Source organism: Triturus cristatus, chromosome 1_2, assembly GCF_964204655.1.
Source record: "Triturus cristatus chromosome 1_2, aTriCri1.1, whole genome shotgun sequence".
Taxonomy (NCBI): Eukaryota; Metazoa; Chordata; class Amphibia; order Caudata; family Salamandridae; genus Triturus; species Triturus cristatus.
This window is the reverse complement of record NC_140580.1, coordinates 1089525217-1089654851: the sequence shown is the minus strand read 5'-3', so window position 1 is coordinate 1089654851 and position 129635 is coordinate 1089525217. Positions and strand designations below refer to the sequence as shown.

The window sequence follows — 129635 nt, the reverse complement described above, 5'->3', positions numbered from 1 at the left end:
GCACTTTTTGTTCTATATTATTATTATTATTATTATAGTTGCTTGTAGAGCGCTACTGACACCCTACGGGTAACCTGGCGCTATGTTAGAGTGTGTGTTGAGAGAACAAGAAAACTATCAGCGTAGAATTAACGGGAAAACTGGGAGATGGCCCGGGGATATAGCCACGTTTTAATTCTCTTTCTCAACTGCGTCAGATTGTCTATTTGTCTAATATCCAGTGGCAGTGTATTCCAGAGTCGAGGAGCTGCTATACAGAAAGCTCGACCTCCTGACTTAACTTTCCTAGCTCTCTGCACCCTCACAAGATTAGATGAAGAAGAACGAAGCGGCCGACGTGGAGTGTACCAGCTAACACTTTCCTGCAGAGATGTAGGCCCCTGTCCGTGTAAGGCCTTGAACAGTAGGCAAAGGGCTTTAAATTGAATTCTCTGGAGAACTGGCAGCCAGTGTAACTCCGAAAGGGCTTGCAGAGTAGAGGAGCGACGTGGTCGTCCCAAGATTATCTTTGCCGCCATATTCTGTATTCTCTGCAATCTCTCGATCAGATACTGTGGTGAATTCAAAAGCAGAGCATTACAGTAATCTAATCTGCCCAGAATGGTACTTCGGGCTATCAGCACCCTTGCTTCCGATGGAAATAATGGGAATATTTTCCGAAATGCTCTTAGCAAACTGAAACAGCTCCCGACTATCTTGTTAACATGCTTCTCCAGTGTTAGTTTATTGTCAAACATTACACCCAGATTACGTACATCAAGGTTTGGTGTCACTGGTACACTATCCGTACTCGGCCAAAAATTAGGTGGAAACGGATGGGGAACTCGTCCTGTAGCGCAATATAAAATCTCAGTTTTCTCACAATTAAATTGGAGTGAGTTGTCCCTAAGCCAAGTTGCTATGTCCTGCAGGCATGCATGGAAATCTGTCACAGGAACCGAATGCTCGCCTTCTAAAGACAGGATAAGCTGAGTGTCATCAGCATAGTTGACTAAATTGACACCGTGAGCTCTGATAATTGAAGGTAGGGGGCTCATATATATATTAAAAAGGATGGGGCTTATTGCCGATCCCTGTGGAACCCCTTGTGGTATGTTTGAAAGACTGGAGCGGAAGGGGGGGAGAACAATTGCTTGCTGTCTATCAGAAAGATAGGAGCGAAGCCATTTAAGGGCAGTTCCCCTTACTCCCACCTCCTCTAATCTGGACAGAAGGATCCCATGGTGCACCGTATCGAATGCGGCGGACAGGTCAAGAAGGATCAGAACTGCCGCCTGTCCCCTGTCCGCTCGCATTCATAGATCGTCCATAACGGTCACCAGGGCTGTCTCCGTACCATGTCCTGGGCGGAATCCAAATTGCATCTTATCCAGGACATTGTTACTTTCTAGGAACTGAGAGATAGTTTTGCTGACCACTCGTTCCAGAATTTTTATAGGAAATGGTAGTAAAGAAATTGGTCTATAGCTTTTCATGCAAGTTGGATCTAGTGTTGTCTTCTTTAGCAGTGGCGTTACTGATGCCACTGCTAAACTAAGCTATAGGTACTGAGCCCTCCATCAAGGACTGATTGCAGATTTGACGCAATACTGGAAAAAGCTCCAGAGACAGTTCCTTCCAGATTTTATGTGGTAGGGGATCCAATGGTGATCCCGAGGAGATACTCATGGCCACTTTTTCAAAGTCCCCCGGAGAGATAGTGTGGAAATTTAGCTTGCAAACTGAACATTATCTGCGCCATCTTGCCCCTCCCCAGCACCACGCACAGCGAATGCACGGCCGCCATTTTAGGCACCCCACTCTCTCCCCGCTCACTCTCGACCGCCAGCGCTTTCCCCTGGCGCTGCAAGCATCCCCCGCGCGCTGACCACCCCCGCTCTCTCATACAGGCCATAAACCCTCTCCTTCTGCGCGACCCTGCTACGGAACCACTTCCGACCGACAACCCATACATGGTCATGCCTCTCCTTTGATAACCCCCTTCCTCTGCGCCCCATTGTCTGAACTAGTCCCAGGCCATCACCTAGCCCTGCGGATGCAGTTTATTGCCCCTACTGTAAGGGAAACACCCCACATCAAAGGGATTACAGTAGATCAAAGCCCCTACCCTCTGAGACCCGGCCGGCTGCACACACCCCCCGGGAATTAGCGGAATTCCCTGCTGCGCGATAGCCATCTCCCACTGCGGGTAGGGTGGGAACTTCTACTGTATCTATGTGTGGGATCGGATCTGAGCCGGGGCTTCAGGGGATGTTCTTTCAGGCATCAAGGGAATCTCAAGAATATACTATGTGTAATAAAGCAATAAACCAGTGTATAAGAGACCAGGTCTCAGAGATGCAGTTAGAGCACCTCGTGACGATACCTTGCTGTCTGATCTGATGTGTTCTGCTCCGACGGAATAAAACTTTGTTTCCTGCCTTCCAGTCTCCGGCGCCTGCCTCTTTTATTGGTAAATTATCGAGTGGTATGAGAGGCGATTACCGCCGGGCAAATACTTGAAAGATTATCGACTGAAACTGCCGCTACCATTTAACAATTGGCGTCCCAAACGTGGGGCCCATCAGCGACACGTGGATCCAGTGGGAGAGGTCCCGACGACAGAGTGAACGACTGCAACGATCGGGAGAGCTCCTGCCCAATAGACCCTCGTCTGGCAGCCGATCATCCGAACTTCACTGGTTCCGAGCAGACCTCTCTCGAGTGATCTACGGTCCTGACTGGGAACCATCAGGAGTGCCGCGGCAAATACGGAGAATAGAGGACGATCGGGCGCTGGAGGCGGAAGACGAGAAACTGTCCACGCGGTCCGGGTAAGGTCGTGAAATACGACAAAAGTGCGAAATAATTGATTGATTGTTTGAATACTAGTATTGCTCATTGATTGTTCTCTTTGAGATATTCGCTGTCTACAAACGGGGAGGAGTAGAAATACTCTCTCTCTCTCTCCCTTTGCAGATAGTGAAGGGTAGGTAACGCAGACTTTTGTCCCCGTTGAAACCCGTCGTGCCTATCTTTATCTCCCCATTGATTGATTGTCCGAACATTGATTGTTTTGAAGAATAGTGCTTTTCGAGATATTCTCTGTTTGCAAATAACGTAGAATAGGAATATTCTGTCTAGTCTTTGCAAATAGTGAAGGGTAGGTAACGCAGACTTTTGTCCCCGTTGAAACCCGTCGTGCCTATCTTTATCTCCCCATTGATTGATTGATTGATTGTCCGAACACTAGTTGTTCGATATTGGTTCTTTGGAGGTATTCTCTGCTTACAAATAACGAGGAATAGAGATATTCTGTCTAGTCTTTGCAAGCAGTGAAAAGATAGGTAGTGCTGACTTTTGTCCCCGTTGAAACCCGTCATGCCTATCTTCTCCCCACTGATTGGTAGTTGGTTCTGCCCGGACCGCTTATTAGAGGTGAACCACCCGGCTCCACTGGAAGGCACCCCTAATAAGGACATGTTCACTAAATATGGACTAGTCGCCGTAGCTTATAGCAAGCTGTGGCATAAATATACCAAGAAGGACCCCGAGAGTCAGAGGCCACTGATGGGATCCTTCGACGACCGCCAGATAGAAGCGCTAGAAGTAGCTCTGCGTAGCAATAAGACGACGCCTACTATGCTTGACAGTATTGGCATGTGGCGCAAAGAAGCGACGCAACGGAAAAAGAGGGAAGAAGTAAAAGCAGAAAAGGAATTACGAAAGGCAGCTCACCTTGCCGCTAGAAAGTTAGAAGAAGACATAAAGGAGAGAAGGGAAACTAAACTAAGACAGGAGCCCGAAACCTCAGGCCAGTACGCTGTTAGGACCCCTTCTTTGCTCTACCCTGAGTTGTCCTCCAAGCAGCGAACGAATGACGAATTACTGTTAGGTCCCCCGATCATTTACATGCCCCCTCTGTATGCACCCTCCCAATCAGTAGTGCAACACCCACAACCCCCGAACACGAGCGAAAGCAGTACAGGGGCCTCGGCCCTCACGGCCTCCGCGCCGGCTGAGCCTCTTGTACTGAACCCAATGTCGACTGCAACGCTAGATGACCATGAGATGGGAAAGAAAGAGTCCACCAGAATGAATCGATTAACTAAGGATGAACGAGCAGGAATCGATAGGATAGTAGGGACGCTGGTGGAGCGAAAGGAAAGTGAGGAGTATATAACAGACGTGTATAGCTCGTATGCCGACAGCCGCAGACGACACTTCGTCGTACGGCTCTGTTATCACGCCCTGAATGCATATGAGGACAGATACCACGATAAAGGTCCCGAAGGCTTAGCGGCTCTATATAGGAAGGTAGACATTGGGGAAGAAGGAGAGGGCGATGTAACGAACCTCTTCACTCGTACACTCGAGGTCTACCGACACCTTAAAGAACATGGACAGACCACCAAAACAGAAACCCCCATAGCAACTAAGCCCCAGGGAGGAAGGGCCGATGCCATGATGCCCATTAAAGAAGCTGCCCCCTACTGGGTCCCCCCACGGGGTCAGGGAACACACGACGACATCAACCACCAAGATGCGAAGGGAAGGGTTGTATATAACTGGGTCTACCAGCCGTGGGACCGGCAAGATATTTTGACCTTTAGAAAGACTCTACCCGACTTGAGAAAGAACCCGACTGCCTTCTACACTGAATTGGGTACAGCCTTAGGCTCAACGATAATGACGTTGGCAGATATCGACTTGTTCTTTGGGCTATGCCTGCCGGCTGATGTGTGGAAACAAATCCGGAAAGTTGACCACGCTGAGCCGTTCGGATATACCTGGATACAACTCGATACCATAGATAAACAGCGAGAACCAGGACAGAAGCCCCCGAAAGCCATCTTAGAGCTCCCAGACAAGATTGTACAAAAGCTGAAGACTCTAATCCCAGAAAGAAAGGTAGACTGGTCGATAGTGACGGCTTGCCGCCAGAAACCCCAGGAGGATGTGTCTGAATACTTCTCCCGATTCGAGACTGTGTTTTCCGATTACAGTGGCCAAGACATGACCACCGCAACCGGACACCACCTCTTTGTCCAGAATTATGTAAAGGGTCTGTCTCAAGAAGTTTCCCAGAAGCTACAGACCAGCGAGAGCAGTTGGGCAGCCTCCAAACCCGCAGCGATTCTCCAGATGGCCCAATACTACGAAAACCAGAAGAACGAGAACGATAGGGCGTCAGAGAAGAAGAAAAAGGAATTAAAGGAGAGGGTGATGATAGCACAGTTGCAAGGGGTGACCATAGGAAGGGAACCCCCAAAAGAGAATTACCAACCAACCGCCCCTAGAAAGCTACCCCCTAGAGACCATACACCTACACCCTACAACGGACGGAGAGACTTAGATGGGAATCAATGTGCGTTCTGTAGAGGGTTCGGACACTGGAAATCCCAGTGCCCGGTCCTTTTGGAACTGAACAAAAATAGGGACCCCAATAGACACAACCGGAAGTTTGTTGATACCCACCATCAACGTCACCACACTTGATTAGGATCACGTGCAATCGAGCAACGCCATTTTTTTTCGAATACGCTAACCAGATCACTGGTACGTACAACGCTCCAGCAAAATAGTATGGTCAAACATTTTTAATAAATTATAAGTATAACAACATTCCGGCAAACTGAACAGGTTAGAACATGTTTTAAGCAACTATTTACATGACAGTCTGCTGCGACCTGCATCCCAAAGCATACGTCCACGTGACACCGTCCTCGCCTCTCCTTCCTCGAAGTTGCAACATTGGCCTGTTTTGGGCGGTCCTTTTTAGTTGATTTTGGGCTATAAAAGCCATGCAAAAATCCCTTGACATCAGTGGCGGGCGATTGTGCGAATAGGCCGGAGGCTATACGAAGCGCCGGAGGGCTGGTGCCCTGGCGGGGGGAGGCGCCGCGGACGGACCTCCCCCACCTCCCCAGGTGGAGGCTTGCCAGGCACCCCAACCGCCTTTAACTCGCCGACCAGCTAAGCTGCACCCAGCCATCTTTTTCATCGGCCTGCTGAATTTCACCCTGGCACGCTGTGCGGATCTTCCCAGTCACTTCTTCCTTCAATAATGGAGGGTGCCCTGGCGGGGGGGAGGCGACGCGGACGGGCCTCCCCCACCTCCCCAGGTGGAGGCTCGCCAGCAGATGAGGGCACCCCAACAGCATCTTTCACACGTCAGCCAGCTGAGTTGCGCCCTGCCACTTCATTCGCCGTTCGGCTGAGCCGGCGCCCCTGCACGCGACCGCCAGGCAGCCACCCAGGCACAGGGTTCACCGAGACTGCCGCTAGCACCCGACGCGGGGAGTGGGCCCCCGCAGCCAAGTAAGTAGGGGCCCACTCCGATGGTGATACCATCCGAACTGCTGTTGTCGCTGCTACTGGAACCACTCCGGTGGCCATACCATCTGAACTGCCGCTGTAGCTGCTGTTGGCCCCTCTCCGATAGCCGTACCGAAGAGCTGCTGCTACTGCTGCCATTGAACTCCGGCGGTTGACCTCTCCGGTTCCAGGCCTGGCCCACCGTGAGACAATTCTGGACTCGAAAGCTTGTTTGCTAGGGCATGGGCCCCACCCTTGACAGAACGCTCCCCTCAGCCTTGCAGAATTGGTTGGAGTCATTTGACGTTCGACTCCTGCGGACTTCCGGTAAGGACAAAACCACCGCCATTGCTCTTTTGCCCCCCCGAGCGGCAGCCACCTTGCCTCCGCTTAATACAGTGAGACAGTAAAGCGTCGGCGGAAGAACCCGCCTGCTGCCCCGCCCTAAGAACAAACCGTGGCATTGCTACAAGGTTGCAGTGACGCCATGCTGACGCAAAGTTGACGCTAACGAAAGTTCTCGAACTACCGAAAGGAATTCTGGTTCAACTGCTAATTCATGGAAAGACTTAGACTGTGCACTGACCCGACCCCGCCCCAAGATGGCGCTGATGTAGGAGTGGCCTACAACTCCTTGTGGCGTTCCAGTCACGTGACATTTGTGTTAAAAAAGAGAGAGATATATATATATGTATGCGATGCTTACACACATGATGGCGGGAAAAAGGGGGGAACCGATTTTTATGTTAATCCAGTGTTGCTCATGTTGCTCGACGCCTCTCACACCGTGGCCGGTCTATGGCGGCTGTAGGCCCGTACTTCCATACTGACATTGTTTTAAATAAAGGGCTTCTTAAAAAAAAAAAAGGAATTACGAAATCAGTGTCATGACTAATCATCTGGGTTGTTGAAGTTTTTTTCTTTTAAATAAATGATTGTTACTCCTAAGCGAAAGCATACAGATAATACAGACACAATTTGCCAAAAATCTTTTTGTTTAACGGGGTTTGTACCCATCACGCCTGCCCTTTTTCCAAGAATTGTCAAATCAATAATGAACTATAACTTAAGGTATATGTCGCATGCAAGGTATGGTATCCTGCGCCATAATACACGACCAATTGAGAAATACATGCACGACCAGGGAACGCGAATTTAGGAGATGAATGAACTAGAGCATCTTTGCCTCGAACTAAAGAATAATAGGTCCGTGGTATTACCCACCCCTGCGGCTAGCCTGGTACATGGTAGGTAGAACCTTTCGTGTCTGCGCGCGCTGGGGTATTTTTAATACTGCACCTCCCCTCCCCTCTTATTTCCCCTCTATAGGTCACGACGAAGTTCCGACTGAAGAGTGGAGTGGACATGGACCGCACCAAGTTCAATATCAGGGAAAACATAGACAAACGTTGTGAGATAGTGCATAAAATTACAGACCACCATTGGGAACATGAAAAACTGCATGAAATGATTGTGCTTGTGTACTACGATTATACGATATGAATGTGTATGGATTTCATGTTCGGATCACTTGAAGAGAGCGTCATTGTATGATTGAAGTGCGCGTCCACCGATCAAAGGGAGGAGAATAAAGGGTCAGACAACCCATAAGATGAACTACAAAATACTGAAGGTACGCAGCATGCATAGGAATAGAGGACAGGAAAGGAGAGGTCCCCGTGCTCGACGCAGCATTTGTGTGTACGTGATCACCGAATTTATGTCTTTTCCCCGCTTGTGTTTTCTTACCTGGAACAGACCCATGCTACTCCATGTTGTGTGTGCACCAAGTGGCCTATTATCCTACCCATCTCTCTCTCTCTCTCTCTCGTTTTGTGTCGTATGTATGCCAAAATAGCCTACTTGATGCACACGTCTCTCTCTCTCTCTCTCTCTCTCTCTCTCTCTCTCTCTCTCTCTCTCTCTCTCTCTCTCTCTCTCTCTCTCTCTCTCTCTCTCTCTCTCTCTCTCCTCTCCCCCTCCCTCGCAAAAGGCTCTCTCTTGCCCTCTTTTCTTCTTGAATAAATTAACGACATACACCCCTTTGGTAAGTGTATAATTGGCCTGAACACAGTGGTGTTCGAACAAATTGACAGAAACAAAAACGACCATACTTTACCACGTTACTACCTCTCCTTTTTACGAACATTAAGCCTAATCGGCTGAGAAGGAAAGGACAGGTAAGACGGCTGATGTCTCCCAATCTGACCCTCAACACGGGGACTATATGTCAGTGGTTTTTGTTCTTAAAGGACACCATCTCCACCACCCAGAATTACTCCTGACCAATTAGCCCGAAATAGAATGTCTAAAGCACCCTGTTCTCCCAGAGATAACTCCAGCCCTATACTAAGCCGTCTCAGAGTATCCCGAACGAAAACAACTGATGGCCCTGTTTTAAACTGATAAAGGGTCACCTACTAAAAGGATACTCATGAACGCATGACAGTAGCACCTCGCACTTACGGGTACTACCAAACATTGTATTATAAGGCGCAGAAACAGACACCTAGAAGGCCAGACGATGGACAGGGACACCCACGGAACACTGCACCACAGCAGTAATTAATAGATTAGTAACACGCACATTAACATCAGAGTTAATAGGCACCAATGATGTAGTAACAGATAAAAGCATTTCCGCAACTACTCAGTGGTTGGGAGAGAGAATGAAGTATGTAAATGTCTTCCCTGCCAAGATCTCTAAGACTTTCGTTTCTTGTAACCTATTCAAGGATAACCTGCAGCCATCGGAAGAGAGGGGTCGGACGTGACGCACAGCCTGACTGCGGATCATAAAACATCTATGACATCGACCAAGGGGGAGGCGACGAAGCAACAAGAGTGTGAGATGAGACACCATTATCAGAACGATGAGCGCGAAGGGCTACATCGAGGCCCCTGCTCACTGACCAGCGTGCCTGAAGTCTCAACCCGTCGGGCCCGATTGATGGGCCCAGTGCTGAAAAGATTCTGCCCCCCCCCCCCCTTGGTCCGCATTTTTGATCCGATCCCATGCCACCCCATTCTCTCTTCCTCTTTCATTTGGACTATGACTTTGACCTACTACCGAGGAACAAAAGGCCGGCGCCCTGTCTCAAAGGTACCTGTGGTGAACTGTGTTAAGGAACAGGACTGTGATCAAAGAACAGTGAGTGGTCGCACCCTGCCACGTGAAGAAATCGGATTTGAGCTGGACCTTAGTTCCACCGCCGGTGCTCAACAGTGCCAACGAAAGAAGAACAACAATGAGAGCTTACCAGTGATAGCTCTTTATGAAACAAGGACACTGGAAAGAAGAACCCATGTCAAAGTTGAAAATCCTCTCCCAACCACCTTATTATATTAACTATCTTCTTATCAAGTTTTCATGATGTTGCATCAATCACTTCCGACTGTTCACTGGGAAGTTAAGAAAATGTAACTTTTTATAGTAACACTCATACAACACCAGCCATGTACACGACTATACTGCAACTTTGAATGCACTTCCTCCTCGCCTACTTTATCAAACTGTATGAGACAATGTACAAATATGTCAGATTACTCCTGCCTACCCTAACGACTCTGTATCTTTAAAATGTGTGACGAACATTGACGATACTGTAACTGAAAGGCTAACAAAGGTGAATATTGGCCGGACAAGCTGGCGAGATATGTTAAAAGGGAGGACTGTGGAAATTTAGCTTGCAAACTGAACATTATCTGCGCCATCTTGCCCCTCCCCAGCACCACGCACAGCGAATGCACGGCCGCCATTTTAGGCACCCCACTCTCTCCCCGCTCACTCTCGACCGCCAGCGCTTTCCCCTGGCGCTGCAAGCATCCCCCGCGCGCTGACCACCCCCGCTCTCTCATACAGGCCATAAACCCTCTCCTTCTGCGCGACCCTGCTACGGAACCACTTCCGACCGACAACCCATACATGGTCATGCCTCTCCTTTGATAACCCCCTTCCTCTGCGCCCCATTGTCTGAACTAGTCCCAGGCCATCACCTAGCCCTGCGGATGCAGTTTATTGCCCCTACTGTAAGGGAAACACCCCACATCAAAGGGATTACAGTAGATCAAAGCCCCTACCCTCTGAGACCCGGCCGGCTGCACACACCCCCGGGAATTAGCGGAATTCCCTGCTGCGCGATAGCCATCTCCCACTGCGGGTAGGGTGGGAACTTCTACTGTATCTATGTGTGGGATCGGATCTGAGCCGGGGCTTCAGGGGATGTTCTTTCAGGCATCAAGGGAATCTCAAGAATATACTATGTGTAATAAAGCAATAAACCAGTGTATAAGAGACCAGGTCTCAGAGATGCAGTTAGAGCACCTCGTGACGATACCTTGCTGTCTGATCTGATGTGTTCTGCTCCGACGGAATAAAACTTTGTTTCCTGCCTTCCAGTCTCCGGCGCCTGCCTCTTTTATTGGTAAATTATCGAGTGGTATGAGAGGCGATTACCGCCGGGCAAATACTTGAAAGATTATCGACTGAAACTGCCGCTACCATTTAACAGATAGCATTAAACTGGTCCAGAGGATGTGATATCCTCCTTTCTGCATGGTTCCATAGTCCCAGTTTCTTGGGTGAGTGTCGAGGAGCAAGATCATTAATGATGTTCTTTATTTTCTCCTCAAAGAAGGGGCCAGTCCATCACACAATGTTTGGCTAGGCACAATGTCATTCTTAACACACTCGGGCTTAAGCAGGGTATCTACAATCCTGAAGACCTCCTTAGAGTTATGTTGTGCCTTCAGGATACAGTTGGCAAAGTACTCCGTCTTCGCTAACACAATTTCTTTTCTGTATCCTGCTAGGGCAATTTTCCAGAGGGCCTTATCCCTCTCGGTATAATCTCTGCGCCATCTCCTTTCTGCTTGTTTGCAGCTAAGTTTCAGGGTTCTAAGATTATCTGTGAACCAGGGGGCAGACGGTCTACCAGCTTTTTTATGAGTCCTTAATGGGGCTACTCGATCTAACTGGGAACTGATATTATTACAGTAAACTGTATAGTTCTCTTCCACTGTCTTATCAATATCATAAGTTTCAGTTGGTGCGAGAACCGGAGTGGTCTGTACTCTCTTAAGGAGGCCCTTCCAGTTCCTGCTTTGAAATACCCGATCAGTCTTTTGGTGTAGTTTATTTAATCCCAAATTATACAACTGGAAAATGATCAGACAATGGTCAGACCAGCATACCGGTAGAACTTCAAGAGGTCCCATCAATTGTTCATTAGCGAACACCAGGTCCAGCATGTGTCCTCCTTTGTGGGTGGATTCCTTCACCCATTGCTGTAAATTAATAAGTTCACAGGATTGAACAATATTATAGAAGGCTGTATCCAATATCCCATTTGGCCATAAGTTAAAATCTCCTACAACTAACAGCCTTGAGTGACATAGAGCCAGGTTATTCAGGGTTTCAATGAAGCCTCGTTGAAATGTAAGGTCGGCGGCTCCCGGAGGTCTGTAACCTACCAAGCCGGTTAGACGCTGTCCCTTAGGTTCTTTAATAACAAAGCCTAGGGTCTCTATTCCTTCCATGTCCTCAATATTAAGAGGTGAGAAATCCCAACTGTCCTTAAAAATGATTCCAACCCCTCCACCCCTACCGCCCACACGTGGTTTGTGAAGGGATTTATACCCGGGTGGGCAGGCCCTGGCCAGCTCCAGGTCAGAATCAATATATGTCCATGTTTCTGTCATGAACAATACATCCAAGTCATTACATTCTACCAATAGTTGGATTTCTAGATGATGCTTAGGTAGCGACCTGACATTGAGCAAGCCACATTTCAAACCATCCTCCTTCATAAATCGGTCTTCAACCCTGCCGTTCTCTCTATAGTAATCTTACCCTTCTTGCCTCCCTCTGCTCTCAGATCCAGCAGTTTGTTTCTGGTATATACCAGTCTCATATTACCTCCAGTGTCCCCAGCAGACGGAGCAGCATGGCTGGCGCTGAGCGTGGACGGGCGCAGACGGGCTTGCCTTGTGCGCGCCTTCGGCGCGCCCGCTGCGCGCGTCCGCTGCGCGGCCACGCCATCGCGTTGTTTTTAAAGGCGTAGGGCAGTAACAACTAGACCGCGAACCTTCACCGGCGGTGCCGCTATGAAGTGCGGACCCCGTGAGAAGAGGACCGGCGAGCCCAAGTCGGGTATTTAAAGCGCTTTCCCATACCTTCTGAAACAAACAGAACACACACGTAGACTTGTCTCAATACATACACGTTTTCTTTGCGTTTCTGGGCCCGAATTGCATGCGCTGCCTGGGTGGTATTTTTTTAATGAGGCGCTATTTTACATAGGCGCCATATTACACAGGTGTGCTATATAAAAAGAACGCACGAGGTAACATTAGTAAAGGCTGGATAACAATGCATAACGTCGCCCGAACATTCTTGGATTGCTTAATTTGTACACGTGCTGCAATATTTAGGTATATGCAAATGTTCATTTTAACTTGACAACCGGTGCATATTTCGGTGCAAATGGCAAAGACGTTTTGCTCCACTTTCTTTCTCCGTCGGTACTTTTTTGCGCAGTAGGGCAAATGTTGGCACACATGCACATGCGCCCGTGAAAGGAGTACAGTAGGAAATCCTCTGAATGTGTGTCAGGCCTTGAATAATGCCCCCCTGCCGAGGGCGACGGCAACGGCAGGCCTCGCGCAGAGATGCCATTTCTAAAGGAGTTTTGCACGTGCACGCTGGGATGACATCAGACTCTGCCCTGGGATTAAGCAATTACAGGGCATTAATGGCACTGGAAGCTGGGTCATCAAAGTACCAAAGGATGGAGAGCGCCTAGGGGGAGGCGGAAAGAGCGAGGAAGGGAGAGTGAGAAAGAAAAACAGGGATGAAGGACGAGTAGAAGAGGAGAAGGGAGTGTGAAAGTGCTAAAGACTATTGGAGAGGGATTGAAGGAAGAAAGGAAAGAGCACAGAGACGAAAGAATTGAGATAAAGAAAGGCGGGCTTTTGGAAAATTACTGGTAAATACAGAGAAGGGGTGCTTGGCGAAACAGGACATTATTCATTATAGCCTGTAATGAACGAATGCACACTGTTTTGTTTTAAAATCCAATACACGAATTAACAAATATATAATGGGGAGGAAGACATGTAGCAAGCACATTGTAGAACAAGCAAATCGCTGGGCAGAAAGGTAGGAAAAGCAGGAGCTTCTGAAGGAAATAGAGATACAGGGACTAATGAGGGTAAAGAGAATGTCTCCGTGAGCCTTGTGCTCGGCTGGCGCCTCGGGCATGTTTACTACGGGAACACATGGGAATGCAAAGCCATTAATCAAGCAGGATGGCTCTGTCTCCCTTCACGCCCAGGGAGGAAGGAGATGCGAGCAGAGCATCAAAGGGCTGGGTGAGAAGGGAGGGGGGAATGCAAGGGTCAAAGCGCGAAAGTGAAAGTAATCGAGCAGAGCATCAAAGGGCTGGGTGAGAAGGGAGGGGGGAATGCAATGAGCAGAGGAGCAGCTGTGCACGTGCATGTGATCGTGCACTCAAGGTTTAGGCCAGCCAAAAGACTGTGGGTAGCACTTTGAAAATCCCACATATAAAATGTCTCTTCGAGCCTTTGGCTCACGAGACCTAAAAAGGAGCTAAAAACATAGGCGATTAATCCCCTTTAAAACGGACCATATTGTCAGAGTTTATTAGACAATGATAGGCACTTAGTCAAATTCAGCTAATCAGAGGCTAGAACGGCCACTAACTTAACAGTTCATCGCTTCAGTACTGTACTCCACGGAATGTTATCATTCAATCCTGATTGGTGTGTGGTTAAGCGGTAAATCCAGCGTTGTTCTTTCTCAAAAAGAGACTGGTGGGTGTTTGGACCTGGGTTGAGTTTCTCAATGACTGTCCATCTCAGGTCATTCGTGGTGTGGTTCTTCAGTAGAAAGTGTTCAGTGAGTTTAGTACTCACTTTGCGACAGCGGATGGTACTGCGGTGTTCACAGATGCGCTGTTTGATTTTTCTACTTGTCATGCCAACATATCTTAGCCCGCAGGGGCAAGTTATTAAGTAGATCAAATCTGTGGAGTTGCAGTTGGTGTGCATTTTCTGTATCCATTGTTTGCTTGGTTCAAGCGCTAGGTGTTTAGAGGCAGAAGTCAGGTGGCAAACGCTGCATGATCCACAAGGATAATGCCCAACCAGTGGGGGAAGGCCCCACGTATCGAGAACAGATTGGTCCTGCCTTATCTCCTGTATTCTCGGGCGGGTATGTACAAGCGTATCCTTGATGCTTCTTGCTCTTTTGTATGAGAATAAGGGTTTTTCCCAATTATGGTTGTTGCTCTTCAAGATCTTCCAATGTTTTTTAATGGATTTACTGACTGCGTTGGACGCTGCGTTGTAGGTGGTCACGCATGTGAGGGGAATGATATCCTGGTCACCTCTCACATTAACTTCGAGGAGGGCGTCCCTATTTTGGTTGCGGGCTCTTTTGTTACTTTTTTTGAGGATTTTGTCCAGATAGCCACGGTCTTTCAGCTTCACTGTAAGTTCTTGTGCTTGCTTCTTAAAGGTAGATACTTCACTGCAGTTGCGTCGAAGGCGTAGGTATTGACCAAAGGGAAGGTTCTCTCTCAATGGGCGTGGATGGTAACTAGAAAAATGAAGCAAGTTGTTCTTCGCCGTCGGTTTGTAGTGGCTTTTGGTCTGTAGGCTATTACCTACTTTAGTGATTACTACATCCAGAAAAATCATCTCTCGCTCATCATGAGCATGCGTGAACTTAAGGTGAGGATCACAGGTGTTTATCCAATCGAAAAACTCCAGAAGAGCTTCTTCAGATCCTTGCCAGAAGATTAACACATCATCAATGTATCTTTTCCAAAGAGATATGTTAGATGAAAAAGGGTTATGTGGTGAAAAGATGTATTTGCATTCAAAATCATAGACATACAACCCTGCCACGCTCGGCGCAAAAGTGCTGCCCATAGAAGTACCTGTAGATTGTAGAAACAGGTCTCCCTTGTACTCGAAGTAGTTATGTTTCAGTGCAAGGACTGCACAGGTGACCACAAACTCGCGCGGGGTTTTGTAGTTCCAGGTACTAGTATCCAGAGTACTTTTGATGACACTAATGGTGTCGTCCTGTGGGATGCATGTGTAAAGGCTTTCTATATCTAGCGTAACCAGAAAGAAAGCTTCATCTGGGATGACGGTCTCTTGTAGGAGTGAAGAAGGCGTTTAGTGTCCTTCAAATAGGTGCTTGTTGTCTGGATAAGAGGTTTAAGAAAAAAATCACAATATCGTGAAAGAGGCTCCAACAATGAACCAATGCCTGACACTATTGGGCGACCAGGAGGGGGTATCCTATTTTTGTGTGTTTTTGGTAACGTGTAAAAGTAAGGAATGATTCCTTTGCTAGTAGTTAAGAAAGTAGCCTCCTGTTTGGTGATGATACCCTGAATTTCAGCATCGTTGACAAGATCATGAATAGTGGTGTGGAGTTCTGATGTAGGATCCACCATCAAGGGCGTGTAACTAGTACGATCTCCCAGAAGGCGCCTGCATTCTGTGTCATAGGCATTGGTGTCTTGAATAACTATTCCGCCCCCCTTATCGGCTGATTTAATCACAATGTTGGTGTTTGTTTGTAATGACTGCAGAGCTTGGAACTCACTAGCCTTCATGTTCACAGACGACAGAGTGGGATAAACTCAGCGAGCAAAAAAGAGGACGCATACGCACCATCCTTCACGGCACTATTCTTACAGAATACCTTAGAAACAACATAGCACCCAAGGGTCTCCTGGTTACCAATGCCCCTCGCATTTTTCTAGATGATGCCCAGTTTAGAAAAGAATGGGCACAGATTGCTTGGCACTGCACCCGCGATTGGTTGGTGCTAATTATTAAGACAGCTTTGAGGCTTTCAGAGGCTATAATGGTAGAGATTCAACTCACAGAAACTCACTTCAGAACCACCTTAACCGGCTATAAGAAACGGCTTGATGAATTAAACAAAGAAATGAATGAGTACAAGGACTCCCTTACACAATCTAAAGCCCACAAATTTCAAAAAGACCTTGCTAAATGGTCCTACACAAGAGCATATCCCTATGCCAATCCAGACTACACCCCTCCAGTACGGAACGAATACAGCACTGACAGCTTATTGGATGGTTCCACTGCGAGTGATTCCAATGGCGACAGTTATAAGTCACGCCAACGAGGAAGAGGCAGAAACAGACGACAATTTAATAACCAGACTTGGCATCCATTCCAACAAACCAATGAAGGTGGCTACCACACATCATTTCAACCACCACCTTTTCACCCCATGATGGGTTGGAACCCAGGTTTTTTACCTCATCCCCATTTTCAACAAAACCTGTACCGCCCGCCTTTTTTAGAGAGGGGCAGGAGAGGTCGCAGCAGAAGGAGAGGCGCCCACCAAGTCCACTGGCAACAGGACGAAGCAGTGGGGGACAACACGCGGAGCAAGGCTCGGGACCAACGAGCAGGCCCCAGCAACCCACGAGACTAATTACAAACCTTTCCTCAGTAACTCTCACGGATGATGAAACCTCTGTGCTGGAAAAGGGGTTAGTTTTTATTCCCACAGCTCGTTTGGACCGTTTCAAACTTCATTGCGAACTTTCTGAATTCTTCAGAAAACTTAAACTTAAGATTTTTTTTGAAAAACAGCCATTGGATATTACCCAGCCTAATATGAGTGACACAGGGCTTAAGGTAAAATCAACCTTCACTCCACCCCCCCCATGCTGTTCCACCAGAGATCACAGCCTTTGAACAGGCAGTCTTCAATGACATTGAAGCCTTTGAAGAACCAAATCTTTTCAAGAACATGAAGGCTAGTGAGTTCCAAGCTCTGCAGTCATTACAAACAAACACCAACATTGTGATTAAATCAGCCGATAAAGGGGGCGGAATAGTTATTCAAGACACCAATGCCTATGACACAGAATGCAGGCGCCTTCTGGGAGATCGTACTAGTTACACGCCCTTGATGGTGGATCCTACATCAGAACTCCGCACCACCATTCATGATCTTGTCAACGATGCTGAAATTCAGGGTCTCATCACCAAACAGGAGGCTACTTTCTTAACTACTAGCAAAGGAATCATTCCTTACTTTTACACGTTACCAAAAACACACAAAAATAGGATACCCCCTCCTGGTCGCCCAATAGTGTCAGGCAATGGTTCATTGTTGGAGCCTCTTTCATGATATTGTGATTTTTTTCTTAAACCTCTTATCCAGACAACAAGCACCTATTTGAAGGACACTAAAAGCCTTCTTGCACTCCTACAAGAGACCGTCATCCCAGATGAAGCTTTCTTTCTGGTTACGCTAGATATAGAAAGCCTTTACACATGCATCCTACAGGACGACACCATTAGTGTCATCAAAAGTACTCTGGATACTAGTACCTGGAACTACAAAACCCCGCGCGAGTTTGTGGTCACCTGTGCAGTCCTTGCACTGAAACATAACTACTTCGAGTACAAGGGAGACCTGTTTCTACAATCTACAGGTACTTCTATGGGCAGCACTTTTGCGCCGAGCGTGGCAGGGTTTTATGTCTATGATTTCGAATGCAAATACATCTTATCACCACATAACCCTTTTTCATCTAACATATCTCTTTGGAAAAGATACATTGATGATATGTTAATCTTCTGGCAAGGATCTGAAGAAGCGCTTCTGGAATTTTTCGAGTGGATAAACACCTGTGATCCTCACCTTAAGTTTACGCATGCTCATGATGAGCGAGAGATGATTTTTCTGGATGTAGTAATCACTAAAGTAGGTAATACCCTACAGACCAAAAGCCACTACAAACCGACGGCGAAGAACAACTTGCTTCATTTTTCTAGTTACCATCCACGCCCATTGAGAGAGAACCTTCCCTTTGGTCAATACCTACGCCTTCGACGCAACTGCAGTGAAGTATCTACCTTTAAGAAGCAAGCACAAGAACTTACAGTGAAGCTGAAAGACCGTGGCTATCCGGACAAAATCCTCAAAAAAAGTAACAAAAGAGCCCGCAACCAAAATAGGGACGCCCTCCTCGAAGTTAATGTGAGAGGTGACCAGGATATCATTCCCCTCACATGCGTGACTACCTACAACGCAGCGTCCAACGCAGTCAGTAAATCCATCAAAAAACATTGGACGATCTTGAAGAGCAACAACCATAATTGGGAAAAACCCTTATTCTCATACAAAAGAGCAAGAAGCATCAAGGATACGCTTGTACATACCCGCCCGAGAATACAGGAGATAAGGCAGGACCAATCTGTTCTCGATACGTGGGGCATTCCCCCAGTGGTTGGGCATTATCCTTGTGGATCATGCAGCGTTTGACACCTGACTTCTGCCTCTAAACACCTAGCGCTTGAACCAAGCAAACAATGGATACAGAAAATGCACACCAACTGCAACTCCACAGATTTGATCTACTTAATAACTTGCCCCTGCGGGCTAAGATATGTTGGCATGACAAGTAAAAAAATCAAACAGCGCATCTGTGAACACCGCAGTACCATCCGCTGTCGCAAAGTCAGTACTAAACTCACTGAACACTTTCTACTGAAGAACCACACCACGAATGACCTGAGATGGACAGTCATTGAGAAACTCAACCCAGGTCCAAACACCCACCAGTCTCTTTTTGAGAAAGAACAACGCTGGATTTACCGCTTATCCACACACCAATCAGGATTGAATGATAACATTCCGTGGAGTACAGTACTGAAGCGATGAACTGTTAAGTTAGTGGCCGTTCTAGCCTCTGATTAGCTGAATTTGACTAAGTGCCTATCATTGTCTAATATACTCTGACAATATGGTCCGTTTTAAAGGGGATTAATCGCCTATGTTTTTAGCTCCTTTTTTCCCCTTTCTTTCGGGTATTCTAGTCACCATGAGATTGGTGTGAATAGAGGACATCCAATTCACTGTCCTTCTAGGACGATTACAAAATAAACAAGTACATCGTTTAGGAACAGTTATTTAGCCCTCTAATATAGCATTTCACACCGGCAATTTGGATACGAGGTCCTGTAACTGTTGTCCTTACTGAGTCAGATGTACTTACTGCTTGTTCTGTCGGTCTCAAGGACTGATTAAAGTTCGTTTTTTCAATAGTTAACTTTTAGTTCACGCCCCCACCCCTGACGTCACACGCGCGTATTGGGCATCACATGACCGGCTTCACTGACTATTTACTTCCGCGTTTACTCAGCACCCATTAACATCCGGGCCGAGCAGGACTGAAACAGGTCTACAGCGGGAGTGTGCGAGCATGCAAGTAAGTTCGGGGCACCCCTCCTCTTTAGGAACCATGTCCCCCTAGCTTTTGGAACAGGGTCTCTCAGCCCAACAAGACATATTAACTCCTTTTTGTCATTATTCCAGATACTATAGCTCACTACCCCCCTCTCGGACCCATGATGTTAGTCGTACATTGCATACGAGTAAGCGGACCATTTCTTCTCCATGCTACTGTTTTATTATACTTCTGTTATGCATGCTTTGGAGCAACGACGCCTGGCAACAACCACGGGCTCCTTAAATTCAGCATGCAAGACACTTTCACGAGTCAGCTCTCATTATTTACACAGCGGCTAATAGCCACTACATAGGCACAATTTACGCCGGATTTACAGATTACTGTTAACTGATGCAGGCACCATATAGATGCCGAGCGCACTAAAAAACACCTCCGGTGTTTTATAGGCTCATTCTAGACGAGCATTGCTCGCACCCGGGCAGTAGTGGCTGAATTTGCTAAGCACACCCACTCCCGCTCCACAGCACGGGATTACCAAATTGTTTGTTCATTAATTTTCACTAAGGAGAGAAATAACCAGCAGGTCACATGTATAAGTTTATGTGTGTTTGTCTGTTTTTCCTTCCTTACAGATTTATTTAGCGCTGGAATAGCAAGGAGGCTTATCGGTAGAACCGTAAGTTTTACCACTTTCATTCCACTGGTTAGGGTGCGCCTTAGCGTGCGCATCGCGCCGTGGTTTGCCACCTGGTCCTGAGGAATGCTTAGCCAAATCGGCATGATAAGCTGAAACATGTCGACCATTTTCTTTTCACTGATCTAAACCGGACTGACTTTGGTTATCTTAACCAACCAGTCCCAGTCCGTCTCACTTGTTTTAATGGTTTTTGGTTTACCTAGATTAAATTTGTTATAGGTTAAAACCACAAACCTTTTAAAATTCACACCCACCATTCCATCAAAAACCAGCTCCGCTGTAAACCAGGCGTCGTAGCACACTAGGGAGGCACTCGGCCTCCTTGGTGGGAACCCGATGATGAAGCATGTCACCAACCAGGTTGGTGAGTGAGGGTTCTTTTAACAAACTCCTTTGGTTTTTGCCCATGCTGTTGCATACATAGAGTTGCCACCTGGCTGTTTCTTTTACCTGCATGACCAGTATTTTAATGTCTAGACCGGTACAAAGAAAATCACTTAAAGTTGGTATTAGCCTATAGCCCGGCTAAGGCCCCTCATGTACTGGGTGAGGATCTGTACCCCAGAGGAGTTTAAGCCAAATCGTAACACAGTACAGGAACTGTTGTCCATCAACACAGGTCTTCTTAATTTCCAGTGATTTAGGCACTTTCAATCCTGTTCCGAAAAACTGGGCCTTGGATGTTTTTGATCTGACCCTAGATCGTTGACTCGTGCCTTAAAAAAACAGCTAAAAGCCAGCTACTTGGCCTATATTGAAGCTAATTTCTTCCATTCATCTACACAAGGGAGACTGACAAACCAAGTTTTCCTTCTTAAAGACACTCCCGCATATGAGGCATTCTTAGATATTCCCCAACAGCAATTGGTAAAGAATTTAGATTTGATGTTTCTTTTTGGCACACTCAAGATTGGGTCCTTTACATCCACATGGAATGCTAGCAGGAACACTGACCCCAATGTTCTCTGTACAATGTCTCCCTGACAGCAAAAGAAGGTATAAGCCATGTTTTGTTTTTCTGCCCTGCATACAAAGAGCCAAGAAGCAAATTGATTTGCTCACTCTATAAACATCTAGCTAGTAGGAGACACATTGTAGCCTTAAGGGTACTAAAGAGTGATATGTCTTCCTACACAGTGGTCACCTTAAGTAAATACTTATTTCGAGTAGGGCTGATAAGAAAAGAAAAAGATCACAATCTCTAGTGGTGGTTTAGCAGGCTTATTGGTAGAGCATGCTGGGCTATATCAAGCTTATCCATTCCCCTCTCCGATTAGGTAAAAAATGAATTGTATATTTATTTAGAAAATATATGCTAAGGACTAATGCATCTCCTTCGATTTGTAATATATATGAGCTTTTTTGTCCATTCTCTTGTAATCATCTATAACCGCCCTGCGGGGAAATGTCTATCAAATAGTAGACTTGTAATAAAGCATTTGTATAGCACTGACATTAGATAGTTTTTATCCGTTTTTTTCAAAGTTTTATTGGATTTTTAGGTATATGTAATATGACTTAGTATCCCCACCCATTTGAAGATGGGCATAGAATGGACGCAAAATGCAATGAGTGTCATTATGCACATTGCACTTTCTGCCTGGATTTAGAGCTTAAGTGTACCATCAAAATATTGATCTATTTTATTAAATGAAATGTTTTATTATGTGTAAGTTTAATGGAACTATATTTTACTGAAATAAACATTTACTACACTTAAAGTCTGCATTTGATCAAGTAAAAAAAATGAATAAGGGCGATTTTATATAAAATCCTGTTCATGTACTGTGTCCCGGTTTTTGTAGAATCTTAAAGCATGATCAAATTCCCTGTATTTTTCTGTGGGAAACATGGCAACCCTCATGCTAGCAAAAATTAAGTTAATGTCAGTTCCACTGGAATTATGCGATTCTGCTGCGTTTTTCTCATAGTTATATATTTGCTGCATTTGCCATGAAACCCATCATCTGCTGCAAGATCTTCAGATTTTAACAAAAATAAAATTTGTTTCTAACTCAGATGGATAAAAAGTTACAAAACATATGGCGACATGGGTTCCTGCGCACTAGAACGCTTTTCTCAAAGTATGACTAGTCATCTTTAAGTTGCTCATTACTGTATATTGGTTTTAGATTGTTAAAAAAGAAGGTGAGCTCTATCCCACACACTATTACCAGGTGAAAAAATAAGGAAGTAATACTATTACAAAAAGTGCTGCATTATGCCGCATAATTTGGCTTTTCTTGCCACGTAATTTGTTCAAATCTGCCGCATACTTTGGTAATCCTCTGATGCATGATTCCAGTGTACCTGATTAATTGTACATTCAATATTATACATGTATGGGGAATCGGCTGTCTATACCAGTTTATACAACAATGTCTTTGCAAGGGTTTTGTAATGATTTAAACGATGGAGTATTTTTAACCCAGAGAGACTCGTGTAATGAATGCTAACTTTGGCATCTCAAACATGGCCGCCAATGTAGCACGAACCGGGTCAAGGGCTAACATTATAGTCCGTCATCCTTTTTCATGACGAAGGTGGGGCTCAGGAGCTCACGCTGAGCGAGACTCCCATCTGAAGATGGCAGCTTCACCGGAGCTGGAGTTAGAGCGGCTGGTGGCCGAGCTCCCCTTACTGGAGGAGCCCGTCGAGTCACTGAAGATGCTCAAGACGGCGGTGCAGGCGCTGCCCATGAGCACCCTGAGAGAGCGGGTGCCGGGCCTGCGGCTCAGGGGGCTGTTCAACCTGCTCAATGGGGATGACAGGTATGAGACCTTCCTGAGACCCAGAGTAAAACGAAACACGCCCATCAGCACCTTTACACTAGACGAAGACACCGTAGCCTTTCCTTCGTGCACCCTCCCATACAGCTTGGATACCCTCAGGGTGACAAGCAGCGCTCTACATATCTACCTTAACTTAGCTTACATTAAGTACGCACCACCAAACAAGACGGGGAGAAATGAAGGGGAGGACACTGCTACATTGTGCCTAAGACTTCAAAGTATTACACCCAGGCCCTCGCAGCGATAGCCCTGGTGGAAAGATCTTACGATCACCGATTTCATTTGTGACTATCTCTGCTACTCCAGCTTTCTTTGGGTTTTCGGACTTATAGTGCTTTCTTTAAATTATAAAATCAGGACTCAAAGTCCCAGCATGCCAAGAAAATGATCAGACTGTATGAGCTTCTCACGCATCGACTTAGCCATTGAGTTCTCTGCCAGTGTAAGGCAGAGTCCAATCTGGAGGGTGCAAGTAGGTGCTCCAGCGGAAAAGGGCAAATTTACATATTCTCCCTGTGTCACAGACTCGTCACCACACTAACTCATTAATTGGTGGGGCCCATAACACCAACACTCATACGTCTCACTCGAATCTGCGCACAGGAGAAAAAGAAGCGCTGGACATGTGGGGGTACCTTGTTACCTTTCGGGAGTAATTCCTTTACATTGTATACATCTGTACCTATAGAATCCCAACTTTAACATCAAGGCACTCCACCACTTGGTCGATGGACCAATTAGTTGGACTGGTTGATGGTGATTTAGAACCAGCTAAAATACATTTAAAGCTTCGGAACCATTCAGTTAACTCTCAATACCTTATTAAAGAATCACAAACTCATTTCTTATTAATCAATTTTAGTTTACCTAATTTAATTCACTCTGTATTGGCATATTCAGGATTACAGTTCAAATAATTTCTCTATTTGAGTGACTTCCAATCTTTGATCTTTAACATAAAATTTGACATAACGTTTATATTTACCTAAATTTTTAACATTGGCGACCTTCCGACCACCCCGAATATTATTCCAGTCTCTGCGACCATCTCCAGCAGTCCCCACAAATCAGCCAAATGACCAGACGATCGAACCAACGAACCAACAACCCAACAATTTAGCAAATCAACAACCCCCTCTTCCAAATCCCCGACTTTTTATACCCTTTTTAGGTCTCGCCTGACCCAGCGCATGCGCTGGTCTGGCGAGACTTATTGAGAGGGCTCCAAAAAGTGCTACCAGGCCAGCCTAGAGCTACAGTGCATGTGCGCGGGCGCAACTTTTACCACGATTACTTTCCCTTTAGCGGCCACACGGCCGCTTTGATGTTTGATTGCTATCGCGATCACTTTCACTTTTGCGGCCACACGGCCGCTTGGCATAGCCAATAGGTTTTGCTTTGGGACCTTATAAGTGTTTAGTTATGCAACTGTTGCATGGCTAAGCACTTAAAAGGTCCCAAAGGCGAGACCTATTGGCTATGCCAATGCTTGTTCTCCTTACGTTTAGGTCAATGTGCAACAATTTAGGGGTAGAAAGTGTTCTGATTGGCTAAACTCTCTGCAACTTGTAAGTCTCCTGAATGTTCCCAGGTTTGACTGTTTCCCATGAGACCGGGCATGACATTTCTCAATTGTATTCTTTTTGGTAATTCATAGGCAAAAGTTCCGAAGTAACAAAATGCAAGCCTTCTTGTACAGGTCCTTCATTATCCCCTCGGTCATTCACACCATTCTTCGTCTTGGCAGTCCTTCATGTTCCTATCCTTGACAAGGAACACTTTGGTTCTTGTTGGAGGTCGCTTGGAGATCTCCAGAGCCATCTGAGTCTGCGCAGTAGACATCGCGCTCACATGACGGTGGCAACTTCAGAACTCCATCCTAAGTACTGCAGCCTAGTAGGCCCGAATGCCAACTTAAGCAAAAACAAACATAACAGTAATTAATATATAGAAATGAAGATTCTAATGTTTAAACCCGCACTAATCCCAATATATATTAGTATTTTCCTAGCTTGTAGCAACATTTAAAGCAATAGTACTCACCATTCTGCAGCACTGGAAGCACAAACCATCACAAAAGTAACATGAATCATGCAATTCTCTATTTCACCACATTCTAAAGTTAGTTTGCGTATCACAGTTAATCATTTAATTATTTGCCATGCAATTAGCATTTTAGTCCCACGTGTATCTCGTGTTTATTAAGGTGCAGATTTTGATTAGTTATGCCACTTTACACTAATTAGTACAAGTTAATATTTAGAATGATTACGTAAGTAAATTTCATGCAAAATAGAGTAGGTATACAAAATTTTGCTTTACCTGCTCCATCATAGGGACCCTGTACTCAACGTGTACAGTGAGCTGCCCTTAATGGAAAGCACACCTTAGTTTGTGGGGTAGACGGGACAGGTCGATCGCACTATACACATGGCAACTGATGAATTGTCCCTCATTGGGAGCGGTTGAGATATTGAATTCAAAAGTCTTTTGGAAATAGCTACTAAGTTAAATTGAGTAGGAGGTATGGTTACAGGTTCAGCTAGGATCTTCAGAACCCTCCTCACACTACTTGACAACATTCCCTGGCCAAAAAGAGTTAGGACTTCTCAGGTTTCAAACCTGTTGATTTTCATAATTATGCTGTCACATAAAATGACATGGCATTTAATCAGACCATGTTATCACAGGAAATTAACCTTACATATTCTCGGACCTACATCAGATTGCAAGTAAAGTCTTAGATACACAAGACATCACCTTGGTGTAGGATGTAGAGGCTAAACTGATAACTTACGGTGTGTCACAGAAACATTACGTCAGTCCAGGAACATGGGAGCAGATGAGGAATTCTGGCTCTATTACTACCAATTCTGATTATATTCACCGACCATGTAGGGGGTGCTCCAGGTTTGCCCTTACCTTTTTTTTCAGTGCGGTTTCTCCTATGTGCTTAAGACCCATCGATTGTGTTCATGTCCCACTTTCTCAGTACCTTCAGATGTCTCATGGTCTTCAGCTTCACCCTTTCTTATTTTAGGATTGTAATTCCTTTGTTATTTGCTCCTACTTTTAAGAGCAAAGAGAAGGTAGAGAAAGAAGTAACGGGAGAACGCATTTGGAGAAAGAGGTGGTGTGGTGAGAAAAGAAGAATAGGTAGGAGGTGATGAGAGAAGGGAAGTAATGAGAAGCAAGTATGAGAGAGAGAAGAGGAATACAGAGTATTGCACATGATAGGAAATGAGGGAAGTAACCGAGGAGTGTTTAAAAAAAAGATGCAGCCTACAGAAAGAAAGAAGACGGATATAGGAACCTAGGCAGAAGAAAAGAGCAATAGTAAGGAGTGAGCAGAAGAAAAGAAGTGTGAAAAGGAATGAAGATGGGGAGTAAAAGGGACCGGTATGCCGAGTTTGACAAACCAGGCGAGAGATAGCGAAAACGCGGAAGGGAAGAACAGTCCCCATGTATTTAATGTTTAAAAAAGATCTGGTACAGTCGGGCAGATCTTTAAAACTGGGGTCTGCACTGGGAAACTCAAGATGTCTGGTCACAGTAAGTTCAACGCTGATTACTGACTACAGCACCTTCATCCTCCTTGGCGACCTCAATGCCACTGGAGGACTAATCTACTTGAAGACCTATCCAACATCGGACTCACCCAGTGAGTGGAAGGCCCCATACACCCCCCCAACGGACACCTACTGGACACCATCCTCTACAGCTGCGCCAACATCTCAGACAAGCCCACTCCAATCACCTGGTCCGACCACACCCTCCTCAACTTCAGCATACCCATCCCACACCAGCGCAGAAACACTATCACCAAATCTGCATGACAGAACTGGAAGAAGATCTCAGAAGCATTGTGGTCTTCTGAACTCCCACAAGACCAGCCTCAATACAACAAACTCCCCAAATCTATCGCCAACTTCAATGCATAAAACACACGTGCAAACACACACGCACGTAAAGACATGTAACCATTGTACATATAAATATCTAAAGCTATAAACGTGCAGGTGATTGGAGTGGGCTTGTCTGAGATGTTGGCGAAGCTGTAGAGGATGGTGTCCAGTAGGTGTCCGTTGGGGGGGTGTATGGGGCCTTCCACTCACTGGGTGAGTCCGATGTTGGATAGGTCTTCAAGTAGATTAGTCCTCCAGTGGCATTGAGGTCGCCAAGGAGGATGAAGGTGCTGGAGTCAACAATCAGAGTGGCGAAGAAGTCTGTGATGACACTGCTGGATTTGACGCATTGCCCAGGCGGGTGGTAGACGAGGGTGCCGCAAAGGGTGTAGTTGGTAGTGATGAGGAGCTTGAAAGTAAAGTGTTCCGTGTTGCTGATGGTGCTTTGCACGGTAGTGGAGCAGGGGGTAAATTCTTTGTACATAATAGCGATTCTGCCTGCGGGTCTGTTTGTTCTTCCCCCACCTTGTAAACATGTATCTTGAGGGGTGGGGAGGATTGCAGTGACAATGACTGGGACAGAGAGGGCGACCGCATGGATTCAGTCAGAAAGAGCAGGTCCGGTGAGAGTTTGTGTAGCAGAGCCTAATGTTTGGTAACATATTTATTAGGGAGTGAGTTTTGAGTAGTATGGAGGACAGGTAAGCATGTGGTACAGTGGGATTTGGGTGTGTGTGGTAGTATGGTTTACATTTTTGAGGTTTGTTGGGGCAGTGCGGATGGTGCATGTGAAATGACTAGTAATGCAGCAGAACGCAACTTCAGTGTTGGGTGGCAAGGTGCGAAGGCAGCGCTGGGAGATGCGATGAGTTTAGAACGTGGAGGGCTGGAGTGGAGTATCGACCGGGGAAGAGGTGGGAAGGAGGTGGGTTTGTGGAAGACCAAGGGTCCTGGCGTTAGGTGCAGGTAGTGTGCGGGGGGGGCGCAGATGGGCTAGCTGTTGCACGTCCGCACTACAGCCTCCATTAAGTAAAGACAGTTCTGGAGTGAAACCAGTGATGTCACTTCCTGTGCAGCTGGAGGATGGGAAAGCCAGTGCTGTCCCTTCCTAATGCAATTTTAACACCTGAAAACTGGAATTAGCAACTGAAAGTTGACTTGCTAATCACTACAAATGGTCTGCCACTGTGCAGTATACAATTTTTCTCTAATTTCAATAACATATTATCCGTTTGAGCTATGAACTTTTTTTTTTTTAAATCTGTAGATTATGCAGGAAATGGGCTTGTATGTGGTATTTGCTATGCAGCATTTGCAGTGAGACTATAATTGTGCAGAAAATACCGCAACATCAGATAATTCCATGACCCTGGGTATACTTGAATACATCTCTCCTCTAACTCTCATTCCCCAAACAAGTATCTTTTTATGGGGAGATTCATAACTTGAGGGGGAAAAAAAGCATAATCTTGGTCGTTCAGTTATTGACTATTTCTCCCCTGCTTTTATACTCCTACCGAGGATTCCTCTGGGGACAGAGACTGGAGGAGGCTTCCAGAATTAAAACACTATACACCAGGTCAGGTCTACAGAACTCAATGGAATACCCAGATGACCCTCTCTATTGGTGAATGTGATAGAAAAAACGTCCCCTGTTTCTGTAGGTTACACTTCTCTGGTGAAAATTAATTTCCATTATTTCATCCCCCTTGCAGTCATAATGAAGCGTGTCCTATCAATGAAATAATACAAATTAGTCATTAACCTTGTACTAATGTGCCACTGTAGTGTGCTCTACTAACTTAGTAAGTTGAGTTTTTAAAACACGAATAGAAAGTAATTAATTAGAACAAGTAGTTCACAAGCCTTAGCTAAGCTTTGCTGCTCCGCACTGCTTGCAGAGTGCATTCAGTTTGCATGTGTTGCTTTTGGGGGCCTGCTATCACTGGTTTGGCTGCTGTAGTGTGTGCCACCTGGCACACACCTCATTTGAGGAAGCATAAAAGAAGCCCAGGCGCACTTGAGCATCAGCTGTCAGTTATCACAGTAATGAGAGTCGGTGTATTTATTCAGCTAGTGTGTGCTCACCACACTGCCGATGAAAAGGCCCCTATCTACTCCACAGAGCAATGCACATAAGCGTCGGGGTCCCCGACATACTGAGGCATAAGCAGAAGCAAAAGGAAATTCCGACACGAACCGCACCAGCTAGTGGAATTGAGATACCACACACCCGCCACCAAAGCAATCAGAGAATCTGTTGTGTGCCTCCACGAACAGCAGGACCGCCACAGAGATGCCGAAAGATGTGGTCTGCAAGCAGCGCGCAGGCAGCACCTCATACTTGCCTGTGGAATCAGTGTGCAACTTCTAGAGGGCAGCAGCATGACAGCTCGGTGGGGACAACTTGAAACGGCATATCCTCACAACTCCACCAAAGAGGGATGGACAGACGTATACCACACCCGAACACAGTATGAGGCAGCAGGTGCGAGGTGAACAAACTTTTTAAAAAATGTGCCAATACAGGGAATAGTAATTTCTGAGGCGGTGGCATGAAAGAGATAATTAAGGACAGCTTTTATGTCGAACAGAAAGCCTAAATAAACTCCCCGATGGTGTGTGTGAGCTACGTCAAGGCTACAAAAGAATCCTATGTAAAGTGCTCGCTTATCCTCCATTATGCTGGTGGAGAAATCTTCATACATTTTGAAAACTTTCCAAACTCAAAACACACAAGATAAGGGGTGAGACGTACCCCTCCTCCTTCCATCCTCCCTCACAAGTAACCTAACACAGAAAAAGGGAGGAGAATGCAATCTAAGTGGGATTCCCCCCTCTCTGGGAAACCAAACGAGGTTTTAGAATTGCCCTCACCCACTAGAAGTGGCATGCTTAGTCGTTGGGCGTGCTACAACAACCTAGCTCAGACCAACGCTTGGCGTGAAGCAAACACCAGAGAGAATTATGCACTTGCACCTACAGATATTTAGGGCCAGCTTGCTTCCGGCAAAATCATGAAGACAAATCTTGGCTTACCGGGTGAGAGCTGCATGCCATGTTTGTCAGTGCAGCTACATTCGGGCTTTATTCATCGAAAAACACGGAGGACAATAGGTTGTAACAAGCATTGGCCACGCGGCAGTAAAAGTAACGCCGCGCGGCCGTAAAAGCTAAAGTCATCGCGATCGCTCTGAAAGCGAAAGTGATCGGGATGACGCGCTAAAGCACAGTTTTCAAAGTGCTGCTGGCGGCCAGCTGCGCGTGTGCACGATCGCGTGAACGCAAGCGCTAGGCCAGCCAGCAGCACTTTGAAAACTCACACACAAAATGTCTCTCCGAGCCAGCACATGCGCTGGACTTAGCAAGACCTAACAATGTGTAACAAATTGACGCCCAGAGACTACAGCCTAAATGTCAAAACACTGTTTCAACGAGGTCTTGAGTGCTGCTGGTGGGAGGAAAAATGCAAAGGTTTGAGTGCAAATGTTCTAGTTATATACTGTCCTACTGCATGTTGTCAGCTCCAACATCTACTGCTCAACCTCTGAAGTCTGAGCCAATGTACCACATGGGTACTGCCGGTGCAGGCTGCTCACGCCAAACATCATGCTTTTTACTTGCTTAGTCTTGTGACTGCTCTCCTTATTTCCCTGCAACCAGAAGGCAACAGCGCAAGCTACTTGTTTGTGTATAAATTCATGCCGAGGTTTTTGACTTGTATTAAAATGTTATTTTTGTCCCCATGCATATTGTGTCAGTACAATAGCTGCATTCCTCTTCCTCCCGAGCTGTGGGTAAAGGTTGCCACAGCTCACGTTGCCACAGTGCTCAGCAAGGACACTGGCACCATGTGAATACAGCTGTGTGGGTGGAGTGGACTCCCAACTGCATACAGCTGTGAAGTGGGGGACCACTTTCCAGAAAAGAAATCCAGCAGATTAAAAAATGAGGGTAGCAAAAAATGCATCAGTCCATGATGAGGGTAGCAAAAAATGCATCAGTCCATGACGAGGGTAGCAAAAAATGCATTGGTCCATGACGAGGGTAGCAAAAAATGCATTGGTCCATGACTAGGGTAGCAAAAAATGCATCAGTCCATGACGAGGGTAGCAAAAAATGCATCGGTCCATGATGAGGGTAGCAAAAAATGCATCAGTCCATGATGTTTTACCTACCAAGTCCTTCACCAAAATTCCATCCCTGAACACTTAGGCACTCCACACGATACATAAACCAAAGAACACCAGGTATCATCAAAACAGTTACTCCGGTAAACGGAAGGCGATTAAAAATTAGGTGGTGAGTGAAAAGTTCGTTCAACAGCGAGGCAAAGAAAGGGGTTTTTAAGTTATCTCTATATATATAAGGGAAAGGAGGGAGATGATGCCGAAATGGTGAAAGAACCCAAAAATTTGAATAATCATTTAAGATGTCCTATTCTAGACAACGTAAATGAAATGTACACCAAGTCAAAGCAGGTTAATGATTAAGTCTTGAGCACGTGTTCATGCACAACGCATTTTAGTTTAATGTTTTTCGCTGTGCTCTTTTTCTCTTTTGTGTTCAGGGAACAGATTGCTTTGTGTGTGTCTGTTTTGGAACGACTCCTTGAGGCCTTGGAGCCAGTTTTTGTGGCACAGAATTTTAAAGAAGAACTTCAAAGGGGACTTTACCATCCAGACGACACAGTGAAAATACTCACGGTATCCCAGGTATGGAGGACATTAAGTCGCAAAAAGAACGTATTCCTTCACAATTTTGCAGCTAGTGACTCAAAACCCTGTGTTGCATTTAAATATGGAATGTTTGGTAAGAAATTAGTGTTGCAATCTTTAGCAAATCTGAATTTATTGATTCAGAAGTGCTTACCGGATGACCTGCAATAGATTCTTAAGTAAATTTGAAATTAAATGTTTGTTTTTTTGGTTGGAGTGCTGTAAGTTATTCAAACAAAATGGATTTATAATTCAAAATTGATTCTTGAAAGGAACTTTCAGGACCGTTCTGTGTGCTTATTCTCATACTAAATGTTCTGTCAAGAGCATTATGGATCTTATATCCATCCTCTAGGCTTTAACTGCTAACTTTTTTTAACCTCCGTCTTAAAGAATCTTTATTCAGCCTGATAAGGCCATAAAAGACATGTTTAAATGCGATACAATTATAAAAGAAAAATAAAATAATCACAATACCCCAATTATTAAGAGCAAGATCTTACTCAGCACTGATGCTCAATAGAGAAAATTAAAAACATCCAAGTCGTCCAAAAACACGTTGACAAAGTACAAATATGATTTATTATTATTATTATATTAAATTTATAAGGCGCACAGCTACCCGGAGGTTTCCCGGCCCCCAGGACAGATTGTAGACAGAGCAGACAGCTTTTTACTGGTTGAATAGCCAGGTCTTGAGGCGGAGTAAGGAAGGCAGTGAGTTCCACAACACTGGGACCAGATACGAGAATGAGCGTCCGCCCATACGTGAAAGTTTGAATCTAGGGTCTATGAAGTTGGCTTGGAATGAGGAGCGAAGTAGATGGGTCGGAAGATATGTCTGGGCTAGGGAGCATAGATAGTGGGGAGCTGTACCTAGCTTAATCTTATGCATATAGCATAAGGCTTTAAATTTCATCCGGTGCTCAATCATGAGCCAGTGGAGATCACGTAAAGTGCCTGTCATGGAGGATGTTTTCAGTACATGACGAAGTAACCTGGACGCAGAATTGTGCACCACCTGCAGCTTACGTACTAACTCCCTATTTGCTCCTAGATAAAGGACGTTGCCATAATCAAGCCTCGACATGATTAGGGCCTGGATAACTATTCTTTTAGTAGATTCAGGCAGCATCCATTGTATCTTACGGAGCCATTAAGAATCGTGAAGCAAATAGAGGTGGTTTTCGCTATTTGCTGTTTCATAGTCAGTTGATCATCAATCACTATGCCTAAATTACGTACAGTTTGTGCCGGTTTAGGAAGTCCACCCATTTCAGACGGCCAGTGATGTGGGCCCCAAAGATCCTTATCCATCCCCATGATCAAGACCTCCGTCTTTCCTCCATTTAGCTTTAACCCGTTAGTGTGCATCCAGCTAGCGATTTTATAAAGCCCTACCTGTAGGGATGAAACACTGGATTTGTCCTTGGCGGATAATGAAAAGAGAAGCTGGGTGTCATCTGCGTAAGATAAGATTGACAACCCAGCCTCTTCCGCGATGGTAGCTGAAGGGCTGACGTAAAGATTGAATAGCATGGGACTAAGTATCGATCCTTGTGGCACTCCATAAGGAGATGCAAAGGTCTTGGAGCAGGCCGATGGAGAGAAGACCTGAAAAGTCCTGTCGGTGAGAAAGTTTTTAATCCACTCCAAAGCTGAGCCAACAATTCCCAGGGACTGGAGTGCTTTTAGAAGGGTAAGGATGAGATACTGTGTCGAAGACGGCACTCAGGTCTAATAGAATGAGTGCCGCCGTTTCCCCTTTATCCAAAAGCAGGCGTATTGTTTCAATAACTTCTAGGAGAGTAGACTCTGTGGAATAACCGGCTCTAAAGCCTGATTGGGATCCATGTAAGATGTTATTGGATTCCACAAACCGTGTGAGCTGCTGGTTCACGTGTTTTTCCAGGATCATAGAAAACACAGGGAGTAGGGAAATCGGGCGGAAGTTGGATCCGCATTTGGTTTCTTCAAAAGAGGAAGGACCATTGCGTGTTTCCATTTTGCTGGTAAGGTGGCTTCCTTCAGTGAGGCATTAAGTAAATCCATGACGATCCTTACTGAGGAGGAATTAAGTTTCAGTAATTAACAACACTTCTATAAAGTGCATATTAAAAATTGAAATAGGCTGGTTTAAAATGGAATTAAAATAAACGTAAAATACCTAAAATGAGCATTATGTCAATGTTTCATCAGCACTAATAAAACAATGGTAATTACGTGTCCATTGTTTTCATCGCTCAAACCGCAGCTTTTAAGAAGGAGCACATCCTGAAACAAATAGCAGATGTATTCAACAATTGCAAATGATACAAAGCGCCTCTACATCTGCAGTGACCCAGTGAGTTTGAGAGGTTTGAGGAACAGACTGCGAGGATAACTAAAATGAAAACAGAAAAACATGTAATGCAAAAACGACTGTTCAGAAACCACGTCGTAGGAGCAAAGCGAAGGTGTTGCCCCCATCGGGGGTTGTTTTGGATTCCAATACTCAAGAGACACCAACAGTGCCCACTCTAAAACGGAAGAGGAGAGACCTCTCCCATTCGGGCAAATCTAGTGAAAGATAAAAGGCAGACCTAGCGCTAGTGAGTTTTCTGTAATAAACCAACACTTCACTTTTCGCCAACTCTGCTTGCAACCTTCTCTCCTCATTAAATTCCTGAAAGAGACTCATTACCAGGACTTTGTCTTTCTTTAGACTTGAGGGTGACTAGAACAGAGAGGCCAACCCCAACGCCTGGAATGTTTTAAAGATGTAACTCAACCAGGGGATAGCACGCCCTTTATCCAAACTAAGACAGTCTGAGATGACATCCCTACTGAGTTTTGTTTACCGGTTGACCCACACGCTAACCCAAAGTACGAGTGGGGCAAGCTGAGCCCGGTCTTCAGTGTGACACTCTGTGTGTATAATGGAACTAGATGCAGTCGGCGGAAGCTGTATTAGCCTTCGACATATGCAGGTTTCTCAAAGCTTGACAGGGGAGTTCTTGTAGTAACCCCAAATCCCCATCCTATACTTTGCGGCCGGGGAACATTTTGCACATTATATACTTTTAAGAGCAGCGAAATGGTTCCTTTCCCCCTCGCCTTAGGGAGATTAAAAATTGCTCTAGCTAACCTGCTAAGCTTTAGACATGAACTTGACAACTGGGACTTCCATGAGCCAGAAAAGCTAAAAATGATGCCCAAATAACTAAAATCTTTTCCGCTGCACAAAGACTGGCCCTTAACAAGCCTACGGATATCAGTTCTGCCTGGCCCAGAAGGCCGTGATCTGAGATTTTCCGTAGTTAGTAACCAGGTCGAGACTACCCATAATTTGGATGAAACGGTCCACCAGCACCTGCAGAGCTGAAGGGGTCCGAGCCAAAAGGACCGCTTTGTCAGCATAGAGCACTACTGGCTCCTGAGTGTCAGCAATTCTGGGAGTGTCCACCAGGGAAGATGTCAGATAAGAGCTGAGACCGTCAATATATAGGATAAAAAGTAAGAGGGCCAACATACAGCCCTGGCGCACCCCCTGCTTAAGACTAAATTCAAGGGACGTTTCACCAGTTAGGCTCACCTTCACCTTTGCTGCCAGATCAGTATGTACATCATACATGAAGTTTACCAAAGATACCTCCACAACCATATCCAACAGCCTCTGCCACACTTTGGATCTATTAACCGAGTTGAATGCTGTTGAGAGACCTATAAAGGACAGGTACAGTGGGCAGCACTTGACAAAGATGTACTTATTAACTATTAAACTCAGATCCAAGCACTGCTCCACCGTACCTAGCCCTGGACAAAGCTCAAATTAGAAGGGAGAGAGGATGTCCTGTTCTTGATTCCATGTAGCCGGGCGGCTGTAATTCACTCTGCCAATAGTTTTAACTGTACTGTCTATTAAAGAAATTGGCCTATAACACTTCGGGGGACATGCGATCACCTTTTTTTAAAAACAGGAACGATGGTTGAGAGTTTCCAGGAGCGTGGTTGTGTATATTTAGAGAGCTGTTTAAATCATTGGTGATCAAGGGGCGCCCGAGAGCAGCATTGCATCTTATAAGGTCAATTGAGGTGCCTTGACCCCCGTACTCTGGTGTATAGCTACTTCCATTTCAGATAGTGATACTGTTACTGGTTAGGAGTTATTTAACCTAATATTTAGACATTTAACCACCTCAGTATTTACCTCTAGATGGTAAATAGCAGAGAAGTGTGCCACCCAGTAGTAACTTAAAATGCTATATTGCAACATAGAGTTGCAACATAGAGCTATCAAGGGCGCTTCTTGACCTAATTCTGTTGACTGTGTCCCAAAAAAGTTTACTTTTATTGCCCACCACAGCTAATTCCAGTGTTTCCCAGTTCAGCTTGTGCGGGGATTCTGTCTCTGTTAGGAGGATGACTCATTCCTGCATCTTTCATCCCAGAAATGTTTACTTTTTTATTCTTCAACCTGTCCCAATCCTCGTTTGCTTTGAAAAATGCCTTCCTCTTGAAAAATCTTGCTTTCATTGTGGAGGTTCTGAGTATTTACACTATGCAATCAAAGCTTCTTCTTCAGCAGTATTAGTAATTATTGTGTACAATACATGTTTTTTAGTAGCAGGAGCCAACTTGTATTGCCATATTTTCATAATGCTAAGGGACTTGCCCTCTAATGTTAAGGTAGTGTTGATGACCCGTACTTGGTCACCCATGGCTGGGTGAAAACTATTGAGTAGGAAACCCTAGAGATGTCTAGTCAATGGTGCAACCATAAAATACTGAATTATTTTTGTACAGCTTTGATAACAGTGCACAACTGGAGAGCAGGTAGGGATGCATTCTCTCTCCACTAAAACAAGGCTGCTTTCACCTCTTTTAATACCATGATTGCTTAAATGTCAGACTAAATTACTGTTTAACTGTTACAATTCTATTTTTAGGTTGGGCGCATTGTTGAGAGTTCTGAAGCCATTGCAGAGATATTTAGCAATGTTGAACTGCTAAGACAAATTATTCATTGTATTGGGGGTGAGAAGATATCAGTAGCGAAAGAGGTAAGTAGGAATGACTTGCATCTCAAATTTTCCTTACTAGCTAGTCGAGCAACCTTTTCTTTGCAAGAATAGCTTGATGGCTTTATCAGAAATGCTAATAGTATTTTAACGATTTGCGATACCCTAGAAAAAAAAAACTACTTTTAGCTGATGTTACAGCTGTTGCCTCAAAGTAATGTCTAGGAGGGAACGCTGGAAGATAACCCCACTGGTCCTAATGTAGTTGTTTTCCCTGTTCTTATCCCTTGGGATCTATTCCCTGCTTGCACTGTTTGTTTTATTTTACTTATTCGCGATATTTGTTTTCTCTCATACATCGTGTGCATATTCCACTTCGTCATGTCTGACCGGACTGTCACTTTCTCTGACTTGTGTGTGACTGGTATCTTTTGACCTGTTACTATTTCATCTTTCTCCCTTTTTCTGTAGCCACCATCACCCAGCATGTTGGTTTTCTCCATCCTCCAAGTTTGCTGCATTATTTGGTACATGTATTCCTTGGCCCCACCACACTGTTTGCTCCTGGTGTTTTCCAGCCCCTTGCAGTATATTTCCTATTTTCCTTTGGTTCCACATTTCAGGTGCTGTTTTTGTTTCTCGGCTTCACATTTTGATTCAACTCTTACACATGTTGAGTTGTGTGGCGTTGGTTTTAGGTCTGTCATTGAAGGGTGGCATGTATATTGTCAGGTATATAATCATGTTTTGTTCATTGAAGCATAACGGCTGTATCTCCAAAGCAATGCAATTATGTTTTGATGTCTGCATTGTTCCTATTGGATGCCCCAGTCTCCAATAACACACACTAGAGAGAACATGTCCAATATATCCAGCACAGCCAAGATTAGCTTAGTTCACTGAAGCACTAACCACTAAGGCCCTGCGCAGAAACTGTTAGACTGAACTCAAGTAATACCTCCAACACGGATATGCCATAAAGTTGGCTATCACATCCCTCTGTGATATGCCCAACAATAACTCCCACCATAACACCTTAGACTCCCCTACACAACAAGAAACTCCCTAGAGTTGAACTTGCCGAAAACAAAAACAATTTATTTTGGGAAGTACAAGAGGTCCCGCGGAGGGTGGTATTTCAATAATGCTAAGCTTGAATCAACACCTCTCTACAAATACCTGGGAATCTTTCTTGATACTAGATGTTTATTCGTCAAGCATAAAGAAGCATTAAAGGCCACAGCATTGTCACTAGAGGCCGCCGCTGCGATACTGTCAAAACCGCTACTTGGCCCAAGTCTCACCCCTATGCTGAAAGTGATGACGGCAAAGATAACTAATTCTCTGTCGTATGGGCACGAGATCATGAGGGGCTCAACGAACACTTTATTGAACAAACTTACCATCAAAATTTATAAACGTGCGTTTCGTCTGCCAAAATCAGCTTCGCCAGCCCAAATCCGTCTCAAACTAGGCCTAGTAGACCATCATGGCGTAGAGGCTGGCGCGTTTATAAAGGTTTGCAACAGATTGCGCCATGCCCGGGAGGGCTCCTTGGAAGCCAGACTTTGGAAGGAAATATCGAAGAGCCCTACTAGTCAGAAATATCGACATCATTTGGATCACAGCCTACAATTACTTGGAGTTAAGGAATTCTGGGGAACAAATCCCTCACAGCCGACGTTAAAGGCGATCATCAAGAAGAGCGTCCGGCACTGGTCCTTTCATTCTGACAGGGCAATATTGTCAAAGAGGAAGCGCGCATGGGCAGTGATTTCCAATTTTAAACCAGGCCTTGAGTCACCCTACTTAGCAAGCACGTTTGCACTTTACTGGAAACAAAAGTTTTTAGCACTGAGGATGGGTGAATGGCATTTTTTGAAGAGCCTTCCTGAATGGCGTAGTTCCGACATTAGTATTAAATGCAGGATGTGCGGCTATTACTCCGAATCCATTGTATGTCCCGCAATGCTTACAGACAGACTGTCTCTATTGGGAGACGAATGGATCAGGCTAGTAGTTCGATCATGCCGCCAAGCGATAATAGCTGCCTTAAACCCGGACAACACAAGCTGAACATTGGGTTCACCAAATTTGTCAGTAAAGCGTCAAAACTGTTGCAAGATACTAGAGCTGCTGAATCTCTCTTACTTCATTAGAGTGGCATTTTGTCTACAGGTCCCATAACAGAACCTTCGACTGTTAATAATTACCGATCTGAATCTGACTTTTAGCTGAATTTTAACTGCTTACATTGTTTTAGCGAATTGAAAGAAACACAGTTTTGTAATTTTTATTGAGTTGTCTTCTTTATGAATGAATTGAACGCGTTTATATTGTAATGGTTTTAAGAAATCAAACAAAGTATTAGCGCCTGATAACACCTTGAACTGAATTCTCAATATGTATTGAACACCGCCCACATATGTCATGTTATCAGCGATCACGCTACCAAAGAGCATTACCTGCAAAGAACACCACACACACACGTTTTGTCAAGCAGTGGTCATGTCTGTTCACAGACAGTGCAAAGGCAGTTCCCAAAACCCTTTGCTCTTAACTGCCAACATCCTACACCCAAGGCACAGCTAGATAATATGAGCAGAACGTAATACCCAGAGCACTATCTGAAGCTGAATCAACCTCTGGTATGCAGAAGTTACTTCCCAGAGCCATGTGGAAATTCACTGTGCTGCTGAAAGCAATGAGATAACAGCTGCCGAATGTGTTGTGGAAATGCCGGCTCAACACAGTGTTCTGTGCTTTCGCTTTGTGCAATACTAACGAATTCTGAGTCCAATTCAACTTGCCATTTAATATTAAACCAGTGATCTGATCTTTACATGCATTTTTCTTCTTTTTCAGGCAATAAAATCGCTTTCAAGAATAGCTCAGACAAAAGCAGGTCTGGAAGCCTTATTTGTCAGCACTTTATTAAATGATTTGAAGACTGTCATGGCAATAAGTGACATTGTTCGATACAGAGTGTTTGAGGTAAGACAGATCTACTTTCTTCTTTCCATTTCTTTATGTTAGATGTTTGTTGTAAAGCTTGGTACCGAATTCTGCAACATTTTAGTCACTTTCTTTCATGCAGATATGTTACCTGTATGTGTCTCGGTGCACTTCAAAAGCTTGAACCACTTTTGGATTCTGGGCTCTGTTTCCATACTGTTCTGAGACTTTCTTCGATTATGTCTCATTTGTGAAATTGGTTTGTTTATTGTGGTACTGAACATTGTTTGTTAGCTACAAAATAAAGTATTTGTTAGTACTGTGTGTATGGATGTGTGTGCACCAAAGGCCATTCACATGGTTATTATAGACTGTTGTGTAGATTTGTTTCACTAGGCGTCTGTATTGTTTTCATGTAGTGCTGCACATGTGATTGTGTGGCATCTTGAAGTTAAATTGTCTTTAATGATTTTAGATGTATGTTTTTGTAGTTCTTTGGGTATATTTTTAAGTTAGCAATGCTTTACTTTCTATATGTGGGGTGAGGTCTGCCCAGCATGCTCTTTTTGGATACAACAAATTGTAAGTATATCTGAACAGGTCTGAGTAATAATATGCTCTGTTGGTTATTGCTGCTTGCAGTTTGAGGCTTTGTTTGTGCTGCACCTCTGATAAGCAGAGATCCAACAATCTTGGAACAAAAGAACAATTGGAACATTGGGGAGGGGGAGGTTGGGCCTGAACAATAGTGACTGTATATACCCGTTTCTTGTGGCGTCGTGGTAATACCCTTATGAAACCCTGGGTTTCCACCACCCTTTGGTGCAGGAGGTGTATACAGCGCTTACATGGCTCGATAATCTGTGGGCGCCCAGCCCTTGCTGCCTTGGTTCTGCTTGCCTTTTGTTTGGGCTGTCAGTGGCATAACCTGAAGTAAGTGCAACCTGGTGTGTTGCTAGTTTTGTATTCCACTGGGACAAGATCGGGTATTTGCATAGACCTAGTTTGTCTTCCCTGTGTAGGGCTGTTCCCTACGCCTTGGCCCAGTTCAATATTAAATGAGACCAAGCTTGTAAAGTTGGGGGATCTATGGACTTCCAACGGTTGGTGATGAGCCTTTTGGCCACCATCAGGCCTAAGTCCAGAAATCGGGTTGTGGTTCTATGCGCTTTATCCTTGTTAAACATGCCCATATATGCAGGCCTCTCATTTATTTGGGGGTGCCCTCCGTGCAGTAGTTTAAGTGTTGTATCACCCCCTCCCACTAGTTGCGTAGAGTAGGGCACGCCCACATCATGTAAAGAAAGTCAAAGTCAGTTAGCTTGCAGCGCAGGCAGCATTCGTCTTGCCTGTGGAAATATCTGTTGATTTTATCGGGAGACAGATATGCTCTGTGTAACATGTAACACTGGATTAGATGGAATCTTGCATATCGAGGGACTGACGTGGGGCCCAACAACATCAATTTGGGGATGCTCTGAAGGAAGTAAATATGGTGGCAAATGGGCATGTGTACTTTTTCATAGATGCATGTGTGGATGAGGTGATGGAAGTGTTATGCAGTTTGTCAAAGAAGGTGAGAGAGACTGCAGTGGCATGAGTAAAGAAGGGGAGTGGATATATAGTGAAGCTGGTTGGCTTGTGTTTGAAAACCCGTTCCTATGATCTTACTTTGCTTGTCCATGGCAACAGCCTTGTGGAGGGTGGGATTAACAACAACGGGGATCATGTTTTCCAGTTTGGGATTCTAAATGCTTTAGACAAATAGAAATTCACTCCCTTTGTCCATATTGTCACTTGGAACTTGCCACTAGCCTTATTGCATAATGTAGTATGATGCTACACCCAGGGCTAGGGTAACCGGGGATAGTTTTAATGTTGCGTATAAATGTCTCAAGCCCCTTTATTCTCCATAGTTGAGCCCAAAGCAAGACTGCCCACAGTATCCCTGACACCAAAGAAAATGAGTTGATCATAGAGCATATTTGACATTACATTAAGTTATGGTATGGATTATGTATTTATTTTGAGATGTTTCTACCATAGTCCTGCTTTACTAAATCATTTCCCCATGGGTACAAGTTTATTTGTAGGATTCTGTATTTCATTGACTTTACTATTTAATTTATTTTCTTCATCAGTTAATCGTGGAGATCTCTTCAGTGTCAGAGGAGTCCTTGGGATACTGCATAAAAAGTGGATTTATATCACAACTTCTTGAAGAACTGACTGGTGATGATGTCTTAGTTGGGTAAGTTGATTTGCAGTGAGGATAACAGAAGAAAATATCCAGGCATCCTGGCCAATTTGGTAATCTTTTTTTGCTCCCCCGCAGCCATTCAGCAGGGATGGAGACTAACTTAATTTACTGTGATACCTTGTGTTGGCATTAGAGGAATATACCCAGCCCATTCCTCCCAGGTATATAACTCCTGAATAGCTGTTGATGCACTGCTTCTTCTTTTGGACTTCCCTGACTCGCAAAACAACTTTAGCTCACCAAGCATTGGTAACAAATTTACTACATTAACCTGGCCTCAACCTTTACTGTGCCTTCCAGATGTTGTCTTAAAATATTGATGTAGCAATATGAAGCCCAAAACCCAGTGACCTCAATACCAGCCTCTTCCATGACCACTAGCCCACATGCTAATGGATGGTTTGCACAAATGGCGGCTTAGGGTCTTTGAAAGAAAATGAGAAGCTGACTCACACTGTGACCTCTGATCCCTGAAGTATAGATCTTATACTGTTTCACACGATTTACATTGCACAACTGAGATTATCAGCAAGAGGTCAAAAGATAACAAATGGACGTGGACCCTTCTCTTTGAAATAAATAGTCCTCTCCCAGTGAGTTTAAAAATTAGAAGTTATTTAATCACTCTTACATAAAATGCTTTGAAAAAAGAACAGTATGAAACTATCATTGTCAGCATTTTTAAACACGCAAGTCATTGGTGCACCTCAGAGTTTGTCGTGTTTATAGAGCAAGCAGCAGAGATCACGGACTGTTATAAATCAGATGTAAAAATAGCTATCAACAGAAGTGGCTGCAAACGGGTGAACGGCAGAGTTCCCTTCTTACTTTGAGGGAGTGCCTGTGATTATGGGTGGCTCTTACAGTACCAGAAAGATTAGGAAAGCCCACCAACGAACGAAGTCAGCCAATCTTGTAATCTAGTTCTGAAGACCATTCAATTTCCTATGGTATGAGGCATTTTTAGTAAAGCATCCTCGTCCGAGTAGCCCAGTGCAGTCACTCCAGCCAAAAGGTTTGAGTTTAAAACCCATTGACATCCAGAGGAGCAAGCGATTCGAACATAAAGTGAGTCGCATAAGACTGTTCCGAGAACCACATCTTCTACAACAGAGGAGGCCCCTGTTCCAATATAGTCCAATACCTTGAATACAGAAGATTCAGGGTGGGACATCTAATACGTTATAAAGCTCCCCCACACGAGCTTTCTCAGATATAATGGATTGGTGACTCTAAACCACAGTGTATTACGTATAGAAACCTTAGTATTTAACTTTGAGTAGAGAAATATATATATACACACATTTGTTTATTATGATGTAGCCACACTCGCTATGATGGATCACCGTTTGTTGTTGGACCATTTTAGCACACATTGTCTGAGAATGCTTTTTCATGTGAGTAATTAGCAAATGTACTCTGATTTATGTTCTGAAATGGCCTAAATAGAACAACTTAAACATGAGTTGGCAAAGCCGAAACGTCTCACCTATGTGAGCTATTGGCTTTGCCAATGGCTTTTTTTAATTTTTATTTTTTTATTAGTCCTCATTTAGCAATATTTTGTAATTGGATGTGTTGGGGGCCAATTACCCTTCCTGTTCCAGCTGTTAGGGGTTTCTCCTGGGTAAACGTATCGTATACGTGGAGAATGTCCTCTTCCCCTTGTTCTTGAGTCTAATGTTGTCCGCTTCCTGCACAGATCGGTTCTGGGTTGAGCTAGTCACTCTGACTACTCCTTCAAGTTCCCACTTGAAAGCTTTAGTTGCATTGCCTAATCATTAGACCATACCATGTAAGTCGCTTTCTTTAATTCATATGATTATAATTTTCCCAGATACTCCAAAATGTATGTCTCTTTCCAGTGTTCCCACTCCTATCTAGTTTATTTATTCTTTGTATGAAGGCTAGCCACTCTTTGTGTTGGAAGTACACTTTTCACCCACTTAATGCATATTTCCCTTCTTGCTAGAAGTATCAATATGAAGAGAATATTCTCCTGATCTTTGCTCAGTTTGGGTTTAGTTAATTTATGTTGGGTTATCCCAAAAATAACCAGATCTATATATACTCCACTCCACCAGTTGTCCCAGCAATTTAGACAAGGTCTTACCCGTCTCCTTCTAAAAATTCCTTGAGTTGGGGACACTACCGAAACATGTGTAGGTCATCTGCACCGACTTCTCTGCACTTGGGGCACTGTCTCCCCTTTTGACTGCTGATCTTTGATAGCCTCTTTGGCGTCCAGTACACTCTGTGGGTGGTGAATAAATGATTTCACCTCAGAGGTGCAGATTTCACAATTTTCCAACAAGTAGCCATAGATACTTGCCATTCATGTTGGATATCCAGCTCCGGCAGTTCTCTTCCCCAAATCTCGCCAGGAGTTTTGTAGTCTTCCTCCCCTTCTTGGATTAAGGCTCAATACTAGTATGATATTTCTTTTTTGTTAATCTTGTTCCCCTGTAGCATTTCCTCTACTTTCCCCATTTCCATCTTGACTATCTTTCTGATTTTTAATCCAGCTGGTAAGTTGGTAATACTTGAATCTAGAAACTGTGCCCTTAGTCAATTTATTCAGGACTTCCCACTCTATAATGGAGTTTTGTACAACTATCTCTCCCCATCTCGTTATGTTGTTTTCCCTCAAGGGGTTTGCTAACTTGTCTCTTAAACATTCTGGCGTTCCAGAGGAGTCCCAGATTGGTGCAAACTTACTATAATAAGACACTTTAAGAGTTTTTCTCATTTGGTCTGAGTTTTGTGGCCGCCTTCAGGGTCTTTAGTTTTATTTTCTTAAAATACTTGGGGTGACCAAATGTGTATAAGTAGTGGCTTCCTTCCTTATTACCTGCAGCCTGCAAGTATGTAGGATATAGTTCAAAACACCCCAACAGTATCCTGAATTTTTTTTTATTGGAACTCTCTACAGTATTGCAGGATATCTGGGCTGGCAATCCCTCCTTGTGCCTTATTCCTCATATTCTTCTTCCAGGCAATCCTTGCTCCTTTAGCGGCCCAGATAAAACTACTTAGTTCTCCTTGTAGTTTTTTTATCTGGTCTATTTTGAATTCCAGCAGCATAGTACTGAACAGATAAGTGAATTTTGGGAGTATTGTCATTTTGATTTATATTTGATCTCCCCATAAACGTCAGAGGTAGACCCCCCCCCTCATACTTTTAGTATCTTCTTCACTTCTTTGTGGATCCTCTCGAAATTCAGACTCGCTATTGCCTCTGTCTGTTGTGAGGTCTAAACCAAGATATTTTATTTTTTACTTTACCCTTGAGTCATGAGAGTCATTGTTACATTCTAGAATTTCAGTCTTTGATTGATTTGCTAGATACCCTGACACAATTCCATAGTGTTCCAAGATGTCTTCAATTTTTGGAATTGAGGCCGTTAGGTTGCTGATGAACACCATTAAGTCGTCTGCAAATAGAGCTACCTTCTTCTCCCAGACCTGGTATTTGAAGGGTATTATTTCCTTAACTTTCCTTAGTAGGCACGTTAGGGGCTTAATATACAGGTTAACAAGTAGCAGGGATAGCGGGCACCCTTGTCTTGTACCCCTCTTTATCGTTATTTTATTTGTTACATTTTCGTTCACTAGGACCTTAGCTAAGGGACCTTTTATAGATCTGTTTAATTGCTCTCTAAAATGTATCTCCCAAATTAAATTTGGCAAGGGTTGCTTTTAAAAAAGGCCAGATAACCCTGTAGAACGCTTTTGCGGCATCCAGGGTTAATTGATAAAGGAATTGAATGCTGTATTGCTATATCAATTGCACTTATAAGTTTGTACGCGAGTTTTTGGTTTGGATGTACTACAGAGCCTACAACCCTTCCTAATCTTTTCGCTAAAATTTGCGTATAGACCTTATAGTTCACATTTAAAAGTGAAATCAGTCTATATGACTCGCAATTTGGTGGGGACCTTCCCTGGTTTTAGCAGAACACTAATGATTGCCTCGTTCCAGGAGGGTGGGAGATCTCTTTTCCTTCTAAAGACTTCGTTGAGCAGTTCTGTCAAGTGGGTGGCCAGTGCTTCTCACATATTTATATATAGTTCATTTGGGAGTGCATTTGGACCTGCCGCCTTAACTTTTTTTAGCTTCCAAAACTTCCTCCCTATTGATTTTTTGATTGATCTCTGTTCTTTGTTCCTGGGGTGCTGTTGGTAGTGTTATCTCATCCAGAACTGAATTTATCTGATCTTCTGTAGCTACGGTTCCTTCAGAATATAGATTATCGAAAAAATTTACAAACTCTTTCCTGATCTCATTTTCTTCTGTGCTATACTGTTGGTCTTCTTTTTGTATCTTCACTACCCTATTGCGTGTTACGTCCATTTTTAATTTCCAAGCTAATAATTTTCCATATCCTTCACCATATTCGTAGTGTGAGATCTTACTCTCCTCCCATCTATCCCTAACTATTGTTTCTAAGATATCTGCCAGATCGTCCTTTTTCAACTTCCTCCTCTCCTCAATATTGGTTCTTTCCAGCATAGTTATGCTTTTGCTTAACTCCACTATTTCTTTTTCTAGTTCCCGGATCTTATTTCTTGTATTTTTATTCTTGTGTGCTGCGAGACTGATTATTCTTTCCCTGATAAAGGCCTTGTATGCTTCCCAAGCAATTTGTTTTGTGTTCCTCTCTTTGTTTATTTGGAAAAACTCCTCGGTGTCCTTTGTTAACTCTTCTGCGTGGGTTCTGTCTAGGAAGATGACTCTATCCACTGGCCATCTTTAATTTAAGGCGCAGGATCACAGCAGAGTGATCGACAAATGAGCTGGTATTTGTTCTACTCCTTGCGTACAATTTAGTAGTCCCCTATCTATTAAGAACTAGTCGATCCTGGATGAGTGACCCAATCTTTTATTTTGCAGAGTAAATGTATGGGTCTTCTCTCCTTTTTCCCCCCCATATGCCTATGATCCCCCAAGTCTTTGATACATAGGCTCACCCACTTTTTTAGTAAATTTGGACCATTCTTAGCTGGAAATCTATCTTTTTTGGGATCCAGTATATTGTTAGTCACCCCCCTATTATTATGGGTGCTTGCGAAGACAGAAGTGGAGAGTAAATGTTTTGGAGTGGCTCCGGGTCATCCATATTGGGACCATAGTATTCGACTATTGTGTATGGATTGTTGTGTACCCTCACTTTCGTCATGCCCATCTTCCTTTCTTGTCTACCTCTGCAGTTTCGATCCTTGCTTTTAATGATTTTTTAAACAGGATCGCTACCCCTTTTACACAGCACTCTTGGTTTGTACAGACACACGCTTCAACCCATTTCTGGTTTTTAAGAATTCTCTCCCATTCTTCTTTCAGTAGGTGTGTCTCTTGAAGTATCATTATTTCGCAATCTGTTTTGAAATATTCTAGGATTTTTGCCCTTCGTTTTCTTATCCTGAGCCCGTTCACTATCCATGACATGATATTAACTGCCATTTATATCATCCCCTTTGGTTGGAGTCTGCTTTGGTATGACCTTTATGCCTCTTGTGGGAGTTTTCTGGGCCCCTTCTCCCTTACATTGCTTAGTTAGGACATTTTTTTCTTTTTTTCCCCTATTATGTTCCTCACCTTGTGCATTTTTTTTGTTTTTAGAGTTTTTTCTACATGATTTCCTTAATCTCCCTCCCCTCCCCGGAGAATCCTCCCCAAACCTTCTTCTGGGCATTTCCCTTTTCTTTGTTTGTGCTCCTCACCCTTTTGTTACACCATGTTTCCAGTTAATTTTGTTTATGCATGCTCCTTTGTTTGTGATTTGATATGTTCTAGGAAGCACTCCACCTCCTTGGGGTGTCCTATATTGTGCATCTTATTTTCCCACATTATTCTTAGTGAGGTTGGAAAACGCATCTGTACTGTTGCCCCTAGTGATTTCAGTTGTTGCATGAACTGGCCAAGCTGCCACTGCTTATCCTGCGTTGTTTTGGAGATGTCGGATCTGATTTTACAATACCAGTCGTTTTTTGAGAATGATCCCACTTTCAGACCCTCTTAGAATCCTCTCTTTAAGCGTGTATGTTTTAAAATTCATCAAGATTTTCCATGGGTATTTCCCTTCCCAAATGGGTCTCGATGGATTATTTAAATGTCCTCTGAGAGATCAACCATCGTTGTCCAGGGGATTAATTCTTCCAATAATTTAATCGTAAAACTTTTAATGCCCTCCCCTTCCATACCTTCTGGGACATTAAGAATTCTGAGGTTATTCCTCCTGGTCTGGCTCTCCATGGACACCATTTTGTCTGTCATCTCGTTCTCCTTAGTCTTCAGCAGGTCGATTTTCTTTTCTATTTACCTCAACTTTTTTGCTTAGTACCCCTACTTCTAGTTCCACTGATGTGACTGTCCATAAGCATGTTTATTTTTTGAACCAACACCTTGCACGCTTCCTGAATTTTTGTCTGATTTTTCTCTGAGGTTGAGAAGTTAGACCTCATTTCCTTCGTCATGATTTCCATAGGAGTTTCAGAGGGAGAAGGAGTGGAAGTTACGGTACTTATGCGCAGCTTTTGAGGGGGGTTGTGCTGTTTCAACTAGGAGATGCTTACTCCTTAGACAATGTCCTCTTTCCTCTCCTATTTGCCGTTTTTGCTTTGCTCCTAATGCTGTCGGTAGGAATGAGAGGGGGAAACTGTTTCAGCCTTAGGTTTCTCACCCCTTCAATGTTTGCAGTTTCCGCCAGCACTTTAGCCTACCCTAGGTATTTTATGTAAAAAATGCTTTTAGCACTTTTAGTACTTTTAACCCCCGTTTTCCCCTTGCCGTGTTGCCAGAACCTCTCCCCCTTTCACTTACCCGGGGCTCTCGGTGCTTTCCGCCACCTTCGCCTCAACCTTCAGCCTCACGACGTTGACACCACTTCCCCAACACCAGACTGACAGCAGGGGTCCTTTCTTCCCCTCGGCAGAGCCAGCAATACCGACGTCTTCCCCCTGTATGGCACCCTCGCGGCGACTCCTGTTGTTTCGGCACACCGTGGCCACCTCCGCCCACACTCCAGGTCACGAGCTTGCGCAGCAGTGCAGCACTCCCTCCGGTTCCACTTTCAGCTGCGTGGCTCTGATTTCCAGCCTCTGATGTGGGCGAGGCAGCTCTCCAGCCTCCCAGCTTCCTAACGGTGTTCTGCCCCTTCGTGCTTGGCTGAACTCGGCTCCTGGAGGTAACTCTGTTTCTCGTGTTTTTCTGTTCGTGTTTTCTGTTTTTCCTCATATACGTCCCACAGAGTGCTCCATAGTGCTTCACTTTCCAGAATCCATGCTTTTACTTGTGTTTCGCACTCATTTTAAATGCAAATGTTTCAAAAGGGTTCTGAGCCCACGACCAGGCTCTTTAGCCGGCCACCATCTTCTCCTTGATAAGCTGCCTTTTGCCAATGTCTTTTAGCAATGTTGTACAGTAGCGTGACTGCTGATCAGCATGACTAAAGGTTTGTGGCGTGGCTCGGAGTGGAGTAGAATAGTGGGAGTGGAGTAGAGTGGGGTGGAGTTGATACCATTGAATTGAGTAGACTAGAGTGGCGCACAGTAGAGTGGGGTGGAATGACGCATGCTGGAATGGAGTGGCGCAGAATGCAATGCTGTAAAGTAGAATGGCATAGAGTAGTACCTTGTGCGTGTGAGTAACTAAAGCGTCATTACAAATGGCAGATAGGGTGATCGCAACTTAATCTGTATGCTTGTGTTAAAAGTAGGAAAGCACATTGCACATCCAGGAATAATACTGAGATGCTTGTAAAAAATAAAATAGTCTGTTGCAAAAAGACGAGGAAGAATATATGTACTTGGCCCATGCTCCTGGGAGGAGATAACTCAAGAAAGGAAGGGAAGCCTACGGTAGCTAAGCAGTCCAAAGATTGCAAATCAGCGCGACAATAAAAGCAGCTAGTGTTATATTGTGTGCGGGTTGTAAGCCCACTGAATTTTAAACAATACTTTTTGCAGCGCATGCGCTGTGTAGGCAGACACAAAAAGGTCTTGCAAAGTAAAGAGATAATCTTCTTAAAAGATGTGTTTGATTCAGGTGCTCCGTATTTAAAGTCATTTGAGTGCAGAGGCAACTTTTCAGTGTTAGTTTTATGTAGCCCAGCCTCTTTCAGTGTCATACAATGGACCAAACCCATCCTTTCTCTTGTCTCACAGCTCATCGGACAGCAGAGGAGGCATCACTTCTTCCTCTTCCCCTCGTTCTTTCTATTTTATTCCAGCATTCAAAGACTGGTCGATCAAAGTAATGCATTGTGGTGGCCCCTTCTCCTGTTTTGCTGGCTGCTGCACCTTTGATCCTCAAACACCAGGTCATCTGTCAGCCCAGTGAGAGCACATCTCTGCATCTGAGTTTACCACAGAGTGCGGTGCTTACTGCTCTGAAAAAAGTCTGTTGCAGTTGAAATTAATAAAACTCTTGAACATAAGACCTGGCCAGTTCTCAGCTAGAAGCCCCAATGCACAAGATACTGGAACCAGTACTTCCAACTTCTAACCAAATACACACTGCCAGGCAGTCCAATTATGAGTAAAATCTCAATTCAGTCTTCATAAGTAAATAGCCGGAAGGCACAGGGTGGCTCTTATAAATCTAAACGAACATTTCAAACTTTCTGTGCCAATAACACTTTTTGATCACTTTACCTGTTGTTCTATTTATAAATTGTGGATTTTCCCAAAAATCTGCATCCTATCTCTTTAGCATTCTCTGTACATGGTCTAAATAAATACTTTTTTCCATATACTATTTTCCATACAGTTTTTATAAATATTTTTGTGTAAATATTTAATATTTCATAGTTTTCTGTGCGAATAACACTCTTTGATCACCTTAACTGTAGTTGCATTTATGTGGTTTGGTTAATCCCAAAGATTTCCACACCCAACCCCTTGGGGTTTCATTTTTACATGGGATGCTTTCTTGTATATTCCATCTTCTGTTAAAAAGAATGTCTGTCTGTCTGTCTGTCTATCTACATTTTATTTTATAAGAGTTGACGTGCAGCCTAACCCCCATCAACACTGGTTTTAGGGCAATTACATATGTTTTTTTTTCTATTTTATGAATACATACATGTAGTATTAATGATCCCAGACAGTTCAGCAACAGATTATGCGAATGCCTTCATCCTATAAACCTTAATGATTGAATTCACTGAATCCCCACCAAGTTAGGTCTTGCACCATAACCCTGCACTAAAATTTTGGATTAGACTGCACTTTAATTTCTCTTCCTGTACGGACAGTGTAGTATTTGTAAAGCTCTTACAATTTGTTTTGGCAGCTCCTGCTGAAATAAAATGGACTACAATGCACTTTTTTCGAACAATCTCCAATGCGGTCGTAAGGTCAATACATTTTAGGTACTGAGACCTTCTTTTAAGTTGGCAATACTTTGACCTGATTTGATATAGTCTGGAAGCTTGGTCATTGGTTCCTACTCCTTTCTGGAATCCTGCTTGACGATACCTCCGTTTATTATTTTCATCTGCTCATTTCTGTATTCGATTTAGACACACTTTACCACATATCTTGCGTTTCTCATTAAGCACCAGGACATGCTGGTAATTTGCTGGATTTGAGGGGGCTCCTTTCCTGAATAAAGCTACATTTATCACCAAAACTACCCACTGCTTAACACCTTCTCTCTCCAGCTCAGTTTAACATTTACTTCAGTCCATTGAAATGTGCTGAGAACCTCTGGAGCAGGCATTCATATTCAGGATGATAATACTCTTCTGTTCATGGGCCTGCCAGGATACCGGGCAAACAAGGTAGTGGGAACATCTGGAACTCTCTGCACACTTTTCTGAGCATCCGGCTCTTAAGTTCAGTCACAGGCAGGAGGATATATTTTGAAATTTGTATTCTGTGTCTACAGTACAGGTAATGGCTTAATTAAGTTCCTTTTGTATACACCCACCAAATGCTATTGCGTTCAGCACATTTTCATCTGAACTTTCAAACTGATTTCTACAGGAACCCAGACTAATTTATACAGTCCATTCCTCTGCCAAGATTTTATTTACATGCACAGCCTGCCCAGTTCTCTTTCCAAATCATGTTAATCATATTGGAGCCATTGCTATTAGTTATTTTCCTGTATCTAACTCTAGCATTCGAATTTCCTGGATTAATGTGTTGTCTGCACTCCACTGGGTGGAGGCTGTTGAATAATTTTAACTGCATGGTCAACATTCATTTGGAACAGCACTTTGGGTCCAGCTGCTCTGCCTATGAGAAGAAAGTAGTGCAACTTATGCTGTGGCTGGACTTCAATTATATACTTCTTATTTTCGCTGTATTTTCAACATGTTGAAAATTTGCAGACTGTAAGGAATTCATTGCTTGAGAAATATGGTTACAAGTGGGTAACTCTTTTTCACTCTTAAGCAGTCTAGGAGATTGTAGCATTGTGAGACAGCCCAACATCTTGTAAGAGGGAGTATTGATGTTTAAACACAGCCTGGAGAGGTACGTGGGAACAAGACATTGAAATGAAAATGAGCTATTTTCCTTCTTGAATGCCCTGTAAATCTAATAGTGGCACAGATGTCTGTTTTCTTATTTTTCGTACTTATTTTCCAACCAGTTTTTGGAGCTACGTTTTTTTTCTTGCAGCGTCACATGTATCGAAATGGTAACCACATTGGCATCCACATTTCATGGGCGAAGATACCTTGCAGAGCAAGGGGTCATCGATAAAATCTCTAACATGATCATCAGTGCGGGGTCTGATCCTTTTTCAGGTTTTTATTTACCAGGTAAGAATTGCAAGCAAATCCTTTTCATGTGCTTGAGGAAAGTAACTAAAGCTACCTGTTGAAATGTTTGAACCGCTTTATAGTCATTGCACTGCTGATACCTTGCAGTTACATTTAGTGCACATTCCATGTTGTTTTAAGTTAGTCTTCACCACGCTATGTTATCAAAGAAAGTAAAAAAAAATAAAAGCATCTTTTTATTTACAAATGAGAAAATTAAAGTGCCAAAAGCTAAAGGTGATTTTTTTGGAGCAGTCCTGTTAATTGACCCTGATAGAATAACATTTAAATTAGCATACATATGTGGATACAAAAGATACCTCACTGCATTGAAGCAAAATAAAACAAAAAACTTCAAAGTGTTAAATCTGATTAATCTGATTTAGTCAACTCGGATATCAAAGGATTCAGATACTAAAAAACATTGAAATGGTGAGAAAGTACCAAGCAGTGCCCTACAGATCCTTAAAAGGCACTAGATTGTGCTGTATACAGCCATCTATATCAAACCGTGTGTAGAGGACTGACACTGTGCATACAGAACAGTGTCGTTATGCATACTGGTGGCATAAGAAATTACAGCAGATGAGGGAGAACCTCTGTAATTTAAGCTCTAAGGCACTCTTACTAGTTCACCTTATGCTTTGACTCTTGCCACCAAACTAACCCCAGGCTTGGGCCTCCCTCTGAATCTTCAGCCTTTCACACCTTCACAAAGCAACATATTTCTGTGACCCTTTAGCCAAGTTGTGGAGTGAATTTTCATGTTTCAGCATTGATATAGTTAACTTTCCTTACACCAAAAAAATCTAAATCCTTATTTTTGGAATAACAATCTCAGAAGTGTTCCCTGTCAAACGGCCAGTAGACCTGGAGTCTCCTCCTGCTTGAGTCAAAATAGCTTGAAGTCTTTACGTCCTCTTCGATTCAGACATTTATTTTGCACGACAAACTCAAGCAATTGCCAAAAATGCTCACTACCACCTCTATAACATAGCTAAAGTCTGCTCTGAACTCCTCATTCTCCAGCGGATCCTCCTCATTGAGGAAGTTGTGCAATCCAGACTTCTCTATTGCTCTACCATCCTTCTCAGTGCCCCACTCAAGACATTGTCTAAAGTGTAAATGTTTTAAAACAGAGCTGTCAGGCTTATCTTCGGTCTGGAAAAACATAACTTCATTTCTGACGATCGAGCTAAATTAAACAGGCTTTCTATTAAACAACAACTCATACTAAACACCATGTGTACCATCTAAGAGTCTACGAAAAATATCCTCCAAGTACCTCACAGACCTATTCCTTGGTTGCTACAAAACCGCTAAGCTCATCGCCTCCAAATGGCAAAGAAAAAGACTTTGGGCCTGAATTAGAGTTAGCGGACGGGTGACTTCATCACAAAGGTGATTAATATCCTGTCTGCCGATTGATATTTTGGCGGACGGGATATTCATCACCATTGTGACGAAGTAACCCCTCCGCCAAAATCTAAATCAGGCCCTTGGTGGAAAATGTCTTGCTACAACTGGAATAGAGCAGCATCTTCCCACCTCCTGCTGATATCTATGCACCAACACAATTCCTTTAAGCAAATTCTAACCTGATGCTTAATGGACTTTTGAACTTTAGGTGTTTTATTTCAATAATCCATTTATGCTTGCTTTTGTCCAGTTTCTCATTTTTCCTTAGCTCATCCTCTTGTGCTTTGAGACTAGAATTGTTTTCTGGTATATGCTGCATATAACAAACTAATAAATACAAATACAGTTGCCCTCATGCTGCTCTTGAACTACATTTGTCTGAACAAAGGCTCTTGAAATCTTGTGCTTTCCATCTGCCAACTTGTTTTCTTGGGCCAGTTAATAAATTCACTCATCACAATAACCAACCTAAGTTTTTATAGTTGCCTTGTGGCATGCAATACAAATCATCAAGCAAAAGAAAATGTCTTTTACAGCTTTGAAGTCTTCAGACTTGACACAAATGAATGCAGATGTTTGATAAGCGAAGTCTGTTCATGTGTTAGTTGATGCAAGTAATAAAGTATTTGACAAAATAATCTGAAGGAACTGTGACAAGTCCAAGTCCTCGCACTAAAAACTTTTTCATTTTTTTTATTTATTTTTTTACAACAAATCATTTTTATCTGCCTAATGCCACATTATCTACTTTATTCAGGACGAGGTAGCACTTACCCTGTGAGAGAATTAGAACCGAGGGGGAGTTATGTATTTATGTATGCGGTATTTATATTACCAAACTTAGTCGATAGTGAGCAAAGAGCTTTATAGATAAATTCCTATGTTAAACAATCTCCACCTCTTAAGTGTGAAATATATAAGCAAATGGTAATGTTCCTCTCCTCTGACTTTAATAGAATGTACACTTTCCTATGCATTCATATAGATAATCTGTTTTCTTATGTATGAATTGTTATGCTAGGTTTTCTGTCACTTTCAAAGCGATCTGGTTGATGGACTGAAAGTTGAGTACTTTAAACACAGACTCTCTAAAATAATTCCAATATTTCATTTGGTCTTCCAGTAGATGGTGGTGGCCATGGAACCTCTCGCCAAGTGCTGACTAAACAGGGACAGCTTTAACTCTCCTCTTTTTATCTCGATCTGACCATAATCCCTTGACCAACTCTGTCCTAGCATTAATAACATTATGGGGGAAGTGCAACGGTATGTTCCATAACAACTGGTAAATCAAATTACCTGGTTTTCTGTAACTATTACAGAGAGTATGTCAAGCTGACATCACCGATCTGTAAAAACTCCCTATTCTGTAAGCCTTACCATCCACCACTATATTAGAAATTCAGAATATGTACAGCTGGTCTGCAAAGGTACAAAGAACCCTTTCCACAGATAAAAACAGCCCATATGTTCTGAGTTGATTTGTACAACTTGGAGATTTCGGGAACCCAAATTCCCTGCTGATTAGAGCAACCTTTTTTAAAGGTATGGGATACCCCTTTGTTTATGGAAATTCTACAGTCTACAAGGTTATTAGACATTGTCCCTCCAACATCAGTGGATGGGGATGGCCTGTGGAACTCAAAAGTAGGCCCACTCCCACCTGTGGTAAGGCTCTACGCATTTTAAATACAGAATATGCACATTACAACCCTGTTCTTCCAAACAATTGCCTCTTCCCACAGCCTCCTTGTCATGTCTGACAGAAACATTGTGGGATTTGAGTATTGGAATTGGAGAGCAAAAGTCTTGTCTGTGACAAACCCAGTTAGATGGTCGGCCCTTGAATGTTTACAGGAGCTGCTCCCAGAGACTGTTTGCCAGGTATCATCAAGTTTCAGATGCCTAATTCATTGGTGAGCACGGGCAGATATCCCACTCAGATTAAATTTGTAATGAAAGATGGAAATGGAAAAGAAACCTTCACTGAGTATTCAACAGCTGTAGACCTCAGCATTTCTGCGTGATTGATCATACCGACTTCTGAAATATTGTCCAATCTTGAGCAGATACAGTGCCCAACTGTCTAGACAAGCATTTTGCAGAAAGAAGCTGCAAAGAGTTGCAAATGGTTGATGTGTCCAGTTTCTGAGCAGTGGACACAGCACCTCAAGATTTCAATGACCATAATCCAGCAGTGGCCTCAAAAGTACCATTAATAATAATAATAATAATAATAATAAAAGGGATCTTATCGAGCGCAAACATAGCCCAATGGGCGTCAAGGCGCCTAATTCCAAAACCAGCTCATGACAAAGCCCCTGCAGCTCAGCCTGTGTAAGCTCTAGAGAAGCACCAAGTTTTTAAGGCCTTTTTAAACAGCGCTAAAGAGGGTAAGGTCTTCAACTCCGTCGGCAAGATGTTCCAGAGTTGTGGAGCAGCGACTGAAAAAGCCCTGGCTCCCCATCTCGTGAGCTTAAAACGAGGGACAACAAGTTGGAATAGTCCCGAAGAGCGCAAAGACCTTGTGGGGTGGTAACGAGTAATCAGAGAGCTGATAGCGCCTTTAGATCCATCCTCGAGTGCTCTATAGGTCAGACACAGAATTTTAAAATAAATTCTGTGCTGAACAGGCAGCCAATGAAGGTCTCTCCTCGCAGCAATAGCAGAAGAGGCCCTGGGCAGATCCAGGACAAAACGTGCAGCAGCATTCTGCACGATTTGCAGTCGATGTATAAGGCCCTTGTTGGATTCCATGTAGAGAGAGTTACAATAGTCCAACCTGGAACCAACAAGGGCGACTGCAATCTGCTTGCGTGCTTGAAGAGACAAATAGCTGCGAATTCTGTTGAGCGTCCTGATCACGCCCCAGCAGGTCGAAACAGTCCGATTCACCTGTAAGGACATCGAGAGTGAAGTATCAAACACTACACCCAGATTTCTGGCAGATTGAGAGGGAGTGGGGCAGGTGCCAAGAGAGGAGGGCCACCACTCACTCGACCAAATATCTTGGTCCTTCCCAAAGATCAGGACCTCAGTCTTGTCGCCATTTAGCTTCAGGGAGTTGGTAACCATCCAGTCCGCAACGTGTTGCATACAGGACCTGAAGCTAAAGGCAGATGTTATAACAGAGGACTGAGTTAGTGAAACCATAATCTGGGTGTCATCGGCGTATGATACCACCTCCATCCCCTGCGATCTTACTAGCCTAGCAAGGGGGGCCACGTAGATGTTAAACAGGGTCGGACTTAATGCCGACCCCTGTGGCACCCCACATTGCAAAGACTTTGCTGGGGAGAGGTGGTTGCCGAGCATCACTCTCTGTTCCCTATCAAGGAGAAAGGAGTTGAGGAGACTCAGGGCCGAGCCGATGACACCTGCCTCTCTAAGCCGAGATGTTAGAATGGCAGGAGACAGAGTGTCGAATGCGGCTGTGAGGTCCAGTAGCACAAGGACAGTTGTTTGTCCAGCATCAACCTTGCGTCGGATGTTGTCGACTACAGAGGTGAGGGCAGATTCTGTGCTGTGATGCTTTCGAAATCCATGCTGGGTAATGTCAAGATACTCCGAAGCTTCAAGAAACGAGGATAAATGGCGATTTAGGTGTGCTTCTAAGATTTTAGCGGGTGCAGGGAGCAGAGAAATAGGTCTAAAATTTTTCAAGAGGCCAGGATCGAGAGAAGGCTTCTTAAGGAGCGGCTTCACAATGGCCTTCTTCCATATTGATGGAAAAATACCTTGAGCAATTGCCTTGTTCATCACCTCAAGTAAGGGAGGAAGGAGGCTGTTCCTACACTCTTTTAGCCTTTTGAGAGGCAATGGATCTAGTGGAGAGGAGGATTTCGTCTTGTCTAGAAGAAGGTTCAAACCTTCAAGAGACATAGACGGAAAAACAGAAAGGAGGCTAGAAGGGACTATATCCAGTGTCTCAGAAGAGCTTATGCCTGGAGGGAGATTTTCGGCCAAGGAGAGGCGTTGTACTTCCAAGGAGGTGTGAATATCAAAGATTTTTGTGTGAAAAAAGTCTGCAATGTCGTCACAAAGACGTTGAGAGCTGACTACGGGATCTGGAAGTTGGAGGGAGCACAGCGAGTCAGCAATTTTAAAGAGCTCCCTGGAGGAGGTAAGTGAGCTGGTAAGATTGGAGAAGTATTCCTGCTTCTCCATTATCACTTTCTGCTTATACTCCCGTAGAGCAGACTTGTGGGCCTCCCTATCCATGGGATCCCAGGATTTCCTCCATCTCCTCTCACTACTTCTACAGCCCTGTCTTAGTACTCTAAGATGGTCCGAAAACCATGGCGCTGATGGTTTCCGCCGGGCTACATATCGCAAGGATGAAGGTGCAAGTTTTTCTACTGCATTAGTGATGGAATCATGCAGATCTTGTGCTGCCTCATCCGCGTCTTTTAATGAGAGAGCCTCTGGTGTGGGAACAAAAGGGGCAAAAGCCTCATTCGTAAGGTTTCTGAAATTTCTTCTAGAAACAAAAGGGGTAGTCCCTTTCTTAGTCGAATGGGAAGTAGAAAAGGCTAACTGCAGAGGAACCGCAAAATGATCTGTCCACACCAATGGTAAAGGTGTACCGCTGGAGAGTCTTAGATCATTAGAGAAAACCCCATCAAGGATGTGACCTGCTATGTGAGTAGCATTGGTAACAAGCTGAGTGAAGTCACAAGCTCCAAGTGATTCAACCAGAGATATAGTATCCTTAGAATGAACCTCATCGAGATGGAAATTAAGGTCACCTAAAACGGTGAAGGAGGGCTTTCCGAAGTAGGGTTCAAGGATTCTAAGTATGTCCAAGGCAAAATTAGCTCTGTAACCAGGCGGCCTATAAATCAGTATACCCGTAAAGGAGACTGAAGGAGCACACGTAATACAGAAATATAGAGCTTCAAAGCAATCCTGGGGCAAAGAAAGTGGATTGATCGTGCAAAGCAGGGAAGATTTAATAAGAATGGCAATGCCTCCTCCTCTACGTTTAGGTCTATCATGTCTATGTAAGGAGTAGCCCTCAGCAATGGCTAGTAGAAGGTCGTGACCCGAGGAGTCAGTGGCCCAGGTCTCTGTAATAAAAACCCAGTCTGGTTGCCTTTCGTCCACAAAATCATGGAAGGCGAGATTATGTTTAATTAGCGAGCGCGCATTCAATAGAAATCCATTATTATGAGAAACTGTGGACTTCGAGAAAGAAGAAAAAAAGCTGGTAGAGCAGGTGACAAGGGGATGAAAAGAGGAAGAACAGACCTTACAGCAACGAGAATGTAATATCCCCAGCGGAGTAAAACAATGTAGAGAAGGGCATATGGGAGGTCTGAGGGCCCGAAGCGCAGATGAAGAATAACGCATTAATGTCTTACCAGGAAACGAAGGTACGAAAACCGGGTCCAGCCCGACCTGCTGCCCGTCCTCAGCGCGGACGGGCGCAGACGGGCTGAACTCTGGCGTAACTCCGGCGGAAGACCGGCGACCCCGCTGCGCGATGACGCTGCGCGTCTGCATGACTGCCATTTATGGAGGTCGAGCCTCCTAGATGGAGACTAGAGCGCGGAATGGATCGGTCCTCACACAAGATGGCCGCCACCGTGACAAGGGCGAGGGGCCCGCAAAAAAGCGGTGAAAAGTCCGATTAGAGTGCAAGTTAAGATGACAGCAGTGCAGGTAAGCAAGAACAGTTATTAAAAACCGGGAATACTTAAGAAACGAAAACTAACAAAATATACAACACGGGAGTTTAAAAACAGCAGTGGCTGTCCAATGGTCAAGCGCTGCACGCTAATACGCTGGGCTACACGCTAATGCGTTGAGCTAGTAGGCACAGGTGATTGTTAAGAGCAGGGAATACAATAAAATAAGAGAAACGAAAATACAGAAAAACGGGAGTTTAAAACAACAATAGCTATACACTAGTCAAGCGCTGCACGCTAATGCATATCTCCATGTGATTCAGTCACCAGCTGATGTTCTTATCAAGCCTTTTTTTTTTTTTACAGAACCTTTTCAGCAACTTCATGCTCTTGTGCTTGAAATCCCAGTTAATGGAGTGTCCTGGGAAAATTTGCCTCAGTCAGGAGAAGATGCGTCCCACAGTGTCCACCAAGTCCTTGGAAGGAAATGTACTGCCCCCCCCCCCCCCCTCTCCCCCGAGTTAGACTGATCTCCCTCCTTATGGCACAGATGATCTTAGGGTGCTTAAGATAAAACTGGGCTCCAATTGAAGGAGAATGCCGGAAATTCTATCTCCTGTTAAATGAAAATCTTGTGATTCAGGCTGATAATGTTGCAAATCTCTCTGGCTCTGACAGGCGCAGTCACTTGTAGACTATAGAGCTGTTTACTTGTAGCAGATTTACCGCGTGCCCTAGTTCTTTGGAATCTTTTTCTTTTTTGTATTGGGAAAGATTTGTACATAGAACCCCTTGGATTGGTGGTGGAGCAGGAAATGTGTTCTTCCCCGAACCTACTACCCCTGAAACCTTCCACGAGAGCTGGAACAGCGTCACAGAAGAGGTGTGTGCTTACGCCCTGTACTCCATCCCGGATACACCAGCAGCTTGCCGAAACCAATCAAGATCCTCAACAGCTGGATCACCGCATGTGCTGACACCCTGGCTCCCCTCAAGTGCAACCCCAACTGCAAGAGCCCGAACACAGGCCACTCGTACACGGAGAAACTCAGAGTAATGAAACGGCACTGCAAGCAACTAGAGTGCAAATGGAGATCAAGTCAAGACACCAAAGACATCTTCAAATCAGCCCTAAGACGCTACCTCCATCAGATACGGAACACCAACCGCAAAGCTTTTGCAGATCCCATCAACACCAGCACTAACAGCAGCAGCAAGGAACCTTTTGCCAACATCAAAGATTTCAATGTGCCTCCTGCCAGCTCCATCACCCCCTCGTAAGACCTTTGCAACAAGCGCTTGAAATTCTTCTGTAACAAAATCACCTCCATATGTAGCAACTTCGACCCTTCACTGAACCTGTCACCGTCGCAACTCAACTTCCCATCACAGCCAAAGAACAACATCACTACTGTGGAAATTGCTGCTACCATGAAGACTATCCCCTCAGCGGTGAGGGGAGGAGTGGGACCTTACCCTTGTCCCCTCACTGCCTCCACCAACGGACTCATACCAATCAGCGAAGTACTAACACCCTCATCCTTAGCACATGGAAACAGTCCACCTTCATGCCCCTGCTCAAGAACCCATCCAGTACTTTCTAACTACAGATCTATCACCCTCCTACCGTACCTGTCAAAGGTCTCAGAGAAACTAATTAACCGGCTCCTCAGCTACAACTAGTTCCTCCATGCTATGCAATCCAGATTAAGGCCCAACCACAAACCGGAAACATCACTCATCGCCGCCACAGACGACATCTGCATGATCTTTGACAGAAGAGCTACGGCAGCCCACATTCTCCTGGACCTCTCTGCAGCATTTGGCACGGTCTTTCACCTCGTCTAAATCATGTGCTTGTACGAGATTGACATCTAAGGACCCACTCTGTCCGCTGTATCTGCTCATTAACGGATAGAACACAGCACCCACGCAAAGTACCTCTGAATAATCATCTACTGCAAACTGGCTCTGACTGCACAAGTCAACGCTGCAACTACACCCTGGTTCCACACCCTGAAGATGCTGAGTAAGATTTTCAAATGGCTTCCAAGCAACACTAGAAAAACTGTGACTTAAGCCCAAGTCACCAGCAAGATGGACTACAGGAACACCCTCTATGCTGGGGTATCCAAGCAACTCCATAGAAGACTACAAGCCATCCAGAACTTTGCAGCCAGACTCATCCTCAGCCTCCCACCTCCCGATAACCCAAACGCTCTCATTTCAGATCATACACACCCCAATCTTCTAGGCCCTACCGATCTGAGCAGTCGTATCTCCTTCCACCAACTACCTCCGCACCTCAGGACTCCTACTCGCTCACATTCCATGCTTACGCAGTCTCTTCAATAAAAAATAGAACATCTGAGTAGAGGAACACCAGTACTAGGAACAGGGTGGAGAGCAGTTGTTAGATGTCTGCCTACTCCTTATACTCTTTGAGACCTTTGAGCCAGGCTCCTGCTCATCAAATCTCACAATGTTGTCCTGGTGCTAAGTGGTGTGTATTCGTGCCACATCCTCTCTCGGGAGTCCTTAACTAAGTGGATGGCAAGTTTATCTTTATTGCTGCCATAGCTAATAGTACTCTTTAGAATCTCCTAAAGAGTGCTTCCTGGACTTGGGAAAGCAAGGGGGAGGTGGAGACCCGAAGATCATTTACTTCTATACGATTTGTAGGTAGTTCTTCTTGACCTTGTCTTGTCTCAAACCTCCTGCTGTCAGTCTTACTTCTGGAGCCAGCACCTTAGGTTCCTGTCATATTGGATATGGATCTAATAACTCCACCAGGCAGAGTCATTAGACTGATAAAATGAGGCGCAATGTCACAGACTAACTTGTGGCTCTAAATCCTAGATTGCTGTATGATTTGGATTGTATGTCGTGTTTAGGACCACGGTGGTTTGTCCTGTGACCGGAGTGAGCTGTCTGCCTGCAGTTCACAGGCCTTTCGTCGGGTATCTTGTGACTCACAACTAGAGACATTAGTTAAATAATTAAAGAACATAAAAGCGATCTAGCATGCCAAGACAGTTGCCAGTATCCCAAAGTTAGAAAAAGCTATGCTACCTTCCTTACTACTAAAGAGGAAAGAAAAGTAACGTGTAAGAAGGAAGGGAGGAAAGAAGGATTTGAAACAGATGATCAACTGATTTGGTTACATTTTTGTTGATTCAGAAAACCAGTGTTCCGAAGGCTGATCAGAAATGTATTATGAAGTTATTGTGCTCTTTGTTGTTGAGTTGTACGATTAGACGATGAAGCATGAGTACCCCTAGTTGTGACATCGTTTGCCTTTCCTCCCCACATCCTTTTGTAGTTTCTTTCCTTTGGAACATGTTGTGTCACATGTATGCACTCTCTCATTGACTCGTCTGTCTTCCCCCGATGGTATTACCTCACCCATATAGACTTAGTGTTTATAATTCAGCTATGATGAGACTAAAGATGCCATCTCGCTGCTTTATCATTATACAACACCAAATTGTTACTACTTATGTTCTGGATGATTGCCCTTATTATAAATGTAGACCTGTTGTTGCTTTCTGTAATATTCATGGTCCCTGTTGTACACCCGCTGATCTTCTCGGATGCTAAAATGCACCCCAGCTGAAGGTGTGGCCACCCTGGCAATCTTTTCACATCTCCTATCAGATAAAGATGTCTCTTCTCACCTAATGCTGCCACCAGATAGTTTATTAACGTATATGATCTCAACCTGCTTAAAGGCTTCGACCAGACGCATAATAAACATTTATTATGTTGATTGATGTGCATTTGCTGTCTCAGAACCTCCCTTTCCATGCCCCCCTCCTACAGAAAACCCTCCCATAGTCATCCCAAACCATAGCTTATTGTCCCGTTTTTCTGTTAAGCATTAACTTATTCCCTTCAACAGGTTTGGTGAAGTTTTTTGGAAACCTAGCGATCATGGACAGCCCTCAGCAGATTTGTGAGCGATATCCTGCCTTTGTTGACAAAGTCCTTGACATGGCAGAAGGTCACGATGTTACCATGATAGGCGTGGCTGTGGACACACTTGCAATTTTGGGTTCAAACGTTGAAGGAAAGCAGGTCTTGCAGAAAACAGGTCAGTGCGCTTTTTGTTTGTTTTGCTTAGCACTGGACCATAATGTTAAACCTGCACATACCATTTACATACACGGTTGTATTTATTAATTGCTCACATGATCCGTCTACTTAATTTTCTTTTTAATAGTTAATCTCTGAAGATAAGAGTTTTCTTCTCTCTGATTGCTGTGAAGATGAAATTTATCACTTTATAAAAATGAGGGCGTCGAATGTCAGATGTTTTCTTGCTCTTAACTGTCTCTTGGGTGAACAGCAATATATTTACGTTTGTAACTCATGCAGTGCGGTTTACAGCATTGTAATGAGTGGAGCTGTACAAACGAATTGATATTATAATACAAAATTATCCAGTGTGGTAAATTTCCTGCTATTGTCAGTTTATGGTTGACAGTACAGAAGCCAATGGTGTCTCTCTAACAGTACGTGATGGCAATCTGACACGAAGAAAAAATGGCGGGTGTGGGGTGAAGAAACAGTGAGTTGAAGGCAGGATCCACTGACATATAGGTGAGATGACAAATGTTTTCTTCATCTTTAGTTTCTAGTCTAAGTTAAGGTTACCTCTGCAGTGTGGGCTTCACCAACCACTCCAACAAGGCAGTTTTCATTTGCAACATCATGCCCCGGGTAAAGTCAAATTGAGACTTCAATGGCTGCTCCTTGCCATTGACGACTACTTGCTATTACATCTTCTGCTATTACTATTGTCCGTCTCTACACAAGGTTTCTTGATGCCTCCTCTGCATTCAGTGGAGTACTTTTACTGTTCCAGCAGGAGTTCAACTCCTGCATCTCTGGCAACACCACTAACCCTATCTCTCTGTCAACACCTCCCACACTCTTCCCCTAACAAGTTTTACGTTCAGTTGCTAGTTCTACCTGGACTTCACACAATCCTCTCATTATCACAACTTGGCTCCCGGTGTCCCTGCTTCAGGAACCGTAGCTGCAGGAATCATTGGTGATGGGGTCCATCTAGATTTCTGTTCTTAGTGGAAATTACGACTGCAATCCCTTATACCAGTCAGAATCGATTTTGGTGAAGCACAGAGCATGTGCATTGTATTCAGTGCTCCCTGAGCAAAACGGATCGTTTTTTGTGATTTTTAATTAATTTTAAAACTGTGTGATTTTCATGTTGTAAAGGCACTCAGCATACCTCTGATACACTTGCACGCATTTTCGCCCATCTATCACGGCGCTAGCTGCCGTTAGAGCTTCAAACCGGGCTCAGGCTTCTCTGCACTCGGCGGCCATCTTGAGTGGGGGCTAGAGTGGTGGGAGCGCTCTAGTGTACCACATATAAGGAAACAGTGTTCCACCGCGCTAGCGGTCGCGTTTGCGGGGGCGCCGTCGCTGCGCCGGAGTCTCGCCTGAGTCAGCCCGTCTGCGCCCGTCAGCGTCCCGGAAGCGCTCGGGAACGTTTTCTGGTGGGTTCCTTTTAGCTCTTGGCTCGATGTACACTAGAGATGATCTTCTTCTGTCTTACAATGTACACACTGCTCCATGTCAGCGAGCTATCCCCTACTCTGCTGGGGATATTACTAAGTGCCCCACGTGTGGGTGGATGCCGGACCCCACAATTCCCTGTCCTGGCAAGCTCCCTCTTTTAGGTACTAACTGCGCCTTGTTAAATACTAGGTCTCTTCCTCAGCACGCTCTCGACATATATAATCTCTTAACACAAGATGACTTAGATTGTCTCTTTCTCACAGAAACATGGCTCGGTGAGGGCTCGGAACCTGATCTGGCTATTGCCATCCCTCCCTCATATGCTATTTTCCGTCGAGACAGATGCAAGAGAAGGGGAGGCGGAGTGGCACTTATCATTAAAAGGCACATTCCTTGTACCATCTTGTCGACGGATGATTTACCTGACTGTGAAATCCTTGCCTTCTCCCTGGCCCTATCCCCCCATCAATCCTGCCTGGGGCTTTTGCTTTATAGACCACCTAGCCCTCTTGGCTCCTTTACTGAGGATTTGCTATCGATCATTTCCACACTGAGTCTTAGAACAAAACACTGCCTAATACTCGGGGACTTTAACATCCACATGGATAAGGGCGAGGATCCTGAAGTGCAAAAATTTCTGGATATGACATCGTCGGTGGGACTTCATATGTACCTACAGTCCCCTACACATGAGAAGGGGCATATTTTAGATCAAATTTTTTCGACCGTTCCGGTGGTCCTTTCCTCCCTTGCCCCAGTTCTTTGGTCGGACCATTTCCTAGCGGATTTCACGCTAGTACATCAGCCTGTGGCCGCCCGCATTTCGCAGCGGCTCGCTGCTCGTAGTTCTAGAGCCTTCCACAAAGTCACCCCGGCCATGATCACCCAGGCTTTAGATACCCATCCTTGTGTTTTTACGGGCAGTCTGGAGGATGATGTGGTGTGTTTTCAGAATTGGCTCACTGCACGTTTGGAAGCCTTGGCACCATCTCGCCAGGTTAGATCTGAACTGGCACGAGCATCAGCCCCGTGGTTCTCTGCTGCCTTGGCGGCCAAGAGAAGGCACTGCAAGAGGCTGGAGAGAATTTGGAGGAGGCACTATGATACATCGGCTAAGCAGTCTTACAGAGCAGCAGTGAAAGAATATCACAGGGAGCTCGTTGCAGAGAAAAAATCCTATTTGGCCAGAAGGATCGAGGAAGCAGATAGCTCCTGCAAAGAGATCTTTAAGATTGTTAAAGAATTCACCTCTCCCTCCTGCTGCACTTCTGCATCTGCTCTCTCGGAACCTTGGATCATGGAGCTTGCAGTATTTTTTACTAATAAAATACGTACTATTCAGTCAGCGTTGCAAGGAACCCAGATCATCTTGAGCAAAGGTTCAGAGGTCGATGGCCTTTCCAACCCCTGGTTATGCCCACCAGCTATGCATATGGATTCTGTGGGCCCTACCCTGCACTGTTTTCCCTCTTTAGAGCCTCAGGCCTCGCTTGACCTTTTGTCTAGCCTGAAATCTGGCTCTCCTCTGGACCCTTGTCCCGCCAAGTGTCTTGCGACCCTGGCACCTGCCCTTAATCCGATCATCAACCCTCTCATTAATGCATCTTTGAAGTCGGGCAAAGTCCCCTCCTCCTGGAAACAGGCCTTAGTTCTTCCCCTCATTAAAAAACCAAATGCAGATGCTAAATTGCATTCTAATTATAGGCCAATCTCGCTGCTTCCTGCCCTGGCCAAGATCACTGAAAAGTGTGTTCATACCACCCTTACCAACTTTGTAGAGGGCAACTCCCTTTTACATCAGTCACAGTCTGGATTTAGATCTAACCTGAGCACCGAGACCGCTCTTCTTGAGGTTACTGAGATTGTGAAGGAGACCCTCGATAGGGGTGGAAAGGCCCTGTTTATCATGCTTGATTTGTCGGCGGCCTTCGACACCGTCCCCCACGACCTCCTCCTAATTAGACTCTGGGAGATTGGGCTGCGGGGTACGGTGTTCGCATGGTTTCAGTCTTTTTTGGCCGATCGGACACAAACGATCTGGGCTCCCCCTTTCTCCGCCCGGATGCCGCAGCTTAAGGTAGGGGTCCCGCAGGGCTCCATATTGAGTCCTTCCCTCTTTAATATCTTCCTTGCACCTCTTGCGGCACGGGTGGAGGAGCTAGGGGCCCAGATCATATCCTATGCGGATGACACACAGCTCCTGTTCACTTGTGACAGGGGCTGTGACTTCGATGGAGCAGCCATTCGGAAGTGTTTGGAGTTTGTGTTTGACTGGTTTGGGAAAAATGGCCTCAAATGCAACTCCGATAAATCCGAGATATTGTTCTTTGGCTGTCCTGCAGACCCACGTTGGAAGCTATGGTGGCCTTCGGCCATGTCTCCCCCTGCCAGCGACTCGGTCACAGCGAAGAACCTGGGTATGATGGTCGATAACACTCTTTCCTTTAAAACCCAGGTTGCTGGCTTGACTGGGAAGTGCTTTGCCATCTTAAGGATGTTGCGCAAGTTTCTGCCCTATTTATCTTTGGAGCATAAGAAAATTACGGTGCAAGCATTAATTGGCTCTCGCCTAGACTACGACAACACCCTTTACTTAGGTCTTCCTGAGTATCTGCTGACTCGTCTGCAGATAGTTCAAAATTCTGCAGCCAGGGCAATCTTCGGTTTAACTAGAAGAACTAGGGCCAGCAATCTCCTTGTCTCTCTGCATTGGTCGCCGATTCGTAAGCGTATCTTCTTCAAGACCCTAACTACAGCTTTTAGGGCGCTTCACAATTTCGGCGCTGAATATCTGCAGTGAAGGGTCAATTTCTATCTTCCATCTAGACCTCTGAGATCTGCTGCCCAGGCCAAGGCTATCGTTCCAACAGTGAAGCGTGCTCGCTGTGGAGGTCGCTCCTTTAGTTACCTTGCACCCCGCCTCTGGAACACATTGCCCTTGACGTTGCGGGTGTGCACCAATCTCTCGGTTTTTAGGAAAGGACTTAAAACCTATCTGTTTGCTTTGTAATGCTGTTATGGTTAATTCTGGTTATGTTTTCTGTTATGGCTGTTTGTTTGCTGCTGGTATTTGGTGTGATGATCTTTAGCGCCGGGACGCTCTTTGGAGCAGCTGAGCGCTCTACAAAACAAACAGTAACATAACATAACATAACAATTCGCCCCATCACTGTTATAATAGATATGGCTTTCAGCACCCCTGCTTTTCATACTCCGTATAGTTCTCGCCTTCCATATTTTGAAGGTTGAAGGAAGGGGTTCACGAAATGAAGGCCATGGAGGAAGGTGCTCTAGGTAGCTCAGGCCCCATTTTCCCTTTCAACTACCGCGGTGTTATGGATGCACCAATCCTAGTGAAAGCCAGGCCCTGCATATCGGTCAGGATGGGGGATCTGCTTTCTAACTACCCTTGCGTCAAATGTATACTACGTCTTATGCTCTGGTAGCAGCATCAAGTAAATGAATGCACCTCTCAGTATAGAGCGAAGGAAATTGTCACTTCACAAAATCTGTAATGCAGATTTCAGAGGCTATTACAAGATAGGCACACCTCCTGTGAAATGGTAGAACCGATCAGCAAGACGTGACCAAATGAGTTCCACTATACAGACTTTCTGGCAGTAGTTGGCTGAACAAGGTGTATTTCAAAATGTTTATTTTGAGCTTGGATTTGGAGTTTGGAAGTAAGAAATGGGACACTTAGTGTATTCAGGCAGTAGGCATGGACCACAAGGAACCAGACGAGTGCCCACATATTTAGGATTTTATTTTACTATATTGTTTGTAACTATCACATTGTGGTCAGAATCAGCTTTAGAGTAATGACAGGACCCTGCATATAGCAATCTCCCCACCAGCAGTGTCAACCCATTAAAAGCATGGGTAGATGTTTAACAATGGCTGCCCGCTCCAAAATAATCAGTCACTGGACAATTATTCATCAACTCACAAGTCTGCGTTTAGAGCAAGGGTGCAGGATTTCTTACCTAAGGGGAAAGATTCTTACTCCAAAGCCACCAAACTCCCCAGCTACTCCAAGAGTAATGCTGGTGCAACATTTTATTAACTTGAGGTAACCTGCATGAACTTACGAAGGAAGAGGTGAAAAAGCTTCAGAAAACAAAACAGCTGGTGCACTCTCAATACCTGGAGATAAAGACCTGGAGATTCAGGCTATGATGGAGCTGGTAAAACTAAGTAAACATAGTCAAAGATGGTGCTTGGAGAATGTGACCTCCAGGCGTGAAGTGCCATACATCTCCAGAAAGCTTTCATATGGACAAACAGACGTTTCATGGTGGAGAAAGATCCCTGCAAATGCACAGTGCTCCATATCTGTCTGAAATCTTTTGAATGTTTTTGGCAATGGTATTAAAGTCAATGCAGGTATCTGAGCTACAAATGTATTAACATTTACCTGTACACAGAGGCGTGGCTGCTAAAACCATCATCTTTCCAAGCTGCAAAATCCATGAGGCAAGTTGAGGACTTGTTCCACATTGCTAGATTTGTAATAAACTGGATATTGTCCATCACCTGGCGAGCCCCTCTAGTGTCATTCAAAGGTGTCAACTTTCCCATGAGCGGGGGGCATGGCTATGCGGCGTAGCAAGATGACCGCAAGTTAGTCACTCTGCTCGATCCTTCTCCCACCCACAGATTCGCTACACAAATCCGGTCCCTGAGTTGGAAATGGGCCGTCGGACGCTTTGCTGATTACAACAAGCCCAGACTCGAGTCTGCAGCCCCTCCGCAGCCGAAGTTAGAGACCTCACTGGCTGCGGCCTTCTGCCGGGCAGAAGCCGGGGCCTGGAGTAGCGGCCTGAGCCGGTGAGAGATAACAGACGGCGGGCTGAATCTAGCGCGAGCCCGGGATCCGGGTCTGCGCCTTCCACACCGCCGAGACACAGAGTCTCCACTGACCGGCCGTATTGAACGACTACTGGAACGCACTGCGACAGCAGCAAGGCGACTGGAGAGGAGGCTGGCCTCACGGTGGTGCGTATGAGTTGCTGAGGTCCTGCCCATAGATCCACAACGATGGGGGAGTAAGTGCCGCCAACAAGGGCACCTGAGATGTGCCTCGAACCCCTGTGGGGACCGCTTTGACTCCGGGCCGCACCCTCGTTAGAGAAGACCTATTGCGCCACGCAGTGCGGAGTGCTCGTGCGAGTTAGTATATCCGGGGCCTGGAGGCCGCTTGGCGCCTGACTGATTGATGGAGGTCAGGACAGGGCCCTGGGAGCAACAGGGAGGTAGGAGGCCGCAGCCTCTAGCGGCAACTGTGGGGCCACGATCATGTGGGAACACACCCCCCTCCCCCATCTCTGAGTTGGTGACGAGCGGTGACCAACAAAGCCGCTCACAGCAGGGTGGACTCAGCACTGGAACCAAACCACTGCGTACAAAGATGTCGAACACGAGAGGTACCAAAAGCATCCTGCAAAACAAGCTGGACCGGTATACACTCCTGAAGACGGTGCTCCCAGACCAACAACAATCGAAGGATAAGTCACCTGGGGACACATAGGGGGACCTCCCAGAACACTCACTGCGAGATGTCATGGCAGCAATCACTGGAGTCAGGACATCTCTGGAACAGAGAATGGACGCAATTTCCTCAGAAGTGATGCTTATAAGAGCGGACCTCGCCAAAAATAAAGAAAGTTAAACAACTAGAAATTACTACAGTAAGTCTGGTGGGCGACACTTGAGAGTTGCAGACTTCAATCCAAGAACTACAAGCATTCAGGAAATTTGCAGAAACCAAGCTGGATGACTTTGAGGGGCGCTCCAGGCGCAACAACATATGTATTCTTGAGGTGCCGGAGAAAGCGGAGGGGCAGGCCACAGATCTCTTCGTGGAGAACCTCATGACCGCCCACCTACAACCCAAAGGCCTCTCAAAACTTTTCGTAATTGAGCGGCCCCACAGGGTTCCCAGGGGACGACCAAGGCCCGGTGCTCCCCATCGCCCGATACTGGCCAAGCTATTAAATTACTGGGACAGAGATGTCGTTCTGCAGACCGTCAGAGTGGCGCCTCCACTTCAATACGATAACGCCGAGATCTCCTTTTTCCGGACTTTAGTCAAGCTGTGCAGAAGCAGAGGCGCTCCTTCCTTACCATAAAGAAAAGACTCAGAGAGAAGGGGCTGAAGTATGCAATGTTATTCCCGGCCCGACTCGTGTTGAGTCTGACGGAAACACCATGTTGTTTGATTTCCCAGAGACTGCTGCTGAGTGGCTGGACGGGTGGAGGGGGCTGAGGAACACAACTCCAGTTGAGACAGAACTGTCCGGCTCGCACCGTTTTGACCTGGAGATTGCAAGATGCCCACTTCAGATTGACCTCCGTCTGCTTTGCTAGGTCGCACAGGTAAAATGCCTTTTGGGCGGTTGTGGACTTGATGGACCACTGTTAACTGTTTAGTGCCGATTATGCGACCCGGCCCTTCTCGGGGCACTCACTGAACCAAGTTGATGGGGGGAGAGGGAGGAACAGGACATCTCCTCCCCCAATTTTCTACTTTTAGTTAAGTCGTTGGGCAACAGGCACTCTGGGCAGTTTCGAGCCCAGAGTGCAGGGGAGCAGGGAGGGGGGTAGTTGGGTTGGGATTTTCGTATTTGTTTGTGTTTAATCGACGCAGTACTACCGCTCCCTCATTAGAAGATTACTTACTACATGTAGGTCCTGCTGAGTACAGGCTGGGATAAAAGCATCAAACTGATGAGTTGGAACGTCATTGGCTTGGAGGGACATGGTCAAAAGATCTGTGGTATTGCAAAACATTAGAAGACATGCTCCGGACGTTGTCTTGCTTCAAGAAACACACCTGGTGGGTAACACCTCCAAGGCTTTGAATAGGTGGGGGTACAAGCTGGTGGCCCACTCCGGTTTTACCACAGGGTCAAGAGGAGTCAGCATAATGCTCAGAAATTCCTTTCCCCCTACTGTGCATTCCACGTGGTCAGATGACTTGGGTAGATGTATAGGGATCACGGGACAGTGGGAGGGAAACACGTTAACTATTATGACTGTTTATGTGCCCCCTGGCCTTCAAAGTCGCACCTTTACAGACCTGGGAACCATACTACCAACAATCCTGGTTGGTCTCCTAGTAGTGGGAGGAGAGCTCAACTCCGTGGTTTCAGGCACACTAGACCGATACCCACCCCGCGAGCTTGGCCGGTCGAACCGCTGGCTACCAGACTTCATAGAGACCTTAGGTTTAAGTGACGCCTGGAGGGCTTATCACCCAGACAGTATCCAACACACCTTCCACTCGGGGGCCCATCATAGCTTGTCCCGAATAGATTATCTGCTCGTTCCCGCACCTCACATCACGCATGTCCAGGAGATATGGCATATGGCGCTTGGCATTTCTGATCACCCCCCGATATGGGCTCAGCTAGTTATTGGTCAGCACAGAGTGGGTAGAGTTGCTCCAATCAATCCCTGGCATCTCCGCAATCCAGAGATCCGGAAGTCGGTAATCGCAGCAATAGACCTCTACTTCCAGGAAAATGAAGGCTCGGTGCAGTCCCCACAGATAATGTGGGAAGCATTCAAAGCAGTAATAAGGGGGCACGCACTCTCCCAGATAGCCGGGGTCTGAAAAGAGAAATTCAAGATGGTGGTCGAGGCAGAAAACGAAATACTTAGACTGGAGGAAGAGCTGAGAGAGGAGGTAACTCGAGAGATGCCTCATGTCCTGCAACTTAACAGACGACTATAAGGCAATTGTTACTGCTAGAGCCAGAGAGTTGGGGGGGGAGAGACAGGGCAGGATATATGACCTTGGGGACAAGGCGGGGAAACTGATCGCATGACTTAGACCAGACAAAATTGCCCCGTATCTGCGTGCCATGTACGAAGAGTTTAAGACGCTAGGGGTGCTTCCGCGAGACCAAAGAATTGTGACACTAATTACAATACATAAAGAAGCGAAGCCAAAAACGGACTTTACCTCTTACAGGCCAATCTCCTTATTGAACGCAGAACCTAAGATACTGGCCAAACTTCTGTCCAATCGACTTGTCAAAGTAATCAGTGGATTGGTGCACCCAGATCAGTCGGGCTTCATGCCCCAGTGTAACACCGCATTAAATCTGCGCAGAGTGCATGGAGTGATGGGAAGGGTGGCCACGATCTAGGAAGCGGCGATAATAGTTTCACTAGACGCCACAATGGCATTCGACACTGTCGAATGGCCGTACCTTTTTGCAGCCCTCGCGAAAATGGGATTTGGGCCTAAGTTCGTACAATGGGTCAGGCTCCTTTACGCTGAACCCCTAGCTCAAGTCGTAGTCAATAACAAAAAGTCTGAAATATTTGGATTGGGTCGGGGAACTCGCCAGGGCTACTCGTTGTCTCCCCTCCTGTTTGCTCTGGCGTTGGAACCATTGGCATCCTGTATTCGCAAGGTTCCGGTGATACGAGGACTGCGCTGGTCAGAAACCTGGGAAGACCGCATTTCAATGTACGCAGATGACATCCTCCTGTTCTTGGCCTCCCCAAAATCGTCACTTGGAAGTGTATTGAACATCTTCGCTATCTTTGGCAGGCACTCCGGCTATTCGATTAACTGGAGTAAGTCTATACTGTATGTCCTTAAGGGACCCCCACCTGCCCTCCCAGGGGGCTGCCCAATGCAAACCACCATAGTGGGTTTTAAGTATCTTGGAATGTTCGTCACAGCAGACCCTAAGGGCCGGTACGACCAGAACCTGCTCCCTCCTCTGCAAAAACTGAAGCGGGACAAGGCAAGCTGGAAGGCACTCCTGCTCTCGCTGCTGGGCAGGGCGTCCCTCTTCAAAATGATGTCCCTACCCCGTTTTTTGTGTGCATTGCAAAATTCCCCCGATTTCGTTCCTGCGAGCTACTTTAGGGAGATTGAGAGTATGCAGAGAGCCCTGTTGTGGAATGGGAAACCCCGCATAGCGCTAGCCAAACTCAACCTCAGCTGGTATGATGCAGGAATTGGCCTTCCGGACCTCAAAAAATATTATTGGGCAGCGCACCTTGTTGCCATCAACAACGGTATCTACCGACGCGCAGATGCTCCAGGCTATGCCATGGACAGATGGCTGCTGCTGGGAGGGAACTGTAACAGAGCACTATACTCCAAACCCCGGCGACTCTCCCCGACAGGGCCGACTAAACATACTGTTCAAATCTGGCACGCTGCGACCAGGAGCTTGGGATGGGAGCAAAAGCTCACCCTAGCGACCCCCTTGTGGGACACTGAAACCCTATGCAACTTATGGAAGTCGAAGGAATTTGATAAATCGGACCTAATCGGTATCTCTAAAATAGGTGACCGCTGGGTGAAGGGAGAAGCTAAAACATGTACCACTTTACAGCAAGAATAAGACTTAGCAGACTCAGAGCATTTCCGATACTGCCAGGTGCGCCATGCCCTGCAGTCGCAACTGCCAAAGGGTATCATCCCTCTGGAATCCTCGCCCCTCGAGGACCGACTGCTTGATGGCTACCTGCCAACAAGGGCCATTTCGCTGACCTATAAAAAGCTGATCAATAATTCAATTGACCCTCTCCAGTGCACGAGAGAAAAATGGGAAAGGGATGGTGTAGTTCTGGATGACGAGGACTGGCAAGAGGCAGTGGCCTCTCCCCAAGAGGTAGCCATCTCAGCCAGGCAACGGCTCGTTCAACTTAAAATTCTGCACAGAGTGTACATAACGGGGCTGTGTCTAGTGCGTATGGGGAGGGCGGAGAATGGGGGTTGCAGGAGACAGTGTGGCCAGGAAGGGACCTTCATTCATATCCTGTGGGAATGTGAGCAGATTCAGCAATACTGAAGTACTCACAATTACCATTCACCCGGAAGCGAAGAGGTGCCTCCTAAATGTTTGGTAGCCCACAGACCTCAATAACAAGCACGCACTTTGGGTAACACTGGGCTTAATTATTGCGAAGAGAAATATTGCACAACTATGGTGAGCTGCACACCTGCCCAAATTAGAGGCCTGTGAGACGGACATGGACTGGTGCATGTTTAGGGAGAAGACAGTGTACGTGGCACGGGGATGCTCCCGAAAATGGTCCTCCATCTGGAGTGATTGGAATGTTTACAGCGGAAATATCTGTGTCCCCCTCCCCCCCCCCGCACCCCCCCCCCCCCCAGTGTTCCCACACAAGGTGATCCTCCGTCGCCGTAAATGAGCAATGATTCAGGAATGTATTGCATTCTAGCCTCTGTATATCTGTAAATTTGTACTTCATCCTGTACTGTGTAACGTCAATTCTTTGTGTTTAATAAAAAAACTTTGCCATGACCACAATGTGGAAAAATATAATTTTTGTGCATCCTTCAGACTTTGGAACGAGCTGTAATTTTCATCTAGTCCGGACCGTGGCACTCTTCGAAATAATGTGCCTTTTTGTTTATCAGATCCTCTGTCCACTCAACACCCCTCTGCCAACTGATGGTCATTTATACCTATCTGTAACAAAAGTACACCAAAGGTCTCCTCAATACAGATTTGTCTGACATTCAGTAATGTCTCTGCCCCAATATGGCTCTGAAATTTAAAGTGCAGGGAACTGTATTGCTCCCCTGAAAAGATTAATAGTACATAGAAGATATTTGTTAGCGATCCTGCCTCTAGCCTAGTATTACAGTTGATCTGGAAAGTGTACTATTTTAGTAACTGCTTTCTTATTTTGGAGTTTAGTACCCAAAGGGCTGTTTTCCCGGTGCAAGGATGGTCCCAGTTCAGTCCATCTCTATTCAAAAACAAGACTTTTTGATGTGAAAAGTGCAAGATCATTAGAGTGAGCAAGATTATCATATTATGTGTTTCAAACAGAAGATCAAGGTTTAAAGCATTGGAGGAAAGCCGGAACGTTTCTGTTTGGGGGTGATGTTTGCTCACCTTTCTATACTTCCTACATTTTCCGCAGGAGTTTATGAATTGTGAATGATTATGCAGAGAAAAGGTGGTCTGGCTCATAGAATGTTCTAAAATTGTAGAAATTTGAAGGCGAAAGGTGGAACAAACTCAAGGGTCTCAAGATAATGTAGCTTGAAAGGAACTTTGCAATGTCACCATTTATATTATGGAGTGGGCAGCTTCTGAAACTCTGCAGCAGTTACCATCGGATCATGACTTGTCTTGTGAGGCCTCACCCCAAGCTATTTATGTAGATCCCTTAATTGGCAGCGATTGCATAATATATTGGTTTTCTAAACAGCACTTTCTTGCTGGGGATTTGTCAGATTTGGATGGCACTGTTGCAGTTACTTGACTCACTTGTAGCATGCGCATCGCCACGTGAAGGATGAAATGCTGCCTTGCCCCTTCCGGAACTTGATCTTTTGATGTACATTACATAAAGTATGTGGGGAGTATGGATTAAGCCACCGAGCTACACTATAAATAGGTGCAAAATTGACTGTTTTAATCATTCAACTCCTGATACGTGTTAAATTTGACCCGCTTACTTGCTGTGACTCAACATATTTACCCGGCTCTTGGTATTTCAATGGAACGGTCCTATTGGAATCAGGGGAGTAATGCAGGCCACTGCAGCTCCTACTGCATAGGGGAGCCCCCTAAAGCTTCAGGTGGCCCCATTCAGTCCAAGGCCAATGACTATCTGTGCTGTGTGGGAGACGTGGGGGGAGGGAAGCCCTCATCACATTTTGCTAGTGGGGCATCATTTTGCATTACAACATTGACTAGAATTTAATTTCCCAGCCCGAGGCACCTTATTCCAACAATCTTGTTGGAATTTCCGTCTGCTAGAAAGCAACTCCGAGTTGAGCTCTGCAAACTTTTATTTGTGTTAGACTTGGCATTTATGGCATAGTATCCCCTTAACATTTTGCTTTCATACCTCCTGTGTTTGCGGTCTTCGTTGTTTCTGGCTTATACCCAATAGGCATGTTTAATTTACTTATCAGTCCCTAGTAAAGAGCACTACATGTGCCCCGGGCCTGTAAATTAAAGCACTACTTGTGGGCCTGTAGCACTAATTGTGCCACCGACTTAAGAAGCTGTTTATAAAAGTCTCAGGGCTGTCATTGCAGAGCCTGTTTGTGCAGTTTACCATGCCAATTTGACCGGCCAAAATAGACTTTTTGCCAGGCCTAAAACATCCTTTTTAATTACTATAAATCGCCCCTAAGGTAGGCCCTGGACAGCCCAAGGGCAGGGTGCAGTGTATTTAAACATTTGGACATGTACCTATAGGTTTTACATGTCCAGTAACCCAATTTCACACAATGTGCTCTCCCAAAGGTGCAGTGAACTTTTATATTTGGATGTGACCTTAGTTTTTCCAGATCAACTTTGAAGAACATTACTAACCAACTGGGCATGCAGAAGCACCTCCCTAACTCTCTCCATTCACACTGCACTTAATTTGCCCAAATTCTATTTGAAAAGTGAAAGAAACGTAAATATAGGCTAGCTCTGGTCTAATAAAAAAAGTACAATGTATTTCATCACATCTAAAGAATTTGTATTTTTGTTGCGGGGCATGTTACAACAATTCCATGTTAAAATGTTATAATAATGTTCTAAACAATTATAATAGAGGATAAAATCACTTCTGGGTAGGAAGAGGTACCTGGATTTTTTCACTAACCCTGCTACCGAAATGGCTAATCACAATAGTCTTTTGGACAAATTGCAGAATTGCAGTGCTGGCAGCGATCAAAGACAGTGAAAAACCCAGCCCTCTGCCAGCACTTTTTACGTCTCACCTGTGACACTGCATCTGCTGCTGGGGCCTGGACCCTCTCTTGCAAGCGATTTCGTTTTCTAGAAGGTGCTTGGAGCCCGCCCACTGCTTACCATTCATGGGCTTCATTGTCCCTCATTTGCTGCCTCCTAATTGGACAGCGTGTGCCGGCTTCACTTACTTTTTTTCGTCTGGAGCATGGACAAGTACTGATTGATTTCTTGATGAGTTCTTTCACATCTTGTGCTTTACAGGGGACTTAAAGCTCAACCGCTGCTTAGCATTGTTTGCCATCATAGTTTCTCATTTCCTTGCTTTTTTTGTGGTCAGTAGTACTGGCTTCACTTCCTCTTTGTGTTTGGCTCTACCCTGGAGCATGGCCCAAGTACCACTTCTCTTGCTCAGTGTACTTCCTCTGCTCGATGCTTTCAGAGGTACCTTTTTCCCTTTTACTTGCACCCCCTAACCCCTCCCTCATTGTTGCTTAACTTCCTGCTTTGTTGCTTGTCTGGTCCGCCCTGCCTTCCATTGTTGCTTGATCTATCTGCCACCTTGTTGCTTATTCCTTTCTGTCCTGCCAGGAACAAAGCACCCAAAAGTCACATCAACGTCTTTCAAGATGCTACAAAGATGCAGACATTCCTGCCCAAGCTTCTGTGCTTAGCATTTTTGGCTTGGTCTTCATGTGGGACCAACAGGGCCAACACAGCAAACTTAATCTCAGACGTCTGATGATGAAACTTTTTTGCTTTTTGGTGAAGGCAGAGAATAATCCAATACTTCGAAAATGGATCATTCCCCCTCGTAGTCCGCTCTAGACACGTCATAGTGGTTGTTGTCTAACTTTCAGCCATGCTGCACATCAGCTGTGCTGCTGAACAAAATGGCTAAAAGAAATTGACAACTCCACTAGGCGAGTCCTATTTGCTTTGCCAGTGCTTGTTTTGAATATTCCTTGTTACTGGTACTCCCCATAGACATTCGAAAGCACCTCCACAACATCAGTTAAGACAATCAGTGCAACGTCGTGTGGCTCTGGAGAGGTAGTGTAGTTGAGAGGGACATGTCTTAGAAATCACTTTTTTGTTACACCATTACCTATTGAAGCCGCGTCAACTGTGCTGCTGATTTAGTTCAGTCTTCAAATGCCATTTATAAGACTTTCATGGTTAACCATCCAGCTCCAAGGTGCTTGCGTACCTCTAGACTGCATTTATATTCTACTAATAGATGTAGGTTCTTCCATTCCCAGAACTGATGCCTAGTGATTTAACTTGCCTGTAGTCAGTTGGATGCTGAAAGGGTTTGCCAGCTTTCCCTACATTCCCATATCTGGACCTTTGTCAGTCTAAGTGATCGATACTTGTGAGAAACTGTTTTTATTTCGAACCACCTGTCATTGTTTTCCAGTATGTATGGAGAAGGGCTACCTAAGCTTATGACTTGATAAACGTTCAAAGAGTGCAAAGGTCAAGAACAAAACAAAAGGCCTCATTATGATGTCGGTCGGTCGGGGCGGCGGTCAGAGCTGTATCCCTGAATTGAGGCAGTGCCGAGGCAGCACTGGCATCTGGATCATAATATGCCTTTCAGGCAGCCTTTTCATGGCTGGAAGAAGGCTGTCGGAAAGGGATATTGTGGGCTCCCAAACATGACCCGCGTCCGTCGCGGAACACTGTTAAGTGGCCCTGGGGGCACATGTAATGCCCCACTCACCTCCATGCAGCGTGTGCCATGCATGACATGGTGTGTGGCACATGGTCCATGGACGTGCAGGAGGTGCTCGGTAACATGGCGGCTTGTGCTGCGGCCCTTTCCCTTGGTCGCAGCACAGGCGCCATGATACAGAGCACTCTCCGACCGCCAGCACAGCAGGCCTATCGAAATGCGGCAGGCGGACCGCTGCATGCTTGTTTGATAGTCTTGTGACCGCCGCAATAGCAGTCGGCAGTCCGACTGACCGCTATCCAAATCAGCCCCAAAGTACATATCTTCTGAGGGAGAAAGGGGGCTACACTCACTAACCCTATCACAGTGGAAAGCGAAATGGCTTCTATCAGCTACTTTCCTAGTCTGGGTTGCAATTGTTTTGGAAGTGAAGGCTTCTCTGTACCAAAAACATTGGACACTCTAAGCCAATTAATTTCCTTGTCCACATTTTGTAATAGTAACCTCAATACGTGTAAGCTAGCATCACTCTTCCCTGCTTTAATATTGTTGCCGGGTGTCCATGTAAATGACAAGTAGTTTTCTCTGCTTTTCATATATATTTTTAAGGTGTTTATATAATGCAGACATGCTGCCTATTGGTTGCATTTTAGAATGGCCAGCTTACAAGAATACCAACATAAAGAGTTAAAAAGATGCACAAAGCATGGAATATTTAACCGCAGAGTACTTACTGTAGGTATAAGCGTCTTCTGGGTTTCTGCACCACTGTGTACTCCTTCAGGTCAGTTATTTTTCACCAGTCTCCCGTTCGTTGTAGAAGAGAAGGGTCTTTTGTAGTCTGCAAACTTAGGTTTCGGACTCTTGCCTTTCTTTGAGAGTTCTAAGCTGTTAACATTGTTTTCTTCCTGCCCTTCACACTTTGCCTATTGTCCTTTCTGCTTAACTGACTTCTATTTCTGAAATAACACTCGTAGTATTATCATTTGTATTTTGGTAACTGTATTTGAACTCTTAAGGTGTTTTCTAAGACGTCAAATGTGACTGTGGCCTTTCCAGTTACCCATTGTCACTGCAGAGTGCGCAGAACATTGCTTTTCAGGGGGTGGTGAAGATCTGGACATCCGCTATGAGATTACTTTCCAAATCTAGGCTTTATATGACTTTGGGAACAGAGCCTCACAGGGGGTAATGTAGGTCATGTGGTACAACATATTTTCTTTACTTTACAGGGGGCAGATTTCAGGCCGTCTTCAAAAAGTTGGGGATTCTCGCACAGAATTCTTCTACGGAATTAAGAGTTAGATGCTTGGACGCCATCTCTTCTCTCCTTTATCTGCCTGTAAGTTGCATCCCCTTACCATAATGACATCTGAAAATAACTGAAGTTTGACAGCATGTGAGAGCATTGGTTCTTAAAGTGGGTTCACAACACCTACTTAGGAGGTCCGCAACTGTTTGTAAACTTATATTATGTTGATAGATTGATAAAGTACAAGAGGTTTAAAATGCTCTGAAAATTGCGAAGGGATTTGAAATTGGAAGCTAAAGATTATGCTGGTGTCCTTATCTTGATTTGTTGGAGCATGAGGCAAAGCAAATAGAATCAACTACAGACCATTGGTGGCTTTATTGAAGCAGCACTGGTGCGCCCTGTCAAAAAGAGCATGCATTTGGATCTAAAAAGACAGAGCGATTATGCTAGATTCTAGCTCATCCCTTTTGTCTTTTATAAATAAAACTACATTTTGAAAAGCTCCAATCTTCCCATTTTAACAAAATTTGCGATTTTTACATATTTGTTGTTCGTCAATTAAATAAAAATGTTCTATAATTATGTATTTGTTTGTGGTGTGCTACTTGTTTTTGCTTATTGTTGTGAGTTTCAAATCCTAAGAATTGCTAAGACTGGGTCTCCGGGTTTTAGTAGTGATTCTGTGAGGTTCCACAGAAGTTGAACGGTTTATAACCACTGTATTGGAGGGTACCATGTGAATTAAGGAAGCTATTCTGCCTTACTCACCTTTTCATCCCTCATCAAAAGTGGAAGCAAGTTTAACTTCCCATGATGTTCAGGGTTGGCTTCAGTACTCTGCTGCTTTATGTGAATGCTGGTTTATCAAGCACATACATCCTCAACCTTTTGGAGGCATTGAACAACCCTTTAGAAATGAAATGGTGAACTGTACTTTAACGTCATCTGAATATAGTAGCTTTTGTATGTTTAAAATATGGCAAACATGAATTCGACTTGATCCATAATATGCATTCATTATAAGTATAAATCAGTATTTCCTTCTGAAATATAGTGACAAAATCTATTTGAAGAACAATATAGGTCAGTCACACTGATTACAATTTGATTGAACACCAATTTACAGAGAGTGCAGCTTATTATTAGGTTTTAGAGAATCAGAGACAATTTGTGGATTTATGGAGCACAGGGCTGAAAATGGACAGAACGTGGTATACTTCAAACATTTGGGTTCTCTTCCAAATGATTATTCAGTGAAGTTAGTCAAAATTGGAAGGGTGTACATACCATACATACCACTTTAAGAAAGATTAACGGGGCATTCTCCAGAGGCATTTTTGGGAAATTGATTAAAATGGTGCTTTTTAATTCACGGTGGTAAAGCTAACTTTGGCAATGACAATAGATCTGGCTTATAACTGAAAATGCAAGCAATGCCAAGTTCCTATGCCGACATATGTCTCTCTTGTGAACTTTGAATGCTGCTTCAGAGTAATAAGGTCTGCTAGACCTGCTTGGTTTCATTCTCATTTAGCACTTTTAGGTCTGGATAAAGAATTAGTCTAAGAGGTGCAAGAGTACTTCTGCTAGTGTGTGACTGCTACCCTGAGTGGCAGCGCTGTCCGCAGAGCAAGACTGCTAATGTATAAGAATGATTGTGGTCGTGTGATGGGTATTTTGTTGAGGGGCCTGACAGTGCTGTTGGGTATTATTTTTTTGTTTTTTTCCACAATAAGGGCTTTTACTCCTCCCCAGATGTTTTCGTTGAGGCCATGTGTAACATACACACTGTGTACTTGTTTGACGATGAACAAGTCTTACTTTGAAACAAGGCTGCTGCAGTCATTCCTAGGCAAGTCCTCTTCCTCGGCTTGTGAGCCATGATGGCGTTCTTTCCCTAATGAGGCTGCCCAAAGATTGGGAGGGAGGCAGCCAATTTATTTGCTATAGAGAAGTCTTGACCAACCCCTTGGATTGATCGCTGCACCCGGTTTGTTTACACTGGTTCCACCAAGTACCCATTACACCAGTGACTGGAGTCTTGACTCTTTTCCCCTCGGGCCCTAAATAGAAATATGGATCCTCAGGTGAGAAACATTTACAGTGCTAGACGTAAAACATTACATGTGAGCTTAAGGTTGGAACCCACTGGCCAAGCATTTGCAGCATAGCCTGTCATAAAATTCAGCTGGTGCTTCCAGTAATCATTGCTGATTGTGATGTTTTGGCCTATTCCAAAGAGTACCATCTATTTTCAGGTTGCCATAGAAAAATGTAATCTCTGACGATGAAGGAGCTTCCTTGTATGATTTTCTGACTGGTTTTGGTTTTTCTTGCCGTTCGCAAATTCAGACAAGTGGAAAAGCCTGTTTGTGTTGATTTGTTTGCTTTATTGTTACTAAAAAGGTAGAAACCTCACTGACTGAATATCTACATACTTTTTATTCTTAGCCAGACCAGCACACTGACGATCTTCTAGCAATGGCCGCCTTCTGGTTTTCATCCTTGTCCACTCAGCCGTTGGAGATGCTCAAGAACATCAGCACCCAACCATTCCCTGAACTTCACTGTGGAGCCCTGCGTGTGTTTACAGTAAGCTTTGCTATTTTTCTGTTCATTTGCCTAATGTGGTTTGTAGATTTCAACGACAACCCTTGTACCATCTACTGCTGGCACCTTTGTTTTAGATTTCTGGAAGGAAACAAGACTCCCACCTGGATCCTTTCCAGTAGCTGTAATAATGTGTTTTGAGTAAACAACGGGCAATATGTCAGAATTGTTGCCCAGCTCTGTCCACTCTAGAGTAAGGAAAGAAAATAGTCTACCTTTATGAAATGCGTTTGTAGCTATTTTGCATCAGGGAATCTGAATTTGTATAGCTTGCTGCTGTGTACCTTTTAATTTCATATATGTCTTATAATAAATGTGCAGAATGTTACTGTGTTAGTGTGTCAAGTGTTGTTTTCCATGCACAGTATTTTTGAATTTTTAATATCTATAATTTTGTTTCAATTCTCAGGCTATTGCAAACCAGCTGTGGGCCCAGAAGCTGATGATCAACAGTCCTGGGTTTGTGGAATATGTTATAGACAGACGAGTGGATCCTGACAAGCCATCTAAAGATGCCAAATTTGAGCTGGTGAAAGCTCTTGTAAATTCTCCAACAACAGCAGAAACATTTGGGAACCAGCATTACTTGCGCCTGCGGGCATACATACGTGATGGTCCCTATTATGTGAAGGCGATTTCTACAGTCGCAGTAGAAGGAGCAGAGTAACCCTGTATGCAGTCTGCTTTATTAAAAGCTCTTTGGATGCTCCAGATTGGGAGACGTGGCTTTATAGGTTTTAGCACTTGAATTCTCTGTAGCTTGAAATGACTCTTATAGAGTCAGTATCCATGGGACAGAGCAGGTCGTTTCTTGCAGGTTTTGTCAATTCCATGTCAGTGGCTTTTTTAATGTTTCAGATCTATTGCTCTGCACATCTATAGATCAAGACGGGTGCTGACGCTTGTACTTTTTTTTTAGATATTGTGATCTTTGAGTCTGCAACAACAAATGTTTGTCCATTCTCCCATAATTGCTGGTTCAGATGTGAATTATTTTTATTTGTTGCAGTAATTTTGATAAAATAAAAAGTAGTGCTAACATTTTGCAGTGATGGCAGGCGGGCAAGCTATGTTTTCTATTACCAGTGGGTTGCAATGCTGATGTGTTGAGTATAGGTATGGTCTAGGCATAAGACTACTGAGAGATTGCCAGGCATAACCAAATCTTTCATTAAGAAGTTATAACTAAATAATTGATTCTGGAAATTGAGGTAGGGTGGCTACTGCAGTAACTTATGATGCAGAGCAAAGGCTAGGGCAACTGCACTTGAAAGGCGAGAGGCTTAAATCACAAGTTAGACATCAAAATTGTGTTCTGACAGTCCAGAACAGGCAGTAAAATGCAGGACATCTCCCCACCCTCAAGGGGACATTTATTCACAGACCCTAAGGGAGAAATTAAGCAGTGAGAGTGCACATCTGCAGTCCTTTTTCACTGCTTATCCTAAGGTGGAAAATGGGACCCTACAAGAACTTGGTGCTGACTTGCTGTTTTATATCTGAATTTGTGCTTATGTGAGCTATCCAAAGAAAGATGACAGCATGAAATCCTGAAAAGAAGACAAATGGTTGGGTCCATATTAGCAGAGGCAGGAATGAAAATGTTCTTGTGCTGTTATAGACTTTTATTTCTGCACATTCCACACATTTACAGTATTGAATAGCCTGTTTTAAAATATAGAAACTGGAAGCTAGATTGAGTAAAAATGTACAACACAGCCAAAAACTGATTTTTACAATTTGTTTGGTTTTGCTGCTATAAAATCTGAACATAAGCCTTTTCTCCTATACAGTCAAGTTATTCATTTTATTTTCTTTCTATGCTTGGGGAGATAAAGAACATGTTCCTGTTTGCCTTATAACCATTTATTATCCACGTTGGTGGTGAATGAGTCTGTAATGAATAAAGAATTACCCATTGTTCTACCAGTTACTTTTTCTATTTCCTACCTTGATGCCATGTGAGTGGAGACCTGAATCTCTCATTAATGAGAACGTATCATTAAGTGGTAGAATCTCTTGAATGCCTTTTTGAACTGTTGAGTCAAAAACACTGCTGGTTTTGAAACTAATCGAATTACAGCCAGATATACTCCTGTTTAAGTGATTGGATAAATGTTAAGGTCTGACTTGACGCTGCAACTGCCTAACAGAAGGTTCCTCGACTCTTGAATATTCCCAGGCGTCGGACTGGATCCGGAAACCTTTGCATAGTAATTACCTCACACAATGACTGGTGGCTTCAAAAGGCGTTGTTATTCCTCATGCCGCTCTGTCCCACACAGATGTGATGTCGGGACCAGTATCTGTACGCCACCTGCTCACACTGGCGCCTATACTTTTCTTTTCGCTGTAGCCGATGGGGGTCCAGAACTTCAACTGTCACTGGAAAGGTTTTGGCAATTTTCTCTGACAATTCTGTTAGTTTGGCAATGTCACCTAAACCGTTGATGTTTAAGCCGTGTATGACATGTAACCAACAGATGTTAGTTACAGATCCACACATCTGTCTTTGGTGTCTTACTGAAGCATGAAGAAAAATGTGGCAGCTGCCATTTCACGACACGGGGACTCCGTCTCTGTGACCATGAAAATGTTAAAAATTAAGTATAAGGAGTCATGGTATGAGTACTCTGAGCCCCTGGACCATATTCAGAGGGCCACCCTGCCCATACAGGCCTGGAGGGTTGGCTTCTTGTAGGGGGTTGGACACAGGACCCAACTAACCCCCATGCCGAAGCGTAGGTTGGATGCCTGCAGGTGCCAGGCCCTGCTGCCAACCATATGTTGGCCATGCGTGGTATTTTGGTTGGCTGCTTGCAGAAATTGGAAGCAGGCTCTGTAGTCAACCCCACGCCTGTGGTAGACGTGGGGTTGCTGGTACATAAGATAATAAAAATATTCCATACGTAAAAAAAAAAAAATAGAAACTCGCAGAAAAAGCTACATTTAAAGTGACGTGGTTGTGTGAAAATGTCAGGTAAAACCTAATTTTTTAAAAACTTAAAGTGAAATTCAACAAATATTTCATGTAACTAACTTGCACCCTTGCCATGCACTGCTTATGACATCACATATTACAGCACTCGTGGCATGATCTGTGACATAATTGATAACTTTACCGATGACAACTGAACGGACATCATTGACAATACTGTGCATGGCTAGAGTACGAGTTATAGTTGCTTAAAATAACTATAACTTAGATTTCAGTGTTTTTTTTAACGTGTTTAAACTGACATTTTCACCAAACTATAACATCTGTTTAACCTTTGTTTTTTTCAGTGAATATGTATATATCTTGCGTCCTGTCATGCACCACTTACGATCTTATATATTACATCACTCGTTGTGTTAAATGCCGTCATCCATGAAGCATCAATTCACATCACTCCATAAACAGATCATTTTAAAAAAAAGTTGGTAGTGAAGGGCCCACAATCATTTACAGCAAAGAATTACTGTGTGTACATAGAGCATATAAAGAATTGAAACATTGTGGCCCTGGAATCAAGTCCAGTTCAGCGTGCTAAAAGTGTGGCACAAGTTATATGGCACACGTTTAAAGTTTTGAGTGCTAGCCTTCAATCACTCCATTTTAAACAAGGTAGAGACTTAAGAGCAACTGGTGTGAGTTGCAGAGGCTTGTTTCACGTAGGTTGTGGCTTAAGCCCAGAAAAGTGTCAGAAAAGCTAAAGCTTCTGTTTACAATTTGTTGCCCACTTGTGAGTGTCTGGACACATGCCTGTGTTAAATAGTTGTCATACAGTGATATAGACCATTTCTATAAAATTGGAGACCAATAAAGTGTAGATATTTATTTCCATAACTTCCTGGATATTTTGAGACATTATCCGTATTTGAAGAATGCAGAATGTATGGGTGACCCACTTATACATTGTTTATCTCACAGTATACTTGTAAGCACAGTTTTAGGTTGTACTCCATTCTGCTCTTTGCAGCAATGTGGGCAGTGTATTTTAACAAACTATGGAGGGTTACCCATAGGGTATGGCTGTACATGCCTTATCGGTGGCTTTTGTATAAATGCGAAGTGATTGACCTAGAATTGTTTGTTAGATGAGGTGTTTTACAAGCTGATCACTTTAAGATAAATAATAAATTGACATTTTTTGGAGGGTATTCAGGTTTAATAAGTTGCTGACCACATTAGTGTCCATAGAGCAGTTGTGTTTCTTAGGCAGCTGAATACCAGTAAAACCAGCATTGTCATAGTCAATAGGTCTCGCCTTTGGGACCTTATAAGTGTTGAGCAATGCAGTACATTATTCCCTACTGGCATGCCCACACACTGCGAGCCTTAAATAATATAGCGCCACATCCCTCGGAAGAGCGCCGAGAAGTATGTTTGTTGCCTCCGCTAGGCTCGACCTATTTGTGCAGACACATAAAATGGGGGTGGGTGTGTTTGGTGGGGAGAGGGCTGTGACAGAATAAATCAAAACATTGCCTGATATTGTGGAGTCTTAATGGGCGGGCTTCGAAACGGAGGCTGTATGGAGGGCGAGCACAGGTTGTGCGAAGAGGCAGGCACGGTGAGTGAGCCCGAATGACCCCTTTGTGTGGGGATATGTGTCCCAATTTGCACCATGATGTTTCCGAGTATGTCGCTGGAAGACTGTGATGTTGTGGGAGTGTCTATGGTGTGGTGAGGGGCAAGAGTGTCGGACCTCTGCCCAAGAAGTGATTGCCGTTTTGACTCCAACCCGTATGGTGAGAGGGTTCGGGGAGCAGCTTGTGTCATTGGATGGCGGATCAAAGCCCGGACTTCATGCCTAAGCTTTTCATCCTTCTGAGGCCGGTGGTACCTGCGATCTACATTGCAGATAGTATGGTTTGCATGGGAATCCGACAGGATGTTATGTGAGGAGGAGGTGGTTGCGCAAGTAGGCACGATCAGGTGGTTTTTGGATTGTGGTGGGGAGGGCGTTATCAATGCGGGTCAGGTATGTGCAGTGCTGAGAAATCGCAGAGCAGCAGTTTCGGCGCTATTCACAAAAGGATGGATGTTTTTGCCAGGCTTGGCCCATGGACATGTGCCCAGCTGGGGAGGAAGGGGACATACTACAGGGTAGCTTAATGCACGAGGACAGCGGGGAGGGGTTGTGTGCGGGTTTGCATGGGTGGATGGTGTGGAAGTTCGTACGGCGGGAGGGTTCGGTGCAGGGGTGGCGCTTGTACGGGGAGAATGTTTCTCGGGCTGCTGGGGAGCTGAGTATTGTGGAGGGGATCAGGAGCGCAGTGTTGTTGAGGCAGGCAGTGGCGGGGTCCTGGAGGGAGACAACGGGCCTTTGGTGTGGAGAGGTTGATTTGGGGCACTGGGAGTGGCGTTCGGATGCAGTGTGGAGCGATGTCCGGTGATCCTGGGCAAAGTATTTGGACTCTTCGGAATAGCACGGAATGAGGACGAGGCAGGGGGGGCTTTCTCCGGGTATGACACAGGGGGGCTCATGAAGGCAGAGGTATCCAGCGAGAGGTGCGCAGGGAGGCACTGGTTTGGGCAGCTGGAGAAGAGGCAGCCACGGGTCAGGTTACAGGGTTAAAGGAGGGGGCGGTCCCGCGAGTGGTGTGCTCGCGGTAAAAGGAATACAGCTGCAGCGTCCTGCGAGTGGTGCGCGCGCGACCGCAAGCCGTGGGCAGAGTCCAGAGTGATTCCAAGCGAAGGCGCTAACACTAATTAACAAGTATTGCCTTAGGGGAAAAAAAAGCACACAAATTCAAACAGCCCTTGAATTGTTTAAATCAAAGACATTAAGAAGGGAAAGCGAGTTCAAAACAAGCACTAAGAAAAACAAGCCCTCGGCTGAAAAAGATGGCGAGGTTGTTTTGAAAACAGCCTCATACTGAAAAGAAAAAGAGCAGCACTCATGAAATGGGCGCTGCAAGAGCATTGAAAGCACGGTGTGCTGCTCAGGAACAGTTTGACGGCACATCAAAAAAAACTAATGAAAAGTAGACTCTCGAAAGAAGTTGTTGGCGGCACATGAAAATAATGAACAACCGTGATGGAGCATGGCCCGGCCCTGCGGCCACGAAAGAGGGGGCAAATGCACTCAGGCTTGTGCTGCTATCCGCCTTGCAGGAGCGAGCAGCGGCAGCGCGAGAGCCATATGTTTTCAATTAACACGCGCGCCGCTGCTCACTCCCGCAAGGTGGATGCCACCACAAGCACGAGTGTGCTTGAAAAGGAGCAGACAGATGGCTAAAGGCCCTTCTAGAGCAGGGCATGTGCTTTGCCTAGGTGAGATCTAAAAAGGATCTCTTATACCAGTTGTGAGCAAGTTGACAGTGTGTCCTACATATTATGAAAGGTTATGTTCATTTCCAGTTGAGTGGTGATAGGCCTCAAGTGTAGCTTTTCGAACCACATTTAGTCCGTAAAACCAATAGCACACTGTCACGTTCATTGGATGATGTGATTAGTGATGTAATTTCAGCTGTCATGAGTGACATTTAACATGTCATGAGTGATGTAGCATGTGCGGTCATAAGCAGTGCATGACAAGGGTGCAAGTTATAGTTCGCACACTGAACGATAACTGGCAAATGTAAGTGGTTTACCGTTTTTTCAAATAAAGTTCTGGTGTAATTTCAAGACTTAACTATAACATCATTTTAACCTTTTTTCCCCCAGTGACTTTTTGGGGGTTTTGATTATATTCTAAATTTAGCATGTTTTACACTTTTTTTTCAGGGTGGGGCTTGATTAGTACTTTGATGGCTCAGAATAACAGGCTGTGTAGGCATTTTGCAGCTTGCTGCAGACTCCTTCTCCTTCCTCCATATTTACGGTTTCATTTTCATTATTTTAGCTTTTTGTTTTAATGGCCAAACATTTCAGAATATTCCTGGAACTGCAGCAGGGCTGGCAGGCAGCTGTTATAAAGCTGCATTACTGCTGCTAGTGATGGGCCTAAAAAATGTAGCTGAGCCTATGTGATCGTTCAAAGGAATGCAGTATAAAGCATGTGCAAAGAAGGGGCTGTTGCTGGCTTTGGCTGTAGTAAGTGTATGAGAATGAGAGACCCTCACGGGTGAGTAGCTGTGCTTTACAAGCCCCTTATTGATTGATTGAGAGATGTGTAAGAGTGTAGAAAGAAGTGCATTTGATAAAGGGGAGTTCTCAAGGGTGATAGAAGCAGCAGGCAGAGCGTTGGTGTATATGTCTGCATAAGATACCTGAAAAGGCATTCTTCACCACCCTCTATGTGCCTGATCTCGGAAGCTGGCAGACCTGGTTAGTACTTGGATGGGAGACCGCTTGGGTATACCAGGATCTGTGCATTTTGCCACTTACCACAGACTCACCATTCTTCTTCCCTAATTTGTTTTTCATTATTATTATTGGATTATTTTTTAAAGGTCAAACATTTCAGAATAGACATGATTTTCAGTACCATTTTTGATTCTGAGATACCATAGGGGTGTCCTTGATGGGTACTATGGTACCCACAATGAAAAATGTGTGTATGTATGTATGATATATATATATCCCAAATGTTATTACATTTGGAAATGTACAGCTTCTAACCAGTAATCTGCAGATGCTGTGAGACAGAGATGATCAAAATATTGAACAGTGGAGGGGGAGAAAGGTCGCTGTAGGAACAAAATCATAGAAACACATGAATGATTATCAGAGTAGGGCCAGTTCTGCATTTCAGCGATTGTAGTGAGTTGCCAACAGACAACTCCACAATCCACGACAAGAGGGTGACTGGTTATGTATGAAAGCAGCAGACTACATTTCATCTTTAAGGAAAGGGGCTTCAATTTTGAAGTTTAGAGCACTAACTGAGTAACCGATAAGAGCTTTCTTTAAAAAAAAAATGAACCACCCTTGTCTGAGGTATTGCCCATGGCTTCGAGGCTTGAGGCGACAATGAGAAATGGTCAGATGAAAGTGGAAGTGAATATGGTGGATTCTAGAAAAAGTGTGGAAAAGTGTGAGTTAACAAGGAAATTAATTCTAAAGGGAAATGCTATGGGTGTGGCACACAAGGTCATATGGCAAATAGCAAAGATTTGGTAATTAAAGTTACTTGTAATACATTGCAAAAGAGGGCATTACGTGGAGTGTTATAGGAGTTTAGCTCGAACAGAATGTTAAAGAGGTATATCAAGTTATTGTGCTACATTTGTGTGGAAAAGGGGAAGAGAATCCCAGTAATTTGGTGAAAGAAGAAAGAGAGCTGCAAATGATGTCTGACTTTTGCATAACCATTGTGTCAGGAGGGGTACATGAACAATATTTTGATAATTTGTGCAAGATGGACATCAACCGTAAAGGTGACTGGACAAATTATCATGGTGAAAGGTTATTTTTTATGATGTCCCAGAATTGAATAATATGCTGATTGTGGTGGAAAAGAGACAAAATAATTGGTTGACCTCATAAAAATGAGTTGGGGCTGTATCTTGATCTGAGTGCTCAGCCCCAAGTATATGTACATCAGGTGAGCGAGCAACTTGCATAAAGATTTCTTGGAGGTATTTATCTGTAAGTTAGGTTGTCTAAAATCATATGTACATAAAATCAATTTGGGGAGGTTTCGGTGATCTACCAGGTGAAAAGATTACCCATGAGTGTGCATGAAACTGAGTAGGGAGGTGAACAAACTTTGAGGCAGGAGTCATAGTTCTGTGGGCTCCATGGAATGGTTGGCTCCTGTTGTGGTGACCACAAATGCTAGTGGGGAGATTTGCTTGTGCATGGTCTTGAGATCAGACAATAGATACGTCATTGTAGACAAATTTCCGTAGCCATATGTTTCATAAATGTCTGCTTTAGAGTGCAAAACACTGCACCACGTTTATATTTGGCCTTAGCCTATCATTAGATCAGTCTACATGAGTTGTCATAAAATCACACTGCAGCCATAACAGCCAGGGGATTGTATACGTTTGTTTATATGCCAGTCGGATTGGTGTCAGCAGCATAAGGACACATCCTCTCATACACTAGCAGAAGTCTGATATATAGTGCACATACACACAACCAGAGAAGGGAAACATGGCAGTGGTTTGGGCATGTGAACACTACCATTTAATTTTATGCAAAAGAACAAACTACGGCTGACCATAAGTTAAGCACTTTAAATCCCAAATTTTTAGTTAAAAATTCAGTTCCTGTGCACAAATCTTCCAGGAGCACGCCGTAGATCGACTCCACTGGAGACCAGTTGTGTTAGAGCAGAAGAGGAAGGTGCACCAGTAAAAAGTCCAGGTCCAAACAATATTTTTTGAAGTATTCTTTTAATTTTCTTGTAAAAAGACTCGCAGCCAACGCGTTTCGTTCCACACTGGAACTTCTTCAAGGCTGAAAACATGCAACATGACCACATTTAAATAACAGCAACACCACAGAACATCACATGACACGACGATATATTCTATCTGGTAGTTGATTATTTTATATCTACCAGAGACGAAAAGTACATCAATTAATAAGAGTTGCTGAAAAAAGAGATGAAAAAACGGACAAAAAAGACAATTTTACAAAAATAGCAACATTACAACATTTATATCATAAATAAATGAAGTGCAAGACAATATTTATTTCACATATATCTTATACCATAAAATTACTGCATACACGTATATAAACAAAAGGTGTATATATACAAAAAATTAGGACATCATCAGCACCGATATTAAGGTACCTATCCCTAGTGTATGGCTGTGAGGAATTGATTTATATATGAGGCAAGAAATCATTCCCCAGAAAATAACCACGAACTACTATACAAGAAGCGAGAGAGAAAGAAAAGAAGGGGGGGAGGGGGAAGAAAAAAATAAAAGCAGAGAGGAAAAGAGAGAAAGGAAAGAAGAAAATATAAAGGAGGGATGAAAAAGAAAAAAAGAGGGGAAAGGGGTGGGACGCGACGGGGGGGAGAGGGGGAAGGAAAGCGAAAATGAAAGCATGTGTGGGGGGAAAGGTTAAAACCCAGTGAAAGTAATCAACCAATAAGCAAAATGTAAGAAAAAACATCGAAAAACTAGCTTCTGTTGGAACAAACCATGTAGTTAACAAAGCAGTGTGATGGTATCCCACATGTGTGGGGTTATAAATATAAATAAAAAATATAGCAAAAACGAGACAGCCCAATATCACAAATACAACGTGCTAGTAGTGTCTCACAGTAAAAGGCGTGGACTTAACCAATGGTAAGAAAATAATGCGGCTTCGTCTAATATTCGAGTTAGAAACAGGAAGGATCACCGCGACAGCATGGGTAGCTGTAAAAGGTGACCAAAGTGGTCAGAGTGACGGCTCCATGATACGAGCACACAAGTTTCAAAGGATTCCAATACTCTAAATGGAAAAGTATAACGTGAAATTAATATGCTATTTGCACCTTTAGGCTAAAAACTGTTTTTATAATATATATATGGTGCAAGTAGCCGATAATGTTTTAAAAATATATAAACACAAACTTCGAGGGGGTCCGCCCACACAAATCTTATCGAACAGTACCACAATAATAAGACACATTTTTAAAAATGTAATACAAAGTCTCAAATGCTTGAGAGCAAGTAACATGCCAATAGTAAAGAGTTTTATCAGAAGTAAGCACCCAAACGCCTGCTGTGTGCACCACGCAATGCCCGTTAGGAGAACATATCCAACATACATCTCAAAACGGCACAAGGCACGCCATGGTAGCGAAGGAGAGAAGGAGCAACAAAAATAAAATAATATAAACAGTCGGCTGGGATAAGCGAATCTCGAGGGGTGAATCACTCGGCGGCAGCTGTGCAATGTGAGCACCACCCAAGAACACAATAAACACATATCAGTGCACTAATAGGGGGGGAAACTTCCTGCAGTGAAATACTACTCGTTACATAACGCACGCACCATCCAAGGAGTGGCAGTGCATGCGTTTCTATGTAAGAACTAGCGTATAAGGAAGAAAACCGTCACAAAATGACTAAAGACAAATCTGCTTAAAAGTTAAGTTGCTCCTATTAGAATCCAAAAATACACAGAACTCAAGCCGCTCATACCTCGGAATCCACTGTCCCCAACCCGTCCTCGGAACAAGTAACAGCAAAGTGCCGGAAGCTGGGGGAAACAGCACCGGGCCATGTTTAAAAGTAAAGCGTCAGGCGCGCATAGGGAGAGTCGGTCACCTGACGTCTTGGGGCATCTGACATCACAAGTCATGTGATACAGAGAATCCAGCCGCCATGATGGACTGGTATAATAACCCATCTGAGAAGTGGTACAGGATGGAAAAATGCAAGAGTCACGATCGCAGAGTAGGGTCGAAGTACAATAAAAAGAATAAATCAAACAAATGTTTAAATTCCGTCCTCTGCAGAATAAAAACCCCCGCCCATAGAATTTGAAGAACAACATGAAGGAAAGAATGTATAAACATTGTGAATAAAATACAGATATCGAGCAAAGCATGTGGAACTGCATATGTAACAAAAATAATAATAAGTGAATCTATAAAAGGCAAAAAGAAAAGAAAGACATGCTAATCCATCGTAATAAGATGGTTACAAGGAAAATAAAAATGCTAAAGAGATAAACACTATAAAGTTTACACAGATGAAATTAAATAGCTGAAATTGAAAAATACTTAGGGAAGAAATAGCAAGTGAATAATGGAAAGTAGAAAATAATATGTAAAAGAGAAGAAGAATAATAATGATACAAAATAAAGAGAGAGAAAAGGAAAAAAAAAAAAGAGAAAGGAGCAACTTAACTTTTAAGCAGATTTGTCTTTAGTCATTTTTTGACGGTTTTCTTCCTTATACGCTAGTTCTTACATAGAAACGCATGCACTGCCACTCCTTGGATGGTGCGTGCGTTATGTAACGAGTAGTATTTCACTGCAGGAAGTTTCCCCCCCTATTAGTGCACTGATATGTGTTTATTGTGTTCTTGGGTGGTGCTCACATTGCACAGCTGCCGCCGAGTGATTCACCCCTCGAGATTCGCTTATCCCAGCCGACTGTTTATTTTATTTTTGTTGCTCCTTCTCTCCTTCGCTACCATGGCGTGCCTTGTGCCGTTTTGAGATGTATGTTGGATATGTTCTCCTAACGGGCATTGCGTGGTGCACACAGCAGGCGTTTGGGTGCTTACTTCTGATAAAACTCTTTACTATTGGCATGTTACTTGCTCTCAAGCATTTGAGACTTTGTATTACATTTTTATAAATGTGTCTTATTATTGTGGTACCGTTCGATAAGATTTGTGTGGGCGGACCCCCTCGAAGTTTGTGTTTATATATTTTTAAAACATTATCGGCTACTTGCACCATATATATATTCTAAAAACTGTTTTTAGCCTAAAGGTGCAAATAGCATATTAATTTCACGTTATACTTTTCCATTTAGAGTATTGGAATCCTTTGAAACTTGTGTGCTCGTATCATGGAGCCGTCACTCTGACCACTTTGGTCACCTTTTACAGCTACCCATGCTGTCGCGGTGATCCTTCCTGTTTCTAACTCGAATATTAGACGAAGCCGCATTATTTTCTTACCATTGGTAAGTCCACGGCTTTTACTGTGAGACACTACTAGCACGTCGTATTTGTGATATTGGGCTGTCTCGTTTTTGCTATATTTTTTATTTATATTTATAACCCCACACATGTGGGATACCATCACACTGCTTTGTTAACTACATGGTTTGTTCCAACAGAAGCTAGTTTTTCGATGTTTTTTCTTACATTTTGCTTATTGGTTGATTACTTTCACTGGGTTTTAACCTTTCCGCCCACACATTCTTTCATTTTCGCTTTCCTTCCCCCTCTCTCCCCGTCGCGTCCCACCCCTTTCCCCTCTTTTTTTCTTTTTCATCCCTCCTTTATATTTTCTTCTTTCCTTTCTCTCTTTTCCTCTCTTCTTTTATTTTTTTCTTCCCCCCCCTTCTTTTCTTTCTCTCTCGCTTCTTGTATAGTAGTTCGTGGTTATTTTCTGGGGAATGATTTCTTGCCTCATATATAAATCAATTCCTCACAGCCATACACTAGGGATAGGTACCTTAATATCGGTGCTGATGATGTCCTAATTTTTTGTATATATACCTTTTGTTTATATACGTGTATGCAGTAATTTTATGGTATAAGATATATGTGTAATAAATATTGTCTTGTACTTCATTTATTTATGATATAAATGTTGTAATGTTGCTATTTTTGTAAAATTGTCCTTTTTGTCCGTTTTTTCATCTCTTTTTTCAGCAACTCTTATTAATTGATGTACTTTTCGTCTCTGGTAGATATAAAATAATCAACTACCAGATAGAATATATCGTTGTGTCATGTGATGTTCTGTGGTGTTGCTGTTATTTAAATGTGGTCATGTTGCATGTTTTCAGCCTTGAAGAAGTTCCAGTGTGGAACGAAACGCGTTGGCTGCGAGTCTTTTTACAAGAAAATTAAAAGAATACTTCAAAAAATATTGTTTGGACCTGGACTTTTTACTGGTGCACCTTCCTCTTCTGCTCTAAACTACCATTTAATTTGGTGTGGGTAACATTTCACGATTGTCGTGGATCACTGGGCCCTGCTAACAATCTTTGGAAATACCTAAGCTAAATTTCTACTACGAATTGAGAGATGGGAAAATAATTTGCATGAGATCAACTAGGCAATAATCCACCAAACACAGAGCAAACACATGAGATGGCACATCAGAGTATTTATTTATTTATGATTTTGGAACTCAAATGAGATCCACATAAAAGAATAACACATGGAAAATACATTTTCATGCATTTAAAATCAAAATAAAAACAACAGAAAAAGAACATTTTGAGAACCTCTAGTATATATCTAGAAAACTTTTCAAAAAGTTGAAGATTTTATAACAAAACATTTCATTGGGGGATTATAAATGGCGTCTAAGAATGTGGTGGCAGACAAAATATTTAATTTTAAACAAATTGGTCTCAACCACTTACACCGATGTAAAAGCAGAGCTGGGCAGACAAAGAGTACATGAGTGATATCCTGAGCAGCATTATTACAAAGATTACACATTGCTGAAGAACCATACCATCTAGACAATAAATTATTCAAAGGAAGACGATCCTGCCTCAATAGAAACAAAAAGCGGCGTATACCATGAGGAAGGTTCCAGGTAACATAGGGTTGTATTTTCCTTATTAGGCAGGAATCAATGGCCGGGGAAACACCTTTCTTTAAGATGAGGGCTTCCCTATCCATCCCAAAACTTAATTTCTATGTAGCTAGTTTCAAAGTGGACTTCAGCTGATATGCAGATAGTTTAAAAAGTGCTGATTCATCCAATTGCAAAAGATCAACTGCAATTCTGAAATTCTTTACAATTAGGGAGTGCTCTTTTAGGGATCCCAGTAGTTCTTTTTGAATAAGATATCTTAGAGTACCGGGTTCTCCCTTTACAATATTAACGACCCATCGCACTAGCCCAGCGAGGCCCTGGACCCAACTGCTACGCAGGCCAAATTCCAACCTAAAAGCGGCCAACGGTACAAGCGGTATTAACCGTAGTTAAATACCGCAAGATCTTGCTCTCCGTAACGTTCAAAAAACCCCATTTGCCCAATTCAAGTAATTCAATGCCATACAGTAGGGAAGCTGGGATTTTGGCACGGAAGACCTCTAGCAGAAGGGCAAAATGTCTTCTGCCAGTAGATCTATAAAGAGAACTTAAACTTTTACATTGTGCCAATGCCTTCCGGGTATTATTTGCTATATAGGCCTTATCACTTAAATTACCAGATATTGTTTTTCCTAGGAAGACATAAGATTTTACAACTTCCAACTTCTGTCCACCTACAGACCAAGTAAAGCTCCCATATTTCAGCTTTTTCATTCCCGTCATACACATTACTTTACTTTTAGACACATTTATCCTCAGATGGTGTGTCTCTGCGTAATCATGTAGTGCCTGTAGATGATTGTTTAATCCTCTTGGAGTTAGGTCCAATATTAATATATCATCTGCGTATAACAGACAGACAATCAGCTTGTCCCCTTATACAGGGGCAATACCATCGCTTAAGGACAGGGCATGGGGGAGGTCAGATATATATAGGGAAAATAATAAAGGGGCCAATAAACAACCTTGTTTTAGTCCATTAACTGAAGAAATAACTTGAGAGAGACCTCTTTCCTCTCCCAATAAAACTCTACACCAGGTATCAGAGTGAAGAGCCCGAACCAGCTCCAGGATCGTGGTTGGCATGCCCAGGTCCGATATTTTCCTCCACAGCAAAGGACGATCTACTTTGTCAAATGCTGTGGAGAAGTCTATGAAGGCTGCATAGACTTTCCCTCCTCGGACTTTAATATATTTTTCTGATATAACTTGTAATGCCGTTAAGTTATCTAGGGTACCATGCCTTTGCATGAACCCAGTCTGCTCGAGGGGTAATAATTCGCCCTTGACCACCCAATCATTAATTAACTTCAAAAGGCATTTTGCGAAGACCTTACCTATAGCGTCCAAGAGGGCAATTTGTCGATAATTTTGTGGAGCATCCCGGTCACCCATCTTGAAAAGGGGTACTAATATACTCTAAGTACAAAGAAAACTGTGAGTCTATGAGGTTAGGTGACCTTCATACAGCTACACCATCACTACTAAACAAAGAATGTATTTCTACCAAAATATCACACTGGATATGTGCATGCATTGAAGATCTATGAATGCATCAAAGGTTCCCATCACCCACTTGCAGTGGCTTGCTTCATCATTTGGGAGACCAGGGACTTATCTGAGAACCGGATGCCACCAGGTGAACGTGGGTCAAGGTTCAAAGTTTGTCCCGGATGCAACTATAGCAATGTTGCTCCAATGAAAAGACCACTCTAGAAATTAGTGTGGGGTGATGTGTGCAGTGCAAATAAAGTGAATGTGATATGATAAAATTGGGAACAAGGCACGGAAAATTATTTATTAAAGTGCTGCCTTGATGCCAAATTAAAACAGTGCTTGTAACAGTTTTAACAAATAACTGTGTTGGAACTGGTCGACATGTTTCAGCTTTGGGTGAATGTGCCCTAGCTTTCGTCAGGACCATTATAAGCTACTGCATCTTAAATGTGAAAAAAGGTAAATCATACAACCTGCACCTGGGGTAGGTGTGGGAGAAATTACCTACGAAGGTGTAAATAAACATAATAAGAATAGTATACCAGAGGTGAAGCATTGTAAATGATAGATCACACAGCGCATAAAGTTGTTGTTCAATTATGCCAAATACATATTAGTAAAAGCACCCCTTCAATACAATAAAGGTGCTGTTGATTTTGCACTTACCCGAATGAATCTGGGTATTCGCCTTGCCTCACCTGGCAACTGCTCAGGCGTCAGGAGGCACCGCTCTAAAAGATGAATGAATAAGAGGCATGGTCCAAGTTTAGAGTGACACAATACCTTACAAAATCGAAAGACGCTTATCCTTAAAAAAAACGCAAAGGCAGAAAAACGAAGGTATAATCCTGAGACAGGGCGAAGTCCTATCTGAGCATGATATCAGAGTGTTCCTGGCAGTAATCTTATGACAAACTGAAAACTACTGTGGTGTTGTCAGACCGTGTATAGGCACGGGGAAATATCGAGTTCATTAGTGTGTATGAGACGACAAAGGGTCTTCTCCTGTTAGGTGTTATGTGGTAATTAAACGGAACCAGTGTTGTTCGCTAACTCAATAGCGGGTTGGTCTATCTCAAAGCCACGATGGTATAACGCTAGTGACTAACAGGCAAAAAAGTCGTGTATACAATAAGAAGTAGCGTGCAGATCATAGCGCGTGTGCACAGGTCTTACCTCTCCGTCGGTACCTCGGGCGGCTGCTGAGCCAGAGGGGGAGGTGAGCGATCATAATGGCATCGGTCTTTTAAACAACATGAAAAGAGGATGTCGGGACAGCGTGAAAGGAGGGCGCCCGGAGATGACGGCATTGCACGTGACCCGGTTATCATGGGAGTTGTAGTTATTGGTGCCAGGACTACGGGAGATACTATCAACCGAGTCAGTGGTAGTTCCTAGGGATTAACAATATGTTGGAAAGGTGTCAAGTAGCCCATTTGAAATCCAATTTGTCCGTTAGTATGATGTTTAGAGTGATCACGAAAGGGGCGCGCATTCAGTATGTTATTATGAGTAATCTCAAGGGGGGCGCGCATTAAAGACGTAGCGTCATGAGATGTACCCCAGACTGCGATGGGACATGTAGTCATTGACAAATAATGTAACCATGTTGCTCAAAACCTAATAACCGTATCTAAGCAGGATACGGATATGTCAAACACATATTAAATGATGTAGTGTAAAATAATGGTTTACTATGGAATTTGCACTATAGTCTAAACAGGTGATAAAACAGAGCCTACGGAGAGGAAAGACAAATAGAGTGGAAGACCAGCTCTACTGTCTATGCGCACAATATGAGACTAAGGAAAAGTAGTACTAATTCTGCACAGCTATCAAGTGTTTAAATAAAAGGGCAAACGGTGGAAGTCCCTATGGCAATATAGGCACTGAAAATAAATTCTCAGAAAAAATCAAATATATGTATTAGTCATCAATCCTGGAGTTGTGCAAGCATCAGGACAACAGTGGACCTCATGGGGCCAGCCATAGCTAGGAAGAAAAGAGCAGTAGTGTAAAGCAACTCAGGTGGTGAAACTATGAGGAGTGTGACGAGGATTAACAGTAACCACCCAGGGGTACTCCTTGTTGCTGGTCATTACAGCACTACAACTCCCATGATACCCGGGTCACGTGCAATGCCGTCATCTCCGGGCGCCCTCCTTTCACGCTGTCCCGACATCCTCTTTTCATGTTGTTTAAAAGACCGATGCCATTATGATCACTCACCTCCCCCTCTGGCTCAGCAGCCGCCCGAGGTACCGACGGAGAGGTAAGACCTGTGCACACGCGCTATGATCTGCACGCTACTTCTTATTGTATACACAACTTTTTTGCCTGTTAGTCACTAGCGTTATACCATCATGGCTTTGAGATAGTCCAACCCGCTATTGAGTTAGCGAACAACACTGGTTCCGTTTAATTACCACATAACACCTAACAGGAGAAGACCCTTTGTCGTCTCATACACACTAATGAACTCGATATTTCCCCGTGCCTATACACGGTCTGACAACACCACAGTAGTTTTCAGTTTGTCATAAGATTACTGCCAGGAACACTCTGATATCATGCTCAGATAGGACTTCGCCCTGTCTCAGGATTATACCTTCGTTTTTCTGCCTTTGCGTTTTTTTAAGGATAAGCGTCTTTCGATTTTGTAAGGTATTGTGTCACTCTAAACTTGGACCATGCCTCTTATTCATTCATCTTTTAGAGCAGTGCCTCCTGACGCCTGAGCAGTTGCCAGGTGAGGCGAGGCGAATACCCAGATTCATTCGGGTAAGTGCAAAATCAACAGCACCTTTATTGTCTTGAAGGGGTGCTTTTACTAATATGTATTTATGCGCTGTGTGATCTATCATTGACAATGCTTCACCTCTGGTATACTATTCTTATTATGTTTATTTACACCTTCGTAGGTAATTTCTCCCACACCTACCCCAGGTGCAGGTTGTATGATTTACCTTTTTTCACATTTAAGATGCAGTAGCTTATAATGGTCCTGACGAAAGCTAGGGCACATTCACTCAAAGCTGAAACATGTCGACCAGTTCCAACACAGTTATTTGTTAAAACTGTTACAAGCACTGTTTTAATTTGGCATCAAGGCAGCACTTTAATAAATAATTTTCCGTTCCTTGTTCCCAATTTTATCATATCACATTCACTTTATTTGCACTGCACACATCACCCCACACTAATTTCTAGAGTGGTCTTTTCATTGGAGCAACATTGCTATAGTTGCATCCGGGACAAACTTTGAACCTTGACCCACGTTCACCTGGTGGCATCCGGTTCTCAGATAAGTCCCTGGTCTCCCAAATGATGAAGCAAGCCACTGCAAGTGGGTGATGGGAACCTTTGATGCATTCATAGATCTTCAATGCATGCACATATCCAGTGTGATATTTTGGTAGAAATACATTCTTTGTTTAGTAGTGATGGTGTAGCTGTATGAAGGTCACCTAACCTCATAGACTCACAGTTTTCTTTGTACTTAGATTTAGGATTGGGATTTTTACTGTTTGAGTCTTTAAACTTATATCCCTTAGACCCTCCACTCTTTTTGAGATTCTTTTTATTGGTACTAATATACTCCCCTTCCAAGAAGGGAGAACGGTTTTACTTGAAAAACAAAAGTTAAACGCCGGAAAAAGAATTTTGCTCCACCGTTCACTATCCTGTTTTAGGACCGAAATGGGAAGCTCATCCGGACCCATAGCCCCAGAGGAACGCAAGCCCTTAATAGCAATTTCAATGTCCTTTTCAGAAGGGGGGCTATTTAAAGAATTGTCCTTGATTGTTCTACTAGCCCCAACCACTGTTCCATTACTTGAATATAGGTTCTCAATATAGTTAACCCAAATTTGCTCTTCGATGGGAACTGGTCTAGATCTTACTCCACATCCCTCCCCGATGAGCGACCAGAATAATCTTACTCGACCTTTGGATGCAGCCTCCCGCAATTTAATCCATAAATTGTCTTCCCTCTCTTTTTTCAATTTGACCTTCACCCTGGACCTCCTTCTCCTTAGTAAAACTATTCTATGATATCTTTCGGGAGAATAACTCAAATACTGTTCCCTTACTAATTTGTTTATTTCAGTATTAAGTAAACGAACAGAACTAGGGACTACTTTGGTTTTTCCTTTTAGATTCGATTTTTTTGCAATGGGGATCACCGCATTCATGAAATCAGCGAAACATATTGTTTCAAGTCCTTTCCAGTTCACCAAGTTTTTTACTGCAACCTCTAGAATGCTTTCCAAGCCCCTAATTGCCCTAATATTCCAATAGCATCTCCCTGATTTATCTCCAAAACTGACAAGTTAGCTGTTTAAAGACCAACGATCCGTCAAGGGCGGATTTAAATTTACAGTAACAGTTATTACTTTATGATCACTATATAATGTATAGGAGGCCGTAAGATCCTTCAGAAGGGAAAAAGAGGTGCTTTCCACCATCACGTAATCTAAAATGGATTCACTATGATTTGATTTGTGGGTGAAATTCGCCGGAGTATCTGAAGGAAGCCTACCATTTACTATGATTCCATCAACTACTGTCAGTTCTTCAAGGAGCAATTTCCCTCTCTTGTTTGTTTTGATGTTTCCTGGAAAAAGGGCTTGAGGAATCTGCAAGGCTTCCTCTTTGTGCTTATTTCTAAATAGCTCTAGACTGAAGTTAGAGATTTTACAATTAAAATCCCCTAGCAAAATTATATGGGGAAGAGGTTTTTTATCAGATAATTTCTTTATAAAGGAGAAAACCTTCTTTAAAACTACATTGTAACAAGCATCTGGGGGGATATAGGCGTTTATCAAAACGATTGGTTTACAGATTTCAGTATTGGCGAAATTAAACAACGTTACTGCCTGGAAAAGTTTACTAGAATCTATATAGTGGGAAAAATTCCATTTTATCTGGGTAGACAGTAAACAAGCCACTCCGCCCCTTGCATGTCCTCTCCTAGAGGGGATTGCTCCACCCTCCAACGAAAAATAATCCTTTCCTACGAATGAATAAATTCTCTACACACCAAGTCTCTTGGAGGCAAATCACATTAGCCTCTAGAGTGTGTAGGAATTGTAATTTTTCAGGGCTATTGTTTAATCCAGCGACATTCCACAATATTATTTTCAAATCGTTGCTAAAGACGAGAATATGGTTTTGGATTATTATTAGGTTTGCTCGACAAAACGCCTGGCAACCAATACCATTGAGGATTCTCTTCAGCAGCGTTTCTTTGGGTAGGGAAGGAACGGGAACTTTTATATGTCACATGACGTGCATTTTTAGAAATACAGATTTTTTGGTCTTCAATTTCAGCAGGGCGATCTATGCTATCAGAGATAGCCTGGTTTAACGGGAGCTTATTTACAAATCTTCCGGATTGGGATTTCTCTAGGAAAGGCATAACATCAATCCCTCTACTTTGAAAGCCTTCTGACCGTTGAAGGATATGATTTACAATAAGTCTGGAATAAAACCTTACCCTCGTTAAAATCCCAACCTCTGTTTTCACGATCGTTACTACATCTATATCGTTAGTTTGTATAAGTTTTAGGCCTTCGATCTCCCAAAAACATTTAAGGAGCGAAGATCTATTTAGTATACAATCCGTATCAAACAGAGGAAAAAAGTCTAAAAGGAGAGTATCTATACTATCCCTTTCAGGGACGTCATTTAACCTTTCAGGAACCATTTCTCTTCCAATCGTATAAGGGAATGACTTAGCTAGGCGATTAAGAGCTGTTAATATGAAACTAGTAGGTTTCGTCAACTCCACAGAAGGATTAGAGTTGGAAAGCCCCCCGTTACAGTACTATAGGCAACTGATATGGGGGGTATAGGGTTAAGCAGTGGGTCATTATGGGACGATGGTAGATCCTGCAAATCAACACCCTGATCGGCTGGATACAGGATCTCTTGATCTGATTTAACTTGCCGAATCCCATCTTGGGAGGTATTAATCATGGAACCTTGAAAGAGATCTTTTCCAATGGAAATATCTGAATGTTCTTCAAAATTAATTTTCCTCTGCCTTTTTTTTGCAAATCTTCGAGTTGGTTTCCTCTTTTTTCCTTTATTCTTTTTAGGGTTCCCTGTTTTTTCCTTTTTCCCCTCATATGGTTGATCCATAACACCCTCTTTTCCATCATTTATTTGGGATTTAAAGATAGGGAATAACTCCTTGTCTGACCTTTTTTCAACTTCAGTCATAATTTCCAAATCTTGATCAGGCTCAATACCACAGCTAGTTACAGGAACTTTTAATGGAGTTACGAGGATGTTCCTCAACGTTACTACTGTTTTCTTTCTATCTGTAGGTTGGTAATTCTCATCATGTTCAATTCGAACCGAAACTTGAGGGGCGTTCTCAGGCTCATTCTCTATCAATTTATCTTCCATCCCTTTGAGCCCTGGTTGAATAGACTGGTGTTTAAAACTAGAATCCTTCCCCTGTTTATTATTTAGTAGTACCTTCAGAATTTGAGTTACAGTGTCCAACACACAATCGGAACCACCAACAAATTTTTCAAGTAACGATAAAATAGAAGAAAGCAAATGTTCTAAGGATGACAAAGAGTCAGAGACGGGTTTATCATACCTAATAGACTGATTGAGATGGATATCTGTTATATCAAGTTCAGGGCTCGTAGAAATATTTGACTGGGATATAAGGAATTGAGATTTATTAGAGGGGGTACTACTGTATAATTGAAGCCCTGTAGGGGCTATTACTGCTGGGGTATTTGTTGGAGCTAGAGTCATCTGCAATATATCTCTTGCAAAGCTCCATATCTAGGTCTGGGAGCGTAAAATCATTACTTTGCTCTTCCACAGACAGAGACAGAGCGAGAGATTCTTTAGATAGTAATTCATCGGGGGAGGTAAGTGACTATGCACTAAAACCTCCACTGTTTTAAGCGTGGGATCCAGTGGGCCTTGTAGGGGCAAAGTACCATTTATAATTTTATCCCTGGGGGTTTGCGGTGAAGGCACCTGTGTTTTTAAAGGGGCTAAGGGTCCGCCCACCCCATCAGTGGGAAGGTAAACACCCCCTATCTTGTTTGCCTGATCACTTGAAACAACAAGATTGCTATACCCCCTCTCAGAAATTTGGCCTTCATCTTCTCCTCTTTCAATATTATCTTCTGACTTAAACCCCACTATAGGAACTTTTTCCTTACCCCTTTCCCATAAGCTAAATAACTGGCATTTACCTTTTAACAGCGCAACGTGAGCATCCTTATTACGTAGGGGGTTAGATTTAGTCTTGGAGCAGGTTCTGCCCACCAACAACCTCCCAGACCTTAATTTTTTGGCGGTCATTTCCACTATCAAAGAAGTATAAAAGCAGCTATTATTCCTATTAATTTCCCTAACTTGTGCGAAAACTACTCACAATGAAACACAACTAAACACAAAACAACATTTTACCCACACGAACCAAAGACAGTAGATAAAAGATGAATTACAGTCTCGAAATGTAAAAGGGAAGGCCCCAGCCCAGCCTACTCCGGCCTATGAGGGCCTTAGAGGGTCCGCCCTTTGCCCGGGCTTCGATCCGCGCTTCGACCCACGCGCGTCCCGCGTTCAGATTGTTGTTTAAATAACAGGAGGAGGGGGCGGGAAGAGGACCAGCTGCGGCGAGTCAGCGCCGCTGTGCTTGCTGGTCCTCGCAGTCCCGCTGCAGTTCAGGGAGTCAGTGACCAGGAGCAGATTGAAGTCCTCCCTCACTCCTCACCAGGCGAACGGCTCCCGCGCAGCGGGGGCCGTGAGAGGTAGCGTTTCCTTTTAAAGAAGGTGGAGTTTGCTTACAGGTCCAAGAGCACAAAGATCCAAAGCAGCAGCACCAACGCGGAACAAACAGCAACCGATCAGGGTTGTTTCAGGCTGCACTATGTCCAGGCAGGAGGCGGGGGTGGGAAGAGGACCAGCTGCGGCGAGTCAGCGCCGCTGTGCTTGCTGGTCCTCGCAGTCCCGCTGCAGTTCAGGAAGTCAGTGACCAGGAGCAGATTGAAGTCCTTCCTCACTCCTCACCAGGCGAACGGCTCCCGCGCAGCGGGGGCCGTGAGAGGTAGCGTTTCATTTTAAAGAAGGTGGCGTTTGCTTACAGGTCCAAGAGCACAAAGATCCAAAGCAGCAGCACCAACACGGAACAAACAGCAACCACATGAATAACAGTCCGGAGCCAAGAGACACTTAAATGCAACCCTGCAAGTGATTAAGACACTTGCAGCACCTGAGCTGTAGCATTCAAGAAACAGAGCCTGACGAAAACCATCAAGCATTTAATCGATGCACAGACCGGGAGAAACGCAATGGGTGCCAGAAGGATGAAGCAAAGAATAGATGGTGAAGAAGTGATCAGTTTAAAGCACATTCAGGGGTAGATGACTGGAGAACCTATGGGAGTAATGCTGGTGGATACTCGCATTATTTTGCTGGTACTCGAGTCAGTAGCTGGTCGACATTGCTCATGGAAGTTACAAAGGAGTAGAGGCTACAAAGAAGGCAGTTCCCTTAATTTGATGTCAAACCAGTAGCTCCCCTGCAAATGTCTGACGTGACAAGAGGTGTATGGGAAGTGGTTGCCTTTGATTGTTTTGGGGAATTACCCTCTACACAATATCTGCTAGTCATGATGTGATGGATGGGTGGTCCCATCTTGCAAGAGATCACACCCAACGGTGCACAGTCTGGGGGGGGATCACAGAATCTAAAGGCGGATAACAGACCCCCATTCATCAGGCATGATCTCAAGAGGTTTAGAGAATACATGGACTCCAAGCATAGGAAGGTCACCCTTCTGGCCCTAAGCCAACAACGCAGTGGAGAGCTTCATGGTTAGACTCCAGCGAGCATCCTGAAAGGTGGAGACGCAAAGGTCCTTTCTAGGATCTGCACAAACAGGAAGTTCAAGGTGAGGTCCCTGATTGGATGACCAAGAACTGAAATGTCAAGACAGCCAGCAAGGAGAAGATGTGGAGCCCGCTGACTACAATAATAGAGCTAGTGACAACCAAACCAGGAACCAAATCTAGGTTCTGGTGTTCCAGCAACAGAAGGGGGAATAGGCATGCTGTTTGATGCTCAACTATTTAAAGTGACAGTAATAAAAGGCAGCATGACACCGCCTCCGAGTGTGGAAACATCACCAGAAATGTATCCCGCTTCAAGAAATATACTAGTGAATGTAACGAACCTACAGCAGTGGATGAAAGTGATCTGATCCCACAATTGCCGACAGAAGGCAGCAGAACACTAGCTGAACAAGCAAAACTCCACAGGTTGTCGACAACATAACACAAATAAAAAAAAACGACTTATTGATGCGACATCACAGCAGAAAAAGCAGAAAGATTCCACTCGTTTTCTCATTCCTCGCACCTACCATTTTTTTTTCCCTCTCTTTGCCCCTATGATTTTCTTTCTTTATGTAGAATGGGGGGAGGTGTCGGAGAGTAGCATAGTGACAGGGGCAGTAAGACCCTGCAGACTGAGCCCAGGTCAAGGACCGCCTCCTGTACAGAAGTGTAAGGTATTTGTAGATGTAAGAGAGCTTCTTGGCGCCTCAGTAATAGACACAAGTAAAGTGTGTCCTGTCAATCCAGCAGGACCGGCAGTCTTAGTACATTTGAACTTTCTTCCTAACTGCAAAGAATGCAACATGAGAACTCAATAGAGCGAGAAACAGATTGATGATAGCAATGCACCAGCGCAAACACGGCGGCCCCACTCCACGTGAAAGCAGCGCCTCTTTCAGATGTACAGGCTAGGCGCGTGCATAATGCTTTACTCTCCACACCCATGCACCAAAAGTATCTCTAAACCCATCGCAGCTCCTCTGTCTTCTTTCTGCACCTGCTGCAACTTTTCTGGTTTTACCTTCCTATTCGTTGAACATAAAGCTTTTTAAACAGTTGTCCTCGATCAAGACCCCGACCAGGCCCCTACTCCTATGCAGTCAGTTCTGCTTTTCGCCTCTGCAGCGTTTGCTATATTTACTCATTTGTCTTGTCACGTCATGCATGATGGATGGTTCTTAATCTTAGCTTAACCAACATCTACTACAACATCCCACTGTATTGCGCACGTTTTAAGGATTTATTTGTTCTTTTTATTTCAATATCCAAAAAAGGTTTGGCTAAATCTGGATAGTCCTTCACCAGTTTCACGACCCCAAATCACAACGAGGCAACAGACACCCCGAAATAGGCTTGACCGAAGCCAGTGCAGGGGCTGGGGTCAAAACTTAGAGCGCAGCCCCCTAGATGCTGCTTCTGTTTTGTCCCGGTGTGATGTGCAATACAACTCTCAGGGAAAGAGAACACATGGCGCCTTGCGCCATCTAGTGGCGCGGCCATACAAGCTTCCCTTATTATTAAGAGAGCAGGTATGCTTGCATTTAAAACAAGCATTTGCAATGCAATCGGTCTCGCCTTTGGGACCATATATGTATTTAGCTATTCAGCACATTAGCCTGGGTGCTGAAACATCGACTGTTCTTTAACATGGAGGGAAAGTAAGCACCAAACAGCGTGACACGCCAGGTATGGGAACACATGGAGAGAAATATTGCCTTTCAGCGGGAAATGGTATAGTCCAAAGCTCTGTTTTTAGTATAAAATTAGGGCCTTCAGTGGTCATATCACTGAAAATACAAGATTTGAAAAAAATATTATAGTCTACCGGTGCTCGTGAACGACAATTTCCATGGACTGAAATCTAGAGAATGCTAAAGTGATTCTGGTATTTTACTGACCTCTGCTGGTCGATTTCTATCAACAAAGTTAAATAGAGGCAGTTGCCAGAAAAATAAAAGAAAGAAAGTCCCTCAGCAGAAAGCAATTCTGGTATTTTACTGACCTCTACTGGTCCTTTTCTATTAAGACAGTTAAATAGAGGCAGTTGAACAGAAAAAAAGTCCTAAGTGGAAGCAGACCAGTCCTAGGGCTGATCTCCAGAGTATACAAAGTACATACACATATAAGTATATACTAATATATAAGTATATAGTAAATCATATACAAGAGATCTCAAATGCTCGACTTAAAAAGATTCACACACTTTGGCTGTGCAAGGACTGCCTTCTGTTCCAGAAGGAATCCAAGTTGATGTTTATATAATTAAGTAGCCCAGTATTACGCTTTTATGTTTTTTTTTTCACCTTTAAATACAGGTTGTTTCTCTGGCTTTAAGAATTTTTAAAAAGGGGGAAATTCAAATATTCTCTCTCTGTGTTGTAACTTCCCACTCCCTGCCAAGCCCGCCGCAATGCAAGAATGTACAATGAAACCCCACAAGTGGGACACCCTTTTTTTGGGAGAAGATTGGGAAATTTGACCAGCAAGACTTTTGTGGATATGCACAGATTCTGGACCTTTCCATCATGGAAATAGGAGAAAAATGTGTGATTTTGAGGTTTACGGAGCATTCCGGGTTAGGAAATGTCAATACACTAAAACAAGAGTTAAATACTTTTAATATTCATAATCGGAGATCATCAAACAGCCCTCAATTCTCCTCCTTAGATAGAGATCCCTGTCCGACCTTTTTTTGTTTATTATGGGCTGCGAATAGACCCACCTTTGACACAGACTGCATCTGGGCCAAGGGAATGCATGCATTGGATGAACTAGGGCTGGTCTAGTGGTTGATGTCTTAGCCACTCCCATAGCTGGATTCAGAGGTGGGAGCAGCCTGCCAGGCCTGTGCTGAGGGTAAGTAGACTTCAAATTCCCACTCAGGTACTCCTCTAATCTTAATGCCCCACTGACCACCTAGACAAAGAGACCAATGGTGGGAAAAAGGCAGATAGCAATTAAAATGGTCTCTGGAGTATTGGACAGTCAGGATTATAACGCCTCTTAATCTAGCCCAGTCAAACATTTCAACATTTCAACTATGTTATTATTACCATCCACTTAACTGGTCTTTAGTGTTCTCTGAGAGTAGATGTGATCTCAAAATACAAGCTCCAGTGCTTTATGAGCCCAAGCACGCTTATCTTTAGGTCAATATAGATTTAATCTGGAATTGCCTAATGTACACAACTGCAAAAGGTACTACATTTTATGAGCCATTGGATTTCACATTTCTCTATTTCACATGAAAGTCTGGGGAAAAGCTTTGGCCTTTGCTTGTTTGAAGTATGTGTTAGAGACATCATTACGTGCAGGCACCGTGCAGATGCTTTCACTCTATTTCAAGGTCTGATCTTCTCGTTTCTCAGTGAGCTCAAGCTGGCGTGGAGTATTTTGGACATTTCTAGTTAAAAGGGACCTTTGTGTTTGTAAAATCAACTCATGCCCAGGAAATCTGTATAAGAGTAGAAAGTTGTCTGTGTACGTGCATAGGTCTGGACAGGGTGTCAAAGAAGGTTGCTACCAAAACGTGGCTCGAGGACATTGTACAGTCACTCTTTTGTTGTGGGTGCCCTGATGAGTTCAGCACCAAGGTTAGGCATGCAAACAACACTTACTGTGGCTCACATAGACATTTTGGACTGGATCACAAAACAATTTTGACTCCTGCTATTTAGTGTCCTTGTTGGTAAGCTAAGGCAGAGTTTGGTGCAAACATACACCACTTTGAAATGAAAGCAGGTTTCTGAAAGTGGTAACATGATAACATCATTTTTGCATATTTGCTGTGTCACATTTTGTTGTGAGGGTGATTTAATCTGTTCTATTTTGAGCTGCTGTGTTTTTGATCTGCATTATTGCAATATGATGTTGTGTTGTACTGTGTTTGTTGTGTTGAGTTCTTTTCCGACTGTTTTAATGTATTCTCTGTTTTAAGTGCATAATGATGCTTTATGTATTGTGTTTTGTTATGTTCTGTTGTTTATGTTAGGATACGCTAACAAATGCAGCTACATTCCAGACAAAAGCAGCACATGCCTTTAAATTTCCAAAAACAAACAACTATGCACCATTGTCCAAGGAAGTGAAACCATTTACAGAGCCGCCACATCCAGCAACCCCTCTTATCTCGTAGAGAAGCTCACCAATCTCTAGTGGTTCTCGGCACACCTTCTAAAAGACCACCGTCCGACTGTAGACTAAGAAGTGAAAAAAAGGAAAAATAAGGCAGCAGGCCTTTTCCATCACTGCTTTGAGGATCTAGAGCAACATACCCTTATCCATAAGGACTGTCCCACCGTTGCTCCAGTTTAAGAAAGAATTGAAGACACACCTAGTTGAAGAACATTATATCTTAATGTAGTTAACAATCCATTAACCAGCAACTTCTCGTATCACATGTTGACTGTATGTTTGTATTAGCCCCTGTACAGTGATTTGCTGCATTTTTGGCCAGGTACACTCAAAACAAATTCTACATGCTTATATAAAATAGCGCTCTTCCACTTCCAGAATGCAGTCACATCAAAGCTGTGGCAGAGACCATGGCTGAGAGTTGAGTGGGGGGCTATAGAATGAGTCAAGGCTGCAATGCTGCCCTTTTCAAACCGATTTTGCCAGCCATTGTTTCTCCATCTGGTGAAATCAGGGCAGGTGTTCCTGCACCCAGGAAAGCCGAGTGGTGGAACACCAAGCCAATGATAATTGTGTCTAGCGGAATTCTACATGGAACTTGTAATCAGGGTTCAAGTGGTATCTCACTGAGTTATACAGGGGCCATTAGGTGTTCACCTCTGTGCATCTTGGGAGTATCCCTCCATGGCACGGTGAAAGTAATGACTTGACAAATGGAGATAAATAGTGTTAAACCAGACCTGCATGTCTATGGGGCCGTTCACTAGGAGCACATCCTTCGGTGCCAGATACAGCTGTATCAATGGGTGCTTTATGCGGCCCAAAAATATTTTGACAAAACAAGCATTGGCAAAAGATGTCAGCTAATGTCAGACCGATTTGGCTTACTAGTGCATACACAATGTGCTGATGGTAAAAGACCCGATGGAAGTGCAGAGAAACATAATGACAATTGTCAGATTTATTTAAGAAGCTAACAAGCTTATTTGAAGCTTTCCCCGTATAAAACCTGCAATACAAATTTGAAAGATCCAAGGCTTCCATTATAAGAGAATTGGCTGAGTGCAGCATTTGGTATGGCTCGTCTAGACCAGGGATATTTGAACGATAATAATTTTAACATCTGGTCATTGCTACTATCATGGGGTAATGAAATGAGGTTAGTTCAATGCCCCTTGGTCCAATGATTACACCAAGCTTTGTACAAAGAAGCTGGCTTGGGTGGCCAAAAGCCAATGCAACAGCAGAAGCCTGGGGTGCCAGGCTAGAAGGTTGGCTTCTTGCTTGCTTTTGCAGACGCTACATGGTGAGATCAGGATAAAAAAAAAAAAAGAAAGGGCAGAGGTTCCCTTTCGCACCGCAGTAAGACAGAGATTAAAATCTGACAATTAGGGATGTGTTTTCATTATTTACCTTTGGAATGAGAAGCCTTTCCTGCCCTGCTTCAGCCCGTGTTTCTAATAACTAGCCCTGGGTGCCCCATTTATTTTGCATTGTTTATTCAGTTTGGTCTTTTGCCTGCTTCCTAAAAATGTAGAGACACCCGGGGTAAAAAAACATAACTACACGCAGAAAATGTCTAATTATTGGACTGGCTGCGCTTTAATTCAGTGATGTAGAGCACTTGTGGGGGAACCAAGCCTTCCTTTAGAATTGGGACAAAACATTTAATTTTAAAGGCAAATGTGTATGTAGAGAGCCACTTGGGCTCTCCTCTAAAATGTAACCACTTTGCATGCATGCCTACACCCCTTGGGGCGGGCTCGTCCCGAGGGGATAAATAAACGTCGGAAGACTGCTCGGGGTCTTCTGGCCACAAAAGTAAAAGTACTGGTGTCATCCCTCAATTCAAGCGCAGCAGCAGCTTAGTTCCCTGTGGCCCTGCCGCGCTACATTGGCGACGTGGCCGGTTGCACTCCACGCGTGTCTTGCCACTCACTTGGCAACCTGCTGGGAGCTCGCGGAGCCCACCCGCATCGCCCTGCTCCGTCTGCCGGTGAAAAGCTGCCTGGTGTCTCCGTGGGACTGCTTGATGTCCGCGGCCTGCATTGCCTGCCTGTGAGAGGAGTACCGCTGTGCTCACGCTCTCCCACGCGTCTCCCTGTCCACCGGGAGCGTGTTCAGCCGGCTGCGCATGCTGCGGCCGTTACCAGGGGTGAGTGCCCGCCGCGTGAGGTTCTCCCTGCTGTGTGCCCCGCGGTGGCGTGATCAGCCACTCCTGCTCCCTGCACGGACTGCACCAGCGCATGGCCTTTCCTTCCTGCATTCAGCCCCCACCAACGTCCATCTGCATCTGGGCCGAGTGCTAGGCCCCAACACCTTCCTGCTGCAAGGCCCCAAATCTGAGGCTGCCCAGCTTGCTGCCTGCACCCGCCAAGAAGACGAGGGACAAGGGTGTGAGAGAGGGCAGGATACCATTGGCAAAGGAAATAGAAAGGAGGGCATACTTGGATCCCAGCAAGGCCCGCCAGCACGCACAAAGGTTTTGGCACCCGGTTTGATCCCCTGCATGCGCGCCGAGTACATATCACTGCCACAGTCAGCGCCCAAGAGCAAAACTCGCCTCTTCTGCGCCATCAGTGCCAAAAGACAGTCCGTCGTGCCATGAGCAACCCACCCACGTCTGGCACTGCCAGCCAACAGGCCGGGGGAAGCAATCCAGACAGGGGTGCCAATGCACCGCCTGCCGGAAATAGCCACACGGCTGAGGCACCTCTGCCACCATTCAGTGAAGCCTCAGACCCTGCCACGGCTGCGCCACGATGGAAAGCGTGGGTTGGACGGCTCAACCACTACTTCAAAAGGACAAGGGAGACCGATGGCACCATTAAACGGACGCTTCTCATCTACTACGGAGGCGAACACGCTGCGACATGCCCCTTGGCTTCGACGGAGTCTGTCTGAACCGTCCGCTGCGGCATACTTTGGCGTAGTGATTGAGCATCCCGCAGCGGGAGCATGTCTTCCCCTTCGCCCCACAGACGGCCATCAAGTGGGCGTGTCAACACCTTCACCTCTACCTATGCGGCCAAGAATTCCAGGTGGTGACCGACCACAAGCCTTTACTTCCGCTCTTCGCAGGCTCATCAGACTGGCGCCCCCGAGAATCGAGCGATGGGCAGTACAGCTGCAGTCTTACAACTTCAAGATTGTGTTCCGTCCCGGGGCCCATAAGCCAGCTGATTACTTATCCCGCCACCCAGAGTGCAAGTCTCCTCCAGACCCGTCAACGGACACAAGCAACGCTGAGGCATTCGTGAAGATGGTGTCGCAAGGTGCGTGCCCCACAGCCATGACACTCAAGGAGATCGGCTGTGCTACGAAAGAATATGAGACACTGTCACGGGTGAAGGCCGCACTGGACACCAACAGATGAGCACACTTTATGGATGGAGCCCGCCCTCTCCGAACGGAAATCAGCTACGCCAGACAACAGCTCTGGCAAGTACGCCACAAACTCAGTGTGGGGGATCAGGGAGTTGTTCTGAGAGGACACCTGATCGTAATTCCAGAAAGGCTACAGAAGCGGATTCTAACACTGGCACATGTCGGCCACCAGGGGATGGCCAAGACGAAGGCAAGGCTGCGAAACAAGGTCTGGTTCTCCGCAATGGACTACATGGTGGAAGAGATGGTGAGACAGTGCCATGCCTGCACAATCACAGGAGGAGATCCGGCGCCGGTGATTACTGAAGAGCTGTAGGAGAGTAGGGTCTGCTATCCTATGGTCACCCCAAATTTTTACTTTTTGCTTCACTGGTTTTTGACATACTGAGGCTGTGGACCTGCTAATCAGACCCCCAGCCTGCTGTTCTCTCTAACTAAATTGACACTATGCGCCCTAGGTGCATAACCAATTGGAAGTGGATCACCCTGTGAGCCCCTGTACCAGTGTACACTAGGTACCCAGGGCATTGGTGTATCTAAGGCCTACCAGGGGCTGAAGCATGTATTATGCCACCCCTGGCCTGGCCTAACAAATTTGACGCAACTGGCTGATCACTCAGCTGGGGTAAGTTGGTGTAACCACCTCTTACTTAGGTGTAGTATACCTATACCTAACCTTAAATTGGACACATGTTAACCTATAAGTCACTCCTATGGCAGGCCTTAACAATCCTGAAGGCAGAGTGCTTGGTTCCATGTGAGATGGTGCTCTGGCATGAGCTGAGCCTGTCTGCAGTGGTCGGAACAACTTCCTTCTACCGTTTCCAGATATCGTCATACCATATACTCTTAAGTGCATTATGAACCTTGCGGTTAAATGCTAACTTTGGTTTGGCTTTATCAAAACATGTCGAGTAAGGTGTCATACGAATTGGAATACTAACCCCTCGCCAATTCTGGCGACGGGGTTAGCATTCCACCCTTCTAGAGGGACGCGACATGTACAGTACCTGAAACCCGGGTAAAATCAGACATAGCCTCAGCTCCACAAAATGGATGCTGCCACCATAGACACAAGTCTGCCCTCCTGCTGCTGGGAGTCCTTCCAGCTTGGGAGACGTGGACAAAGGGTTTCCTGCCAGGGGAGGTGCGAGCACCACCCCAGACAGGATTTTGTGTATTGGTCAGGTAGGGCTTGAAAGGAATTAGACATGCCTGAGGCTCACAAGGAGCCTCGGTGCATATGCCAGTTCAAACCAGTCCTGGGGCACACCAGCCCCGGACCTGGGGCGAGCTGGACAAAGGATTGGGGGTGTAACCACCCCCCTTCCTGGTCCCACCCTTAGGGAGGGACCTAGCAGGTAGTCCGGCCCCTAGAATCCGCTTAAAGGTAGGAGCTGTGTCCTAAGACTTCAGATATCCTGGAATCAACTTGAAATGAAGAAGAAGACGGGAACTTCGACGTTCTGCTGCACAGAGGACTGAAGGAAATCTCCCCTATGGTCAGGGAGTGACCATCTTGCTAACGCAAGCACCAACCAGCTATTCAACGTCTGCTTTGCCGCCGCCTCCTGCCGGAGCCCGAGCCCAGAGCCCAACAAGACCTGGACCTCCAGACCTCTCACCGCCCGATCCACAGTCCCTGCAAAGAAGGAACCCGTGGAGGTACCGAGACACGTGGAGCCAGCCATCTTGGAAGACCGACGACAAGCTGCAAGCGCAACAACAGAGGCTCCCTCCAAGTTGTGCTTTGGGTCCTAAGAAGCCCAACACCCGAGCAGCATCTGCACCAAAGGTGAGCCCTCCAGCATCTCCACGATCTGCGTGGGGCCCCTCTGCACTTTGCATCTCGACGTGCCTGCCCGGTCCCTGGCCCGTTGGCTAGTGGCCATTTTGGCGACCTATTTTGAAATCAATGACGCTGGTCTGGTTGCTCCAGACTGGCCCTAGCTGCTCTCCAAAAGAGCAGCCCCTCTGACCTTGCTGGTCAGAACAATCAGCATTCCTCTCTTTCCACGACTCCTGCCTTTGCCAAGGCTTGTTTGCTTCTTTCGAGTCGCCGACACCGCCGACAGCGAGAGCCTGCGTGGGACAGCTCGTGAACCGACTCCTGAACGTCGTCGACCTTCAGGGACCACGTGGCTGCGGAGACAAGCTACACCTCATCACCTGTTTGCACCCGACATCGCCTGGTACCTACCTGGTGCCACGCCGGTCACTGGCTAGTGACTGTGAACACTGTCCCCTCTGCTTTCAGGTCTTCTACAACTCCGATCCACCCTTGGATCCACCGCATCTCTTCTGGACCGACCGCCTGCAGCATCTTTGTCATCAGGCTCCATTGAATCGATAGAAGAAACCCGACGCACTTCGAGACCTATGCACCCGCTTCCTGTGGGTGAGGTAAAGCTGGCACTCCGGTGCCCAAGTGTAGAGAAACATCTCTAGTGTCTGTGTTTTGAATCTTAAGATCGTAGTCCGTCCAGAAGACCCTTTCTGCAGTAACTTTTTAACTTTTACGCACCCATTGAAAACCTATGGGAGCCCGCGTGTAACTTTCCTCACTGCACACGCGACCCGTGGACCTCCTGGTCACTAACTGAAGTTAGCTCCTTGTAGGCCCAGCGATTCTAGAGGCCCTAGGCCTTTTCCCCTTCCTGTTCGTGGTACTTATACCACTATTTTAGTATATGGTTTGAGTGGCCACCAGGGCCCATCCATATAAAGTGCAACTTCTGTATATTATAACATTGTCTTGTTTAACGATTTGTGCTCCTGTGCTCATAAAGAGTCTAGGGGATACTTTGAGAAATAAATACATATATATTTTGAATATATATCTGTGTGGTGTCCTTTCATTGGTATAAAGGGGGGTTGCATTTGGTAAAACAGCCTGCTTAACACGCTTTAACGAGTTTAGCCTCAAAGACTGCTTAGCCTACGCTACCACTAGGGCAGCTAGTCCGATAAGGTTGACTTACAACCACACCATAAGGGTTGCTTGGCATGGTACAAGGTGATCACTTTAACTAGTGAACATCATATACCAGGCCAACTTCTCACATTGGTGAGCAGCGGTGGGATTTGAGCTTGCTGTGTTTTACCATTGTAATCTCTTGGTTACCAATTGAAAGATCACATAGGTACCTGTAGGTACATATAAAACAAGATAGATATACTTAAGTTCTACTGAACTTAGTTGTTGTAGAGAAAAGGGAGTAGCACACCCTGACTACAACTACTAGATAGGTTTAGTAGGAAAACCCAAGTGTAGGTAGATTGCAACACATCCACCCACACTTAAGAGCAATGGCTGGGGCAGAGGGGTCCAATGTACCCATCTCTGTTGAGAGTGACCCCCAGAGGGCACCATCCATCTTTGCTACCCTAAACCAAAATGAGCTCAGGCAGTTGGCAAATATCAGGGGCCTTAAACAGCCCAAGAACCCTACCTCTGCTGAACTCAGAGAGCTTTTACAAGCTGATGAAGATCAGAAAGCTCTCAAGAAAGCCTCCCAGTTAGGCCCCTTAGGGACTGGAACAGGAGGCCCCCCTTCTGAAGATGCCACTGAGGTACCCCTTTCCAATAATCACCCCTTAGATGAGATTCATACTACAGAGGATGAAAGTGATAGGGATACAGATGTTAGTGGGGATGAAGGGAGAACTAGCCCAGTGCCAAATGTTATACGTGGCCCAGCTAACCTAAGGCTATTGGGGACTGACAATGGGATCATCCCATTGGATCTCCCCAGTGGACTTAACCAGGGGCTTGGGAGGCAAAGGAATCACTCAGGTGAATCTAATGCTTCTCATGCCTCTAGAGGCTCTCAAGGTCACTCCAGGAGAAGGATGGCCACCCCTCAGACGAGGGAACATGAGGCCAGAATGCAGGAAGCTCAGCTGAGAATCAGGAGACAGGAGCTAGAAGTAGCTCTGATGGAAGAGAAACTGAGTAAGGCTAGGCAACCTAGAGAGAGTGGGTCTATACCCACTGGTGGCAGCATTGTCCCTAAGGACAAAGATAGGGTCTTTGACAATAGGAACCTGTCCAAGGTTGTGCCCCCCTACAAAAGTGGGGATGACATCCACAAATGGATGACTGCTCTTGAGAGAGCCTGCAAAGTGCAGCAGGTTCCTGAAGACCAGTGGGCAGCAATCTTATGGCTCTCCTTTGAAGGTAGAGGCAGAGATAGACTCCTCACTGTTAGAGAGGAGGATGTCAGAAACTACAGAGCCCTGAAGAGTGTCCTAGTTGATGGGTTAGGCTTAACCACTGAACAGTACAGGTTAATGTTCAGAGACACCCAGAAGACACAGACTCAGGACTGGTGTGAATACATTTAATGTGCCACTAAGGCTTTGGAGGATTGGTTGCTGGGAAGTAAGGTATCTGATTATACAGGATTGTACAATTTGATGATGAGAGAACAGATTTTAAATAACTGTCAGAACCAGCAACTGCATCAACACTTGGTTGACTCAGATCTGACCTCTCCCCAAGAATTGGGAAAGAAGGCAGACAAATGGGTCAGAACCAGGGTTAAGCAAAAGAACCAGAACCAGGGCCAAGGGGGTGATCAGAAGAAAACAGACCAAAAGGGTGGAGATCAGAAATCTAAAGACCAGAATTCTTCAACAGGGCCCCAAACTAGTACTAACGAGGGTGGGTCCCAGCCTAAAGGGAAGAAGAAAGAAGGTCCAAAGAAACCCTGGTGCAAATCTTGCAAGAATACAACTCACTGGACTAGTGATTGTAAGAAGGGTGGAGCCCCCAACACTGTTGCCCCTAAGGCACCTGCTCCCAGTACTACTGTTAGCAGTGTTGGTCCCCAGACAAAGGGTGTAGTGGGAATCACTATGGGAACTGAAGGAGATTCTGACTTAGACAGAACCCTGACACAGGCAGTCTTGATCTGTGATGGGGACATGGATTTGTCCCTGACTGTGAGCCCCAGTAACCTGGGCAAGTACAGACAGACTCCTTTAATAAATGAAAAAGTGGCTCAAGCCTACAGGGACACATGTGCCAGTGTCACTATGGTGACACCAGGCTTTGTGGACCCTGGACAGTACATACCAGGTGAGAATTACCTGGTGACCAATGCCAGCAATGCCACTACTTCACACAGTGTGGCAGTTGTTAACTTCTCATGGGGAGGGGTAACTGGCCTCAAAAGGGTTGTGGTTAGTGCAGACCTCCCAGTAGAATGTTTGTTGGGCAATGACCTAGAGAGTTCTCTATGGTCAGAAGTGGAGTACAGGAAACATGCAGAGATGTTAGGTATATCACCACATGTCCTTGCTGTGACCAGGTCACAGGCCAAAAAGTGCCTTACTGAACCACAGGTCTTGGATCCTGGAACAATGGACCAAGCACCTACCAAAAAGAAGAACAGGAGGGTTAAGGCTGTGCCTTCCCCCCTTCCTCCAAGTGATGATCAGCCTTCCCAGGAAGATGATCTAGAGGACCCTGAAGGAACTGTCCCTGAAGAGCTTGAACCTGATCAGGTTGAGTTTCTGGGGACAGGGGGACCTTCCAGGGCTGACTTGGGGCAGGCTCAGTTAACCTGTCCATCTCTTGAACCCCTCAGACAGCTGGCTGCTGCTGAGGCTGCTGGGAATGCTCAAGGTACCCATAAAGTGTATTGGGATGATGGGCTCCTTTATTCAGAGGCTAGAGACCCAAAACCTGGTGCCACCAGGAGGTTGGTTATACCTCTGCAATTTAGGGGCTTCCTTCTTACCTTGGCCCATGATATTCCTCTAGCAGGACACTTAGGCCAGAACAAGACCTGGGACAGGCTTGTCCCTCACTTTCACTGGCCTCACATGAATGAAGATACCAAGGAGTTTTGTCGCTCCTGTGTGACCTGCCAAGCCAGTGGCAAATCAGGTGGCACAACAAAGGCCCCCCTAATACCACTACCTGTGGTGGGGGTCCCCTTTGAAAGAGTGGGAATAGATATAGTGGGTCCCATGGATCCTCCCACTGCATCTGGGCACAGATTTATACTGGTGGTAGTGGATCATTCCACCAGGTATCCAGAGGCAATTCCCCTTAGGACCACTACAGCTCCTGTTGTGGCCAGGGCCCTGCTGGGAGTTTTCTCCAGAGTGGGGTTTCCTAAGGAGGTGGTTTCTGACAGAGGTACCAACTTCATGTCAGGATACTTGACAGCTATGTGGAAGGAATGTGGTGTCAACTACAAGTTCACCACTCCTTATCACCCACAATGCAATGGGCTTGTTGAGAGATTCAACAAGACCCTAAAGGGTATGATCAAAGGATTACCTGAAAAGCTCAGGCGAAGATGGGACATCCTTCTACCCTGCCTTCTGTTTGCTTACAGAGAGGTCCCACAAAAAGGAGTTGGCTACAGCCCCTTTGAATTGTTGTTTGGGCACCCTGTAAGAGGCCCACTGTGTTTAGTGAAGGAAGGATGGGAGTTACCTCTCAAAAAGTCTAAACAAGACATAGTGGACTATGTACTTGCTCTCCACTCCAGGATGGCTGAGTATATGGAGAAGGCATTAAAAAACCTTGAGGCAAGCCAGGCCTTACAGAAAGCTTGGCATGACCAAAAGGCTGTCTTGGTTGCGTTTCAGCCAGGACAGAAGGTATGGGTGTTGGAGCCAGTGGCCCCAGCAGCACTCCAAGACAAATGGTCTGGACCCCATACAATCCTGGAAAAGAAGGGAGAGGTTACCTACTTGGTGGACCTAGGAACTCCCAGGAGTCCCCACATGGTACTCCATGTTAACAGGTTAAAAGCATATGTTGACAGGGCAGACATGGGCTTGCTCATGGCTACAGATGAGGGACAGGAGGAAGAGAGTGACCCTCTCCCAGACCTGTTGTCTCAGAACCCTGAGGATGGTTCAGTTGAAGGTGTGACCCTTGGAGGCAACCTCACTGAGCATCAACAGATTGAATGTAGACAGGTTCTACAATCATTTCAACACATGTTTTCATTGATACCTAGTCAAACTGACTGGTGTACCCATGTGGTGGACACTGGTGACAGTCTTCCTGTAAAGAACAAACTTTACAGACAACCTGACCACGTCAGGGACTGTATAAAGGCTGAGGTACACAAAATGCTGGAATTGGGTGTCATTGAACCCTCAGAGAGCCCCTGGGCTAGCCCAGTGGTTCTGGTCCCCAAACCTCACACCAAAGATGGCAAGAGAGAGATGAGGTTCTGTGTGGATTACAGAGGACTCAATGCTGTCACTAGGACAGATGCACATCCTATTCCAAGGGCAGATGAGCTCATAGATAAACTGGCTTCTGCTAAGTTTTTGAGCACATTTGATTTGACAGCTGGCTATTGGCAAATCGGGTTAGCTGAGGAGTCCAAGGCCAAAACAGCATTCTCAACTCCAGGTGGGCATTATCAATTTTTGGTGATGCCCTTTGGTCTGAAGAATGCACCTGCCACCTTCCAAAGGTTGGTGAATCAAGTCCTTACTGGGTTGGATGACTTTTGTGCAGCATATCTTGATGACATTGCTGTCTTTAGCTCCACCTGGGAGGATCACCTGATCCACCTGAAGAAGGTACTTGAGGCTCTGCAAAAGGCAGGCCTCACTATCAAGGCTACTAAGTGCCAGATAGGGCAGAGTAAGGTTGTGTATTTGGGCCACCTTGTAGGTGGAGGCCAAGTTCAACCACTGGAGAGTAAGATACAATCCATCAAGGACTGGTCCCCTCCAACCACCCAGACTCAAGTTCGAGCTTTCTTGGGCTTGACTGTGTACTACAGGAAGTTTGTTAAGAACTATGGGTCCATTGTGACTCCTCTTAATGATCTGACATCCAAGAAGATGCCCAAAAAGGTTCAGTGGACAGTAAGCTGTCAAAAGGCATTTGAGACCTGAAGAAGGCCATGTGCTCTGCACCTATCCTGAAAAGTCCTGACTACTCCAAAGAGTTTATTGTCCAAACAGATGCTTCTGAGTTGGGTGTGGGAGCTGTGCTGTCACAACTTAATGTAGATGGTCAAGACCAACCCATTGCTTTTATTAGCAGAAGGTTGACCCCCCAGAGAGAAGAATTGGTCAGCTATTGAGAGGGAGGCCTTTGCTGTGGTGTGGGCCCTGAAGAAGCTGAGGCCATACTTGTTTGGCACTCACTTCAAGATTCAGACCGACCATAAGCCCCTCTTGTGGCTAAATCAGATGAAGGGTGAAAACCCCAAACTGCTTAGGTGGTCCATTTCCCTACAGGGGATGGACTTTACAGTGGAGCACCGGCCAGGTACAGACCATGGGAATGCAGATGGTCTCTCCAGGTACTTCCACTTAGGACATGAAGACGAGACTGGTCAAGGCTAGTTTAATGTCCCTGCGTTTGGGGGGGGGTTGTGTAGGAGAGTAGGGTCTGCTATCCTATGGTCACCCCAAATTTTTGCTTATTGCTTCACTGGTTTTTGACATACTGAGGCTGTGGGCCTGCTAATCAGACCCCCAGCCTTCTGTTCTCTCTAACTAAATTGACACTATGCACCCTAGGTGCATAACCAATTGGAAGTGGATCACCCTGTGAGCCCCTGTACCAGTGTACACTAGGTACCCAGGGCATTGGTGTATCTAGGGCCTACCAGGGGCTGAAGCATGTATTATGCCACCCCTGGCCTGGCCTAACAAATTTGACACAACTGGCTGATCACTCAGCTGGGGTAAGTTGGTGTAACCACCTCTTACTTAGGTGTAGTATACCTATACCTAACCTTAAATGGGACACATGTTAACCTATAAGTCACTCCTATGGCAGGCCTTAACAATCCTGAAGGCAGAGTGCTTGGTTCTATGTGAGATGGTGCTCTGGCATGAGCTGAGCCTGTCTGCAGTGGTCGGAACAACTTCCTTCTACCGTTTCCAGATATCGTCATACCATATACTCTTTAGTGCATTATGAACCTCGCGGTTAAATGCTAACTTTGGTTTGGCTTTATCAAAACATGTCGAGTAAGGTGTCATACGAATTGGAATACTAACCCCTCGCCAATTCTGGCGACGGGGTTAGCATTCCACCCTTCTAGAGGGACGCGACATGTACAGTACCTGAAACCCGGGTAAAATCAGACATAGCCTCAGCTCCACAAAATGGATGCTGCCACCACAGACACAAGTCTGCCCTCCTGCTGCTGGGAGTCCTTCCAGCTTGGGAGATGTGGACAAAGGGTTTCCTGCCAGGGGAGGTGCGAGCACCACCCCAGACAGGATTTTGTGTATTGTTCAGGTAGGGCTTGAAAGGAATCAGACATGCCTGAGGCTCACAAGGAGCCTCGGTGCATATGCCAGTTCAAACCGGTCCTGGGGCACACCAGCCCCGGACCTGGGGCGAGCTGGACAAAGGATTGGGGGTGTAACCACCCCCCTTCCTGGTCCCACCCTTAGGGAGGGACCTAGCAGGTAGTCCGGCCCCTAGAATCCGCTTAAAGGTAGGAGCTGTGTCCTAAGACTTCAGACATCCTGGAATCAACTTGAAATAAAGAAGAAGACGGGAACTTCGACGCTCTGCTGCACAGAGGACTGAAGGAAATCTCCCCTATGGTCAGGGAGTGACCATCTTGCTAATGCAAGCACCAACCAGCTATTCAACGTCTGCTTTGCCGCCGCCTCCTGCCAGAGCCCGAGCCCAGAGCCCGACAAGACCTGGACCTCCAGACCTCTCACCACCCGATCCACAGTCCCTGCAAAGAAGGAACCCGTGGAGGCACCGAGACACGTGGAGCCAGCCATCTTGGAAGACCGACGACAAGCTGCAAGCGCAACAACAGAGGCTCCCTCCAAGTTGTGCTTTGAGTCCTGAGAAGCCCAACACCGGAGCAGCATCTGCACCAAAGGTGAGCCCTCCAGCATCTCCACGATCTGCGTGGGGCCCCTCTCCACTTTGCATCTCAATGCGTCTGCCCGGTCCCTGGCCCGTTGGCTAGTGGCCATTTTGGCGACCTATTTTGAAATCAACGATGCTGGTCTGGTTGCTCCAGACTGGCCCTAGCTGCTCTCCAAAAGAGCAGCCCCTCTGACCTTGCTGGTCAGAACAATCAGCTTTCCTCTCTTTCCACGACTCCTGCCTTTGCCAAGGCTTGTTTGCTTCTTTCGAGTCGCCGACACCGCCGACAGCGAGAGCCTGCGTGAGACAGCTCGTGAACCGACTCCTGGACGTCGTTGACCTTCAGGGACCACGTGGCTGCGGAGACAAGCTACACCTCATCACCTGTTTGCACCCGACATCGCCTGGTACCTACCTGGTGCCACGCCGGTCACTGGCTAGTGACTGTGAACACTGTCCCCTCTGCTTTCAGGTCTTCTACAACTCCGATCCACCCTTGGATCCACCGCATCTCTTCTGGACCGACCGCCTGCAGCATCTTTGTCATCAGGCTCCATTGAATCGATAGAAGAAACCCGGCGCACTTCGAGACCTATGCACCCGCTTCCTGTGGGTGAGGTAAAGCTGGCACTCCGGTGCCCAAGTGTAGAGAAACATCTCTAGTGTCTTTTTTTTGAATCTTAAGATCGTAGTCCGTCCAGAAGACCCTTTCTGCAGTAACTTTTTAACTTTTACGCACCCATTGAAAACCTATGGGAGCCCGCGTGTAACTTTCCTCACTGCACACGCGACCCGTGGACCTCCTGGTCACTAACTGAAGTTAGCTCCTTGTAGGCCCAGCGATTCTAGAGGCCCTAGGCCTTTTCCCCTTCCTGTTCGTGGTACTTATACCACTATTTTAGTATATGGTTTGAGTGGCCACCAGGGCCCATCCATATAAAGTGCAACTTCTTTATATTATAACATTGTCTTGTTTAACGATTTGTGCTCCTGTGCTCATAAAGAGTCTAGGGGATACTTTGGGAAATAAATACATATATATTTTGAATATATATCTGTGTGGTGTCCTTTCATTGGTATAAAGGGGGGTTGCATTTGGTAACACAGCCTGCTTAACACGCTTTAACGAGTTTAGCCTCAAAGACTGCTTAGCCTATGCTACCACTAGGGCAGCTAGTCCGAAAAGGTTGACTTACAACCACACCATAAGGGTTGCTTGGCATGGTACAAGGTGGTCACTTTAACTAGTGAACATCATATACCAGGCCAACTTCTCACAAGAGCCTAGTGAGACCCCCTGGGCAAAAGTCAGCCTGGACTTCGGGAGCTTCCCCGATGGATGTCACATGCTGGTCATGGTTGACTCGTTTTCGAAATTCCCTAATGTGGAGGTGGTAGCGTCCACCGTGTTCACTCATGTGAAGCGAGTTCTTGACAAGACATTTGCAATGATGGGGTTGCCCGAAGAGGTCAAGTCAGACAACGGCCCACCGTTCCAGGGCCGGGAATTCCAGGAGTCCCTCTAGAGTAAGGCGATTCGTCATCGGAATATCACCCCGCTGTGGCCTCAAGCCAATGGGGAGGTGGAACGTCTGATGCGGACACTGAACCGAGAGCTGTGCATCGGCGTTGACCAAGATGGAGATGCCAAGACAGCTCTGGACCAATTCCTTGGCGCCTATAGCCAGACGCCTCACAGCACCACCAAGTGTGCCCCGTCTCATCTGCTGTTCAAGCGGCCCCCGCAAGACAGCATCCCGTCAGACCCGATGTGGGAGCCCTCGGAGCGAGACAACAAAGCGGTTCAGGCCAGAAGGGAGATGACGAACTGCAAGGCCAGCGAGGACCGTCAGGCACAAGAGCCCCAGCTAAAAGTGGTGCTCAAAGACCAACACCCCGGTTGGAAGTTCCGGACGCCCTACGAGCCGGAGGTGTGGACCGTCGTGGGCATTCAAGGGACCATGGTCACTGCTCGGCGAGGACAGCACTCCGTCATGAAAAATGTGTCTAGCTACAAGAAGACAGGCGAGAAAGAGTCTGGCCATGAAGAACTCGATCATCTAGAAACAACCCCAAGTCTCCCCTCACCTGCCTCGCCAGGTACATTGAGTCCGTCACCGCGGGAATCCAGAAGTGTGAGCGAAGGTAGCGTCCCCGTGGCTGGGTCAGCCTGTTATGGCGAATCGCTTGAGTCATCCCCGGATGTTTCGTCCAGCGCAGTTTTCAGTTCCAGCTCCCGGAGCCAGAAGTATGGTGTCCGGCCGAACCCTGCGCCAAGTCAAAGACTGAAAGACTTTGCATATACGTCTCCATGAACTGGTGTAACCCTACGGTCTGTTACTAAAAGAAAGGAGGGATGTAGAGAGCCACTCGGGCTCTCCTCTAAAATGTAACCACTTTGCACGCATGCCTACACCCCTCTGGGTGGGCTCGTCCCGAGGGGATAAATAAACAGCGGAAGACCGCTCGGGGTCTTCCGGACACGAAAGTAAAAGTACCGGTGTCATATCTCAATTTAAGCGCAGCAGCGGCCTAGTTCCCCGTGGCCCCGCCGCGCTACAGTGTAGAATAGGGTCATCGAAAAGAGCGCATTTCTTTCGAACGAAATATCCATAGTGTTTTTAATGGAACAAGCAGCGTATAAGCAATTGAATGTGTTTCGGTTGGAACGCCCCGGAATGAATTTCCTTGGGTTGCTCGCGACGGAGTAACTAGACATGAAGGCACAGCAGCTGATGGAAATCATCTGTTGTTCTTCTATGCAGCCTGGAAGGCACGCGCTTTTGTTGAGACCATCACAATGCTGGTAACTGTTTAACCAGGGAGCTGGCGTAATGTGGAGTGACGCAGGACTGACTAACTGCATGAGGCATCTCTGCTCAGTGATTCTGCAAGAGCAGTATCTCACTGTGACTGTTAAGAGCCAATTAACAAGCATTTGCAATGCAATAGGATTCACATTTACGTGAGACCTATTGCATTGGAAACGGGAGTGCAGGCGGGAAAGAAGGCACGAATGGGAGTGGCGGGGGCAGGCGGGGAGAAGTCACAGACTGCAGGAGGGGGCAGGGGGAGACAGTGAAGAAAATAGTATAAGGAGTAAAGGGGCCAGTAGCCATGGAAGGATACAAATGAGGAGATGGCTGTCATGAGGAGGGACTAACAAGCCTAAAACCAATCTGAAGGCAGCATTTAAGACCTAAGCCAATGAAAAAGATGGGCGGAGAGTGGGCTTGCTTCTTGTCCTGTCCTCCACTCTCATCAGACCGTTTTTCTGCCTGCAGTATTCTATCAATGAGTGCAGTTTAGTGACGACTAGGGGTGGACAGAGAACTCCGCTCCGCCAGTGGGGCAGAGTTAGCCAGCCACCCCCGCTCCCCGGCCCGGCCCGGTCCCTGCTTCTGAACGCAGCCAGGCTGGGGAAAGTATCCCTGGGCCCTTATGGACCCCCGTCCCCAGCACCCGGACCCTCCAATGGCTTGCAGGATGGGGGGCTCCCGCACCCCGGGTCCCGCTGGACGGAGCTCGGGCCCCGGGCCCGGTCCCAGCTTCCGAGTCCTAGCTAGGCCGGGGAGAGCCTCTCCGTGCACCGGTGGACCCCCGTCCCCATCACCCAGTCCCTTGGCTGGCTTGCAGAACGGTGGCTCCTGCACCCCGGGGCCCGCCGGACAGAGCTGAAGCCCCGGTCCCAGCTTCCGAACCCTAGCCAGGCCAGGGAGAGCCTCCCCGAGCCCTGATGGACTCCCGTCCCCAGCGCCCGGAGCCTCGGCTGGCTTGCTGGACGGGGGGGCTCCCACACCCCAGGGCCCGCCCTTCGGAGGTCGAGCCCCAGGCCTCGTCCCAGCTTCCGAACCCTAGCCAGGCCGTGGAGAGCCTCCCCGGGCCCCAGTGGACCCCCGTCCCCAGCGCCCGGACCCTCGGCTGGCTTGCAGGACAGGGGGCTTCCGCACCCTGGGGCCCGCCAGACGGAGCTCAAGTCCCGGGCCTGGTCCCAGCTTCTGAGCCCTAGCCAGGTTGGGGAGAGCCTCCCCTGGCCTCGGTGGACCCCCGTCCCCAGCACCCGGACCCTCGGCTGGCTTGCAGGTCAGGAGCTCCCACACCCTGGGACCCGCCGGACGGAGCTCAAGCCACGGGCCCGGTCCCAGCTTCCGAGCCCTAGCCAGGCCGGGGAGAGCCTCCCCGGTTGACCCCTGTCCCCAGCGCCCGGGCCCTCGGCTGGCTTGCAGGACGGGGGGCTCCCGCA

At 45.1% G+C, this 129635-nt stretch overlaps 1 protein-coding gene across 1 annotated transcript; it reads left to right on the top strand.

Moving 5' to 3' along the window:
* The first annotated feature begins 22828 nt into the window (after positions 1–22828).
* PSMD5 (proteasome 26S subunit, non-ATPase 5) lies at positions 22829–85451 on the top strand. The gene is made up of 10 exons (XM_085613533.1): positions 22829–23048; positions 31545–31689; positions 36621–36734; positions 39558–39686; positions 41789–41898; positions 52537–52679; positions 63630–63821; positions 80890–80999; positions 83364–83504; positions 83932–85451. Exons 1-10 carry the CDS (start codon positions 22864–22866, stop codon positions 84187–84189), a joined length of 1527 nt encoding a protein of 508 aa, XP_085469659.1. The 5' UTR covers positions 22829–22863; the 3' UTR covers positions 84190–85451.
* The last annotated feature ends 44184 nt before the right edge of the window (positions 85452–129635 follow it).

Bases quoted from the DNA above. Each gene is read 5' to 3' on its own strand.
- PSMD5 (XM_085613533.1), top strand. From the start codon at position 22,864: ATGGCAGCTTCACCGGAGCTGGAGTTAGAGCGGCTGGTGGCCGAGCTC. The intron at 23,049-31,544 runs GTATGAGACCTT...TTTTGTGTTCAG, and splicing joins CTGCTCAATGGGGATGACAG to GGAACAGATTGCTTTGTGTG. The intron at 83,505-83,931 runs GTAAGCTTTGCT...TTCAATTCTCAG, and splicing joins GAGCCCTGCGTGTGTTTACA to GCTATTGCAAACCAGCTGTG.